Source organism: Gopherus evgoodei, chromosome 1 (genome assembly GCF_007399415.2).
Source record: "Gopherus evgoodei ecotype Sinaloan lineage chromosome 1, rGopEvg1_v1.p, whole genome shotgun sequence".
NCBI classification, from domain to species: Eukaryota; Metazoa; Chordata; order Testudines; family Testudinidae; genus Gopherus; species Gopherus evgoodei.
The window spans coordinates 230,325,674-230,469,852 of NC_044322.1; the positions used below are offsets into that span (position 1 = coordinate 230,325,674).

At 44.1% G+C, this 144,179-nt stretch overlaps 3 protein-coding genes and 1 long non-coding RNA gene across 7 annotated transcripts; 1 reads left to right on the forward strand and 3 right to left on the reverse strand.

Moving 5' to 3' along the window:
- Window positions 1–8,795: 8,795 nt before the first annotated feature.
- Window positions 8,796–14,996, reverse strand: LOC115644551 (zinc finger protein 215-like). Its single transcript, XM_030549090.1, has 5 exons — window positions 14,121–14,996; window positions 12,346–12,581; window positions 10,453–11,224; window positions 9,491–9,629; window positions 8,796–8,902 (listed from the first exon to the last, which is right to left on the reverse strand). Exons 3-5 carry the CDS (start codon window positions 10,869–10,871, stop codon window positions 8,876–8,878), a joined length of 585 nt encoding a protein of 194 aa, XP_030404950.1. The 5' UTR covers window positions 10,872–11,224; window positions 12,346–12,581; window positions 14,121–14,996; the 3' UTR covers window positions 8,796–8,875.
- A 1,448-nt stretch (window positions 14,997–16,444) lies between these two features.
- Window positions 16,445–22,116, forward strand: LOC115637573. The gene is made up of 3 exons (XR_003997297.1): window positions 16,445–16,862; window positions 17,674–17,729; window positions 21,599–22,116. It is a non-coding gene; the product is annotated as an uncharacterized LOC115637573 (long non-coding RNA).
- Window positions 22,117–27,475: 5,359 nt separating this feature from the next.
- Window positions 27,476–50,407, reverse strand: LOC115637577 (TRPM8 channel-associated factor 2-like). 4 transcript variants are annotated; one of them, XM_030538976.1, is made up of 9 exons: window positions 50,284–50,407; window positions 48,589–49,315; window positions 45,764–46,731; window positions 43,973–44,092; window positions 42,893–42,987; window positions 41,309–41,522; window positions 39,291–39,530; window positions 36,811–37,148; window positions 27,476–27,724 (listed from the first exon to the last, which is right to left on the reverse strand). In XM_030538976.1, exons 2-9 carry the CDS (start codon window positions 49,212–49,214, stop codon window positions 27,668–27,670), a joined length of 2,658 nt encoding a protein of 885 aa, XP_030394836.1. In that variant the 5' UTR covers window positions 49,215–49,315; window positions 50,284–50,407; the 3' UTR covers window positions 27,476–27,667. The 4 variants fall into 4 exon arrangements, with proteins under 4 accessions (XP_030394836.1, XP_030394819.1, XP_030394809.1 ...); XM_030538959.1 differs by lacking the exon at window positions 27,476–27,724 and adding an exon at window positions 34,550–34,856 and having other exon boundaries at window positions 48,589–49,222; window positions 50,284–50,402; XM_030538949.1 differs by lacking the exon at window positions 27,476–27,724 and adding an exon at window positions 34,550–34,856 and having other exon boundaries at window positions 50,284–50,401.
- Window positions 50,408–89,760: 39,353 nt separating this feature from the next.
- Window positions 89,761–105,656, reverse strand: LOC115637591 (TRPM8 channel-associated factor 2-like). Its single transcript, XM_030538991.1, is given in 8 exon segments — window positions 89,761–90,277; window positions 91,860–92,197; window positions 94,143–94,382; window positions 96,066–96,279; window positions 98,931–99,025; window positions 101,725–102,680; window positions 102,682–102,696; window positions 105,011–105,656. Coding segments are annotated over 8 exon segments (2,715 nt in total). The 5' UTR covers window positions 105,628–105,656; the 3' UTR covers window positions 89,761–90,037.
- Between the last annotated feature and the right edge of the window lie 38,523 nt (window positions 105,657–144,179).

Here is a 144,179-nt window from a genome sequence, read left to right on the forward strand (position 1 = left end):
ATCCATAATGTCAATACTGACACTTTTGTATGATGCTCCAGGAATTGCATTACAGACTTCACTATTGATTTCACATGAAAGATTCTCAGATACTATAATGATGCATGGCAGTATAAAGCCCTAAGATAGCTAGCTATGAAACACTGATAACTCGCATGCACCTAATGACTTATTAAAGGTAAGTCTCTCTTTTTTGCCATCCTCTTTAATCCTATAAACCAGCATAACAAGAGACCTTACATATTGACTCTTTATTAAGAAGAAAAAGTCTCTTCTGAGATACTGGGAGAATGAAAGAGCCATTTTCCTCTCTCTTCTTTAAAAAGGATCCATCGCTAACTAGGTAATAAAGCAGATAGACTTAAACCTGTCTATGTTATTACTAAAGAAACTGACTGGCTATTTAATAGAAGTATCTTCTAATATACATGGTACAGAACTGTACTCAGTTCTTCTGGGAGTATTGGAGTGTAATATATTAAAGTTAAGTGGTTAGTTAAGAGTCTCATGTACACATTTCATAATCTTGTATATTCTTATTAAATTGGCCTAGAAAATATGGGTTAGGAAACTGGATTTGTTCCTTTTTCCTTGTGTGTATCATACAAGAAAAAAATATGTATACATATATAAAAATGTATAGTGTATAAAATACATATATATAAAATGACTTACGTTGGCTTTTTTTTTTTTTTTTTTAATTAGAAATTCAAGGGTTGTCTACCATGGAAATCTCTATGGATGACTGGGGAACAAGTAGTTTTATGACCTCAGTGAAGTGAAACCTGATTGAGGCCCTGATTCAGCAGAGCAGTTAATCACAGCTGAATTGAGAGGGGAAGTGATTCTTATTCCAGTTGTCACCTCTAACAAAAACACTTGAGAGAGAAGCTCTGTCTAAGCATTTAACTTCTCTCAAACTATGCATGTGAAACTCCTAATCCATAGATAATAGAATTACCTAGCCAGCTCTCCCAACATAAACAGTGAAGATTAAAAACTTCATATTCCTGAAATTTGTAATGATGGAAAAAAATTAAAGCTTTTTATACAAAATAAGCCCGCCTCTCCAAAAAGGCACAACCTCACTTCCCCTTTACATCTTGTCATTAAGAAGAAATAGTACCCCCCTCATTAGATAACAAAGGAACACAGCATCAGCTTAATACTGATCTTACTTAAGAAGAAATTAATCCCATTTATTATGGAGTAGTAATACTTATTCCATAGTTGTATAAAAGACACTCAGCTGCAACAAGGGGACCCATGTTATAGGACACCAAAAGAAGTCACATTGCTCTCAGAATTCATAGATTCAGTCTGGTACTGTTAAATTTTTGCCTGTCAGATTTGAAGTGAATCAGCTTTGAGTTAACCAGCCTTTTGTACAGCGCAGTAGGGAAAGTGCTGCAAATGCACTGGTGTGGCCACATTAACAGCTCTTGCAATGGCCACAGAGAGCAGTGCATTGTGGTAGCTATCCCAGCGTGCAAGTAGCTGCAACGTACTTTTCAAATGAGGTGGGTGGAAGGGAGTGTGTTGTGTGTATTTGTGGGAGAGAGAATGGGTTTGGGGGGGCTGACAGTATGTCAGCATGCTGTCGTGTAAGTTCAGACAGCAACAGACCCTCTCCCCCCAACCTCTCTGGAGGCTGATCAAAGTGCAGTAATGCAACACTTCATTCATACTGATGCCCAGGCATTTCAGCCAATATGTACCAAGTGTTAATCTTCTCACTGAGGTGGAGTACCAGGAGTGCTCTAGCCCTGGAGTCATAGTGCTCTACGTGTCTTGCTAGTGTGGACAGGTAGTGAGCTAAGGCGCCCGGGGCTGCTTTAATGCTCTTTAACTTGCAAGTGTAGCCAAGCCCTTAGTAGGAATGTAATTATAGATGGTTAGCTCTGATGAGCTTTAACATAGGTTATCAAATGATACTGGGGACTTGTGTTTTTAAAAAGGGCCTGACATTCCGCTGGCTTGCACTATGGGTAGTCACCTTCACTTTTGTAAAATGAGTGAAATATGCTTCCCTCCAGTTTGCAGCCAGGCACTGGAGAACTAGTGGCAAGAGCTTGTCATTATGGATACAGATGATCCTGTATTTACAGTTCTGCCTAATGATGCTTACCACATAATTCATGCTAAATATAAATGTGTGATTTACTATTCTACATTCTTTTTACACTTAAAATGTTAACATATTATTTTCATTCCTCTTCTATAGTATGTCATGAGGAACAACAAAGTGGTGGCACAGAGCACGTAGCTATAGACCAGTCGAGACTTATACTTGAAGAGTGTAAGTATAAAAAAGGTTTCTAAAGTACCATGCATAACACTTTTTAAATTGTAGAAATTAATACTCTTATCTTCACACAGTGAGGAGAATGAGGGACAACATGGATATGCTTCTTCTGAATCAGCAAAGTCAGCTACAGGTCCTTCAAGAGATTCAGAAACAGCTGAATGTCCTCCTCCCAGGCAATGATCTCATTAATTCAAATGTGTACAGCTTGGGACTTCTGTTGGGACAGCAGGCAGCTGCTATGGCCTCTTTGCCTTTTCCCCTTCTTCTTAACCCCAGTAACCTTCTCCCAGAAAATGCCCGGCCTTTTTCCTCCCAGGTTTCATCCCAGTCATCTACTTCTGAAATTCGTGCTACCACACAACCTCCAATCTCTCAACTTCCTGCTGCTCCAGCAACTGCCTGATCCATCCTTGTACTGTAAACATGGCAAACAAAATGTTTATATATATATATATATATATATATATATATATATATATATATATATATATATATATATATATATATATAATCTGTCATTCTGATTTACCCTGTCTGAGGCAAATATGGCTTTTATATTGTCAAGTTACAGTTGAGAGGCCTTTCAAGTGCTATAGTGCTGATCCTGCTCTTCATCTCTGAGGCATCCTTTACTGAGATGCAGTCAGTGAACACAGGGGATCAAATCAATCACACATTTGCTTACTGTAGTAACTGCTTTAATACCAAGGATGGATTTGTCCCAGGCAGCCTCTATTATCAAAGATGTTCTTCATGGAGATGCACCTAAGTAGAGCATCCTTATCTGAGGTACTCTTAGCTAATGTGTCCCCAACTGTATGAGGTGTACTTAAGTGGCGCTTGTCTGAGATGTCTTTAAAATGCACCTTGTTGATACACTCTGGTAAAGCTATAAATTTTGGTGCTGTTTCTTACTCCAAGACTTCTCCATGAGAAAAGACTTATAAACTTGCATTGATTTTAATATAGCACTCTGGTTTGTGTTTTTAAAATGCTACCAGGGTTACAGTTATTCTATTCTTTAAATATCCCACATTTTCCATACAGGAAAATGTTAGTGTTTAAGTAGGTATTTAAATCTCTTTGATCTAGTTAATTAGGGTCTAGATGGTGGCATTTAATCCCAGCCTATGAGTCAATCTCACAAGGCAAAGAGGCACAGGTTTGCAGGGAGAGCAGGCTCAGTCTCACCTTTAAATTAAATAAATTTAAGCCACTTTGACATGAGAGTGCAGAATATGGGTTTGCATCAGCTTAACTAAACCTTGTGTGTAAACAAGGCCCTAGACAACATTCCATTGACATAAGCTTTTATTAACAGTCCATCTTTCATGAGTTGAGCATGTCCCAGTGTAAGTGTGTAAAGCTGAATTTTATGGCTCTATACCTGTGCCTCTGGTTGCAGTTTGCATAGTGATTCTGACAGTTTGTCTCTTGCTTTTAAAACTGTTTTTTTAATAATGGTTCTCACTTCAGTGTTTTTAAATTTCTTCAAAAGTAGGGAATTAAAATATTGCATTTTCTTAGAGTAGAAAAATCTAAATTTATCTGTGCAGTGCTTTTTCTGTCTCTTTTGTGGCCAACAAGGGAGATAAATATCTAGTGCACTTGTGAATCAATTGCTTTACTAGGGTTTGGGTATGCCACTTAAAGATCATGCTGTGTGAAAAGGAGAGTCTGTTTTCACTAGCAAGGGCCTCCTATTTCATGGCTGCTTAATTCACTCCTTGCCCTCCTGTTGAGGTAGAGTTGGGCTCAAATATCTTTCTTTCATTGTTTAAAAAGAATATATGGTTCTGATCAGTTCTGAGATTGTTAGATGAGGGAAGCAGGGAGCCAACAAAAGTTATATTAAGCTTCCTGTGCAAGGACATATTCCTAGTGGCCAAATGCACCAGTTTTTTGGCCCCTACTTACCAGCAAGGAAAAAAGGCTGTATTGGAACTGATAATCAGGCCCTCTGCTTCTAGCCCTCAGAGTTGTGAAAAAAACTAAACTTGAGTGAAGACTGATGCCTTCTCAAGTCTGCAGGCAGCTTGAAATGATAGCTCAGAGGTGAGGACTGTATTTTTAACTATCTCCCTGCTTCTGATTTTAGCAGGAGTTTCCAGCTCCTGTGCTTATCCTTTAATTCTGAACCACCCCCAATACCTGTCTCCCACCCATTGTCAAAAGTCCCCTATTTAGTTGCCAAAAATCTCTGGCTTCCCCCTCTTCCAACAATTTACATGATAGTTAGGAAAATGCTGCAGTGCATCCAAAGCTGAAAGTATTGGGACAATCAATTTTATTTAAATAAATAAAACATTGAACAAATTTCTATACCTACTTCAATAAACACTTCCACTTTTATAATTCCAAATGAAATGACTACAGAATTTCTAAATGTCCTAGAATCCAAGGACATTGCCATGGAAAAATATTTCCAGCTTGTGTCAACCTACACAGGGTCTTGTCTTGCACCTATTCTAATAAAAACAAAAGGGGGGACTTCTGAGAGGCAATCCAGGACCTAGATTAGAATAACTGCAAAGATGTCAGACCAGAACAGGTCTATGGGAGGGTCAGACTCACACTTTATTTAATGCCTGACAAGGAAACAGCCATTGCCATGAGACACTGATCGCTAAGATTCTTCAGAAGAATAAAGTGATGTCCCTCCACGTTCTTCAGGGGTTTCTCTCCATCAGGGGTGTAGCAGGGAGCAGTGGACTAGTTTCAGTCACTGTATTGATGCTTTCTGTTCATCCTGTTCACAAGCTATACCTTATATCAGTGATATGCAGATGGAGTCTTGAGAGCCACAAGTAGCTCTTTAATGTGTCTCCTGCAGCTCTTTGCAGCATATGATATTAAATCACAGTTTAATTACTATCCACTCAGGATGTTATTAACCAATTGTAGAATACTTGGTCAGTCATTTTGCTGTGAGACTATTATATACACTAAATGAAACAATGACTCCACACTACTGTGGATCTTCTGGGTAATGTTGATTACTAATTTGGCTCCTAAACCACTGAGGTTTGAGTATTATTGCCTCATACATACACAAGTAGGATCAAATCAATGGTGCAGCACTCCACTGTCAATTGGGTCCTCCATGACCTCAGCCTCAGCTTGGTCGTTCTTGGTCAAGGCCTGACCCCCCATTGAGGTTCTTCATGGCCATGGATTGGGTTAGGAGCTGGGGCTGGTAGTCTAGTCCCAATGCTTGGGCCTCAGTAGAGTTCTCCATGTCTGGTGTCTCAGCATGGGTATGGGCCTCTGTTTTCACAGCCTAAGCCTCAGGGGAGTTCTTGGTGTCCTGGTACTCCATTCTCAGGGTCTGGACTTCAGCCAAGTTCTCAGTGCCTGGTGTCTGAACACAGGCCTGGGTCTCAGCTGAGTTTTCTATATTCAGTGTCTGAACATGGGCCCAGGCCTCTTGTCTGGGCTTCGTAGGAATTCTCCTTGTGTGAGCACTGGCCCTGGTATGTCAATCCCAGGGTCTCGGCTTTTACTGCATTCTTCTTATCCAAGATCCTTGTTTGTACAAGAGATTTTTTTTTATGACTGATGCTTCCCCCCTGGCAGGGTATAGATGGAGTGTCTCCCTGTGTGGCAGTTTCTATTGTGTTTTGTCAGACTGGACTGGGTGCTGAAGCTTCACTCACGTTGGGGGCAAGGGTAGGGACTCTCCCCCATGTGTGTCCTGTGTGTATGGTGAGATGTGATTTGTGAGAGAAGCTCTTCCTGCATTCCAGACAGAGGTAGGGTCTCTTCCCCCATGTGGGTTCACTGGTAGATATGGAAATTGTAGAGCCAGCTGAAGCTCTTTTTACACTCAGGACAGAGGAAGGGCCTCGCTCCTGTATACATTTTCTGGTATCTAGTCAGGTGCATGAGTTGACTGAAACTTTTTCCACACTCAGGACAGCGGTAAGGTTTCTCGCCCATGTGGGTTCTCTTGTGTCTTATAAGATGTGATGGGTAACTGAAGCTTTTATAGCAGGCAGGACATGAATAAAGGTTCTCCTTTCTGCAGACTCTCCCATGGGCTGTGAGCTCCTGCTTTGGCCTGAAGCTTTTCCCACAAGCTCTGTACTTTCAGGATTTCCTTCACAGGTGGTTGCTGTTCTGATGGCTTTTCAGGTCCTTCTGCCCCTTGAGGTTTTCCTTACATGCATAAGTAGTACATAGTCTCTTGCTTTTCTCAGGTCTCCCCTGCACAAGGAGATTGGGAATCTTTGCAAAAGAAAGTGAAAGGGGATGCAAGGTCTCTCGCTCACCCTCCATTGGCTTTCTTTTCTGACACTGTAACCTATGCTGGCTTCTGCAGACCACTCTCTGGGAAAAGCTCTCTGCTGAGTTCCTCAGAATAGAATGCCAAGCACCAGATCTTCAGGACCCTCTACGGGATGCTTCTTCTCAGTTCTGCTCAGGATCCCATCACCTGCTGGATTAAAACGGAATCCAGACTGTCTAGTGCAGTCACACATCACTCCTCAAAGCAGTTTGCCCCTGGCACCTAGGAACTTGGTCTGCCAAGCTCAGCAGATTAGATATGGGAACCACAGATGCAGTGAGTGAACAGTGGGTAAGCATGGGGAAAAAATGAATGGGAAAAGCATGGGCAGGGGAAGGTTTAAAAGGGGCAGAGGCAAAAGGAAACAATAAGAGGAAAGACTACATGGTGGAGTGAAGGGGTGAGTGTGTGTGAGAGAGAGAGAAGAGAACAGGAGATTAAGACAGGGAGGGAATATGTGGGGAGTTTGATATAGAAAAGTGGAAAGACACTAAGAAGAATAAAAAAAATTAAGCGCAATAAAAGAGTGGTTTTAAATTAGAACACAAAGAAAATACTGAGAAGAACATACAAGAAGTGTTCTGAAATGCAGCAACATTGTATATTTACCCATATAAGTTGTAAACAGTTCCTTGGGGACCATCTCTCAACCCTCTAGTGACGTGGGGGCCGCAGAGCAAGAATTTTGACCCAAATCTGTCTCTGTACGTGAAAAGCTTCAGCAGCAGAGTTTGCTGGGAAGCCAACATATATTCAGATCATGATATTTCACCTCAAGGGCAAGGAGAGCAGTCTGTCAGAGTCACTATTCCTGGCCCATGCCAGGCTGAAAGGGGTGAGGGTTCTGTGTGTGCCTGGGTTTCCAGTGGGAAGGGAATAAAGATAAACTGTTCAAATTGCTTACCTGGTGTGATTTTCACAATACTCTTGGGATATGAAATGCTATCACAGGGCTAAAGGAATGTCCCAGGAATACTGCTCCAGCACCCTCTCCAGCTGCATGGTTTAGGAAGTAGCTAATTCTAGGAGCCACATGTACTCCCTCTGGATATACACACCAAATGCTGAAGTGAAAGGCTTGGAGAGAATGCTTCTTCTCTGTAGGGACAGTACAGCAAGGGGGGCCTGCTTTGGAAAATCCAGCCTCGGGGATTCTGCTAAAACCAGCTCTATACTTATTACTATAGTATGCCCAACCCCACACCTTCTAAAATAATGAATCAGATCCCTAAGGAGTCAGGAGATTTTTTTAAAATGTCATGATTTTTAAGCCAAAGTAATACTGCATTGTTTTGTTTGACAAACAAACAATAAATTATACCTTTGATGGTGGAGGGGAACTCTGCTTATCCTGACCTAACTCCTGGGGAAGCTGCCATTCTGTCCCTCTCTCTATCACTATCCAGCCTTCTTTCCCACATCTTTCCCTGTCCACTGTCTCCTCACATTCTCCCTCCACCTTCTCGCACATATTCCGATATATTTCCTTCCTTTCACCTCAGTCTCCTACCCCTCAAATCTTCATTCTCCATGTTTTCCTGCATATCACCCTCCTTGGTCCTGTACAGTTTTCAAACCCTAGAATGCCAGGGGAGTGGAAAGAAGGAACCATCGTCACTGAGGGCAGCATGGCTTCAGTCCCACTGTAAACCATGAGAGACAATGTCCATCTTTACTAAGGTTAGTCTCACTTCCATATCCAAAGGCTGTAGGAAAGTGGCAGCCACCTTAAGGCAAGGCAACTTTCAATTTATAACATGGGAAAAGGGGATGGCCACTGCCAGAAATCAGTACAGTTTGCTTGGAAGCCATGATTAACATCTGCCACAAGAACAGGCCGAAGTCTCATAGCAGTACTGCACAAAAAACACAGTCAGCAACAGCAGCCAGCTCCTGTTGATCAGAAAAATAAAGACCAAAAAACCAAACCAGGCTTCTTTTCTATTGTTCCCTAGCCTGAGATGTGCTCTCCCATGCTCTACCCCCATGAGACTCTCCTTTGTTGTAGGTTGTCTCTAGAGCACATGCCCCATAAGTCATTTAGCCTTAATTCTTCCATCCTACAATGATATCTCTTTCATGATGAAAGTAGCAGTTGCTATGACAGCGAATATAACTCATGATGACTTTGTTCAAACCACAGCTTTTTAATTTACTCTGATAGTTTCTGAGATAGCTTCATTTATTTCTCACCTGTGCCGGCTTCTCTTGGTATTACCCTTTCTCTGGCATCCTGACAATCTGAGATGCAAGGCTCTTCCTCGTTTCTATCTGAGAGTTCACATCAGGTTTTGGAGTCTCAAATCCTGCCCATAGGAAAACAGTCCAGGCAATACCATGATTTGTTATGTATTTGTTGAGCATTTATTACAAAATAAATTATCATAGATGTGAACCCAACCTGTTCTTTCAGGGAAGCAGGGATTACAGAATCCCAACAGATGAGATTATGTCCACAGAAACCCATTGGGGAAGTAAAATGTGTAGCTGGAGTTATTTTGTTTCCCTTTTGGAGACTCAAGGATATCCACATATGGGGGACTAGGTAAGTCGTGAGCAGTGCAAATGTTAATACACTTACCTATTTCTCAAAGTCAAGCACCTTCAGAGCTGGTGTTAGTCCCAGGGAGGGTGGACAGGGCAATTCTATGATTGTACTACACAACTAAACCACAAGGATGAGGCTGAGGTGTGACTACAGATCTCCTCCTCAGAATAAAAGGGCAATTCAGAAAAATAGTGGTTGCATGGCAGTGACTGTATCTCTCACAAAGTTTCTGGGGACTACAAGGACCGAGCCCTTAGAAATCCAAGAGAAGAATCCTGAACCACAGTTTAACAAATTCTTGGGAGACCACACAGCTTTTAAGTAATGAGGGAAAATTAATTTTTACCCAGAGAGAAGACTTCAAATTCTTCTGCATGACATTCGTGTAGAACTCCCTCTGCCTTTTGTCCAGACGACCCCAGTCCTTCTTGGTGAAATACACAGCCACGTCTTTCAGTGTCACTGGAACCTGAAACAGGTATTCCCTGTTCAATATATGCATATTCAGTGACAATCCTGCTGCTCAGTCACAAGCTGTACAGGCACAAGGGTTTGTTCTGTGTGATGAAGTGGAAGAAGAGAAGAAAAGAAGACAGAGGGAGTGTGTGCATGGGGGATAAAAAGGGAGGCAGGACAGGTTAGGGAAAAATGTGTTGGGGAAAAAAGAACAAAGGAGACAGAAGTGGGGAAGGGTCAGGTTGAAGAATAAGGAAAGAGATGGAGATTTGGAAAAATTCAGATGCAAAGAAGAAGTCACCACATTCAGAGTCACTTGAAATAAAATGAAATGCAGGGGACAGTCTATGTCTCTCTCTACCTTCTCCCTTGATAGTTATTCTTCCTTCTCTTTGCTTTGGAAGTATTATACTTTTTCTGCTCTCAGGTCAGCTCTTCATGGGCTCAAGCTTGGACCATCTCAGAGCTACATCCAGAATCAAGACCATTTTCAAAGTACCACCAGCATATTCCTCTTCAACCCGCTATCACATTCCCTGACAGAAGATTAGGCTTCACCTCCCCATGGCTATCATCTGATAGCACCCTGCCAGGGACTCAGGAACTGAAGGCTCAAGAAAGTAAATAAGCTGGCAATAGTCTCTTCATAGTCAAGATTCTTTCTAGACACGAATATTCAACCAATACAAAATAAAATTAGTGTGTTCACCTCAGGTGGTAATGGAATTGTTTAGAGTACACAAATACTTTATTTTACACGTTCACTAACAATCTCTCCCTCACTCTCTCCATCACCTCACCTCTCTCCTGTTCCCTCATCTGAATTAACATTCAGTGGTCCTTACCTTTTACCCACATTTCCCAATCTCCTGATGAATTAGCTGGAAATCCTCTACAAGGGCAACAACCTCATTACCTGTTTCTGGATGAAATCTCTGGGCCCATGTCTGGATTCCCTCAGGCGAGATGGTCAGGAATTGCTCAAGAACCAGCAGCTCGATGATCTGCTCCTTTGTATGGAGACCCGGCTGCAGCCACAGATGGGAAAGTTCACAGAGTCGGCTGTAAACCTCTTGGGGTCCTTCTGCTTCCTGATAGCAGAACTGTCTAAAGTGTCTGCAGTGCTTCTCCATGCTGATGCTGTACTGTTGCCGAGTGGCTTCCCTATCATTACTGGAGTCAACTGTCCCAGATAGGGATAGTGTGGGTGCATTTTCTGCTTGCTCTGTTTCCGCTGCTGGTCGATGGCTGAATACGTCTTGCTCCTCCATCTTTACTTCAGATTGCACCACTCAGTTTGTCAGTGTCTGTAACTGAAGGCACGTAGATGCAGTTACTCACTGCTGCATGTCTGGTCTGTCTTTGTGAGGTTACTCCAGCTTGGGGCTATGCTCTAGTTGTCTCAGTTCTGCATCTCACTTGTATGCTTGGTGAAAAACATTCATCTTTAGCATCCCATAGTCAGGATCAGCTCCACTAACCATTTCCTGCTGCGCATACCTTTTGTAATGGTTTCATGATTTGTAGGCTTGCATCTCACACTCTGGAGATGAACTATTTAAACAAATCTAGATGGCTTTATTGGTCCAAGTGAAATTCACTCGCAAAAGGTGCTTCCTGCAGGCTTTAGGGAAGAAAGAAACAAAACTGAGAAAAGGAATGATACATTCAGAATCAGACTAGGCTCTCTCACCCACCCAACTCCAGGGAACAGCAGAGAAGAAAGAACTAATCTGCCTCCAATGATGGATTTCTGTTTCTTATTTTCAGAGACTGCAAGAAATTCAGCTCCAGCAGTCTCTCTTCTGAATCTCTCAAGACAGCACTGAAGTGATAAAAAGCCAAAGGCCTATACCCTTCATTTAAATAGCCAGAACTTCATTTCACTCACGCCAGTGAAAATCAAGAGCAACTGTACTGCACTCAATGGAGTAGCATCTGCATAAAACAGATACAAGAGGAGAATCATGTGCATAGTGTATAAAGCCATGTAACTCACAACTCTCTTTAAATTTCTAAGGGGTCTGTCCAGAGCCATCCCTATCCATTTTGGTGCCTTACACACCCCCCCCACGGGGTGTGTGCGTGGGGCCCCAGGCCTCCATGGGAGGGCAGGAGCAGGCGTGGGAGGGGGAACTGCCCCCCAGTATGAATCAGCAGAGCGGAGCAGGTTGGGACCGGGTCGAGTGGGGTGGAGTGGGGACGAGGCTGGGGCGAAATGGGGTGTGGCTGTGGCAGAGCATGGGTGGGGGCTTTGGGGAAGGGGTGGGGTGGAGTGGAGTGGAGTGGAGTGGGGGCAGGGCTGGAGCAGGGCAGGGGTGGGAAGAGATGGGGCTGGGGCAGGGCAGGGGTGGAGGCCCTGGGGAACAGGTAGGGGAAGGATTGGAGCAGCACGCAGCTGCAAAGGACACCAGGTAATTTGGTGCCCCAAATTTCCTGGTGCCCTATGCAGCTGCATACTTTGTGTTAGGAGTGGTACAAACATGCCATAAATGACAGTCCTTACCCCAAAAAGATATTTGCTCTTTTTTGATTGGTTGTTTTCTTTAAATGAAAAGCAATTCAGAGGGCAAATGTGTGTATAGAAAGAGAGCAGAGAAAGGAATGAAAGGGGCAGAGAAAATGGGCCAGGGGTGAGAGGCAAACAGAAGACTGGTCTGAAGATGGAAGAGAAAAAAGGGATAGGAGGGGACCTGCTGTATTTTACGGGGAAAGCACAGAAAGGAAAGCATAAGAGGGAACTACCTGAAGTCCTGTAATGGGTCCCAGTTCCTATTCCTAAAGCTCCCAGTAGTTACTGCTTGTTCTCTCTCCCTCTCCTGGCTCCAATGGAGATGGCTGTAATGAGTCTTCTTAGCATATGTGTAATGTCCCACAGGGGGCACGTGACCAGGATTCATCATTGAATTTTGGTCCGCTGTTTGGATCATTATCTTCCCAGGCCTGGGAACAGCTGGAGAAGGAGCTGGGTTGCCTGCCTCCTGCTTGTAAAGATGCACATTACAGTATTACCCCAGGTCTACTGACAGAAATCCCAGGCCCCAGGGCTATCCCTAGGGGGGCAGGGCCTGGGGCAGAAATGACAAATCCATCACTCCTGGGACTGCTCATCTTCCCAGGCATGGTCCGGGCCCCATGCTTTGGGGGACCCTGTGGGCCTCTGCGATTGGCCAGTGCAGTTGAATGTGCCTAGGAACCCTGTGGCCCACATGCGCAATTGCCCCTCTTTCCCTGCCCCCTCCATTGGTGGGCCTGACCAACCCCAATGGTTCAAAAATCACAAGTTAGCTCCCAAAAGTCAGGAGACAGATTTTTAAAAAGAGTCTGATTCTTTAGCCTTCAGTGTATGTCTTCTGCCCCACCATTGGTGTGATCAGTTAAGCTTGAAGATTCAACCTTACAGTCAATGCACACACAAGAGTATGAGCCACGTCCCTGGCTGCTTAGAGGGGAACTCCACTAATCTTCCCCTTACCTCCTGGATGGGGCAGCTGCCATTCTTCCCCACCCCAATCCCTCTCCTTCCTCCATCCACAACCTCTCAGCCCCTCTCATCTATCTCCTGCTTCCACCTGTCCCCTACATTCTTCTTTTTCCCCTCAGTCTTCTGCTATCTCAGATTTTCCCACCCTGTCCCCACATTCCATTCCCTCAAGAGTATCCCTCCCTACCCCTCAAGCTTCTCCTGTCCTCCAGCATCCCCTTGATTCCCCACATCACTCCAAGCTGATTGGTACACTGTCTCTGTGTGTTCCCTAGATGTTCACCTGCTCCTCAGTGAACTTCTCTGCCTCCTGATGGCACACTGTGTGGCATCTTCAGTGAGGGTAGCCTTGCCTTTAGTCCCACTGCAAACACTGTACACACTGGTGACCATCTGTACTAAGGGGAGCCTGGCATCAATCCTGCTGAGAACAGGACACAGTAGCCATCTTATAAAAGGGCAAGACTTCATCCTTAGTTCATGAGAGACTTTGAAACAAAATCACCTATTACTCACCCCAGAACACACAATTCCATCTGGAAAAGAGATCTTTCTGAGAGGTATATTATCTCATTGTCAGGCAAGGGGCAGGTTCCCTCCCTACCTCCACTCCCAAATCTCTGCATCCCCCTTGCAGGAGACATCAGCACGAAGGCAAAGCAGCTAAAAAAAAGGCTCCTGTGTAAGGTACTTGCAATTCCATAGACAAGTGGAGAGATCCAGGCAGGACTTCCCTGCTCAAGGCTCAGGCTATTGCATCCAGGCACAAATCTCTCGTTCCCCCTCGTCCCCTGGACCCGGGCTACCAACTTCAGGCTCCCTATTCGGTTTAGAAAAGTCCCTGATCCAGCTCAGATCCCCACTATGACCTGCCCCTGAGTTGGCTCCCCCTGACTTGTCTCCTCTTGCCTCTGCCAGCGGCGGTTCAGCCCTAGGTTCCCCTGGGTCTGCAGGAGAGGATTTCTTGCCCCCCTGCTGTTCCATTCTGCAGCCCTCCTGCTACTCTATCTGCTATCTCCCCTTAGCCCAGACTCACCTCGCTGGGCTGGCAGCATGTGGGACCAGAGAAACCTCCTTGTTTGGGGCCGATGCTTCTTTGGAAACGGATTCAACCACGCAACTCTAATGCACAATTGCTGCAGTGGGCTAAGTTACAAGTGAGGAGGGCAAAGAGTTGGGGACAGGAAGTTCCTTTGATATTAATTTCCCCCCTTGCAGTAGTTCCTGGTCCTCTCTACAAAGGCGTATGAGCTCTGTGGTTTAATCCTGTCACTGCGCATACAAACACTAGCGGAAGGGTTGCAGCTGCAATTCAGCTAGCGGAAAGGCAGCATGTGCAGGTACTGAATGGGACTGGGACCCCGTCTTCAGTGTAGGAGGAATGGCTGAGCAGCGATCTCAGAGCTGGGCTTTTTTTCCTCGATAAAGAAAGAACTTCCGTTTTTCCTTCTGCTGCATCTGCTTTTAACCCACTGCTCTCCAGTTTACAAAGCACTGTTGTCTCAGTGCCACTGGGGTAACTGCTACCCCCTCTGCCCCTGCTTGTACCAGGGTCTTGCCCTCTGACACCACCTCACTCCTGGGCTTAACTCCGCCTCCCCCCCCTTCCTGATTTTGCCCTTTAGCCCCTCCCCTAATGTTGCCTCCAGCTGTTTGACCCACCAGACCAGTAAATTTTCACCCCCTGTTCAGACCCTCCCTGGTCACCCCCTCCTCCGATTCGCCCCTTTTGTCACGTTTTAACCCCTCTCAAAAGTAGTCCGCAGAAACTTTCGACTAATAAGGACAAGGTGAAGGGCAGTGGCTTCAGCAGATGTACCGAGCACGCTCAGTGCACCCTAAGTAGCACATTCCTAAGGAGTATTTTAATACACTACACCTGTAGCGACAGAGATTTTGGTCTCACGGACGTGCCCGGGTAAGAAGGATTTGTATGTTGTTAAGAAAGAGCTACTCACTGCTCGGAGGCAGGGAATGACGAGCTTGTGGGTTTTTTTTGTTTGTTTGTTTTGTTTCTGCCAGGAAGCTCTGAATCTTAATATGAAACTTTTTAGAGGTCAAACTCAGGTAACCCCTGGCCCTTCTCAGGAAGTTTCTTACCTTAGCGCTGTCTGGGAACAATCTGGGAGAGGAAGAGAGCCAGCATGGGAATTACATATCCTGTAGCATTGAGAGTAAGAATTGACACTCCTCCTAGGCTGGAGCGCTCCTCCTCTGAGCCTTCCGGGGCAGGTCCTGGAGCGAGAGAAGGGGTGTTCTGTTGCTTCTCCCCAGGACCATGGAGTTGGGTGGATGAGAGAGCTTGCTCTCTTCCTGAATATGTAATGTATGGCTCATTTTAGTTTGTTTCTCTTCCCCAATGAAGCCTGCAAGAATACCTCTCACTGGCCATTACCTTCACTTGCACCTGTATAACGTCTTGGATTGTCTAAAGAGTTTGTTTGTTATTATGATGCAGTTCTCTTATTGATTAGACATCAGATAACCTAGACTCAGTCAGTCACTTTATTAATTAAAGGAATGATTTGCTCAGATGCTGGCTCAGGGTCTAACTAATCACCATATTTGGAGTGAGGAAGTAATTTCCCCCAGGTCAGATTGGCAAAGATCCAGGAGGGTTTTTTGCCTTCCTCTGTAGCACGAGGCCTGGGTCACTTGCTGGACTGAACTAGTGTAAATGGTGGATTCTCTGTAACTTGAAGTCTTTAACTGAAGATTTGAGGACTTCACAAACTCAGCCAGAGGCTATGGTCCTATGGCAGGAGCGAGTGGGTGAGGATTTGTGGCCTGTGATTTTCAGAAGGTCAGACTAGATCATCATGATAGTCTGTTCTGGTCTTAAAGTATCTGAGTCTGTAAATCAGCACAATGCAGAGACATTTGTCTTCCAGAGCTGGTAATGCACCATCTCTTGCAGTGGTCAGCCTGTCTCATATTTATATTCAAGTTGTTTACAACAAAACAAGGTATTCCAGCATTACCCAAGATTTACACACCAGTTTGTGACAGTTTTTTATCCTGTTTTGAACATGGTATTACAGAAGTCAGCAAAGCTTAGGGACACCTGTTTATAGCCTGCATGTTGGTCAACATCAACAAAAATAATTTATTTTATCTTATCTTTTTGGCATGTCTCTGTTTCTGGCACAGAAATTACAACATTTCATATTTTCCCTTGGTTAAAGAGCTGAACATAAATAAAAAGCATCCTGGAAAGAGTTTAACATGAATACAATTCATACATATACAAAAATATACCAGATATTATATATAATATTAATATTGTATATTATATTGGCTAACACTATATTACCATAGTGTGCAGGAGCAGAGAAGCTGCCACCTGGCACAGCAGGGGTTAAAAAAACACCCTATGGGTTCAGCTAGCCCCACCCTGCTATACCTGCAGCCAATGCCAGGCCTGGAGAGGGGAGAAAAGAAGGGAGCCTGGCAGGGCTGGTGCTTCCACTAGGCAACCCTAGCCGGTCGCCTAGGACGGCAGGATTGGGGGGGGGGGGCATTTTGCCGCCCTTGCAGAAATTTGGCAATGGGGGTCCTTCCGCTCTGGGTCTTCGGCAGAAATTCAGCGGTGGGTCCTTCTCTTGCTCCAGGACCTGCCGCCGAACGCTCAGAGGAGGAGCGCTGCCACCTAGGATGGCAAAAACCCTGGCACCGCTCCTTGAGCCTGGCTCAGTTGGGGACTCACTGGCGAGGAGGCAGGAGCCTACATGAAGGTGGAGATCTGCGACTTGCCAACCAATGCAGCCACTGGAGGCAAGTAAGTTTTTCCCTGCCAAGGGGAGTCTGCAGATAAGCCCCAACTGTGGGATAACTGGACTACCTGGGGCTACACCCCAAACTAAAGAGACTTTAGTAGGAAGTACCAGTGGGGGAACCCACACCCACACCGGCCAGGCAGGAGACCGACTTCCCCTGGTAGGGCCCTGGGCTGGGACCTGGAGAAGAGGGAAGGCCCAGGTCCCCCTACATCCCCACTGGCCAATGATCTAGCCACTATGCTGCCCAGCCAACAAAGGCTCTATTGCACACAGACCTTACAGACTTTCTTCATACAAGTTTTGCAAGACACAGAGGTGCCTTGTACCAACTAGACTCTTCACAGATTCATAAATTCCAAGGCCAAAAGGGATCATTGTGACCTCCTGCATTACACAGACCACAGAACTTCCCCAAATAATTCCTAGAGCATATCTTTTAGGACAACATCCAATCTTGATTTTAAAATGGTCAGCAATGGATAATCCACCAATTGTAAATTGTTCCACTGGTTAATTACTCTCACTGTTAAAAATTTACACCTTATTTCCAATCTGAATTTGTCTAGATTCAACTTCCAGGCATTGGATTGTATTATACCTTTGTCTGCTAGATTGAAGAACTCATTATTAAATATTTGTTTCTCCTGTAGTTACTTAAAGACTGTAAGCAAGTCACCTCTTAACCTTTTCTTTGTTAATCTAAATAGATGGAGTTCTTTGAGTCCCACTACAATTTTCTAATACTCTAAACAGTCTTGTGGCTCTTTTCTGAACCATCTCCAATTTATCAACATCCTTCTTGAATTGTAGATACCAGACATGGACACAGTATTCCAGCAGAGGTCGCACCAATGCCAAATACAGAGGTAAAATAAGCTTTCTGCTCCTATTTGAGATTCCCTTGTTTATGCATCCAAGGATTTCATTAGCCCTCTTGGTCACAGCGTCGCACTGGGAGCTCATTTACGGCAGATTATCAACCATCACCCCGAAATCATTTTCAGAGTCACTGCTTCCCAGGGTAGAGTCCCCCATTGTGTAAATATGTCCTATAACCTTTGTTCCAAGACGAGATGGAAACAAGAGACAGACTTTTTGAAAGTCTTTAGGTAAAGATAAAAGGGGTAAAAAAAATGAGGGTGATGTCATGGTAGAGGTCTACTATAGACCACCTAGGGAGGAACTGGTTGAGAATTTGAAAGTGGAAGGCAGCTTGGATAAAAGTGATCATGAAATGGTAGAGTTTATGAGTCTAAGGAATGGTAGGAAGGAAAACCGCACAATAAACGTAATGGATTTCAAGAAGGCAGATTTAGCAAACTCAGGGAGTTGGTAGGTATGATCCCATGGGAAAGAAGTTTAAGGGGAAAATCAGTTCAAGAGAGCTGGCAGTTTTTCAAGGAAACATCATTAAGGGCACAAGAGTAAACCCCCCTATTGCATAGGAAAGATAGGAGGTATGGCAAGAGACCACCCTGGCTTAACCAGGAGAGCTTCAATGATCTGAAACTAAAAAAGGAGTCCTACAAAAAGTGGAAACTAGGTCACATTGTAAAGGATAAATATAAACAAACAACGCAAGCATTTAGGGACAAAATTAGAAAGGCCAAGGCACAAAAATGAGATTAGATTATCTAGGGCCATAATGGGTAACAAGAAAACATTCTACCAACCCATTAGAAGCAAGAGGAAGACCAAGGACAGGGTGGGCCCGTTACTCAATGAGTGGGGAAAAACAATAACAAAAAATGTGGAAATGGCAGACATGCTAACTGATTTTTTTGTTTCCGTTTTCACCAAGAAGTGAAACGTGGTAGTGATTGGACATCTAAGAGAGCGAACACCAGTGAAAATGAGAAGAACAAGTTAAAAATTATTTAGAAAAGTTAGTTGTCTTCAAGTTGCTGTGGCCTGATTAAATACATCTTAGAATGCTCAAGGAGCTGACAGAGGAGATATCTGAGCCATTAGTGATGATCTTTGAAAACTCATGAAAGACAGGAGAGGTTCTGGAGAACTGGAAAAGGGCAAGTATAGTGCCAGTCTATAAAATGGGGAATAAGGACTACTTGGGGAATTACAGATCAGTCAGTTTATCTTCAGTACCTGGAAAGATAATGGAGCAAATAATCAAGCAATCAATTTGCAAACATACCTACAAGATAATAAAGTGATGAATCATAGAATATCAAGGTTGGAAGGGACCTCAGGAGGTCATCTAGTCCAACATCCTGCTCAGAACAGGGTCAATCCCCAGAGAGATTTTTGCCCCACATCCCTAAGTGGCCCCTAAGGATTGACCTCACAACCCTGGGTTTAGCAGGCCAATGTTCAAACCACTGAGCTATCCTTCCCCCTGAGTAACAAGAAGGATGGATTTGCCAAGAACATATCATGTCAAACCAACCTAATAGCTTTCTTTGACAAGGTAACAAGCCTTGTGGATAGAGATGAAAGGGCAGATGTGCTATATCTTGACTTTAGTAAGGATTTTGATACTGTCTCACGTGACTGTCTCATAAACAAACTAATGAAATACAGCCTAGATGGAACTACTATATGGTGGGTGCATAACTAATTGGAAAAGCATTCCCAGAGAGTAGTTATCAGTGGTTCACAGTCAAACTGGAAGGGCATATTAAGTGGGGTCCCGCAGAGACAAGTCTTGAGTCCAATTCTGTTCAATATCTTCATCAAGGATTTAGATAATGGCATAGATAATACTCATAGACTAGGGTCAGAAGGGACCAATATGATCATTTAGTCTGACCTCCTGCACAAAGCAGGCCACAGAATCTTACCCATCCACTTCTATAACAAACCCCTAACCTATGTCTGAGTTATTGAAATCTTCAAATTGTGGTTTGAAGATCTCAAGCTGCAGAGAATCCACCAGCAAGTGACCCATGCCCCACACTGCGGAGGAAGGCGAAAAACCTCCAGGGTCTCTGCCAATCTGCCCTGGAGGAAAATTCCTTCCCGACCCCAAATATGGCGATCAGCTAAACCCTGAGCATGTGGGCAAGACTCACCAGCCAGCACTCAGGAAAGAATTCTCTGCAGTAAGTCAAATCCCATCCTATCTAACATCCCATCATAGACCACTGGGCATACTTACTGCTGATAATCAAAGATCAATTGCCAAAATTAAGCTATCTCATCATACCATCCCTTCCATAAAAACTTATCAAGCTTAGTCTTAAAGCCAAATATGTCTTTTGCCCCCACTACTCCCCTTGGAAGGCTGTTCCAGAACTTCAGTCTTCTAATGGTTAGAAACTTTCATCTGATTTCAAGTCTAAACTTCCTAGTGTCCAGTTTATACCCATTTGTTCTTGTGTCTACATTGGTACTAAGCTTAAATAATTCCTCTCCCTCTCTGGTATTTATTGCTCTGATATATTTATAGAGAGCAATCATATCTCCCCTCAGCCTTCTTTTGGTTAGGCTAAACAAGCCAAGCTCTTTCAGTCTCCTTTCATAAGACAAGTGTTCCATTCCTTGGATCATCCTAGTAGCCCGTCTCTGAACCTGTTCCAGTTTGAATTCATCCTTCTTAAACATGGGACACCAGAACTGCACACAGTATTCCAGATGAGGTCTCACCAGTGCCTTATATAACGGTACTAACACCTCCTTATCTTTGCTGGAAATACCTCACCTGATGCATCCTAAAACTGCATTAGTTTTTTAACGGCCATGTCACATTGGCGGCTCATGGTCATCCTATGATCAACCAATACTCCAAGGTCCTTCTCCTCCTCTGTTGCTTCCAACTGATGTGTCCCCAATTTATAACTAAAATTCTTATGATTAATCCCTAAATGCATGACCTTGCACTTTTCATTATTAAATTTCATCCTATTACTATTACTCCAGTTTATAAGGTCATCCAGATTTTCCTGTATGATATCCCGGTCCTTCTCTGTGTTAGCAATACCTCCCAGCTTTGTGTCATCCACAAACTTTGTTAGCACATTCCCGCTTTTTGTGCCAAGGTCAGTAATAAAAAGGTTAAATAAGATTGGTCCCAAAACTGATCCTTGAGGAACTCCACTAGTAACATCCTTCCAGCCTGACAGTTCATCCTTCAGTATGACCCATTGTAGTCTCCCCTTTAACCAGTTCCTTATCCACCTTTCAATTTTCATATTGATCCCCATCTTTTCCAATTTAACTAATAATTCCCCATGTGGAACCGTGTCAAATGCCTTACTGAAATCGAGGTAAATTAGATCTATTGCATTTCCTTGTCTAAATAATCTGTCACCTTCTCAAAGAAGGAGATCAGGTTGGTTTGGCACGATCTACCTTTTGTAAAACCATGTTGTAATTTGTCCCAGTTACCATTGACCTCAATGTCCTTAACTACTTTCTCCTTCAAAATTTTTTCCAAGACCTTACATAATACAGATGTCAAACTAACAGGCCTATAATTACTTGGATCACATTTTTTCCCTTTTTTAAAGATAGGAACTATGTTAGCAATTCTGCAGTCGTACGGTACAACCCCTGCCTTGAGTGCAGGGGACTGGACTAGAAGACTTCTTGAGGTCCCTTCCAGTCCTACACTTTTATGATTCTATGTATATATTTACATTTAGCCATATTAAAATGCATATTGTTGGTTTGCACGCAGCTTATCAAGTGATCCAGATAGCTCTATATCAGACCTGTATTCTTCATTTGTGTGTCATCTACAAACTTTATCAGTGATGGTTTTGTTTGCTTCCAGATGAAAGAACCTGGTATACTGTTTTCGCAAGACTCAACAGGGCATCCATCTTATTCACTTGACGGATTCTTCCAAACTTTGCACATATAGAGGTAGCCGGGACAGGAATTATACTTGAACCACTTGGACTGAAATTTTTGATGCCAGGTATCCGCCTCAAGTGGATTTATTTAAAAGTTTCAGCTAAATTAGTTCAGCCATTTGTAACAGATATTTGTAACAGTTTAGCTACCAGTAAGTTTCCACAGCAGAATGTAGCACAAATATGAAGAATTCTGGATGTAAAACATTCTTTATAATATGCCTTATTTGCTATTAGCTACTTTCTTATCTTAATAGCACAATACCCTTTATTCAATCACACTGTAGTTACATCAGTAAATCAATTTACACATTTTGGTTAATACTAGGGCTGTCAAGCAGTTTAAAAAGATTAATCATGGTATTAAACAATACTAGAATACCATTTATTTAAATACTTTTGGAAGTTTTCTACATTTTCAAATATATTGATATCAGTTACAACACAGAATACAAAGTGTACAATGCTCACTTTATATTTATTTTTATTACAAATATTTGCACTGTAAAAAACAAAAGAAATAGTATTTTTAAATTCACCTGATACAAGTACTGTAGTGCAATCTCTTTATCATGAAAGTTGAACTTACAAATGTAGAATTATGTACAAAAAAACCTGCATTCAAAAATAAAACAATGTAAAACTTCAGAGCCTACAAATCCACTCAGTCCTACTTTTTGTTCAGCCAATCACTTAGACAAACAAGCTTGTTTACATTTGCAGAAGATAATACTGCCTGCTTCTGGTTTACAATGTTACCTGAAAGTGAGAGCAGGCTTTTGTATGGCACTGTTGTAGCCGGTGTCGAAAGATATTTACATTGCTAATGCGCTAAAGATTCATATGTCCCTTCATGCTTCAACCATCGTTCCAGAGGACATGCGTCCATGCTGATTACAGATTCTGCTCAATAATAATCCAAAGCAGTGCGGACCAATGCATGTTAATTTTCATCATCTCTGTCAGATGCCACCAGCAGAAGGTTGATTTTTTTTTTTGGTGGTTTGGATTCTGTAGTTTCTGCATCGGAGTGTTGCTCTTTTAAGACTTCTGAAAGCATGCTCCACACCTCATCCCTCTCAGATTTTGGAAGGCACTTCAGATTCTTAACCCATTGGTATCTTCTTTGCATTTTGTCAAATTTATAGTGAAAGTGTTCTTAAAACGAACAACGTGTGCTGAGTCTTCATCCGAGACTGCTGTAACATGAAATATATGGCAGAATGCAGGTAAAACAAAGCAGGAGACGTACAATTCTCCCCCAAGGAGTTTAGTCGCAAATATAATTAACGTATTATTTTTTTAACAAGCATCATCAGCATGGAAGCATGCCCTCTGGAATGATGGCCAAAGCATGAAGAGGCATACAAATCTTTAGCACATCTGGCATGGAAATATCTTGTGACTCCAGCTACAACAGTGCCATGTGAACATCTGTTCTCACTTTCAGGTGACATTGTAATTAAGAAGTGGGCAACATTATCTCCCAGAAATGTAAACAAACTTGTTTCTCTTATTTCTTTTGTTTTATCATTTATCATTTTTACAGTGCAAATATTGGTTATAAAAAATAAAGTGAGCACTGGACACCTTGTATTCTGTGTTGTAATTGAAATAGGTATATTTGAAAATGTAGAAAAACATCAAAATATTTAATAAATGTCCATTTGTATTCTATTGTTTAACAGTGCAATTAATCATGATTAATTTTTTTGAGCTAATCTCATGAGTTAACTGCAATTAATCGACAGCCCTAGTTAAGGCCATCTCTTTGCAAGAGCCAGTTTCATGGTTGTTAGTACAATTCCATTCCTTACGTGGTGACACTACCATTGCAACATCAATAGCATAGTTACTCAAGCAGTGTTTTTCTGCTTCACTTATGGCCTAGTCATAAAGTACTGTGGGACTTTCATTCATTTTGGTCAACTCAATAAAGCATTAAGCAAACACTGGTGGTTTTAGCAGTGTGACATGGCCAGTGGTGTTGATTCTAAGGTACAAGACCAAAATCTTAGATATCTTTTGCCAGTTACATTAGTGAGATACAGCAGTGAGATGGCTAGAGCATAGTGCTGATCTGTATTAAGGCAATCCCCTATGTCATAAACAGATAGTAGGAGTTAATAGAACAGAAGTACTTTATATCTCTTTTGCTTGTAAAGGGTTAACAAAATCAGTGAGCCTGGCTGTCACCTGACCAGAGGACCAATCAGGGGACAGGATACTTTCAGATCTTGAGGGAGAGAAGTTTTTGTGTGTGCTGTTAGTGTTTGGTGGTTGGTTCACTCAGAGAGACCAGATGTGCAACCAGGTTTCTCTCCAATATCTTTGATAGAGGCTCTTGTATGTCCAGAATAGTAAGTGCTGGGTAAATATAGCAAGTTAGGCTTGTGTTTGTTTTCTATATTTGAAAATGTGTATTTGGCTGGAAGGAGTTCAAATCTGTATTTTGCTGAAAGAATTTTTATTTGTACTTGTATACTCAGGCTGGGAGGGTATTACCAGTGTCTATAGCTGAAAGACCCTGTAACATATTCCATCTTAAATTTACAAAGATAATTTTTACTGTTTTTTCTTTCTTTAATTAAAAGCTTTTCTTGTTTAAGAACCTGATTGGTTTTTTTTTATTCTGGTGAGACCCCAGGGGTCTGGGTCTGGATTCACCAGGGAATTGGTGGGGAGAAAGGAGGGAAGGGGGAGAGAGAGGTTAATTTTCTCTCTGTGTTAGGATTACTTTCTCTCTCAGGGAGATTCTGGGAGAGGGAGAGAGAAGGAGAGGGGAAGGTGGATTTTCCTCTCTGTTTTAAGATTCAGGGAGTTTGAATCACAGTGATCTTCCAGGGTAACCCAAGGAGGGGAAGCCTGGGAGAGGCAATGGTAAGGGAAAGGGTTTACTTTCCTTGTGTTAAGATCCAGAGGGTCTAGGTCTTGGGGGTCCCCAGGCAAGGTTTTGGGGGGACCAGAGTGTACCAAGCACTGGAATTCCTGGTTGGTGGCAGCACTACAAGTACTAAGCTGGTAATTGAGCTTAGAGGAATTCATGCTGGTACCCCATCTTTTGGACACTAAGGTTCAGAGTGGGGGATTTATACCATGACACCCTAGAAATAATTATGACTTCAAAACAGGGTGTACCTGCACCTGTGTGCTTCCAGTTACATCTAAATTAAAGGTGGAGATGCAGCATACATTGAACCCTAAATTGGGTGGAATTGAAGAAAGCATTAAAAGCCCCTCCTGTATCCCAATCTGGGGCAATTTTCTATATTAACATAAAAGAAGACATCCACTATAGTACAGCATTGGCCTGGATAACAATTTTATCAGGAGTCTGAAGGATCCTGAGAAATTTACAGTCAACACTGTGAACTTTCCAATCCATGGCTGCAGCCAGAGATCCACACAAAGGAGCAGATCACAGGCCTGCTAGTTCTCGAGCATTTCCTGACCATTCTACCTGAGGGAATCCAGACTTAGGTCTGGAAATTTCATCCACAGACTGGTGATGAGGCTCTGGCCCTGGTAGAAGATTTCCAGCTAATTCATCAAGAATTTAGGAGACTTGGGCAACAGGTAAGGAAATTTAATCCTGTTAATTCCAAGGAGGAATGAAGATAAAGAAGTGAGACCAGAGAAGAACGACATAGTGAGGGAGAGGAAAGCCATGTATGTTAATAATGCAGAAACGGGTATAATGCCCATTGTTTGTCCTCAAACAAATTCTCTGCACTCTAAGATGTGCCCTGTAGGTTACTGTTCAGAAAGAGCCTAGTGGATGAGTGCAGCTGCATAACCAGGAATGATTGGGGTATGAAAGCTGGCCATCTGAACTATTTTAGTCAGGGGTGGCTCTAGCTTTTTTGCCACCCCAAGCACAGTAGTCAGGCTGCCTTTGGCGGCATGCCTGCGGGAGGTCCCCAGTCCCACAGCTCAGCGTACCCACCGCCGAATTGCTGCCGAATCCGTGGGACTGGCAAACCTCCTACAAGCAAGCTGCCTAAGGCTGCCTGACTGCTGCCCTCGCAGGGACTGGCAGGGCACTCCCTGCGGCTTGCCACCCCAGGCATGTGCTTGTAGCTCTGGTGCCTGGAGCCACTGCTGATGTTAGTACTGATTTTGGTCTTCCTGAGAAGGAAATCTAGTCTTTAGTGATTAGTGCGGGATCTGGTAATGGGATACATGTTACCAGTATAGCAGAACCATGTGTATCCGAGCCTCCATTATCTGGCTCTCCATATTAACCGACCAACCATCACACACACAGGAATATGGGAAATTGATATCACCTTGGCAACACTACTGTAACCATCACAGCTTTTCAGCCTTGTAAAATGACCACGATTAGTAAGTGAAAAAGTGTAGTACTGTCATTGGATGCTAAAATAGAGATTATTAATAAAATAAAAAGGCAAAAATAGCCCAAGATTATAACATTGGAAAAGCACAATATTGGACATCAAACAATACCGAGCAAATTCTTAAATACAGAATGAATAACTCTGCATCCCGAAAGAACATGAAGCAATTGACGGACTCTGGTCTGGATGAAGTCCTTTATTGGTGGTTTATACAGGTGGGAAAGGAAAGTATTCCTATTAATGATCCTTTACTATTTGAGAAGGCTAAGAGCTTTAATCAAACTTTAGGAGGGGACTCATGTTTCTCTGATAGTCAGTGATGGCTCAGTCAGTTTAAAAAGCCTAATGACATCTGACAACTGATTATCAGTTTTGCATTTTTATAAAATTGCACTGTTTGTGATGTCATATGTAAACCAACTATCTAGAGATGGTGCCTTGTGTAACATTAAACAGACTTTGTATATGGTCCTTATAATGTTCAGGGTTAAAAAATAAAGCATGTAAAAATGATCAGTACAACTTGTTAAAAACTCAGGTTGGTTTTCCTGTTAATAAGTGAACAAAACATTCTTGTTTTCAAGAATCAAATGCTTTGTATATTCTGTTAAGGAGATAACAAGGGAGCTATGTTTTAATGCTTTTCTGGGAGGGGTCAGCTAACTTGAAAGCAATACCGCATCTTAAAATAACGGATAGAAAGCTCTTTGCCCATTCTCCTGAATTTTTGATTATCCAATCTGGCCCCAGTCCCAATTAGATTGGATAAATGGGGTTCTACTGTACTTGGTAGTCCAGTATTGATGGCTGGGAGGCCATATATATCCTAAGAGAGCTCAGTGCTGATCACATAAACATCTGGACTGTGAACTGGAAAAGGAGAATTTCCCAAAGCACAGAAAAGGAGGAAAAAATGCCAGTGTGGGTTAGGGATGAGAAAGAGAATGAGCTTCACAATTCAGTACAGGCAGAGCTGGTAGCAGTGCCTATAGTTAAGTTTGCCCAACACTTTCTATTAGAAGATTCTGTTTTCAGTTGGTCTTGATCTTCACATACTTCAACCACTTGGACTGAAATTTTCCATGGCAGGTGTCTGCCTCACGCTAATTTTTTTTGAAAGTCTCAACTAAAATAGTTCCACCATTTCTAAGAATGAGAAGAGAAAAACACGTTTTGTCCATGTTAAGAAATGTTCCCAGCTGCTTTGTTGAGAAGTTCTAGCACTTCCAGGCATTGGCAAAGGGACTTGAAGTCAATGGGAGCTGCACTTTAAACCTATAAAGTGCTATATACTTCTAAGTACTCTGATAAATCAGGACCTATATATCTCAAATTGGGCACCCAAAATTAATAGACACTTTTAACAATTTTGGGCTTTAATCTCTCTGTGCCTCAGCTTGCCATCTGTAAAATGGGAAGAATAATAACCCCTCACCTCACAGAGGTGTCGTGAAGATAAATTTGTTGATGGCTGGGAGCAACTCAGATATTAGAGTGATGAGCACCACAAAAACAACCATGAGGAAATGAACAATTCAGTATTTAGTGCAAAGTTTGGATAGTGTGTGGTAAATAAGGTGAGGAGCCACACATTGAATGCTAAGTAGAAAAAGAAATATTAAAGAGCTACCCATTCCATGAGCACCATCCATCCATCCTGTGCACTGAATGAGGTTGAGTCCTCTGAAAAAATAATACAAGATCAAGTAATTAAAACTGCATTATAATGCACTGAGGTTGCACAGGCAGCCTTAACTCTGACAATTCATAACTTTGGGATGCTTGACTTTGCCACCTTAACATGCTTTTAATGTAGGCTTTTGTTGTTGTTTGTTGTATATAATTGTATTTAATATAACTCTTGAACTAGTGAATTCTCTGTATCTACTTTTTTTAAATACCTGTCTCTTCCCAATAACCAATCCTGTCCCTTTTCTTTGCTTTTTCCCCAACGTCGCTTTCTCTACCCCCTTCCTTTCTCCTTCCACCTCACTACATAAAACAGGTCCCAAATCCTGAACTAGTAGAGCCCCTGCCAGCAGTGTTGGGAGCATTATGCCACCCTCAATTTGCTGCTTCTGTCTTCCTATTCTCATTACTCAGCATTGGGTAGTGGGATTGTCATTGGAGGTAGGGTCACTTATTAGTTCACATGCTGGTGACATTCCGTGATGTGGCTGTGTATTTCAGACATGAGGCATAGGCGCATTTGGATGAAAGGCAGCTTTACAGGGATGTCATGAGGGAGAATTATGGGACTGTGATCTCTCTGAGTAAAGATTTATTTTCTCTCATTCCATAGAAGCTGTGTGATCTCCCGGTACCAGGTCTGCTGTGGCTCTTGGTTCTTCTCTCATGTCCTAGGCCTGGTCTGCACACACAGTTTTCACCAGTTAACTAAAAACCTTAAAAATTTTAAATTACTAATTTACTGAGTTAAGCTAAATCAACACTGAAAAAATTTACAGCTGTGTGAAGAGGTTTGCACTGGTTTAACTAAATTGGTTTAAAAATGGATTTTAGATAATCAGGTGTTTTCTGTGTAGACAAACCCTTACACTCCACCTTTCAAACTTTCCACATCCCACCTGTTAACCTCTGTTCACATTCCTCTGTTGTGGAAAATCGACCACATGGTTGATTTTAGATCAGACAGCCTGAGGCACCTTTATTTCATACAAGCATATATGCAGGGAGAGACAGCATAGACCCCACGCTAGAGGCAGGCTGCTCTACGTGTTACAAATTTTACCAAGCTTATAAAGGTTAAAACTGCAAAACGTAGCACACTGATTACACATATTATTTGTCTTATTTGAAATAAAATTTTGCAAACAAGCAAGCTATCTAATAGATTTCCACATTAGGTTTTTCCTGTTTTTGTCCTTGGTAGTCAAGTTGGTGGTTTGACTATTGCAACGACCCCTACATTGTGGTTACATTGTGCAAAAGCTATTGCTACAAGTCGGTGCAACAAGTTGGCCCAACGAGTTGGTGCAGCAAGGACCCTCCTTTTCTCCTTTCCCTAGTTTTCTTTTAACAATTCTTGCTTCATTCCCTGGTCCCTGGTGCCCCTTCTACAGACAAACTAATTAAGCAGAAGTTAAACTCATATTCTTAGTTAAAGGCTCTGTTCTTAGCTACAGGCCTTGGGTATGGCCAAGGGAAGTGCAAAAAGGGGGAAGGGGAGGCTTTTCCCTATCACCTCTTAGCGTTGCCCTAGGACCAATCAGCATTAAGGGGTGTGACATATGTCCTGCCACTAAGCATGTACTGTGAGGCACAGTTGGGCCTTCCAGTGGTAGGTCCTCCTCCCATGGACCAATCAGCTCTGAGATGATTCTGAAAATCACAGCTCTCTATGTCTCCCAAGACTCTGCCCCCGAGGCACACATTGCATGTGTTTGATTGTTTTTCCAGGGGTGAGCCAGTCCTCATGATCCCTTTTGTAGGCTGCCCATGCTCACCTCTACCAGTCTGTCTCAATCTAGGCCCTGCGTAGTGTTGCCGATGTAAGCAGTGTCAGGATAAGCTCTACACTGACATCTGGTGGAAAGAATTTCAGAGAGTATATTTGCATAGGCACGCCTACCCTATCCCAGACTGCTGAGCGGTGGGACTGCTTGGTGACAAATGACTCACCCTCAGTTGGGTGGAACTTGCTAGACAAGGGACATGGGTTCCAAAACCCAGAGAATTGAAAGAGAGGCTGGGGACAGGTATCTGTGCCTGGTGGTGCAGTCTTCTTGTGGAGCCAGAAGCACCAGTTGCACCCCCTCCTCTCTCCACTGTGGAATATCAGAGTTGATTTTTTTTTATTCCCTCAAGAATCTAGATACAGGTTACTGAGCTGAAATCACTTTGGCTAATGGTGCACTAGCACTGGGGCTCCCCTACTATGAGCTGGAATCACTAAAGAGCTGAAAATCACTAAAGAGCTGAAATTATTGAGCTGAGAGCACTGAGTACTGTGCTAACTAGTGGGGAGCCCAAAGCTATACTGTGGAACAGAGCTGCTGGTGGAGTGGAGCAGTTTGTGTGGACGGCTGGAGCGGATCACTGGACAGCTGGGGGAGCAGAGCGGCTGGCAGAGTGGAGTAGCTGTGAGATGGGTGGAGCGGTCCACAGAGCGCACTGAGCCGAGCAGTTTGCAGGGACAACTGGTGGAGCAGAGCAGCTGGTGGAGCGGAGCAGTTTGTAAGGATGGCTGGAGGAGCAGAGTGGAGCGGCCGGTAAAGCCGAGCAGTTCGTGGAGAAGGTGGGAGCAGAACCCACGGAGAGGCAGGGCAGTTAGCCCTGGACCACGTAAGGTGCCCCTTTCTACCCAGGCTGGGGGGAGGGACCTCTGCAGATAAACTCTTGAACTTTGGGGGCTGCACTGACCCAGGACAGAGACTTTTAGGATTGTGGGACTTTTGGGACTGTGGGTGATTTGGGGGGTTGCTGGACTCAAGAGCCCAGGAAAGAGGACACAGCCCAATTTCCTGGGGTGGGTCTTTGCTCACGGTTGGGTCTATGAACTCTAGTTGAGGTGTTTTTCCCAATCTAGTGTTTGTGGTTTATCTCATGTATTAAACCTTTTCTGCTACACCGAGACTCTGTGCTTGCGAGAGGGGAAGCATTGCCTCTTTGAGGTGCCTAGGAGTGTGTGTAAGATTTTCCCAGGTCACTGGTTGGGGGCTCGAGCTGGTTTGGCATTGGGTTATTGAAACAGAACCCCTGGATACTGAACCCGGCCCTTGTTGCTGCCAACTCAGAGGGGCAGAAGGGTTACACCTGATTTAGGGTGTTAATATTAATTTGAATAATATGGGTTTTAGACTCACCCATCTATTTGATCAGATAATAAAAGTTCTTGTCCCGAATCAGGCTCCATAGAATTTAACAAGGACCCTCGGGGGTATGAGAGGAAGCTCACACTGAGGCAGATATAGCCATAAAGACTTTTTATTAAAATAAATGAAGTAGTAATTAAACGGTAAAATAATGAGAGTTACAAAGTTACAATTGCATTGCTGCTATTCAAAAGATACATATGGTAATACAGTATTAGATGCTACAACGCTTTGGTTAATATACTCACACCTTTTCTTGATAACCTGGTGGTTATCAAGGCATAGGACCAACCTCGCCTCTGGTAGTTCAGGTTTCTCAATTCTTGAGTGAGAGATGCAGTGCTTAGAAGAAGCTAACGCTAAGAGCTATCAAAGCTAACTTGGAGTTTACTTAACTAACTTAAACTTTAATAAAGAAATGAAGAAAACAAGTAGGGAAACCAAACAGCCTAGTCCCCTTGGAAGTTAGAAAGTTAAGAAAACAAGTACAGCCTACTAATGCAGTAGTTGCATAGATAGAATAGAATAGAATAGAATAGAATACTCTAGAGAGGTGGGTCATCTCTTTTATAGGGCACAATGGCCAGAAATCCTTCCTCCTATGCCAAAACTTCATTGCTCACCCACAAAAATGTTAAGGTACACTTACTCCATAGATAATATGTTTGTGCGTATTGATGACATGTACATCCATACATGTTATTTTTGTTCTTTAGTCATTTCAGTTCTTTCTTTGTCATGTACCTGTTAAGTCTGTGGGTACAAGCTTGGACTCCCCCCACCATGCCATTCTTCCATTATCTATCTATCTAGGTCAGGGGTCAGCAACTTTTCAGAAGCGGTGTGCCAAGTCTTCATTTATTCCCTCTAACTGAAGGTTTCACGCGCCAGTAATACATTTTAACGTTTTTAGAAGGTCTCTTTCTATAAGTTTATAATATATAACTAAACTATTGTATGTAAAGAAAATAAGGTTTTTAAAATGTTTAAGAAGCTTCATTTAAAATTAAATTAAAATGCAGAGGCCCCCTCTCACCCCCGACCAGTGGCCAGGGCCTAGGATCCGGGCAGTGTGAGTGCCCCTGAAAATCAGCTTGCATGCCGCCTTCAGCACGCGTGCCATAGGTTGCCTACCCCTGATCTAAGTAAAAGGTCTTAGACGTATACATGGGTGTTGACTTGCTATTTAGGTGAAAAGTCTCAATATGTAGGTCAACTTTTCTATCTCGGTAAAAGGTCCCAGATATAGATATACTAACTTTGCCTTAGCTTAACATACAGGATATGGCCTGTAGGTCCCTTGCATTACAGCCAAACTTACTTTACTATAAACCTATTACAATAAACCAAATACTTAAATTATAAGAAAAGATATATGCGCAAGCAAGCACAATAATCCTATAGGCTACAGTATGCCCAGTTGGGAGTGGGACCTTGTGGGTGGTGGGACCTCCAAGACCCACATGAACCAGAGATGGTTTCTAGGCTGGAAATCTGGCCTCTAGTGCTTAGCCTTTGGTTGTTTGTAGCATTACGCCAGGAGGCCTCAAATCCTCAAGGTATGAAAGAGGCAATCTTGTTTCAACAGCACATTTTCAGAAATTGTGGAAACATGGACTGCTTCACCACCCCATGAGAGTTACAGAATTTGTTTAGCTCTGAGTGTGCTCAGGCATTGCAAATAAAGCACTATGCCAGTGACATTTCTGAGGAGGATGTGAAGCCTTCTGGCCCAGCCACTGCTGGAGATTCCAGAACATGACCAGGAGACCTGAGTGATCTTGAGGCTGTCTGATGAGTGTGCTGCCAGCCCATTGCTTGAACCCATAGAAGGGAGGCCTTATATGAGGCTGGGGAATCTCCGTCAAACAATCTGAAAGGCAGAGCCATGTTGCAGGTCAATAGGGTATAAAGTACTGAGGAGGCTGGTAGTGTTGAGGGTAGAAACTGACCAGGGCTTTATATATCTAAAGCAGGAGTTACCAATGTTTGTTTTCTTAAAATTTCTTAATAGCTGGACAATGGCTAGGGACCCTGGACAGCATTAGATCAGAGCACACAGATGAAACTGTTCCAAGTTGGTTTTACTCATCCCTGAGACAAGGTGTTCAAGAGGATGCCGAGAGTGAAGATGAGGATGGCTATTTGGCTTTAAGCAGGGCAACAGGCATAGAGCTATCCAAGGCCAGGTCTACACTTAAGATTCAGGTTGAACTAGCTATGTCACTGTGAAAAAGTCACACCCCTGATCAATGTCGTTAAGCTGACATAGCCCTCGCTGTAGATGCTGCAAGGTTGAGGGAAGAATAAAGTGCTATAGTATTAAAATGCTATTATCCCTGTTGGATAATGAAAGGGCTAGTGAACTGTACAAAATGTGCCTGGAATAAGTGATCACCCTGACCAAAACCACAGTCTGGCATGTTTGAATGGACCTTGGACAAAGCTAAATGAGTGTGTCTTCTGATGTGAGTGTCTGCTTGGTGACAATGACTCAGCTTAGGGTCCTATATGCCACTAATTTCCTCTCTGAAGACTTTGCAAAGATGTGGCACAGAGGAACCTTTCATAAACAAGAGGTGGCTTTGAGGTGGGTGATGATGGCTGTTGCTAGAGCCACAAAGGGCAACACTATAAATAAAGAGCCCTGACGAAAGCCCCACTACCTCTGTGTCATGTGGTAAAGCCCCCAGAGCAGACCAGGCTGTTCCTTCCCTTTGTGGCTAGAGATGGACCTACACAAACTCTGGACCCCACCAATCTCAAACAACAAACAGTGTGTGTGTGTGTGTGGGCGGGGCGGAGATAAGGCTGCAGTGAAGAAGTGGGAGGAGGGAAGTGTCTATGCAGGAATACATTGCCTTACTTGACATTCACACCATGAGAGGAGGATTCTGTTGAAGACTGTTGTAAGACACTCTGGAGACAGGGAGGAGTCTTATTTTATTTATGTATATGCACACAAATATTGTTAATTAATTATTACTGGCTTTCCCAAGTTTATTCTGTCCCCTTTCCCCCACTGGTGGTTTGCCCTAGGGCTGGAGATCCTGGGGCTAAGGTTGCTCTAATTTTACAAGCTGAGAGTAATCAGGTAATTCAAATACAAAAGGCAGCAGGACAGTGCAGAGGTGGATGGCTGAGAGAAGTAGTGGTGACTGCCAGAGGCAGGAGGCCTGGCAGTAAGTTAGGGACTCACAGAAAACAGGAGAGTGTGTGAAGACTTGAAGGTGGCAATTTTGCAACAAAAATCTTCAAAAACAGACTCCAAAGAGAGACTGCTGAACTCGAATTAATATGCAAATTAGATACAATTAACTCAGGCCTAAACAGAGACTGGGAATGGTTGGGTCATTACACTAATTGAATCTATTTCCCTATGTTAAGTTCTCCTCACATCTTCTATGGGTCATCTTAATTATCATTTCAAAAGTTTTTTTTCTCCTGCTGATGATAGCTCATCTCAATTGATTAGACTCTTCCTGTTGGTTTGCGTACTTCCAGCTTTTCATGTTCTCTGTATGCATAAATATCCCCTGTCTGTGTGTTCCATTCTATGCATCCGAAGAAGCGAGCTGTAGCTCACGAAAGCTCATGCTGAAATAAATTTATTAGTCTCTAAGGTGCCACAAGTACTCCTGTTCTTTTTGTGGATACAGACTAACATGGCTGGTGCTCTGAAACAAGCGATTCTGAGTTATCTCTAAAAATTACAGCCACCATTCCATGTGAATAAAGCATCACACTTTTTTCATTGGGTTCTTATCCCAGTTGGGCAGAGATGCCAACTTCTTAGCGACTTCCCCCTTAATGGGCCAGCCCCAAGCCACAAAGAAAGGGGCCAGATTCTTCTTCACCTGCCGAGAGAACTTCTCTGCCCACAGGTTCATCTTGGAAGGGTTGTCTGTGGGGATGTTAGACATTGTCTGGTATTCAGAGAAGAGTTGGATAAAAGGTTTCCAGCCAAAGGCTTCCTGCAGCTGAAGAGCATGAAAAAAACCAGCATTAAATGTGCATCATTCTCCGCTAAGGTAACACAAGACACTGCACCTGGTCCCATGTTATGAGGATCACTGACAAAACCTACATTTATTGCTAATCACACCTCATGAATATTACATGGTTATCTGATCATGTTATCATTTTGGGGTAAGATATTGAAATTGTATTTTAGTGATCATGTCACAACCCAATGGTGCTAGATGAGAAATCTGCAGCTGTGTTTCTCTCCCACTCAACCACAGATAGCCATGAGAAAAGAAAAAGTATGCTGAACCAGGGCTGCAGAGATGGAACACAGGCGAGACAACGGGGGCTGGAGGGAAGCAGAGCTGCTCGTCCCTGAAGCTGGTATGTTTTGAAAAAGTTAAAAAAAGACCACAAAAAGCCAATTTTAACTGGTACAAAAAGCACCAGGAACAGCGGTCCCTAAATGGAACACCCCCAAAGGAACCCAGGACTTAAAACTCTCCTAAAAGCTAAGCACCTTGGAGATCACAGCTAACCCAAGACGACCTGGGCCAAGGACAAAAACTTCTGTCCACCCCTCCCACTCTTCTTCTTACATTGGCCAGCCTTGGGTAGTGTGGGTGTAAGTATGAAAGTGGGTTAGGGCTTGGGGCACTAATGCTTTCTTCCTTCTTCTGAGTGATGTAGGAACCCCTTCCCCCCACCCCCAGCACTCTCTGCTGTTATTTTATTAATAAAACTTTCAAACTTAAACACTTGGTGTGTTTCATCATCTCCTCCCCAAATGATCCTGTGGCCTCAGCCTGATCACCTAGGGCCTCAGGCAGGTTGGTAGCAAAAATCTGCCACAATCAGAGTTAGGTGTGAGGATGGGGAAGGGCAATTTTACAGTGTATTTCTACTCTGCAAAGAGACTGTTTAAAAAAGCAGTACTGGTATGGGATTCCAGGCTTATTTTTTCCCAATAGTTTCACTATCCAATATGCTCAGTTTACAATTAAAAAAATGTTTTGTCTTTCTACCAGCCCCTCCATCTCTCCTCCCCACACACCTGAGCTAGGATCTTTCCTTTTCATGTATCATCACTAATAAGAAAAAGAGTCCACAGATCCAGTTAGGCAGGGCCGGTGCAACCCATTAGGCGACCTAGGCGGTCTCCTAGGGTGCTACAATTTGGGGGATGGGGACTGCGGTGGTATTTCGGGGGTGGGTCCTTCCGCCACCTCTGTGGGGGGGCGGCATTTCGGGGCGGGACCTTCCACCGCCTAGGGCGGCAGAAAAGCTGGCGGCGCTCCTGCAGTTAGGCCATCATTAACAGCTGTGAAACATCATTGTGTTACCTACTAGAACATATACACCTCTGATGATGCATAATTCACCTTCCTCTCACTGAGACGTTGCTGATTATGTAGCACTAACAGGAGTAAGAACTTAGTTTTTAGGGCCAATTTTTTCAAAGTATTTAGTCCCCTAACCATTCTAATAGGTGCCTTTTGAAAATCCCACCAGGTGCTTATCTGCATTTTTAGGCACTTAAATACCCTTAAAAATCTATCCTTTAGTCACTAAAGTGAGGGACTCTAATTCTGCCTGCACACAGAAAGTGTGTCTTAGAGTTTGAAGGTGTCTTTTTTATATAATTACTTTTCAGAAACAATTTAACCTGCATTATTAAATGTGCTATCTGATGTGAATGTGCCACCACTGCCCTTTACTAGACGTACTGGAATAGGTCTGTAATTCCATGTCAGTATGTTGTGATGAGGCCTGTAGAATAAATAAGCCATGCAGTGAATGGTGAGTCTTATTTATCCCGAATGGGAGGGGCCTGAATTTTAAGGGAGAAGTTTCTGAGTACTCTCCCCCTGCCACCTGCTTCTATGTTTGTGGAACATACAAACCAGCCAGCATCTTTTATAGAATCGTTTGCAGTCAGACACTTTCCTATGAATCTCTCTGTGTTACCTGCAGGTAGGCCTCCAGTGCGGTCCAAACATCCAAGTCCTGTAGCTGGGCTCCTTTGCCAAGGTAATCGCTGATTCTCTTCTTGCGATGCTGCAGTTGTAGCTCTTCGTTAGCTTTGTCCCTGGAGATCCCCAGCACCTTCTCATGCACATAGACAGACCACAGGTTGCAGGTGGCCTCAGTAGTGTGAGGGGGGAATTCCCAGCCTGCTCGCTGCTGGTTGTGTCCCAGCTCATGGATGGGCCCCCAAAGGCCATTCGCTTGCATGTATTCCATGTTCACCAACTCCTTTACTGAATCCAAATTACACATGATTGGGTAGCCAGAGTGCATCCAGCCTGGAGGGGGGAGACAGGGCCAACAGTCAAAGTGAGATCTCAGCTCAAGAAAGTTGTTTTTCTGTTTTTTAGAAGTTGGCAAGTAATTCCCAAAGAACAATAAATCGGACCAATTAAACCCTTTGTGGTGGTCTGGAATTATCCTCTGGATAGTTCTTCAGATTAATTCTTTATCAGTGTTAATGGATGAATACTGAAAACAAGTCAGTGTGTGTATTTGATAATCAAAATTTGATCCATGTTGTGATTGGTCAGATAAATCATCTTGTTGTAAATGCTGTACCTGTTTGGGGATGTATATGCAGGTCCTTCCACTGAGAATACTCCCATGTTAATATGAAAATTTCAGTTTCTGCACAGATTCATGCACACCTCTCTGAAATTCACTTTCCGTGACCTTTTGTGACAGTGAAACTCAAATACTGATGGAAATCAAAGCCAAGAGAGGCACAAACACCACCATGGAGGATGCATTAAAGCAATAGAGCTGATATTCATGAACATTTTTGTAGTGGTGTCCCCAGCTCTAATGTTTTTATTGTATTTTAGAATGTTTTAATATCTTGTTCATTATATGGCTCTTTAGAAATAAATGGTCTGAGTGTCAGAGATGCTGATTCCCTTGGGTTGCAGGGGAGTGGGGGTGGAGAAAAGGGGGAGGGGCAGTATGATTTAGTATTGATATTTAATTTCTTTGTTACAGTAAATTTCATCATGAAGAAGGGTGCTGGATTGACAACTGTGGTTGGATAACAAAACACTCAGTAAATCCACAAAAGAGAGAGACACTAGGCAGTGGCAGAACAAGCTTCTAAATTACACACCATCTCCTCTCAATTGATCGCAATTTCTTGGCGCATATTGGATATTGAAACTATCGGGAAAAAATAACCCTGGAGTCCCATACCATTACTGTTTTTTTAAACGGTCTCTTTTCAGAGTAGAAATGCACTGTAAAATCGCCCCTCTCTGTCCTCACACCTAATATCAATTTTTTGGAGGGACCACCCCTTGTGGTGCAAAGTTAGTTCAGTCTTCATGATCCAGTCTATCCTTGGTATCTGATTCTCAACACAGGGCACAAATAATTCTAATCATGATGGTTGTTTGTTGGTGTGGGCATTAATCTGCTGAGGACTGGACTGACATCCACCAAGTAATTTCAGACAGACCACTGAGTCATCCTCAGATAGCACTCAGCCTTGTAAAATGCTGCATGCTCTGGCCCCAGTCCAGTAAAGCATTTAACAATCAGCAGGAACGTAGCCCCATTGATGCAATTGTACAGCTGGACAAGAATGTAGAAGTAGTGTGATGAAATTGACCAAGAGACATTTATAGTGGTGAGCTCTACTAATGTAGAATATGGAATAGTCTTCTCCAAAGGAAGTTGCATGGTTGGAGTCATTTAAATCGAGGAATGAACAAGGACTAGAAAGTATATTGTAGGAGGGGATTGAATTACATTTGCTAAACTACAAATCTGCTGAAGTTTGGTTCACTATCACCTAAGAAAGCCAGTCACATTATTTGCTATCTGTTTGGAATTTTAAATATTTGATAGATACCAAAAGCAAACAAATGTCATTTCTACGGAGGATTTGCCAAGGATCAAGATGGCTATTCAAGCTTCAGAATTGACCAAGCAGCTCACTAGTGGATTGAGTAAATGTGCTGAACATTGTATAAGTCTTTATCCAGATCAGTTTCTAACTGAACTAAAATCCTTCTATTAATAGCATATATTTTTCCCTCTCAGTATTTTGACTAGCTCCAGCTGTCTAGAATAATTTTGCACTGGTAAGGAGAGCTGCTGTACTGTGAGTTGGGTATGACCAATTCCTTTCCCCCCGCTTCTAGAGTAACTTGAGGCAGGTGCTGACAACTTGAATAAGGGTGTGCTTGAGAGAGAAGCTTCACTGTAAATAGAGTTACACTGTTAGAGGGCCCCACTGTATTCACCAAATTTTGAGTCTGGGTGAAAAGCTCAACAGAGGTTAGTGACTTTCCAAAGGTGTCATAGTAAAAGTCAGTGGAAGAACGAGCATTGCAATTAAAGAGTTCCTGGCTCCCAGCCTCCAATTCAATCCTTTACCCCAGGGTGTCACGCTTTCGCCTTTTATGACAATACACCATACTCACCAACTGAGATCTGAACGTCTGCTACAATCCTTTCTGGCCGAGGAAACGTGACTGGTGTGGCTGCCAGCTCAGCTACAGCTGCCATAATCCGCTCCCAGAGGGTTAGCAAAGGCTCTGGATCATCTATGGGACGGATGCTGTCAGCAGGCACCGTTAAGATGATATTCTGGGTAGCTAGTTCTGCCCATGGAGCTGGATAGTGACGGATGCAGGTCAGCCACTGGCTCTTAGATGTCTTCCCTGCATCAATATGGGAGAGAGAGATGAAGTGCACAAATCCCGTGATGATTTGGTTCCATGTCAGTTGGGTATAGCTGATTTTACTTGGGGCCCTTGGAAGCCTTAAAGATGAGCAGAAGCTACTTAAGTAACCTCATGATTTGATTTGATTTATTTTCCTTGATTCTCCTTCCCTTCTTTTTTTGGTTGCATTCTCTCAAAGACTGATCCAAAGTCCGTTATAGTAAATGGAAACAGGCCAACTGCATTCATTAGTTTGTGGACTGGGACTCTGTTACACCTTTTCTCAAATTAGATTATAAGATGTTTGAGGCAAAAATGATCTGATATTCTGCATTTGTACAATGCCAAGCACAATGGGGCCTCGATCCTGATTGGGACCTTTAAGAGCTGCTATTGAACAAATCATTATATTTGACTTTTCCCTTTTCTAAATAGAATAATAGATTATTAGGGTTGGAAGGGACCTCAAGAGATCATCTAGTCCAACCTCCTGCTCAAAGCAGGACCAATTTCCAAATCCCTAAATGGCCCCCTCAAAGATTGAACTCACAACCCTGGGTTATACTTAACAGCCAGAAATGATAAAATTAGTGTGTTCTTCTATTTAACATGAAAACTAGGGGCTGAGGATCAATTCAGTCCACTAATTGCAAAGAAAAGTCATTTGTTCTCACCAAGGCTGTATGAATAAGAAACACTACTGATTTTCTTTAAAGAGAATTTTACTATCAGGTTAAAGCACATTTGAACACAAGGAAAATCACTTTGAATACATGGGAACAATATGTTCAAAATACTATTGATTCAAGAATCATTAGTAATATTAATTTTTGAGCCAAATTCAGATGGTCTCCCATCCCAATCCACTGACTTCAGTGGACTCGTGTGGATGTACAGTAATTCTAAATTTGGCCCTGTATATCTATATGAAAACTTAAAACAGCCTGAGATTTTGTTGGATTCATCTAGCTCCATGGCTTTCAAACTGTGGGTCAAGAGTCAAGACCTCAAAGTGGGTCGCAACCAGTTTTAATGAGGTTGCCAGGGCTGACATTAGACTTGCTGTGGTCCAGGGCCGACGCTCGAGTCCCACCACCTGGGGTCGAAACCCAAGGGCTTCAGCCCTGGGCGGCAGGGCTCAGGTTACAGGCCCCACACCCAGGGTTTAAGCCCTTGGACATCTGCTTTGGCCCATTCACTTGGGGTGGTGGGTTTGGGTGGACTCAAACTTTGGTCCCCCCTCCAGAGGTCGCATAGTAATTTTTGTTGTCAGAAGGGAGTCGCGGTGCATTGAAGTTTGACAACCCCTAAAAGCATGAGGCTACGATCTCCTTTCCCTGCCAATGTTGGTTCCATCTTCTGCCTTTATCCTCTTCCCTCAAAGCATTTTAAGGTGCTATCAAATAACGCTTGTTCTTGCTCTAATGTCTGGTGAGAAATATGAAGGTATCAAGTTGGCAGAGATACACTATTCTCTGTGACAGAGGAGAACAAGGTTTAGTGAATACACAACTAATACACAATACATACTAAAGAAGATCTTGCTCAGAAGTGGCACTAGACTTTAAACAAGAAACATGATAAAGGCAGTTGGTGGCTGCAGTGAGTGAAAGAGAGAGGAGCAATTACACCTTACAAGAACTGACTGAAAACTGATCAAGCCCAAATCATGGATAATTAGAGAGGCATGTCTCTGTGTGTCTCTTCACAAGCAGCAGCAGCAGCTGCAAAACTGGCTAAGAAGAGATGTGCAGGCCATTTACCAGCACACTTACCAAACCTGAAGAAAGGAGCCTGCACAGCTCCTTTTACAATGATCGACACTCCCCCCAGCTGGCTTCCCTTTGGCACTATGATGTAAATGAGGCCCCCCCAGAGAGAGGAGACTGACATCTTCTGATCTTTGATGTCACATCTGCATATCACCACAGGGGGGCGTTTCAGCTCCTCTGCTCTGCTGAGGTCATCTGAGTGACACCCAATCTGCACCTGGAAATGAAAAGGTGGCTTGGTTACGGGAACAACTGAGCAATGAACTTTACAGACCATTGTTTAAACACTTATCCAAGTGGAACAAATTCAGCAGGAGAGACTGCAGGTGCCCAACACCAGACTGCCCTGAGAGGTGCTAGTCCCTGTTGAAATCTTTTTGCCTTATCAGGCAGAGAGGGGAATTGAACCTGGATAACTGAAATCCTGGTTGAGTGCTCTATTCACTGGGCTAAAATTTTGGGCCATGCAAGCAAGATAGGGGGGCCAATGCCAATCTCCCCCTGCTTTGTGGATCATGCTGGGGCTTATGTGGGAGACAGGCATCTGGACACTTGGAGGGAGGTGGTAGTTTGCATGCTCAAAGGCAGACATTCAGGCACCCAGGGAAACTGAACCCTGAAAATGTAGGCACCAAATGAGTTTTGTTGTTTGCAGCATGAGGTGGCTGCCAAGCAGGCGTTTTATGGATTGCAGTGGTGCCTAAAGCTAGGGGAGCCAGAGGAGAGCAAGTGCGTGTGAGGAGCTGGGAGCAACAGGCACAAGGAGCTGAGAGTGAGAGGCTGTGCTGCTGGAGGGCTAAGGAGTACAAGCATTTTCAGACACCAGGAGGAAGGTCCTGTGGTGAGGATGAAGTAGGTGTTTGGAGGAGGCCATGGGGAAGTAGCCCAGGGAGTTGTAACTGTCATGCCGCTGTTACAGGAGGCGCTATAGACAGCTGCAATCCGCAGAGCCCTGGGCTGGAACGCAGAGTAGAGGGCAGGCCTGGGTTCTCCCCAAACCTCCCAACTCCTGATCAGACACAGGAGGAGTTGACCCAGACTGTGGGGAAGATCGCTGAGGTGACCAAGTCTGCCAATAAGCGCAGGACCCACCAAGGTAGAGGAGGAACTTTGTCACACCATGTATTGATGACATAACTCCTTGAGAGCTCCAAGCTTGGGAGCACACTGTGCCAGGAACTATGACCCACATCCTGAAAGGTATTTAGGCACCCGACTTCTACTGATTTCACTGGGAGTTAGGGGCCTAAACTGCTTTTGGAGATCTGGGCCTAAATAAAGATAAGATAATTTGGGTCCTAAACCAAAGAGCTTAATATTTATGGGACAATTCATTAGAACTTAGTAAACAAGTCTCTTGTCAGGAAGACATGATGCACAAGAAGACAGAGAATCTAGCTCCCTCTCTACTGCCTGTGTTTGCTCTGCATGGTAAATGCTCCTACAAAGCAAGAAGCCATTATCTTTCCACAGAGCTAAATATCCTCCAGGAGCAGAGCTGTACAATAAGGTGTTATTTTTTATGTAATCACATTTCCTATACAGTTCAAGAGAAGTAACAGGCATCAGAAAGGATGATTAGTTCACCTGCAGGCCAACTCCAGTAACAGTGCTAGGAAATATAAAGGTCACTGTGTTCCCACGCGGAAGGTAAAGTCCTGTGCTCCTCCATGCTGCATCACCTGGCATAAAACACAGAGGACAGGTGTAAACACAGAGCCTCTCTTAAACACCTCCATCTGTTTTCCAGTATGAAAGGATCAAGACAATGGCATGGCCAGTCTGCATGAGGAAAGGTCTCCTCTCACTGAATGTCATCGGGGGGTGAAGAGTATTCTGTGTGAGATGGAGTAGTGGAGCAGGGGAGGGCTAATACTTCCTGCTGCATTCTCCTTGGAAATTAACTTCTTGTTTATAACATTACCATTATGCAGACATTGTAACAACTTGATTTGTATGATATTCTGCTGCTGCTGTCAGAGCTGCAAACAAAAGGCCAAATGACAATCCTTCAGTCTGGTTTCTTTAAACAACATCATTCAGGATCCTCAGTCCTGGGTTCCTGCTCCTTAGCACAAACCAAATGTACTCCCTTGGGCAAAAATCTAAGGTCTCGAGCATAGGGAGATACAACAGGAGCGAAGACCTTACTGGTCTTCGCACAGTAACTGCACATTAGATTAGATTATGTGGACACACCACTGCCATAGCACTCCATGTTTTTCTCTGAATTGAACAGCAGGTGAAGCTCAGCGAGGGATACCAATCAAAATATGAAACCTTACACTGTTGCCTCAAGGAGCTGTAACAAATATAGATACCCCACAAGGAAGAAAACCAACTTAGAGGGGGATGGATGAAAAGCCTGTTAAATAATGTTTTCAAAGAAACAGAATTACGGTGATTTCCAGATTTCCAGTGATTCTCACTCCTGGAGATTAGGAAGTGTGAGGGATAGGCCAAAAGAAGAGGCAGCATTTTTAACAGTAATATGGAAAGTTGGTGGTGGTTGTTAAAAATGTTACAGGGCAGATTAAGAGAACAGACTTTGTAGTCTGAACAGTAACATTGAACGGTGTGTGTGTGTGTGTGTGTGTGTGTGTGTGTGTGTGTGTGTGTGTGTGTGTGAGAAACCCAAATTTGATGAGGAAAAAAGCCTTGACCTACATAAAATAAGAGACATCCACATTCCTAAAACAAATGAACAACTTCTCTGGAGGCAGGAGAACTGGGCCTCTCCATATTTTGGAAATAAGTTCTGGAATGCAGAGCGTCCACGATGGGTATCTAAACACAAACAAACAATAAGGCTGTGGAGGGAGGACCATATTTCTCCCTTGCTGAGAAAGTCAGGGAAGAGAACTACATAATTGCTAATTATGGCAGCTTTCCCTGTGACTAAATTCACATTGATACAGCCTTCTAGTGCCATGCCAGGGAGGAGAAGCCAGAAGATGTACTTTGATACCCATTTAGACGTAGTCTTCTTAGCAAATAGCACTGTCCAGTGACTTGGTATCAAATGAAATAAAAAGTTGGGTGGACTTTCTAAGGGTTTTAGTCTGCTCCAAGTAGCATCCCAAGGACGTTTTTATATCAAGTATCTGAAAAAGCATTTCTCCCACAATGGCATGCAGGCATGGGACGAATGTGGGCAGGCCAAAAGCTCAATAAGGTGACCTTCAAATACCACCTTGGAGAGAAATATAGGATTGTGGGGAAAAAGTAGTTCATCCTGGATAAATTCAAGATAATATAGCTTGACTAAAACATTTATTGAAAAACAGATTTCAAAAACAGTAGTTCCGATCATAATAGACAATAATTAAATGTGTGCTTGCAATGTTATGCCTCAGCAAAACAGCAAATGTGAATTTTGGGGCTACATGTGCAGAGGTTTAATTACATTGTAAAATATGAGGTAAGAGTCTCTCTCTCTCTGCTTTTCTGGTGACTGCACCAGAAATACTGGATTCAGTATTGGGCATCTCTGTTCCATTAAGATATAAATAACACGGAGGAATATAGAGAAAAAACAACATGAATGATTAAGGCAGTGCTTAATTTGTGCCAGGGTTTGCCAAGGCTGAGCCCAGGCACCTTTGGGCTTGCTGCATCGGTTATGAATGTAAAAATATTGATTGAGCACCAGCACCTAATTGCTTGAGCCCCATAACCTTTCACTGCAAACTGAACACTGGATTAAGGGGCTGGAGGGATTTGCTGTTGAAGATTAGGAAGTAAATGGGTAAAGTGAAATCATGTCTCGGTGGCAAAACTCATTGACTTGAGTTGGGCCAGGATTTTACCTATCGAGTGTAGCCAAATGATGATGAAATATGGAGGTAGAAGAGGCTTTCTTTGGAATAGAGCTGATGAAAACCCAGGCTAAAATAGGGGAAACTTTTGCAGATTTTCATCAAACTGGTCAGAAGATGAAGGAGACACACCAGCCAATTGTTGTTCTTGGCTTTTGTCGAAAAAAATTGTTGACAGAAAATTCCTGAAAAGTTCTGATTTCAAAGCTGTAAACTCTGAAGACAGCAATTGTTTAGAGTGTGCCAAAAGGATGTAATTAGCAGTAATGGGATGAGGCTGATGAAAGTAAATTAAGGCTAAATGTTTAGAAATGTTTCCTGATTGTGAGGTGTATTAGATCATGGAATGAATTTTTTAGAGAAATGGCAGAAGTCCCATCACTCAAATAATTTAAAACTGGACTAGATAAAAATGGAGAATTGACTTTAGGGGGAAAGCCTAGACTAGTTCCAAAAGCAGAAATTAAATGTAACCTCAGAGAAGCCTTTCCATCTCTTGCATTTCTGCACACAATGTGACAGATGCAATCTATGTGATCAGGGCAATGGAGAGTTATACACTGTTATATCCCGTGTTCTACAGGCCATTCCATGTTGAAACGGGGAGGGGAGATTAGAGAGGAAGGACAGATTCTCTCACCTGAGTTTGTGCAGTTGATTTCCACAGTGGTGCTAGGGACTGTGGGGAGTTCACAGAGTGCTAGCCTCTCACAGTCGGACATGGTTTGGCATAATGCTGTAGCCACGTGAAGCAGCACGACCTCCTTGGAGTTCCCCTTGACTGGGTGTTCCTTGCTCACCAGTGGGATCCCATTGCTCTGCACCATCTCATATAGGATGTGGTACAATGAGGCATAGACGTGGCCATTTTTGACTGGGATCTGAAGGACTTTGGCACAATCCCAGCTCAGTTTTTGAAGCCAGCCTGTCACTGGGGGCTGGAGTTCCTCCTTCTTGTCTAAATGCTGCTGGAACTGAGCGAGTGCCCTGCGGAAATGATAATGTCCCCGCTGCTCTTCGGGTCTTAATGCTGGGTATTTGCCTGTCTCACTGGTTTCCCCCAGAATGCTGATCCCGAACCCATTGAGGATTTTGTTGCCAGGATATTCAGCCAGAATGTTTTGGCTCTTATTCTGAGAAGCCCACCACCAAGCCTGACCTCCAATCAGCAGGCCCCCTCCTTCTGCCACAAACTCATGGATTTTCTTGGCCTCATTGTCATTGTAGGACTGGCAGCAGTAAATGCTGAGATTGTCGGTAAGCTCTGAGATCTCGCACACCACCTGCCTTTGAATCAGTAGGTCACGAAGGTTCTTCAGATTGGGATTGATGCCAGTTCTTCCTCTCTTCTCAGCACCCAGCCAGTGAATGGCATTGAGGATGAAGTCTGTGAGTTTCGGGGTGCTAAGATGGACCTCATGTGTAGCCACCACTACACGGCCCCGGCCATAGTGAGCTGCTGCAAGAAAGCATTGATAGGCGCTGTCCAAGCCAAGGGGGAAGGCCAGTGTGCCATGGACCAGCAGGTGAGAAGGCACACCATCTGTCACTATGTCTAGCTCTGACACACCTCTTAGGAGAAAGTTTAAGTCTTTGCTGAAATCTAGCCTGCAAAACAGGAGATGTTCTTGTCAGGCCATATGCCAGCACTGTCACAGCCTCAAAAGGTGGAAGAGGAAGATTGTGTCATGTCTCTACTCTGTCCTACAGCATATCCAAATGTTCTGAAATCATTTCTACAAAGAGCTAATTTATACAATCAGAACTCAGAGAATTTCATTTGCTCAGCAGTAAAGGGCTCTTATTTTAGAAAAGTTTGTAACAGGTTTTTGTCGTGATCATCCAGTGTATACATAAACAGACATTTGTGGAGCACAACTACTTAAAGGTTAATTATTGTTATTGGTTCTATACTTAATCAATATTTCAGACTACAGATAGTTAGCAGGATCCCTGCTTACCGAAGTACACACAAAACAAGTTAAAGGATTCACTTATTTGCTTTGTCTCATGCTTAGAACTTCATGAGTCATCTGAACTCATTCAGAGCATCACAGTCCCCAGAAGTCAAATGTTTCCCCAAACGTCTTTAGCAGGATTCTGGTTTTATTTCTTTCCTGTTAATTCCTTTTTCCTCCCCCTGGGATAAGGACCCGCATACCCCCTTAGGTGCTAGAAAATAAAACCCTTTCCAACATTGCAGCATTTAAGAATATATTCTTCTCCTGAGGGTGTTCAGCACCAAAAAATTAAAAATTGTGCTGATTTTTTTGGTCAAATAAATGTGGAAGTTCCAACATGGCATTGGGGAGCATAGGCCACAGGCTGCATGGAGGTGGGAGATTACTATGCAGCTCCCCCCCTGCCAGCACACGGACTCAGCGATGAGATTGCCCCCAACCCTGACACAGTGCAAGGACAGGGTCTGCCCCAGAAACACCCCAGGGCCCTGCCTCTCCGTGCCAGGTGCAGCAGGTGTGGGTAGCAGGCTCAGCAAGGTAGGATCCAAGTGTGGAGGGGCTTAGTGTGGAGGGATTGAGGGGTGGGTTGAGACGGTTCTGTGTGGGGCAATCTGGGTGCGGGAGGCTCAATTGGGGATCAAAGTGCAGGGGGATCTGGATGCACAGGAGCTTGTGGTGGAGGTTGGTGGTACAATGATAATGGGACTCTGGGGGAGGGGATCCAGCTAAAGGAGGTTGGGGCTCAGCAGGTGGGTCTGGATGTGTAGTGGATAGAGATTGGCAGGGAGGACTTGGTGTGGATGTCTCAGCGGTGAGGGTGTATCTAGATGCTGAAGGAAGTGGAGCTCAGTGGGGTGGGGATCCAAGTGCAGCTAGTTTGGGCTTGGTAGGGTGAGGATACAGGTGCTGTTAGCCATATGCAGGGGGAGTGGGGCTAGTCAGGGTGGGTTCTGGGTGCAGGCAGGGTGAGGCTCGGTGGGAGGATCTCGGTATGAGGGGCTCTGGATGCACTGGGGTTGGGTCGATGGGAGAGCAGCTTCTTGTACAGGGATCCCTCCCCCTGCAGCTGAGGAGCAATGGGTTCAGAAAGCACAGGAGTGGGGAGAGAGTTTGCAGAGCTTCCTACAGCCAGAGGAGAAATCTGGAGTTGGATCTGACACAATCCCGGATGCCATGCAAGGGAAGAGGAAGTCCCGTCCTTCCCAGACCAGCCAGGACTAGCAGCTGAGTCTGGCATAGGGTAGGATCCCTCAGCCCCAGTTATTTACCTCTCTGCTGGCTGCCCTGGGCACCTGAAACATACTGCTGGGGAGAGTCTCTTGACCTCTCTTGTGACTTCCCTTTCCTTCCCTGTCAGAAAGTCATTTTTCTGCAGGGAAGCAAAGAAATCTGCAAGGGACATAAATTCTGCACTTGCTCAGTGGCATAGAATTCCCCCAGGAGTAATTTTCTTACAGCTTTAACTACAAGTTTTAATACATAGGAAAAGATTTCAGATACTCACGAAGTGATCAAGGGAATTGCAGGCACTTTGTCTGAGACACTGAAGATCCCAGTCTCGCCATATATATCCATGAAATAAACGCCAGCCACGCTGGTTACATGGTTCCCAGGGAAATCGAACAGCACTCTCTCTGTGTTGTGTCCAGAGGCCCAGTGCCAAGCCTGACCTCCAATGAGCAGACCCCCTCCTCTCTTCACAAACTGGATCAGCTCCCTCCCCTGTGCAGCATCATAGGCATCCATACAGTAAACCCCAAACGAGGCAATGAGCTCCGTACTTGGCTCCACTTGGGTGCCAGAACTACTGAGAATGCTCAGCAGGGAACTCAAGCTCTTCTGGACACCAACCACCGCTCCTGGGGAGGCACTGAGCCAACCCACAGCATTGTGTAGGAACCGAGCCATCTTGGGACTCCCCAGGTAGCTCTCATGAGAGATGACCACCATCCGGCCTTTCCCATACTGTGAGGCAGCGATCAGGACCTGCCCCCGGGGGTTCACCAGCACTGGGAAGGCAGTCTCACCAGTGAGCAGCAGCTCACAAGGAACAGAGTCACCGGTAAGATCCCAGTCCTGGACATCGTCCACCAGCAAATCATAGGCAGCTGAAGGATTCATGTTCAGCATTGTCTTGTCTACAGGAAAGACAAACTATAGTTTTTCTTGATAGTTTTTCACTCCTGGGAAATTCTACATGGAAGGAAGCTTGTCCTGGAAGCTGAAGGAAGCTGAATGAAGGAAATAAAACAAAACCACGTGAACATTTTCAATCTTTTTAGTTGTTTGAATTCTGAGGGGCCAGAGACTCTTAACTGAAGCCTGAGATATCTAAGGGCTGATTTCTACCTGCCCTGAAAGACACTTTGAATTGACAGGTCACTATAATTCTGTCACTCTTAGGATGTAGATGGTAACTCATTTGCGTATAAGTAGAATATACCTCAATAGTATTCATCACCATGTATTTTTTGGACAGGTTTCCATGCCCCCTATAGGGCTTATGTCCTGACCTCCGTTCCCGTTTCCACTGGTGTCGAGGTTTGGCACAGTTGGCCATTTTGAAAAAACAATTGATTCGTTTTTATGTTTGAATAGGGGGAATGTTGTGTGCTTTTGCTTTGATACATTTGATTGATTGTTTAGAGAAAAAGGTTGAAAGAATAGAGAGAGAACTTAAAGAAAAATAGAGATTTTTTTGTTTTTAAAAGGTTAGTTTGAAAGAATAGCAGCAAGTTAATAAAATAAAGAAATATTTTTGGTTAGGTTTACTAAGGAGAGGTGTTTTTAAAGGCCTAGTTTGGTATGTTATTAAAGAATAAAAAAAATTGAGAAATTTAAAAGGTGTATTAAATATAAGGGTAGGTTAAGAAAAGAGCATTTAAAAACATTAAATGATAATAAAAAATATAAAGAGAGGTCAAAAAAAGAACACATGGCAAAAAAAGGGAATTTTATAAAGTGGAGACTGTTTGATAAGCACACAGTAAAAATATAAAGGGAGGTTAATAGAAAAGCATTTAGAATATTAAATACAAGGATAGGTTAAGAAAAGAGTGTTTAAAAAGAGTTAAATAAAAAAGAAGCATATAAAGATAGATTAAAAGAGACCAGGGCAAGAAAAGGGAAAAGAAAGCCCCTTTGCAAAGGGCAAAGATAGACAGCACGTGGCTGAATCAAAGAGCGAGACAGATCTTACCTTTGCCACTGTTCCTGGGGAAAGAGGGAGCTCCCACGGCTCACAACCTCTCAGGCTAGTTATCTTCGCCTTTGGATCGGACCAATCAGAGGCTGTTCTACAGCTGCATCATAACTGCCTTATTCTTATCTGAAGAAACAGACTCCAAGAATCTTTCCTGCCATGTAGCACTTTTACATAGGTCGTGTAATAAAGGTTAAAACCGTAAGCCCTTAGTAACAAACAGTTTTAAAAAGTGTTTCCCCTATGTTTTAGGCTAGCATTGGTCGTTTTTTAGGAAGGACAAATTGAAGCTGCAGCAAAGGCACTGCTAGCAAAAACAATCTCTGTGAGTCAGTGGATCAGAGAAAAAAGAAGGCTGCTTCTTGCCCCACTTTTTAACAAAAGCAAGTAAAAGTTATGTAAAGGAATAAAGCTCTGTTTTAAAAACACCTGAAAAGACAAGCCTCTGTGAAGACATAACCCTTCATTTATAGGTGTGTTTTAATAAAAAATGAGCATGCAGAAACACCCCAGGGCTAAAACCACAGGCAACCAGTTTATTAAAGTAATTTATAGTAACAAAAAAAGTTTTCTGCTATGCTTTTGCTAACATTGGTTATTTTTAGTGAGAACAATTTGAAGCAGCCTTTCTAAGATAGTGGATTAGAAAAGAAGACCACTTTAAAAGACAAATCTATCTGAAGAAACATCCCTCCATTTAACACTTTTACATGTGTGTTTCAATAAAAAATGAGCATGCAGAAGCACCCTAGGGTTAAACCCACAAACCCTTACTAACAAAAAGTCTTTAAAAGCTTTTTCCTATGCTTTTAGTGAGGACAATTTGAAGCTGCAGCAAAAACAGCATCTGTGAGCCAGTGGATCAGAGATAAGACGACTGCTTCTTCCCCCACTTTTTAACAAATACAAATGAAAGTTATGCTAACCTTTGTAAAGAAATAAACACTTTAAAAGACAAAACTATATGAAGGCACATCTCTTTATTTAGCACTTTTACATATGTGTTTCATATAAAAAGTTAGCATGCAGAAACATCCCAGAGTTAAAAACACAGAGAACCTGTTTTCAAAAGTAAATTATAAAGATAAAAATGTTTTTCCCCTATGTTTTAGTCATAAAACATTGGTCATTTTTTAGTGAGGACAATTTGAAGCAGCATGCTTTTTCAGCAAAGTCACTGTTAGCAAAAACAGCCTTTGTAAGCCAGTGGATCAGAGATAAGAAGACCGCTTCTTCCCCTACTTTTTAACAAATACAAGTGACAGTTATATTAACCCTTTGTAAAGGAATAAACACTTTAAAAGACAAGCCTATGTGAAGACAGAGCCCTTTAACATTTTTACATGAGTGTTTCAATAAAATAAAATAAAAATGTGCATGGAGAAACACCCCTGAGTTAAAACCGCAGAACCTTAGTAACCACTAGTTTATATTCCCCTTATTCTGTAATCGAGTGGATCAGAGAGAATTTTATTTTCCTCCCCACTTTTTAACAAATCCACGTGAAAGTTATATTAAGCTTTCATTTTCTTAGGACTTTTAGATTTAAATATGAATTTTTCTGTTGCAGTATCAGAATGTCTTTGTTTTCAAATGTTTGCAACCCGGGTGCTGAGACACAGGTACAAGCTCCTGTGTTTGTTTTGGGTCCATAGATTTTATTAAAATAATACATCACAGGCTGGAGCTGTGGCTTTCTTTACATTTTAAAAACAGCTAAGACTAATTAGGCTAGCCAGTGATCCATGCACTATAGTCTGCCTTAGCAATGTTCTAGGGGTCACCCCTGCTTTTTTTTTTTTCACACAGACATCTTTCCTAACTTTTTAAACGCTGTTAAAGTTTTAACAAATGGTGAGATTGCATTGAAAGACACTTTGTGAAAATTATAATAAGTATTTTATTCCATTTACTGATTGAAAAAGTCAAACACCATGGTTTTGTGACTGCATGAAGCTCAGAGATCTATCTGAAGAACATCCACCCCTCAAGTTTTCCCCCATACTTTTAACACTTGCTACACATGCAGTGTTTCATTATAGAAAGGTTTTTTAAAAAACATTTAACATGAAAAAGCCGTATTGACTGAGCGTAACAAAACAAGGCCACTCTTAGCGATATTTTGAAGAAGTTTAATGAACTAAAAAGACTTAAGATACTAGCCTATCCTTTTAAAAATAGAGTTTTTAAAGTACCAAAACAGCTACTGGGTAAGAATATGAAAACTGGCAATTGAGGGGAGTTTACGTATGTGTTTTAATAAAAAACAAAATTAACAAAAAAAAATACTCAAGATTAATTTTTAAAGGTTGGATTTATACAAAAAAACACATAAAAATTAACGTATTTTAAAAAGTTACTTTTTTTTTTAAACCAGAGATAAGGAGTCTGCCCCCCCCCAACCTTCCTACTATCTCTCCCCCCCGCCACACACACACTTTCTTCTTTTTTATTGGTTTTTAAAATCTAAACCAAGGACAAATAATTTTTTAAAAAAGCCACAGCCACAGAGATCAGGCCATGGGAGTAAGAAAAAGTTGTCCAGACCTTTAGTAGGCAGCAGACACCTAGGGTAATGGTGGGATGGATATGGGGCCAGAGGAGGCAGTGGGAGGCCTGGAGTGAAGTGGGAGATGAATGCAGGACCAGGAAGGCAGTTGTGTCCAGACGCGATTGGGGGACGGGTGAACGCGGGGCCAAAAATGCAGCAGGAGCCAGGGGTGATAGGGGTGGGTGGTGAGCCCTGCCACAGCATGGCCAAAGTCAGAAGTTGGCACCCTCTGCCATGTGGCCAGGGGTCAGTGCCTGCAGACAGAGCCCAGAGCAGGAACTAAGCGGTCAGAGCTGGGGGTTGGAGCTGCATGGCCAGAGCTGGGTATCAGAGCTCGCTGCTGCAGGGTCAGAGCTGTGGGTCAGTTCCTGTGGCCAGAGCCCAGAGCTGGGTGCAAAAGCCCAGAGCCTCGTGCCTGGAGCCAGGGGTCAGTGCCTGGCACTTGCTGCTGTATGGCCAGGGCCGGGAGTTAGCATCCAGGGTTGGCTCCCGTCATCTCACAGCTGAAGCCCGGGACCAGAGCCAGGGGTTGGTGCCTGCTGCCATGTGGCTGGGGTTCAGTTCCAGGGCCAGGGATCAGTGCCAGGGGCTGGGGCTGTGAGGCCAAAGCCAGGGGTCAGAGCCCCAAATGCCACTGCTGGAGCAGCACAGCCAGAGCCAGCACTCACCGCCATGCAGCTGGAATCAGGTGTCAGCACCCAAAGCCAGGTCTGGGGGTCAGCCTCTGGGGCCAGCACCCATAGCCGGAGCCAGAGCTCAGCACCCAAAGTCCTGCAGCTGGAGCCCACTGCCAGGCAGCCAGGGTTCAGGGTCGGCCTCTGGGGCCAGTACCCACTGCCGCATGGCCAGAGCAGGGGCTCAGCAGATGACGCCGCGGGTGAAGCCTGGGACTAGAGCCCAAAGGCCCGCAGCTGAAGTCCGGGGGCCAGCATCCACTGCCGGAGGCTGGAACCAGGGATCAGCACCCACCGCCCCACAGCCAGAGCCAGGGGCCATGCAGCCAGGATCCCGAAGCCCAAATACCTCAAGGCTGAAGACTGGAATGCCCACCACCCCCAAGGTGGGTCGAGAACTTACCTTGCTCCTGCAGCGATGTGTCCCACCTGTCTCCAGAGGCAGTGCAGGGCGGCACATTCTAGAGCAAAAGGGAGGGGGGAAGGGCTGATGCTTTGCCATCCCCCCCAAACCCTATCACCGCTGTTGTGGCTGCATGAAAAGCCCCCGGTGGCTGCATTTGAGAAACGCTGAGCTAGGGAATAGTTTAGACTGTTCCAACAACTTTTCTGGTCAACAGGTCCCCATACCAGAACAGCAAATTAATCTGTCATCAAAGTAATCAAAGAGTCATGGTGAAAAGAGTCAGCTTTGTGCAGAAGGCCACTTCCTGCTCGTTTCCAGTAGCCAAAAGAAACAGAGCTTGCAGCACTCCAGAGGCGATCCTGGCAATGATGTGCCAGTAAGCCTAACTTCAGTACCAGTCAAATTGGTTGAAACTATAGTGAACAAGTGCTACGCAACAACTGGCATCCTTGATGACAGTCTATGAGACAGATCAAGAAATGGAATGGGCTTAGACTCAACTACTCAATCACCAGACAAGCAATCCCTCTAAGACAGAATAGTATGTTAATAGCATGAAAAGTCTTGCATTACTATTCCCTAGGCGCAAAATAAATTATTTTATTATCTCCAGGTGGTCAATGCAACATCTTTCACAAACATGAGATGACCAGGAGTTGGCATGACATATTTTGGGACTTACAGAAAAAAAATAAGATGCACACCATTCATTACAAAAGGTTGAGAGCCTTTGATCTGGCATTTGAAGTGATTTGAGGACCTAGCAAGTCTAGCAAGGGTTGTGTTTTGGTGGCACCCATGATGGAGAGGTAAAAAAAGACAGGATAGGTCATTCCCAGGAAATTTCCAGCCCCCACAGGAATTCCGAGGTTGGCTTGAAGTCTTGTGGGATTTGGCTCAAGATTTGGAGCCATTATAAGAGCCCTGTGCACGGGGCCACTTCCTGTTTGCTGGTTTCCAGCAGCCAAATAGGAACAGAGCATGCAGCACACATGCATCATAGGCAGCAGTCTGGCAACGATCAAACCCTGGTTTACTGTGCAGGGCACATGGTTGGGCTAAGAGACCCATTGCAGCCGCCAGATGCAAGGGGACTTGTGTTGCTTATCCTTGAGCAGGAGGCAAACAGAAAGGTCAGGAATGAGAAAGAAAACAAGCATGGTGTTGGAAAGGGAATCACATACTAAGCATCAGGGAATAGGGCAATTCATGGAGATGATGCAGTCCATTTTGGATCAGATTGAAGCTGAGGAAATGCATAGTCAGGCACACCATGGGACACCCTGGTCCCTGCAGTAGAGTGTGTTCACAAACAGGCAAGGCCACCTGGGAGAGCAGGCAACAGGCTACAGCTGTATGCCCCACCACCACCACCACAATGTATGTGTTTTGGGTTCAGCACACTCCCAACTCCTGCTGTCTCAGACACGCAGCTCTGGTGGGAGCAACAGGGTGGGGTCCAGGTGGCTTCAGAGTCAGACCTGCAGGGGCACACAAGTGGGACATGAACAGAGGGTAGGTCACAGAACATGCCCCATGACTGAAGGTACAGGGGGGGACCACAATGCCCAGAGCCCCCAGAGGACAACCCTCCAGCCTCCATCTCCTCAGATGGTGGTTTTACAGATTCCGGCACTACAACTGCTGGCCCCATAGCCTTTAATGTAGCAACCCAGGAGGTTTACTAGTCTGGGTTTGAATGCGATCTCGTATGCAGCTGCTTCTGATAAGTTGGGGGCCCAGCTTTCGTTAACAATATGAGAAGATATGGTGAGCAGATTATATGGACATATTTTCCCTGCAGTTCTGGGAGAGCCTATATTGGAGGGAAGGGATAAAATGGAGAGGAGATCACCTACATGGGGATGATGGGACAGCTGTAACCAGCAACGCATGGGCTCATGCTGAAGTATCTAGATATTTTATTTAGACTGTATAATACTTTTTGAGGCACTTCAGGCCTCTTGTAGGATGAATAATTTAGAATGAGGAAACCCTAGACCTCTTCTTGTGCTGGAATGAAACCGATCAGGAACTGTGGTTGTAGTGTTTGGCTTGGGAGAACCGGTTACAGGCTCTTACATCAATAGTGGCCATACACTGGTAAAGTCAGGGTGTGAAAGGGTGGGGGTGTAACTCGGGGGATCACCCTGCACCCCTGTGTTCATTCTTATAATATGATTGTGTGGTATCCAATGCAAAATTTGTCATGTCGGGTGTCTGAAAGGCTCATAATGCACTTGTTATAGTGATGTTATAGGCTGTAATTTCATGTATATAGTTATGAGGCTGAAAATGTATCCTCATGGCTTAAAACAAGCCCAGGCAAAACTCTCCAAGAGCAGAGGGGCAGTTCACATCTCATCAGGGCCTGTATGAGACAAACCAGCCCAGCCTCATGGGAAAAAAAGACACGGGCCTAGGCAGCAACAAAGGATCTGTTGAACTCTTGAGTAAGTCACCCCTCTTCCCTTGCTCAGTTTGGGACTATAATGAGGTCATGCTCACCTGACTCTGAAGGGGGGGGCAAAGCCAAAAGGGGAGAAAGAACATGATAAAAGGGAGAGATGTTTGCCATGCTCTCTCTCTTCCACCTCCATTTACAGACACCACCACCAAGCAACTGAAGCAGTGATCAAAGGGGAGAACCTGGCCGAAGGGCAACCAGCCAGCCTGTGGTGAGAAGCATCTAAGTTTGTAAGGGCACTGAAAGTGTTAAAATCAGCTTAGAATGTATTTTGCTTTTATTTCATTTTACCAAATCTGACTTATGCTTTGACTTTTAATCACTTAAAATCTGTCTTTATAGTTAATAAATCTGTTTGTTTATTCTACCTGAAGCTGTGCATTTGGTTTGAAGTGTGTAAGAGGCTTCCCTTGGGATAACAAGCCTGGTACATATTAATTTCTTTGTTAAATTGACAAACTCATATAAACTTGCAGCATTCAGCAGGCATAACTGGACACTGCAAGATGGAGGTTCCTAGGGTTGTGTCCGGGACCGGAGACATTGGCTACTTTCATTTGGCTGCACAATCCAAGCAGCAGCTGTCCAAAAGTGCTCACGGATGTGCTAGGAGCAGCACAAAGGCTGTGCATGAAAAGCCCAGGAGTGGGGGTTCTCTCACAGCCGAGCAGGGTAAGGCTGGCTTGCAGAGTCAAGGATTGGAGTGACCTAGCAGATCACCTGTCCAGATAACACCAGGGGAATGACACAGGAGGATAGGGTGAGGCTCAAGGCACCAACATCTGTCCAGCCAAGGCTTTCATGCTGGGAGTACACTGAGACAGGGAAGTGTTTTCATGCATCGTGTAGGTTTTGACATGAATGCAGGCATTGTGGAGGCAGGCACGAATATTCAGGCTGCCCATGTTTTAAGCACACCTTCCCCAGAGGATGTGGGGAGCAGCCCAAGACAGCACAGAGCAGGGCCAGAATGGCTGAAAAAGGCTATATCTCCAATTAACTTGGGTGTTTTAAGCAATCTTTTAAGGTATTATTCCAAGGAAGAGGATTCCATATATTTGTGGGAGGGTTTGTTCATGATCCCATAGAAGGGACTGGGTGCACAAAATGGCAAATAACCTCACATCTCTTAAAGGGCATGTCCAGGGACAAGATTCAAAAGTAGGTTTGTTTGGGCAGGGTTGCAGGTCCTGTTCAGCAAATGCTGTTGCTTCATCTCCATATCTCCTCTGTGGGTCTTGTCCCTAAAGGTTCCTGGTGAGTATCACCTCATTCCCTCTCTCTTGTACCCAAAAGGGGGAAATCTGTGAACAATGCAATCAAACCCAGGCTCTGCACCATGTGCTACACATCATTTGATGCTATGCACATGATACCCTCATACGGCCCTTTTGCCTTGCTTGGAAAAACTGACATTAAACCAGCCTTCTGCCTTTTCCCAGGCCACCCAGTTGACTGGGACCTCTTCTATGATCAGTTTTATATGAACAGAGCAATGCCTATGGGCTGTGCTATTTCATGGGCAACCTTTGAAAAAATTCAGCACAAGGCTGGACTGAGCAGGATGCCAACAGGTGACACTACCTGGATTATTTTCTGTTTTCAGGCAGGGTGAGTGTAAAGGGCTCGTTCAGGTTTTTTAGGAGCTGATGGGCAAATTGGGTATTCCCTTAGCTGATGAAAAAATGGAGGGACCTGAGACCACATTGATGTACCTAGACATTCAGCACAAAACAGTCCAGAGGCAGTCCCACCTAACTTGGGACGAGTTCATGGTGCAAAAAATACAGATGGTTGTTAGACAAATATTTTTGGTCCTGCTGACTCTAAGGGATCTCCAATCCCTGTTGGACAATTTGAACATTATATGGAATGTCATAGCCTCTGGGCATGCCTTTTGTGAGCAATTTGCTACTGCTACCATTGAGATATAGTCTACACCACTTTATGAAGGTCACTACAGAAATGAAGGAAGACCTGGCAACCTGGCACTGATTCCTCACTCACTATAATGGTGTGTCTGTATGGAGGGATGTTTACATGATCAGGGCTGACCTGCAAGTCCACTCAGATGCAGCAAGCAGGATAGATTATGGCTTGTATATCAGCAAGCACTGGTGTGCCCATGAGTGGCCCCAGGAATGGAGAGAGTCTGGAGTTTTGAAGGACATCATGATCCTGGATTTCCTTCCCATTCTGGTCACTATTCAGGATGGGGTGTTCAAGGACAAGAGGATCAGGTTTTGGTGCAACAATCAAGTGGTTATTCACTTGGTGAACTTTCAGTCTGCTAAAACTGCCAGGATAATGAGGTTTGTGAGGACTTTCGTTCTCCATTTTCTCCAATGCAATATTCATTTCACTGACAATCACGTACCTGGGCTTAACAAAGGCATAACTGATGTTCTCTCTCAATGGTCAGTAGACAGATTTGGAGCACTAGCACCAGAGGTCACACAGGTGCCAGATCAGATGCTTGCAGCCCTGTGGAATCTTGGTTGCTAGAAGCAGTATTCATAGCCAAGGGATCATTGCACCATGCATCTCTTTGGCGTACATGATGATGTTTGAGGCATTCCAGACATTCAGGGGGCTGCGAGTCTCCCCAGGGCCCAGATCCTCAAAACCTGGCAGTTCATGATATCACTACATAGGAAAGAGCTGGCACCACCAACAATAGCTAACCAGTTAGCTGGGGTGGCATTTGCCTGTGGGTCTGTAGGTCATTTGGACTTCTGTAGGGGATTCATGGCCCATAGGATGCTGGAAGGTTGGGCATGTGCTGCTGGGACACAGAGCAATGTCAGGAAACTAGTCACCTTGCAGGTACTAAGGCAATTAGTTAAGGTTCTTCCAGGCATCTGCCATTCGTGGGTGGGCGGGTGTGAAGTTGTGCTCTTCAAGGAAGCCTTTCTGTTGGCTGTCTTTGGGCCCTTTCAGGTCAGTGAGCTGGTGCTTTCAGCCAGTGGAGACTCTTCAGGGCAGGCTCCCAAACTACATGACGTGGTGCAGTGGGAAGGTGACTCTCTACAGCTCAAGGTCCACAGGTCAAAAACAGATCAAAGGGTGTTCAGTGAGGCTGTTGTTCTGCAGCGTTCTGGTGAGATGAACCTGCATCCTGTACACGCACTGCAGACAGTGTCTCGATGCCAACCCAGCAAGGGGGGACCCCTATTTCTACACAGTAACCATTCCTTCCTAACCAAATTCCAGTTTGTTGGAGTCTTTCAGAAACAGATCTTATTCTTGAGCGTGCCACCAGGAGAGCATGCTTCCCACTCTTTCTGTACAAGGGCTTCAATAGTGGCTACCCAGTTGGGCACGAATGAGTCAAAGGTCCAGGCTATAGGACACTGGCAATCCAGGGTCTGTAAGTCATACGGCAAGTGCCTGAGGAAAAGTAATGCAAGGGGTGGGCCATAAGCACCACAGGTTTTAACCATGTCTGCTTCCTCCCCCATGTCGATCATAAAGAATGTATTGCAGCGCACATATAGTTGAGGATATCGATTTGAGAGCACAGCATTGTGCACTGGGCTTACAGGACAGCATGTAATTTGGCAAGAGACTCGCAGGTGGACATTGGTATGGATGCAATTCTGTACTGGCACAGCAGACAGTGCATGTTCTGGGACTAGCTCATGCCCTTCTTGCATGGTTCTGGCACCCTGGGAGGACATGCCTGACATCATCATTATCCACCTAGGAAAGAACATCCTGGGAATGTGCTCCAACCTCAAACTGATTTTGAAGGCTAAGCAGGATATTGGACTGTTGGTGGTGAACACATTTCCCAGTGTGGGGATTGTACTGTTGGAGATGTTGACCCACAAAGTTTGGTGGACTGCAATACAGCCACAAAAATGTGGATATGGCCTAGAGGAAGGACCATAGAAAGTAGAAACATGGCTGGAATCCCAAGGTGGCTCTGTTATCAGACATGGTCATGCAGCTCAGAGTATGGCCGAGCTTTATCTAGAGAATGGTGTGCATCTATCTGATATAAGTGCCGATATGTTCCTGGATGATCTCAGTATTGCGCTGGCCAAACTTCTAGGTTGCGATAGAAGCAGCCCAACTGATGCTGGTGCTTCCTTGTGGCAGGTGCCCAGCGCAGGAACTCATTGATTTAGGCTCCAAATCCAAAAAGGTAACATAATGGGCATCCCCTTATGAGATGGGAGCATCATATCTAAGCCCTGCTGCAAACAAACTGGGGCAGGGGCACTACCCTAGGGGGACTGCCCCAGAAATGTGCTTGATGGCAGTGCTTTCTGGGGGTTGAAGTCCCCTGTCACCTCAAGCCCTGGAAGGAGGAGGGATGCTAGCAGAAAAATGGAAGTGCCCTTAGACTTTCCTAGTGTGATTATTGGCTCCCCTGATGGTGGGATCCCACACGAATAATCAATGGGGTACGAGTGACTGTAGTGGACTGCCCCCGGATGGATACCTTGGATGTAATTTGACTAATACATTTGTGGCATGGTTAAAACCCATAATACATATCCTTGCCTTCTTCCATGCAGTGAGTACACCAATCCAGGGGATGAGAGAATTCCTTTACTAAAGAAAAATTTGATTATGTCAGTTTTACTTTACCTGTTTTCAGAAATGAAACATTTAGAACAGGCCAATTATAATAAAGAAATTATTAGATTAAGGATTTACTTAAGAGTTTTATCAAACCACAGAGCTGTAATCTAGGAATTTCATGCAGCTTTTTTTTTTTTTTAAAGAGTATCAGAAATTATTTCATTTCTTTCATCTACAGGAATTTTGTTGTTTCCTTTCCTAAGGCATGATATTGGGAGAACAAGAACTATGCTTTCTTGACACAAAAAGCAGACTATTTTTATTTGTATCACACAATCTTTAAAACTGCTAAAATACTAGTAGATTTGGTAAAGTCCACTCATTTGTATACTGTCACGTAATCCATCAGAAATTCACTCCATTATAACACTACATAACTAAGGCCAAACTCTTTCCTTAGTTATATCACTGCCTCCTACTCTGGTTTAAATTGATGTTATAGCCACACATCAGAGGGTGAAGCATATTATCTCGGTTGTGCAGATAACTATGCACAAGACTCACTGTTAAAATACCGGGAAGTGGTGGCATTTTAGTTACAGTACAGTTCCTGTTGTGGATGTTGTGTGTATTATTTTGATTAGCAGGGGACAAGACCCACTGTAACAGGAGGGTGCACAAGAGTGTTACTGTGTACTCCATTCTGTCTCAGGAAGCTTTAGGGAGATAAAAAAATTAATTATGCTAAAATGATACTCACCATATACTTTGTAATTGTTAAGAGGTATAGGAGGCTGCAGGGAAGCTGCATGGGGGATACACTCTCACTTAGCTATAGATAGGGACTACTTTTATTTCTATACTTCTAAAATGCATTCATGAGACTCTCTGGCCACACAAAATACACCTGAACTACGTCAACATTATCCCTTCAAGCAAAACCCTGAGAAAACAGATGGTCTTGCACAATACTAAAGGCTAAAAAATATGAAAGACACAGTGGATGAGGTAACACTTTCTTTTTTTGAAACCAACTTCAGTTGGTGGAAAAGACAAGCTTTTGAGCTTTATTCGGCTCTTCTTGCGATATGGAAAATGTAATCAGAGGCTCTCAGCTAAATACAAGGTGGGACAGATTGTTAAACACATGGGGTTAATTAACATTGCAAGAAACCACATAAAATGAAGTGGGCAATTAACACCCCAAGAATGGCACAAGAATAGAAAGTCCATCACTGAGAACACTTTGCCTCAGTTGTCTAAATATAGGCACTGCTAGCAAGATCATCAAGTAATCTCAGGCTATGTCTACAGGATGCCTTATGTCAGCAAACTTATGTGGCTCAGGGGTATGAATAAACCCCCTTGTGAAGCAAGGGTGTGCACCAGGGGGGACAAGCCAGACATGGGGCCCCTCAGTCAGTGGGGCACAGAACTCCTCCATGGTGGTGAAAGTGACCTCCTCTGGCCCCAGACCAATGAGGGAGATCCAGCTCCTCTGGGCTGCGGCAAGAGAGTGAGCTCCACTAAGACACAGGGGGAGGCGAAGAGAGCCAGCTCCTCAGGCCCCAAAGCCACAGGGGGGAGAGCCAGCTCCTCCAGCCACCTGGGGAAAGCCATCTCCTTGGACTGTGGGGGGCACAGAAAGTGCCCCTCCAAAAGCCTCTGGATTTTTATTATTGCGTATGCCCCTGCCCTTGAGGGACATAAGTTACACCAAAGTAAGTCCTAGCACAAGATCTAAGCTACTGCTTCAGGGACATTTACGCATATAGGTGAGTTAATCTTTGCTTAGCTTTTGGCAGGTTTTGGGCATCTACAGGCACTGTGTACTATCATACTCAGCTGTACAGGGAGAGGTGATATGGAGCCATGTTCCCAGTCTCAGAACGTGGGCACCCTCAGGATGCACAAGAGGAAGCATCACATGTGAGAGCAAAACGCAGACAGGACACTGATGGATAAGGAGGTACACATGAGACCCAAGGACTACATCTACACTACACAGTGTCAGCGGCATGCACTGTGCATGTAGCTGTATGCTGCTGCAGTGAAAAGCAAGCTGCTTCCACCATGCAGTGTGTGGCTACACGTGTCAATGAAAGACTCCAGCAGCAGGGAGGCACCGGGAAAGGCTTCTGCTGACAGAACCTTTCACTGAGGGACGGAAAGGCTCTGGCAGGGGAGAGGAAGCTGGGAAACCTTCTTCCCTGGGGCGGGGAAAGGCTCCGACAGCAGGGAGCTCCCCAAGCTTTCTCCCCACTGCTTCCCCCACTTTCCCCCTAGAGCCTTTCCCCACTTCTGGAGTCTTTCCCCTCTAGTGGAGAGGCACACTGGCAGCAGGCTAGTACACTGCTAAAAATAGCAGTGTAGCAAGGGTGGCACAGCTTGGATGAATAGAGTTTCCATAGGGTATGGACTCGCTTACTTACTCACACTCTTCATGTCTTTACTTGCCTAAGCCATGCCTCCTTGGCTACGCTGCTATTTATATCCAGACTAGGTAGGGCTACATGGGTAGAGGTACCCTATATGCCACCAAAAGAAGAGAGCAGTGTAGACATACACCATCATCCCAACTGATTTACACAGCCCACCCAAACTTAATATTGCTGTCTAATAAAATTGAAAAATACATCATGACAAGTTACTAGATTATGAAATCATATTCTTATTCAAAGGTTCAATTTTCAAATATAATCTAGCAATGTATACCTTTGCATATATTTTGCAAACTTTACAAGGGTGGCATGGGTCAGTATGAAATGGTATGTTCCCTGTACATAACATGTACCTTTGACTGTAATAGTCAGCCCCCACTTCACAGCAGCTATGTATGCACCATATACTCCCACACGTGGCTAGGGGAGATAGAGACAGTACAGGGTGAGATCCCTACCAGATCCCTCTAGCTATGTGTATTGTGGCATTTGGTTGTTTTGCAGGGGTGCTTGGAACAGTATGGATAGTAGACAACACCCATATGCTCAGTGTATTTCTGCGTTTGACTATGTGGTAGTGAGAGGAGCATGGGACAGTACTGGGGATGGCATGAAGGGGGAGTTTAGGGAGGTATGAAAGGAATATATACCCTCTGTACACACTGTGTACTCCTACACTTGGCTAAGGAAAGAAATGAGGGCAGTTGTAGGACAGCATGGTAGAGGGGTGGCAGGACACATGTACATACTGTGTGCTCCTATATTTGACTGGTGGGAGGTATGATACAGCAGCATGAGTGTACTATGCGGGTTGAGTACAGAAGCATAGAGAAGCAATGTATCCTCTGTACACTATCACTTATCTGTGGAAAGTTAAGAGTTGTAACAGCAGAGATGGTATTATGCAGGCACAAATAAGCCTCCCCATGCACATCATGTACTCTTGCGCCTGGCTATAATGAATAAGGGTCATGAAGCAGTAGCAGGGAAAATACAGAGTAGCACATAGGGTAGGTTGGAGTGGCAGTATGGGTAGATAAGTAGTCAGTATTAGAAATGGAGGGCACTATGAGGTGGCAGAGTGTGATATGGGGCAAGTATGAGGGGAGGGAGGAACAGTATGAGAGGATGTAGTGTAGTAAAATGGGAGGATACAGAGACAACAGTGTGAAGATGAGATGTATAGGGCAAACAGAATAGTGAGGGCACTGTGAAGAAGTTATAGAGTGGAACAGTGAGGGGAGCTATGAGACTGTAGGGGAGTGTGGCAAATTGCCAGCACTACTATGATGGGTCTCATGCTTTCTCTTCTGGGGAGGGGGTCAGGGCACCATTTTTTGCCCCTGAACAGGGATATTAACTGCCCCACTAGTGTCCTAGAGGAGGGGAGTGGAGAGGGAGGGAGTAAGGCCCACCCTCTACTCCAGGTCCCAGGCCAGGGGCTCTTGGGATAGCAGTAAACCACTTGAACTAGTGGTTCCTTCCCCTGGACTACGTCCCTCTCCTGCCCTTCAGCTTGTGAGGGCTTTCTGCCCTCCCTATGCACAAGCCAGGTGTCCCTTTACCTAGGGTCTTGGTCTTCTTAACCCACAGCAGCACTTCTCCAAACTTTCCTCTGCTCCAACACTAATCCACTCTGTTTCTACTCCTTCAAACTATTCTCTGCTCCAACACCAATCCACTCTGCTTCAACTCCTTTCCCTGTCTGTTTGAAGTAGGGGGGTTTTACCAGGTGACTGGCTTCAGGTGCTCTAATTGGCTTCAGGTGCTTTAATTGGCTTCTGGTGCTTTAATTAATCTATAGCAAACTTTCTTCCCTCTACAGGGAATAAAGCTCCCTTCTAACCCTCTCCTGCTGTCCTCTGGCTATGCTATATCACAGGGAGGTACAATGGTGGTAGGTTATCAGGCAGGCAGGATGATCTGGGGCGGTGTTAAGGGGTTCATGGGTAGGCAGGATGGGGTGAAAGGTTGAGGATGGTCCTCAGGAGAGGAAATAAGAAATTCAAAATATTTCTCTCTCCTTACTACCCAGCCCTGAGAGAATAAAATATAGCTGTATGGAGATAAACCCATGTGGTTCATCTTTACCCTGCAGACTTCAAAATCTCTTTCTGAACAGGCCCTTCCATCTCCAATGAGATATTACCCCCAGGAGCTTGCTGGAATCTACACTCCCTTTGATCAGAAAACTTTCTCAGGCAAGGCAACAGGACAAGTGCATTGCTGCCTGTGCCTGCCTGCTGAGTAGATGAACTGTAAGGGTCAGAGATCTTATATATATATCTTTTCTTATAGTTTAAGTATTTGATTTATTGTAACAAGTTTATAAAATTATATTAAAGTAAGTTCGGCTGTAATGCAAGGGACCTACAGGCCATATCTTCTATGTTGAGCTAAGGCAAAGTTAACACATATGTCTGGGACCTTTCAAGCAGATAGCAAAGTCACCACACACATGTATGTCTAAAACCTTTCACCAAAATAAATAAATAATAGTAAAACGGCATAGGGGATTTCCAAATCTGTAGCCTCAAACTTAACAGGTACAAAACAAGAAAAGAACCAAAATAACTGGGAGAACAAAAATAACATATGCGTATATAATCTAATCAAGGGGTGGGCAAACTTTTTGGCCTGAGGGCAACATCTGGTTTCTGAAATTGTATGGAGGGCCTATTGGGGGAGGCTGTGCCTCCTGACTGCCTCCTACCTCCCCATCCAACCCCTCCTCTCATTTCTGACTGCCACTCCCCCCCAGGACTCCTGCCCCATCCAATCCCTCTCTCCTTCCTGACTGCCCCCTGAGACCCCTACCCCCATTCAACTCCCCTGTTCCCTGCCCTCTGACCCTCCCCCATCCATACCCCCACCCCCTGACCACCATCCTGAACTCCCCTGCCCTCTATCCAACCTCCTCTGCTCCCTGACTGCACTGCCTGGAGCACCAGTGGCTGGCGACACTACAGCCACGCTGCCCAAAGCACCGGGAGAGGCAGCCGTGCCGCCAGGCTGGAGCCAGCCACACCACTGTGTAGCACAGAGCACCGGGTCAGGCCAAGCTCTGCAACTGTGCTGCTCCAGGAGCTTGCAGCCCCGCTGCCCAGAGCATTGTGCCAGGGGTGCAGTGAATTGAGGCTGTGGGGGAGGGAGGCAAGCAGGAGAGGGATTGAAGGTAGCCTCCCTGGCCAGGAGCTCTGGGGCCTGACAGGAGGGTACTGCGAGCTGGATGTGGCCCGCAGGCTGTAGTTTGCCCACCTCTGGTCTGATGTCATTAATATGTATGTACATGTCATCAATATGTACAAACATACTAGCTTACAAAGTAAGTGTACCCTAATATTTTTGTGGGTGAGAAATAAAGTTTGGGCATAGAAAAAGGGTTCAGGCACCTGTGCCCTATAAAAAAGGTGACCCACCTTGCTAGAGAGAGCCTGTATTTGTTTTTCTTAGAACTTTCTAAGGGGACAAGGGGACTAGGATAAGCTTGGTTTCCCTAAGCTTTTGTTCTTAGTTTTGTTTATTACGTTTTAAGTTTAAGTTAGTTAAGTTAGCTTTGATAGCTCTTAGCATTAGCTTCTTCTAAACTTTGCACCTCTCACTCAAAAATTAAGAAACCTAAACCTCCAAAGACAAGGCTGGTCCTATGTCTCTCACCACCAGGTTATCAAGGAAGGGTGTAAGTATATTAACCAAAGCTTTGTATCATATAATACCATATGTATCTTTTAAATAGTAGTAATACAATTGTAACTTTGTAACTCTAATTATTTTACCATTTAATTACTACTTCTTTTATCTTAATAAAAGGTCTTTAAGGCTATATATAGACTCATAGACTCTAGGACTGGAAGGGACCTCGAGAGGTCATCGAGTCCAGTCCCCTGCCCTCATGGCAGGACCAAATACTGTCTAGACCATCCCTAATAGACATTTATCTAACCTACTCTTAAATATCTCCAGAGATGGAGATTCCACAACTTCCCTAGGCAATCTATTCCAGTGTTCAACTACCCTGACAGTTAGGAACTTTTTCCTAATGTCCAACCTAAATCTCCCTTGCTGCAGTTTAAGCCCATTGCTTCTTGTTCTATCATTGGAGGCTAAGGTGAACAAGTTTTCTCCCTCCTCCTGATGACACCCTTTTAGATACCTGAAAACTGCTATCATGTCCTCTCTCAGTCTTCTCTTTTCCAAACTAAACAAACCCAATTCCTTCAGCCTTCCTTCATAGGTCATGTTCTCATGACCTTTAATCATTCTTGTTGCTCTTCTCTGGACCCTCTCCAGTTTCTCCACATCTTTCTTGAAATGCGGTGCCCAGAACTGGACACAATTCTCCAGTTGAGGCCTAACCAGCGCAGAGTAAAGCGGAAGAATGACTTCTCGTGTCTTGTTTACAACACACCTGTTAATGCATCCCAGAATCACGTTTGCTTTTTTTGCAACAGTATCACACTGTTGACTCATATTAAGCTTGTGGTCCACTATGACCCCTAGATCTCTTTCTGCCATACTCCTTCCTAGACAGTCTCTTCCCATTCTGTATGTGTGAAACTGATTGTTCCTTCCTAAGTGGAGCACTTTGCATTTATCTTTATTGAACTTCATCCTGTTTACCTCAGACCATTTCTCCAATTTGTCCAGATCATTTTGAATTTTGACCCTGTCCTCCAAAGCAGTTGCAATCCCTCCCAGTTTGGTATCGTCAGCAAACTTAATAAGCGTACTTTCTATGCCAACATCTAAATCGTTGATGAAGATATTGAACAGTGCCGGTCCCAAAACAGACCCCTACGGAACCCCATTTGTTATACCTTTCCAGCAGGATTGGGACCCATTAATAACTACTCTCTGAGTACGGTTATCCAGCCAGTTATGCACCCACCTTATAGTAGCCCCATCTAGAGTGTACTTTCCTAGTTTATCTATAAAAATATCATGTGAGACCGTATCAAATGCCTTACTAAAGTCTAGGTATATCACATCCACCGCTTCTCCCTTATCCACAAGGCTCGTTATCCTATCAAAGAATGCTATCAGATTAGTTTGACACGATTTGTTCTTTACAAATCCATGCTGGCTATTCCCTATCACTTTACCACCTTCCAAGTGTTTGCAGATGATTTCTTTAATTATCTGCTCCATTATCTTCCCTGGCACAGAAGTTAAACTAACGGGTCTGTAGTTTCCTGGGTTGTTTTTATTTCCCTTTTTATATTTGCCCCCTTCCAGTCTCCTGGAATCTCCCCCGTCTCCCATGATTTCCCAAAGATAATGGCTAGAGGCTCAGATACCTCCTCTATTAACTCCTTGAGTATTCTAGGATGCATTTCATCAGGCCCTGGTGACTTGCAGGCATCTAACTTTCTAAGTGATTTTTTACTTGCTTTTTTTTTTTATCTTCTAAACCTACCCTCTTCCCGTAAGCATTCACTATACTAGACATTCCTTCAGACTTCTCAGTGAAGACCGAAACAAAGAAGTCATTAAGCATCTCTGCCATTTCCAAGTCTCCCGTTACTATTTCCCCCTCCTCACTGAGCAGTGGGCCTACCCTGTCCTTGGTCTTCCTCTTGCTTCTAATGTATTGATAAAAAGTCTTCTTGTTTCCCTTTATTCCCATAGCTAGTTTGAGCTCATTTTGTGCCTTTGCCTTTCTAATCTTGCCTCTGCATTCCTGTGTTATTTGCCTATATTCGTCCTTTGTAATCTGACCTAGTTTCCATTTTTTATATGACGCCTTTTTATTTTGTAGGTCACGCAAGATCTCGTGGTTAAGCCAAGGTGGTTTTTTGCCACATTTTCTATCTTTCCTAACCATCGGAATAGCTTGCTTTTGGGCCCTTAATAGCGTCCCTTTGAAAAACTGCCAACTCTCCTCAGTTGTTTTTCCCCTCAGTCTTGATTCCCATGGGACCTTACCTATCAGCTCTCTGAGCTTACCAAAATCCGCCTTCCTGAAATCTATTGTCTCTATTTTGCTGTACTCCCTTCTACCCTTCCTTAGAATTGCAAACTCTATGATTTCATGATCACTTTCACCCAAGCTTCCTTCTACTTTCAAATTCTCAACGAGTTCCTCCCTATTTGTTAAAATCAAGTCTAGAACAGCTTCCCCCCTAGTAGCTTTTTCAACTTTCTGAAATAAAAAGTTGTCTGCAATGCAGTCCAGGAACTTATTGGATAGTCTGTGCCCCGCGATGTTATTTTCCCAACATATATCTGGATAGTTGAAGTCCCCCATCACCACCAAATCTTGGGCTTTGGATGATTTTGTTAGTTGTTTGAAAAAAGCCTCATCCACCTCTTCCACCTGATTAGGTGGCCTGTAGTAGACTCCCAGCACAACATCACCCTTGTTTTTTACCCCTTTTAGCCTAAACCAGAGACTCTCAACACTTCCATCTCCTATGTCCATCTCCACCTCAGAGATGTCTTAGTGTAAGCTTCCTGTCATACACTCAAGGGTCAGGATTCAGGACAGAAACTTTATTATCTTCTAACCAAACAAATTGGCGAGCCTAAAACCCATACTATCCAAATTAATATTATTAACCTTCTAAATCAGGCAACAAATGGGCTATCAAGGCAGGAGACTCAAGGAGTGTGTGACAGGGATTTTCAGGGATTCCAGGCATCTTTAGACCCATGAGAATCTCACCTGAGGCGTAAGTAAAGAGTTAGAGTTAGAGAGCAAGATTGTGTGTCTTACTCTCTCTTAAGAACACAGGAACCTGATTTCTGTGACTGCTTCTTGGCAGCGATCTCAGTATTTCCTGTTATGTGCTGTGGTTTGACTTAGAGTTTTAGCTTAGAGGTTTTGAATTTAATCTTGCAAGATAAAAAGTAATAGTGTTGTTATTTAAAGTTATATGCGTGTTTAAGGGGCTTTGTTAAAGGCTGAAGTTATAATGAATGGTACAGATTAGATATTAGGAGTAGCCACACTAGTGGTGGTGGGGGAGTTGATAAATTTATGTATTATTTGCTACCAAGAAGCTGCAGTAACTCAGAACTTGTACAGTTCAAGCTACCTTATTTCAATGCCCTTGACTCTCCCAGGCTGCACCTCTGATCCATCTGCCGCAGTTTCAACCAGCTGTTTGGCAGGTCCTTACAGAAGAAAGAGATTTCTCTATCAGCTACGAGCCATCAAGGGAAGAGAGGGGAACATCCCCCCCACATCATGTACTTGGAACTTATTGAACTAAGCATAAAAACTGGTTTGGGGTGTTGTTTCCTGTTGTTTCTGTAAAGGGACGCCTTCAGTTTCAGAGTAAAAAACAGCAGTGTGTTCATTATATAGTTTATTACATAGGCTAGTCAATAGTAAAATTTTAGAATTGAAATGAGTTTTAACTTATGTGTTAAAATGAGTTGAGCAAGGGCAAAAGTAAAGTATATTGGAGTTACCCGCAGTATGGCTTTAGAAAACTTTGCTAGAAAATACAGTCAGGAACATGGAGAAGGTTTAGTACAACTGATAAATAGCAAGATAATCTCTGAGCATTGTAACCCTTGGGGTTTTGTGAGCGAGGTGTTTAATATAGAAACAGAGCAGAAAAAAAGAAAGACTAAACTGGTGAAGGGAATAGCTCTTAAATGTCTGCTCGTGGCATGTAGTTTGCTGAGAAAGAAATTGAATAAAAAATTACTCAGGAAAGGCCAGCAAACTTTGGATGAGGGAGGAAAGGTTATTCAGGATTTAACAAATCGGCTAAATGTAGTGTCAGAGGAGCGGTCAGTACTTTTCAAAAAGAAGCAGGAGTTTGAGAAAATGTTAGAACAGTGTAGGTACCAGGTACAGGAAGCAGAAGAGGAAACACGTTGTTGGCAGGTGCAAGTGACAGCTAGCTTAAGATTGCTGGACAGCTATAAATTAGACCATGGTCGGCTGCTGGAAAGAATCAAAGATTGGAAAAGATAGGAGATGCCTTAGAGGAGGACAAAGACTCAGTTCCCATCCCCATTGGCAAGGTAGAACCGACAGAGATAAAGAAACCTGCAGGGCCAATTACTAGAAGTAGAGCGAAAGAGTTAGTTCAGGCTCCTTTAGGAGCAGAGTTGGAGATTAAGTCTCAGGAGCCACAGGAAGTTAGCAGTGCAGAAGCTACTAGCAGTCTGAAAATAAAAAAAGGAAGTCCCAGGGTGGCATCACAGGAGGTGGAGTTGAGTGTCATCCTAGAGGAGACGACTAGTGATGTAAAGAATAAAATGAGCAGAGCAAAGGGGGAGGAGATAGCCTCTCCTCTGTTAGTGTCCACCCCTGATAGTGAAGAGGGAGTGCCTTTAGAGACTGTGATTATTCAGGGACTAGAAGATGTGGTGTCACAAGTGACACAAGAAGACAGTGCTTGTATTGTAATCTCTAGGTTACAACAGAAAGAGATACAACAACCAACGAATGCAATTCCTACTCCTCCACCCAATGTTACATTGGCACCATATAGATTAGGAGACCCAGCCCCTTTGCCTGGACATTTATTGGCATTTGGGCAATCATCAACATTGCCTAGGTCCCTAGAAATTTGTGAAAGCAGCAAAGAATCCTGTGGCACCTTATAGACTAACAGACGTTTTGGAGCATGAGCTTTCGTGGGTGAATACACACTTTGTCGGATGCATGTAGTGGAAATTTCACACACAACTATTTCAAATTTGATGACAATATATATCTCCAGATGAGTGGCACTGCTATGGGCACCCGCATGGCCCCACAATATGCCAATATTTTTATGGCCGACCTGGAACAACGCTTCCTCAGCTCTCATCCACTCACGCCCCTTCTCTACCTACGCTACATTGATGACATCTTCATCATCTGGACCCATGGGAAGGAGACTCTGGAAAAATTTCACCACGATTTCAACAGCTTCCACCCCACCATCAACCTCAGCCTGGACCAATCTACACGGGAGATCCACTTCCTAGACACCACGGTGCAAATAAGTGATGGTCACATTAACACCACCCTATACCTAAAACCTACAGACCGCTATGCCTACCTTCATGCCTCCGGCTTCCATCCCGGGCACACCACATGATCCATTGTCTACAGCCAAGCGCTGAGGTACAACCGCATCTGCTCTAACCCCTCAGACAGAGACCAACACCTACAAAACCTCCACCAAGCATTCTCAAAACTACAATATCCGCACAAAGAAATAAGGAAACAGATCAACAGAGCCAGACGTGTACCCAGAAGCCTCCTACTGCAAGATAAACCCAAGAAAGAAACCAACAGGACTCCACTGGCCATCACATACAGTCCCCAGCTAAACCCCTCCAACGCATCATCAGGGATCTACAACTCATCCTGGACAATGATCCCACACCTTCACAGGCCTTGGGTGGCAGGCCAGTCCTTGCCCACAGACAACCTGACAACCTGAAGCATATTCTCACCAGTAGCTGCACACCGCACCATAGTAACTCTAGCTCAGGAACCAATCCATGCAAAAACCTCGATGCCAACTCTGCCCACATATCTACACCAGTGACACCATCACAGGACCTAACCGGATCAGCCATACCATCACCGGTTCATTCACCTGCATGTCCGCCAATGTAATATAAGCCATCATATGCCAGCAATGCCCTTCTGCTATGTACATCGGCCAAACTGGACAGTCTCTACGGAAAAGGATAAATGGACACAAATCAGATTTTAGGAATGGCAATATACAAAAACCTGTAGGAGAATACTTCAACCTCCCTCGCCATACTATAGCAGACCTTAAGGTGGCCATCCTGCAGCAAAAAAACTTCAGGACCAGATTTCAAAGAGAAACTGCTGAGCTTCAATTCATCTGCAAATTTGACACCATCAGCTCAGGATTAAACAAAGACTGTGAATGGCTTGCCAACTACAAAAGTAGTTTCTCCTCCCTTGGTTTTCACACCTCCTCCCTTGGTTTTCAACAGGGCCTCATCCTCCCTGATTGAACTAACCTCGTTATCTCTAGCTTGCTTGCATATATATACACCTGTCCCTGGAAATTTCCACTACATGCATCAGACAAAGTGGGCATTCACCCACGAAAGCTCATGCTCCAAAATGTCTGTTAGTCTATAAGGTGCCACAGGATTCTTTGCTGCTTTTACAGATCCAGACTAACACTGCTGCCCCTCTGATACTACAATTTTGTGGACCCTCTACACTCCCTTGGTATATGCTGGTATTACCCGGTGTACAGGTAGAACACCCTACTACACCAGATCTTAATGGACTAAGAGATGTCCTACGTCAGCGTGGAGATGCCTTGAGTGTAGGACATAGAGGTTTTATGAAAAGTTACCCTGCTCATCCAGGATTATTTCCAGAGGAAAGTTCTGATAGCTCTGATAAGGAAAATGTGAATTTGGGTAGGAAAAGTCAAAGCATAGAAATTATAGATTCAAACTCAGATAGAAGCCCCGAAGATCCTCAAATTCTAATTCTGACTGCCCTGTAGCATTCATTACAGATATCAAGACTATAGATCTGGTAGCTAAGCAAGTAGGAATAATGGAGAATTCCTCAGTTACAATGCATGCACAATGTGTACAAAACCAGCAAAAGTGTTTGGGTTACCAAGGGAAGATTGGATTAAGATCTGACAACTCACAGTGAATCCAGCATTACAGAGTATTTTGCCACCTGAGTTTAGGGTAGGAGAAAAATCTTTTAAAAACACAGTAGTCCCATTGAAACACAATCTTCATCCAGGGCAAGCTGGAGTGGCCATCCTGTCTAACCTAAAGCAGAGACCTAATGAGTCCCCACATCAATTTCACCTGTGGTTAAGTGCAGCATGGCACAGTCACATGAAAGAGTAAACAGATGAGCCACCATACATTACTTTGTTGGTCAATAACTCTCTTCCCCATTTGCAGGAAAAGGGTAACATGCATATAAATGATAGCACTTTTTTGAAGGAGGCATTAGCTTTACTGGCCAAGGCATATTCTCAGGGAGGTCCTAAAAAAGGTCTTCATGGAGCCCCTGTTGCAATACTTCAGGAACCACAAGCTAAACCCACCATGAGCATTAAGGGATCCCCAGGGTTAGGCCGAGGAGCTCCTAAATTCCCTAGGTAGCAGCATTGGAAAAATGACCCTAACTCACGTAATAATCCTGGACCTTCGAGTGGGCATGCCCCTCAACAGGGTTATGCCTTTGGACCCCATGTAGGGGCCCGGGACCAGGTTCCTTTCTTTTCAGATGCCACCCAGAACAATTTACACCTGCAGTGATCCAAGTCACCACCTCCCCACAGAGATGAGGACTCAGTTGTAATGATGTTTAAAACAGTGCTGCAGATGCTTGAGGCTCAACAACAGGATATCCAGGAACTCCGAGCACTTGTGAATGAGCTGATGATGGAAGGCCAAGGCCCAGCACCCTCGAACTGTCTGGTGGCCTCTGTTAACTCATTTCCTTTTGTCCGATGGACAGCCTCTTCTCCTCCAGAGTTGGCTGCCTCCAAAGGGATAGAAGGAGAACCCACGGATTATTTGTCTGCCTACTCTACATATTACACGTCATGATGCCAACCGGTCCTGAGCATAGTCATAGCCCCTTTAGGCAGCGATGCAAGCGGGAGACCCACAATATCTGCAGTGTTAGGGGGCCGCCACAGAAATTTTATTATAAACACTGGGGCAGCATTTACCATTATCCATGTCAAGGATCCTAGATCCTTTTCTCTGTTATCAGGGCATACAAAAACACTTTCAACTTTTGCAAGCAATCAGGTTGTTACCACACTTTCTAAAACCGTTAAAGAACAGGTAGGTCACCTAAGAAAGGTTTATACCTTTGCATTGATAAAATTAGCAGACCCCCAAAATTGCCTATTAGGAACTAATTTCCTGTACTAACAGGGATCTGTTCTTGATTTGGTTAACTAATTGTTGTGTCTTACTGTAGAACAGGCAAAGGATGACTCACCAGTAATCATACCTGAGTGTGGCATGGTGACTCCAGTGAAGGACTCTGAACCTGAGGAGTATGATTTGAACAAAATAGTGGCTAATCATGCAGACCAACTTGAGTTACAGGCTTTACTTTGCAAGCATATGGATGCCTTTGCTAAACACAAACATGATCGTGGATGCCTTTGCTAAACACAAACATGGCAGTCACTATTGTTTTGAAAGGAAGAGATATATCAGCCCAAAGACAGTATCCTTATCCAAACCAGACAAATCCATACATAGGAAAGACTATCAAGGCTTTACTGACACAGGGAGTACTACGTAGATGTACTTCCACTGCCAATTCCCCTATTTTACCTGAGAAGAAACCAGATGGTTCTTGGCTTCTCACAATTGATTACAGATGCCTGAATCAGATCACACCCACTTGTGCTGGTACAGTGGCCAAGATGCCAGATCTAATCAAGTACTTTGATCCAGAGGCTGTGTGGTTTACTATCCTTGACATCAGTAGCAGCTTTTGGACGTTACCATTTTGCATTTAGTTTCCAGGGGGTCCAATATTCCTGAACATGTTTACCCCAGGGGTATAAAAATTCTCCAGCTTTATTCCATGGGCAAATGAGGCAGGTACTGTCACAATTTTCTAAACTAACTGTTCTGTTTCAATGTGTAGATGACCTTCGTTTAGCAACATGGACCAAGAAAGAGCATCTGGAAAGGCCTGACGACTTTCTGCAGATCCTAAAAGAAGCAGGACTAAAATGCAATCCAGCCAAGGCAGAGCTAATGGCCAACTGTGTCTCTTTCTTGGACCTCACCCTAACAAAATGAGGTAGAACCCTGGCGCAACAGAAAGTGGATGCAATCCAAACATTGCCTTTACCACAGGACCCAATGGCTTTAAGATCCTCTTTGGGTTTAACTGGGTACCACAGGGGTTTCATTCCTAAATTTGCTTCCATTGCAGGTCCTTTGTACCAACTGTTAAAGAAAAGTGTCCAATAAAAGTAAAATAAGCAACACACAGAAGCAGTATCCCAGCTAAAACAGGCCATTGTCAAGGCTCCTATGTTGATCACTCCAAATCCTGAAATACCCCATCATTTAACAGGGCCGCCCGGGTGGGGGGGGGGAAGTGGGACAATTTGCCCCAGGCCCCAGGCTCCACAGGGGCCTCCAAGAGAACGGCTGAGGTTCCTGCCCCAGCCTGACCCCGGCTCCGCCCCTCACCCAGAGCCTCAGCACATCCAGGAGCATCCCTGAACAGTGCATCAGTGTGGCTCCAGCGGGGCCCCTGAGCTCCTCCCTGCTCAGAGCCGCGTGGTAAGGGGGTGGGGCTGCGAGCTCCGGCAGGGCCTGAGCTCCCTCAGCTTGGCCTGGGGCTCGCAGCCCCGCCCCCTTACCACACAGCTCTGAGCGGGGAGGAGCTCAGGAGCCCCACTGGAGCCCCACTGCAGCTGTCGAGAGAAGCTGCTGGATGCGCGGATGCTCCGGGTGAGGGAGGAGCCGGGGGTAAGGGGCTGGGGTGGTTGGCTAAGGGGCAGGGAGTCCCAGGGACAGTCAGGCCACAGGGAGGGGGCAGAGGTTGGGGTGGAGGTCAGGGAACCGGGAATGGGGGGGTTGGATCGTGGGCGTTCTGGGGATCAGTCCGGACTCAGCGGGGGGTGGTAGATGGAGGTCAGGGCAGTCAGGGGACTGGGAGCAGGGGTGGGGTCTTGGGGTGGTGGTGGGGAGTGGGGTCTCTGGGGGATGGTGAGGGGACAAGGAGCAGGATGGGTTGGGGATTCTGAGGGGGGGCGGGCAGTCGGGGGTCAGGAAGTGGGTGGGGGTCAGATAGGGGGTAGGGCCAGGCTGTTTGAGAGGCACAGCCTTCCCTACCCTAAAGCTCATTCAGCAGTTTGAGGCTTGCAGAAGAGCCAAGCTGTAAGCTTTCAATTAGGACTACCATCCCTTTTACTTCTCAAATGCCAAATTATAGTCCATATTTAATTTTAGTGCCATAGGGAGATTCATGTCAGGGAAGGGTAGCTTCATTTAAAATTAGCCACTGGGGGAGGGATCACGAGAAGAGCAATATCCTTCCCAAACCTACCGAGGGAGACCCCTGCCCCTCCCCTGCATTCCTTGAGGCTTCAGAGGGGTTAATTCAGTGGTTCTCAAACTTTTGTCCTGGTGACCCCTTTCACATAGGAAACCTCTGAGTGCGACCCCTCCCCCCTTATAAATTGAAAACACTTTTTTATAAATTTAACACTATTATAAATGCTGGAGGCAAAGTGGGGTTTGAGATGGAGGCTGACATCTTGCAACCCCCAGTAATAACCTCGTGACCACCTGAGGGGTCCCAACCCCCAGTTTGAGAACCCCTGGGTTAGTTTAATTTTAGCACCCTGTGTCCATTCACGTGCATGTGCTATTTTGAGCATTTCAGTTTTCACAACATAGGCTCATCCCAGATTCTGGAACAAGCTCAAATGCTCAGTTCGTGGAGTATTACATAAGCTATACTAAAGACAAACCCACAGTCACTGTCTCCAGTTTGTGAGGGACCCCATGGAGCCAGTCTCTAGGAAACAGATAAATGCATGGAAGTTAAGTCCATTAATGGCTGTTAGCCAGGATGGGTAAGGAATGGTGTTCCTAGCCTCTGTTTGTCAAAGGGTGTAGATGGATGGCAGGAGAGAGATCACTTGATCATTACCTGTTAGGTTCACTCCCTCTGGGGCATTTGGCATTGGCCATTGTCAGTAGACAGGATACTGGGCAGGATGGACCTTTGGTTTGATCCAGTATGGCTGCTCTTATGTTCTAACCTAAATGAACTCAAAGTTATTGAGACAGATACAAGTCAAGGAAGCCAGCAGAGTATCAGAAACCTGGAAAAATCTCTGACTGGATGGGCTCAGGCGTTTGGTCACAAGCTGAGGTGGTTCAAAAGTTTTGGATTTTTTTAAAGCAGAATTTTTTTATCTTTTCTTTAAACAATCAAACACAGCAAGCAGCAAATATTTGGCCACACATTTCTGAAACCTCAAACCATATTCAGGTTTTGGCAGATTAATTTCAGCTTTTCAATTAAAAAAAAACACAACAAATTTTGAAGGAAAGCAGACATTGTCTGTGATATTTTTCTGCTTTTTAAAAACCCCTAGTTTTTGATCCAAAAAATGTTTTGATGGAAAATATTTGCCCAACCCTTTTAATGAGCTTTAGTGCCTTTTAGCACAAGCTGATGCTGAGAACCAGTGTTACCTTGTAAAGAAGTTTTCGCAAAACTGGGTTTGTGCCGAGATGCGGATTTTTCCCAGGGCCACCTGTGGTGGGGGAGCAAGTGGGGCAATTTGCACCGGGCCCCAGAGGGGCCTCCATGAGAATATAGTATTGCAATTTTTTTTTGGAAGGGGCCCCCGAAATTGCTTTGTCCCAGGCCCCCAAATCCTCTGGGCAGCCCTGTCATCTAAAGGTAGCGGTGAGTCTTAATGCGTTAGCAGCTTTGGCTTCACAAAAAAAAACATGAAAAAAATCAGATCTGTGGCAGTTCTCACATTTAATGTCACCAGTGAAATTTAAGTATGACAATTGTAAAAGTACCTGTTGGCAACCATTTGGGCCATACAACACATTTCTTTTCTAATTGGCCTCAGTCAATCATATTACACTCATCACATGCTCCCCTTCAGTTTTTACTGTCCAACAGGGTAAAAAATGGGCAAGCCTCAAATGCTCACCTACCCCACTGGGCATTGCTGCTGCAAAGAAAACATATTGCAGTAAAACCTGGTAGAACAGCATCTTTGTTACCAACTGCCCTACTGTACCAAGGGGAGCCTCATATGTGTCCCAGTCTTAATCAATTAAATCTAAGGAGGAAGGGAAAAAGAAAGCTTTTCTAACCTGTAGCGGGGTGGTTACTTGCTCCTGCCCTCCGGTGCTTAAAACAGCCCAGGAGAGGGCTGTGGTTGAGGCAAGAAGCCTGGGCTGATTGGGAGAAAGCAGGCTCGGCTGTGGCCAGGTCCCAATCAGGCCCAGCTGGCCCTTATAACAGGCTGTGAGCCAGAAGCCCAGACAGTCTTCCTCTGGTTGTAGAAGGAGAAGGGTCTGGCTGCAGGGAGCTAGACATGGGGTACCTGAGGGGAGCAGGGCTGGGGAGCTTTTGCTGGAAACACCCAGGCTGTGGCCTAGCACAAGGCCAGCAGGTACTGGGGGTTGCAGGGGGCATCCAAGGGGTAGGCAAAGGCAGCAGGTCCAAACCCCTTTGCTGATGATGAGTGGCTGATACTGCAGTCTGCCCCAGTGAACAGGGGCTAGATGGAGACTGGGCAGTAGATAATACTGAGGCAAAGTGGGGTGAGTGTTCCCCTAGGAGGGGGAGACCTAATTAAAGGGGCACCGGGGTCCTGGGAGGGACACAGGGGCCAGTAGCTGGAAGGCAGATCAACAGCCTGCAGAGGGTGCTCCGGGCTGGATTGAGATAATTCCTGAGGACTACCAGCAGGAAGTGCCATGGGGGTGAGTCTGCCCATCTATACAACCATAACTATCAGGGTTGGAAGGGACCTCAGGACATCATCTAGTCCAACCCACTGCTCAAAGCAGGACCAATCCCCAGACAGATTTTTGCCCTAGATCCCTGAATGGCCCCTCAAGGATTGTGCTCACAACCCTGGGTTGAGCAGGCCAATGCTCAAACCACTGAGCTATCTCCTCCAGTAAACCAATTTTATTTAAAGGTATCACTTATTTGTTGATGGTTTTAGTTATTACCATCAAGACAAACCTTACACTGGGTTTGGAATCTATGCAGTTCCTCCTGAGCAGAAAGGAGAGCCTTGTGAAAAGGCATATTCATGTATTTCACATTTGGCTCAATATGCTAAATTAGCAGCGGTGGGTTGTGCGCTGGATTACTGTGTGCAGTTCTCCATCACCATCACATACTCAAGTATCTGTCTGTTTTCAGACTCAGAATGGGTGTACAATTCTCTTACAGAGTTTCTACTATGTTGGAAGACACATGGGTTCACATCTTCTAATGGCTCACCTATGAGGTATGCCTAGCTGGTGAAATACATCCACTGGATAGCAGTGGCCACCGTGGAACAGGGATTGTTAATTAAAGTAAACAAAATAAAAGCTAACTAAAAATTAAAACCCTAAGCTACAAAAAATGAAAAGGCTAAAAAATTAGTCCTCGATGCCTACCTGTCTGTTGAGGAAAACTATACAGATAAGATATATATGTAAACTGTTTATACAAACTGTCTAGGTTTATACATCCCCAGTGGTAGAGGAACTGGGCCCTAAGGAGGAGGATTAGAGTCCTCATTCCTACACGTGTGCTGGGGAAAAATTGCATAGGTGAATATAAGATCAAGCCCAAAAGGTAGAGGACATATTGTTCCCCGATCCTGCCGTCAGGCACAGTTTTTAGTGGTTATAGACTTTTTGCCCAAGAGCGTGGGCACAAAAAAGTTAGAAAGGTAAAAGAGATTAATAAAGAAAATATGTTCAGGTGAAAAGAGTCCCCTAAGAACAAGGCTTAAGAAGAGCAGAAACAATTACCATTCATGTAGGAAACTATTCCTTTAAAGAAACTTTTGCAACAGTTTGAACAAAGCCCATGGACTGAACAAGCATTAGCCAATGTCCACATTACAGTTCAAATACAAGAATTGGGAAAGCCCATCAGTGCATCCTTACCAAAATTAGAAATGGGTGTGCTTGTCCTTACCTGTCACCACAAAACCATGTAGCAGGGAGACATCACTGGAAACATGTGTATGGGACAAACTAGAAAATGTGACACTTTTTTTGTACAATGGACGATGTGTACGTGTTACATCATGGGAAACGGTATTTTGGGAAGATGCAAGTATCAGCCAACCCCCAGTGTATGAATGTAGATGTAAAGCCAGTGTATTATATACTAGCAATCACACGTACTATTTACCAAAGATAGAAGCACAGAGCACTAAAACCACCACCCTGGTTAATTTTTCTGTTACTATTTGCCTAGATTGATACGATCTAACTGATCACTTATTGTCAGAAACAAAGGTGACTTGGTTTTTACAATAGACACAGAGGGATATAAAAAGTGTCATTCAAGTAATACATACAAATAAAAACATGCTTAAAAATTGCTAGTTCTGAAAAAGAACTGACAGCCTATCACTGGTATGACATTTTTACAGGCTGGTCCTTGACTTCTAAGGGCATATTGTCTATCATATTTCACCCATTATTAGTTGTGTTAATATTGTTCTGTGTTTGCTTGCTAGGAATGTGTTGTATGTGCTGTTGAACAAAAAGAATGTTTGTTAAATTACAACCAGAAGCTCAAATGGCCTCTCAATATATTGCTATAAAACAGTTGTATAAAATATGACCTACTCAAGAATTGTTCTTGAAGGGTCAAAAGGGGGATATGTAGTAGTAGGATTTTATGTTCGTATTGTGTATAATTTAGAATGAAGACTAAAGAATAATATAACATGCATTTAATGTGTTAGTGCATGGTTTGATCATATCCTGCCAGCCACCCTTTCTGAAAGCAGAAAGGAATGGCCTAGTGGGCCATTGGTAAAGATGCATCAGCCAAAATCTGTGTCTGGAACTGATTTCAAGGCAGTTACAGACCTTTTAGAGTCACCACTTTGTTGCCGGTTTAGCATTTTAAAATAAGTAAAAGAATGCAATGATTGTTTTCTTTTGCATTGCAATTTGATGTTCCTGTTCAAATGCTCTGTGTAAATCAATTCTGTGCTGTGTGTGAACGAGGAATGTGTGTGTTATAAGCGTGAAGGCCATCACCGGACCAGATGTTCTAGGGAGAAACTGAGGACAAACGTAACTGCACCAAGAAATTGCAACACACCCCTACTGAAATGACAGAGGAGGGCAGATTGACGACTCTAAAGATGAGACAGGCACCTATCACTGGGAACATGATAGCTGTGATCAAAAGCTGCCTGGGGTAACTCCCTGAGAGACTTGATGATAGAACAAGATAAAGGATGAGAAGAACAATTTAAGAAAACCAGCAGCTGTCAAACAACAATTAATTGCAGCATGATGGTGCAAAACTCACCGGTCCCAATGAAGGAAAATCACTATATAAACAGGGTGCTTTGCTATGAAACTTTGGGTTCATCCTTCCAAGACTTCCCTGGAGCATCGTGTTGCGACCAACAGAATCTGGCTCCTACCTACCCGTGATCAACCTAGCTGGCCACTAGATTGATCTGGACTCTGGACTGGTAACTATAACATGGACTGGTGGGACGGTGTGTGGGTGCTAATTGTTGTATCTTCAATAAACACGGCATATTGCCTTTTCCCCTGAAAAAGATCCCACGTGCTTCTTATTAGCAGAACAATAGGCCAGGTACCTCTGGGCTTGCTGAATCAGTTATTAATGTAAAAAAATTGCTCGAGCCCCATAACCTTTCATTGCAAACTGAACAGTGGATTAAGGGGCTGAAGGGATTTGCTGCTGATGATTTGGAAGGAAATGGGTAAAGTGAAATCCTGTCCCGGTGGCAAAACTCATTGATTTGCGTTGGGCCAGGATTTTACCCTTCGAGTTTAGCCAAATGATGCCCAAATATAGAGGGGGCTTTCTTTGAAATAGAGCTGATCAAAACCCAGGCTAAAATAGGGGAAACTTTTGCAGATTTTCATCAAACTGATCAGAAGATGGAGGAGAAAGACCAGCCAATTGTTGTTCTTGGCTTTTGTTGAAAAAATTTGTTGACCAAAAATTCCTGAAAAGTTCTGATTTGAAAGCTATAAACTCTAGGAGAGCAATTGTTTAGGGTGCTCCAAAGGGGTTAATTAGCAGTAATGGGATGAGGCTGATGAAAGTAAATTAAGGCTGAATGTTTAGAAATGTTTCTTGATGGTGAGATGAAAGAAAGAAATCCCATTGTTATGCTTATAGGAAGCACATGGGATCTTTTCCAGGGGAAAATGCAGTAAGCCACGTTTATTGAAAATAAAACAATTGGCATATGCATACAATCATACAAACACACACACAGCAGGGACAGGTCTTGGGTCCAATTCTGTTCAATATCGACAAGGATTTAGATAACAGCATAGATAATACCTAGTCCTGCTTGGGTGCAGGGGACTGGACTAGGACACTTCTCGAGGTTCCTTCCAGTCCTACACTTTTATGATTCTATGTATATATTTACACTTAGCCATATTAAAATGCATATTGTTGGTTTGCGCCTAGCTTATCAAGTGATCCAGATAGCTCTATATCAGACCTGTATTCTTCATTTGTGTGTCATCTGCAAACTTTATCAGTGATGGTTTTGTTTTCTTCCAGATGAAGGAACCTGGTGTACTGCTTTCGCAAGACTCAACAGGGCATCCATCTTATTCACTTGACGGATTCTTCCAAACTTTGCACATATAGAGGGAGCCGGGACAGGAATTGTACTTCAGCCACTTGGACTGAAATCTCTGATGCCAGGTATCCACTTCAAGTTGATTTAAAAAAAAAAAAAAAGTTTCAGCTAAATTAGTTCAGCCATTTGTAACAGATATTTATAACAGTTTAGCTACCAGTAAGTTTATACAGCAAAGTTTAGCCCAAATATAAAGAATTCTGGATGTAAAACATTCTATATAATATACTTTATTTGCTATTAGCTACTTTCTTATTTTAATAGCAAAATACCCTTTATTCAATCTCACTGTAGTTACATCAGTAAATCAATTTACACTTTTTGGTTAATGCTAGGGCTGTCAAGCAGTTAAAACATTTTATCGTGATTAATCGCACGATTAATCATGGTATTAAACAATAATAGAATGCCATTTATTTAAGTACTTTTGGATGTTTTTCTACAATTTCAAATATATTGTTTTCAATTACAACACAGAATACAAAGTGTATGTGCTCACAAATATTTGCAATGTAAAAACCAAAATAAATAGTATTTTTAAATTCACGTAATACAAGTACTGTAGTGCAATCTCTTTATCATGAAAGTTGAACTTACAAATATAGAATTATGTACAAAAAAATCCTGCATTGAAAAATGAAACAATGTAAAACTTTGGAGCCTACAAGTCCACGCAGTCCTACTTCTTTTCAGCCAATCGTTCAGACAAACAAGTTTGTTTACATTTGCAGAAGATAATGCTGCCTGCTTCTAGTTTACAATGTTACCTGAAAGTGAGAACAGGCTATTGCATAGCACTGTTGTAGATGGCATCCCAAGATATTTGCATGTCTAATGCTCTAAAGATTCATATGTCCCTTCATGCTTCAACCACCATTCCAGAGGACATGCTGATGACCGTTCTGCTCAATAACAATCCTAAGCAGTGCAGACTGGTGCATGTTCATTTTCGTCATCTGAGTCAGATGCCATCAGCAGAAGGTTGCTTTTCTCTTTTGGTGGTTTGGATTCTGTAGTTTCTGCATCAGAGTGTTGCTCTTTTAAGACTTCTGAAAGCATGCTCCACACCTCATCCCTCTCAGATTTTGGAAGGCACTTCAGATTCTGAAACCTTGAGTCGAGTGCTGTAGCTATATTTAAAAATTTCACGTTGGTATATTCTTTGCATTTTGTCAAATTTGCAGTGAAAGTGTTCTTAAAACAAACAACATGTGCTGGATCATCATCCAAGACACCTATAGCATGAAATATATGGTAGAATCTGAGTAAAACAGAGCAGGAGATACACAATTCTCCCCCAAGGAGTTCAGTCACAAATTTAATTAACTCATTAGTTTTTTAACAAGCGTCATCAGCATGGAAGCATGCCCTCTGGAACGATGGCCAAGCACGAAGAGGTATATGAATCTTTAGTGCATCTGGCACATAAATATCTCGCAACGCTGGCTACAACAGTGCCATGTGAACCTGTTCTAATTTTCAGGTGACATTGTAATTAAGTGGGAAACATTATCTCCCTTAAATGTAAACAAACTTATTTCTCTTATCATTTTTACAGTGTGAATATTAGTAACAAAATAATATAAAGTGAGCACTGTACACTTTGTATTTTGCATTGTAATTGAAATAGATGTCTTTGAAAATGAGAAACATCAAAAATATTTAATTTCAATTTGTATTCTATTGTTTAACCATACAATTAATGATTAATATTTTAATTGCAATTATTTTATTAGTTAATCTTGTGAGTTAATTGTGATTGATCGACAGCCCTAGTTAACACATCTGTTTGCAAGAACCAGTTTCATGGCAGTTAATACAACTCCATTCCTTACGTGGTGACACTATCATTGCAACATCAATAGCATAGTTTCACAAGCAGTGTTTTTTTACTTCACTTATGGCCTAGTCTTAAAGTAGTTTGGAACTTTGGTTCATTTTGGTCAACTCAATAAAGCATTAAGCAAACACCGATATTTTTAGCAGTGTGACATGGCCAGTGGTGTTGATTCTAAGGTACAAGACCAAAATCTTAGAAATCTTTTGCCAGTTACATTAGTGAGATACAGCAGTGAGATGGCTAGAACATAGTGCTGATCTGGATTAAGACAATCGCCTGAAAAGGATTGACTTCAAAACAGGGTGTGCCTGCACCTGTGTGCTTCCAGTTATATCTAAATTAAAGGTGGAGAAGCAGCATACATTGAACAGTGAAATGGGGGGAACTGAAGAAAGCATTAAAAGCCCCTCCTGTATCCCAGTCTGGGGCGATTATCTATGTTAACATAAAAGAAGACATCCACTATAGTACAGCATTGGCCTGGATAACAATTTTATCAGGAGTCTGAAGGATCCTGAGAAGTTTACAGTCAACACTGTGAACTTTCCCATCCATGGCTGCAGCCAGAGATCTACACAAAGGAGTGGATCATAGGGCTGCGGGTTTGCTGGTTCTCGAATATTTCCTGACCATTCTACCTGAGGGAATCCAGACTTAGGTCTGGAAATCTCATTCACAGACTGGTGATGAGGCTCTGGTCCTGGTTGAAGATTTCCAGCCAATTCAGTGAGAAACTAAGAGACTTGGGCAACAGGTAAGGAAATCTAATCCTGTTAATTCCAAGGAGGAATGAGGGTAAAGAAGTGAGACCAGAGAAGAAGAATGACATAGTGAGGGAGAGGAAAGGCATGTATGTGAATAATGCAGAAACGGGTATAATGCCCATTGTTTGTCCTCAAACAAATTCTCTGCAGTCTAGGATGTTCCCTGTAGTTTACTGTTCAGAAAGAGCCTAGTGAATGAGTGCAGCTGCATAGCCATGAATGATTGGGGTACGAAAGCTGGCCATCTGAACTCTTTTAGTCAGGGGCAGCTCTAGCTTTTTTGCTGCCCCAAGCACAGTAGTCAGGCTGCCTTTGGCAGTATGCCTGCGGGAGGTCCCCAGTCCCATGGCTTCGGCGTACCCTCCACCGAATCAATGGGACTAGCGGACCTCCTGCAAGCAAGCAGCCGAAGGCTGCCTGACTGCCACCCTAGCAGGGACTGGCAGGGCACTCCCCGCAGCTTGCCGCCCCAGGCACGTGCTTTTAGCTCTGGTGCCTGGTGCCACTGCCGATGTTAGTACTGACTTTGGTCTTCCTGAGAATGAAGTCTAGTCTTTAGTGATTAGTGTGGGATCTGGTAATGGGGTTCATGTTACCAGTATAGCAGAACCCTGTTTATACAAGCCTCCATTCTCTGGCTCTCCATATTAACCAACCAACCATCTCACACACACAGGAATATGGGAAATTGACATCACCTTGACAACACTACTGAACCATCACAGCTTTTCAGCCTTGTAAAATGACCACGACTAGTAAGTGAAAAAGTGTAGTACTGTCACTGGATGTTAAAATAGAGATTATTAATAAAATAAAATGGATAGTCACTGGCAAAAATAGCCCAAGATTATAACATTGGAAAAAGCACAATATTGGACATCAAACACAATACCAAGCAAATTCTTAAATACAGAACGAATAACTCTGCATCCCGGAAGAGCATGAAGCAATTGAAGGATACTGGTCGGGGTGAAGCCCTTTATTGGTGGTTTATACAGGTGGGAGAGGAAGGTATTCCTATTAGTGGTCCTTTACTATTTGAGAAGGCTAAGAGCTTTAATCAAACTTTAGGAGGGGACGCATGTTTCTCTGATAGTCAGCGATGGCTCAGTCAGTTTAAAAAACATAATGACATCCAACAGCTGATTATCAGTTTTGCAATTTTGTAAAATTGTACTGTTTGTAATGTCATGTGTAAATCAACTATCTAGAGATGGTGCCTTGTGTAACATTTAAAGAGACTTTGTACATGGTCCTTATAATGTTCAGGGTTTAAAAATAAAGCATATAAAAATGATCAGTACAACTTGTTAAAAACTCAGGTTGGTTTTCCTGTTAATAAATGAACAAAATGTTCTCGTTTTTAAGAATCAAATGCTTTGTATACTCTGTTAAGGAGATAACAAGGGAGCTATGTTTTAATGCTTTTCCGGGAGGGGTCAGCTACCTTAAAAGCGATGCCATATTTTAAAATAACGAATAGAAAGCTCTTTGCCAATTCTCCTGACTATCTGAATTTTTGATTATCCAATCTGGACCCAGTCCCAATTAGATTGGATAAATGGGGTTCTACTGTACTTGGTAGTCTGGTATTGATGGCTGGGAAGACATATGTGATCCTAAGAGAACCCAGTGCTGATCATATAAACATCTGGACTGTGAACTGGAAAAGGAGAATTTCCCAAAGCACAGAAAAGGAGGAAAAAATACCAGTGTGCCCCTGGATCCAGCCAGCAGTGTTGGGAGCATTATGCCACCCTCAATTTGCAGCTTCTGTGTTCCTGTCCTCATTACTCAGCACTAGGTAGTGGGATTGTCATTGGAGGTAGGGTCACTTTTTAGTTCACATGCAGGTGACATTCTGTGATGTGGCTGTGTATTTCAGACAGGAGGCATGAGGTCAGCCTAAAGGCAGCTTTATAGGGATGTCATGAGGGAGAATTATGGGACTGATCTCTCTGAGTAAAGATTTATTTTCTCTCATTCCATAGAAGCTGTGTGGTCTCCTGGTGCCAGGTCTGCTGTGGGTCTTGGTTCTTCTCTCATGTCCTAGGCCTGGACTGCACACACAGTTTGCACCAGTTAACTAAAAACTTTAAAAAAACATAATTGCTAATTTACTGAGTTAAGCTAAATCAACACTGAAAAAAATTACCGCTGTGCGAAGAGGTTTGCACTGGTTTAAGTAAATCGGTTTAAAAACTGATTTTAGATAATCAGGTGTTTTCTGTGTAGACAAACCCTTACACTCCACCTTTCAAACTTACCACACCTCATCTATTAACCTCTGTTCATACTCCTCTTAGTGCTGCCCTAGGACCAATCAGCATTAAGGGCTGTGACATATGTCCTGCCCCTGAGCATGTACTGTGGGGCACAGTTGGGCCTTCCAATGGTAGGTCCTCCTCCCCTGGACCAATCAGCTCTGAGATGGGTCTGAAAATCATAGCTCTCTGTCTCCCAAGACCTTGCCCCGAGGCACACATCACATGTGTTTGATTGTTTTTCAAGGAGTGAGCCAGCCCTCATGATCCCTTCTGTAGCCTGCCCATGTTCATCTCTACCAGTCTATCTCAATCTAGGCCCTGCGTAGTGTTGCTTGATTTAGGGTGTTAACATTAATTTGGATAATACGGGTTTTAGGCTTGACAATCTGTATGATCAGATGATAAAAGTTATTGTCCTGAATCAGGCTCCACAGAATTTAAAAAGGACCCTCGGGGGTATTACAGGAAGCTCACACTGAGGCAGATATAGCCATAAAGACTTTTTATTAAAATTAGTGATGTAGTAATTAAATGGTAAAATAATCAGAGTTACAAAGTTACAATTGCATTGCTGCTATTCAAAAGATATATATGGTAATATAGTATTAGATGCTACAAAGCTTTGGTTAATATACTCACACCTTTTCTTGATAACCTGGTGGTTCTCAAGGCACAGGACCAGCCTCGCCTCTGCTGGTTCAGGTTTCTCAATTCTTGAGTGAGAGATGCAGTGCTTAGAAGAAGCTAAGGCTAAGAGCTATCAAAGCTAACTTAGAGTTTACTTTAACTTAAACTTAAAATCAAAACCTAATGAAGAAAAAAAGTAGGGAAACCAAACTTAGCCTAGTCTCCTTGGAAGTTAGAAAGTTAAGAAAACAAGTACAGCCTACTAATGGTAGTAGTTGTCATAGATAGAATAGAATAGTGAGGTAGGTCACCTCTTTTATAGGGTATAAGTGCCAGAAATCCTTCCTTCTATGCCCAAACTTCATTCCTTGCCCACAAAAATGTTAGGGTACACTTACTCCATAGGCTAGTATGTTTGTGCATATTGATGACATGTACACCCATACATGTTATTTTTGTTCTTTAGTCATTTCAGTTCTTTCCTTGTGGTCTGTTAGGTCTGTGGGTACAAACTTGGAACCCCTCCCATGCCGTTCTTCCATTATCTATCTATCTAGGTAAAAGGTCTTAGACGTGTGTGTGAGTGTTGACAGGCTATTTAGGTGAAAGGTCTCAATATGTAGGTCAACTTTTCTATCTGGGTGAAAGGTCCCAGATATAGATATACTAACTATACCTTACATGGCAAAGGCAACTTATTTCACAAATACCAACAAGTATGAAACAGATAATTAATAAACTTGCACCATACAGATTTGAATCCAGCCTTATAGGAAAGACAAGCGACTCTGAATTATCTCTAAAAATTACAGCCACCATTCCATGTGAATAAAGCATCACATTTTCTTCATTGGGTTCTTATCCCAGTTGGGCAGAGATGCGAACTTCTTAGAGACTTCCCCCTTGATGGGCCAGCCCCAAGCCACAAAGAAAGGGGCCAGATTCTTCTTCACCTGCCGAGAGAACTTCTCTGCCCCCAGGTTCATCTTGGAAGGGTTGTCTGTGGGGATGTTAGACACTGTCTGGTATTCAGAGAAGAGTTGGATGAAAGATTCCCAGCCAAAGGCTTCCTGCAGCTGAAGAGCATGAAAAAAAAAAAACAGCATTACAAGTGCATCATTCTCCGCTAAGGTAACACAAGACACTGCATCTGGTACCATGTTATGAGGATTAGTGACAAAAAGTACATTTATTGCTAATCACACCTCATGACTATTACATGGTTATCTGATCATGATATCATTTTGAGGTAAGGTACTGAAATTTTATTTCAGTGATCAGAGTTAGGGGTGAGGATGGGGAGGGGCGACTTTACAGTGTATTTCTACTCTGAAAAGAGATTGTTTAAAAAAAAACACAACAGTATTGGTATGGGACTCCAGGCTTATTTTTCCCAATAGTTTCAATATCCAATATGCTCAATTTACTAATAAAAAGATGTTTTGTCTCTCTACCAGCCTCCCCGCCCCCTCTCACACACACACCTGAGCTAGGATCTTTCCTTTTCATGCATCATCACTAATAAGAAAGTAAGAGTACATACAGATCCAGTTAGGCCATCATTAACAGCTGTGCAACATCATTGTCTTAAATAGATTTTCACGTGTTACCTACTAGAACATATATACCTCTGTTGGGGCTGACTGCAAGGTACCTTGGGCTGTTGTTACAGCATGGTTTGGAGGGAGCTAGCAGTGAATTGGCTTTGACCAGCCGGGCTGACTTGATAAACAAATGAAGAGATAAGGAAGGCCTGAGAATGTTAAGTGGTGGAATAGAGAGCAGAAGTGTCTCCTGCCAGAGCCTGCGTATGGGTGAATACGCCCCCCCCCCCCCCCGAAGAAGGTGGTGATAAAAGCAGCTATGAGAATTGCTTTAGATGAACAATCTTGCTTGCGGACCTAGGCCTTGTGGGTGCCCAGGAATTCCCCATGCTGGAACAGCATCTGTTACGAGCCTTCAAGGACAAGGCTGGAGGGTTCGGGACTGTCCGTAGCAAAGGGGTGTAAGAATTGATTCTTGCTTGCTTGGTTGCTGGAAAGCATGTATTTAGTAACGCGTGAAGGTTGGGAAGCTTATTATACTTTGGAAATAAAACCAGTTATACTTATGCACCTGGTGTTTCTTCATTGAGTATATCCAAGCCCTCACTTTTGGCTTGACAACCTCTGATGATGCATAATTCACCTTCCTCTCTCTGAGATGTTGCTGATTATGCCTTTAAAAATACCCTTAAAAATCTGTCCCTTAGTCATTAAAGTAAGGGACTAACACTCCGTGTGTGCAGGCAGAATTAGTCTTAGAGTTTGAAGGTGTCTTTTTCATATAGTTACTTTTCAGAAATAATTTAACCTGCGTAATTAAATGTGCAAGCTGATGTGAATGTGCCACCACTGCCCTCTACTAGACACACTGAAATAGGTCTGTAATTCTATGTCAGTATGCTGTGCTGAGACCTGTAGATTAAATAAGCCATTCAGTGAATGGAGCGTCTTATTTAGCCTCAACGGGAGGGGCCTGAATTTTGAGGGTGAAGTTTTTGAGTTCTCTCCCCCTGGCTGCCACCTGCTTCTATGATTGTGGAACATACAAACCAGCCAGCATCCTTTATAGAATCATTTCCATTCAGACACATTCTTATGAATCTCTCTGTGTTACCTGCAGGTAGGTCTCCAGTGCGGTGCAAACATCCCAGTCCTGTAGCTGGGCTCCTTTCCCAAGGTAATCGCTGATTCTCTTCTTGCGGTTCTTCAACTGTAGCTCTTCGTGGGCTCTGTCCCTGGGGATCCCCAGCACCTTCTCATGCACATAGACAGACCACAGGTTGCAGGTGGCCTCAGTAGTGTGAGGGAGGAATTCCCAGCTTGCCCGCTGCTGGTTGTGTCCCAGCTCATGGATGGGACTCCAAAGGCCATTCGCTTGCATGTATTCCATGTTCACCAACACCTTTACTGAATCCAAATGACACATAATTGGGTAGCCAGAGTGCATCCAGCCTGGAGTCGGGAGACAGAGCCGACAGTCAAGGTGAGACCTCAGCTCAAGAAAGGTGTTTTGTATTTTTTAGAAATTGGCAAATAGTTCACAAAGAATAAATAGCGCCAATTAAACCCTTTGTTGTGGTCTGGACTTATCCTCTGGATAGTTCCTTGAATTAATTTCTTAGTCAGTGTTACTGGATGAATACTGAAAACAAGTCAGTGTGTGTATTTGATAATCAAAATTTGATCCATGTTGTGATTGATCAGAGAAGTCATCTTGTTGTAAATGCTGTACCTGTTTGGGGGTGTATGTGCAGGTCCTTCCACTGAGAATACTCCCATTTTTAACATTTCAGTTTCTGCACAGATTCATGCACACCTCTCTGAAATTCACTTTCCGTGACCTTTTGTGACAGTGAAACTCAAATACTGATGGAAATCAAAGCCAAGAGAAGCACAAACACCACCATGGAGAATGCATTAAAGCAATAGAGCTGATATTCATGAACATTTTTGTAGTGGTGTCCCCAGCTCTAATGTTTTTATTGTATTTTAGAATGTTTTAATACCATGTTCATTATACGGCTCTTCAGAAATAAATGGTCTGAGTGTCAGAGATGCCAATCCCCTTGGGTTGCAGGGGAGTGGGGATGGAGAAAAGGGGGTGGGTAGTATGATTTAGTATTGATATTTAATTTCTTTGTTACAGTCAATTTCAACATGAAGAAAGGTGCTGGATTGACACCTGTGGTTGGATAACAAAACACTCAGTAAAACCACAAAAAAAAGACACAGCCTGGGCAAGGGACACCTCCTCTCAATTAATCTCAGTTTCTTGGCAGGACCACCCCTTGTGGTGAGAAGTTAGTTCAGGCCTTCATGATGTAGTCTATCCTTGTCTTCTGATTCTCAACACAGGGCCCAAATAATTCTAGTCATGATGGTTGTTTGTTGGTGTGGACTAGACTGACATCCACCATGTAATTTCAGACAGACCACTGAGTCATCCTCAGATGGCACTGAGTCTTGTAAAATGCTGCATGCTCTGGCCCCAGTCCAACAAAGCATTTAACAATCAGCAGGAGCGTAGACCCACTGATGTAACTGTACAGCTGGACAAGGATGTAGAAGTAGTGTGATGAAATTGACCAAGAGACATTTATAGTGGTGAGATCTACTAATGTAGAATATGGAATAGTCTTCTTCAAAGGAAGCCCCATGGTTGGAGTCATTTAAATCTAGGAATGAACAAAGGACTAAAAAGTATATTGTAGATGAAGAGTGTGGAATTACGTTTGCTAAATTACAAATCTGCTGAAGTTCGGTTCACTTACGCGTAACTAAGCCAGTCACAATATTTGCTACTTTGGAATTTAGAATTTGACAGATATCAAAAGCAAACAAATGGCATTTGTATGGAGCATTTGCCAAGGATCAGGGTGGGTATTCAAGCTTCAGAATTGACCAGGAAGCTCACTATTGGATTGAATAAATGTACTGAACATTGAATAAATCTTCATCCAGACCAGTTTCTAAAATCCTTCTGTTAATAGCATATATTTTTCCCTCTCAGTATTTTGACCAGCTCTAGCTGTGTAGAATAATTTTGCACTGGTAAGGAGAGCTGCTGTACTGTGAGTTGGGTATGACCAATTCCTTTCCCCCACCCCTGCTCCTAGAGTAAACTGAGGCAGGAGCTGATAAGCACACCCTTATTTGAGATGTGAGAGAAGCTTCACTATAAATAATGTTACACTGTTAGAGGGTCCCACTGTAGTCACCACATTTTGTGTCTCGGTGAAAAGCTCAACAGAGGTTAGTGACTTTCCAAGGTGACATAGTGAGTGTTAGTAGAAGAACCAGCATTGCAATTAAAGAGTTCCTGGTTCCCAGCCTCCAATTCAATCCTTTACCTCAGGGTGTCAATCTTTTGCCTTTTATGGAAAAACACCATACTCACCGGCTGAGATCTGAACATCCGCTACAATCCTTTCTGGTCGAGGGAACGTGGCTCCTGTAGCACCCAGCTCAGCTACAGCTGCCATAATCCACTCCCAGAGGGTCAGCAAAGGCTCTGGATCGTCTATGGGACGGATGCTGTCAGCAGGCACCATTAAGATGATATTCTGGGTAGCTAGTTCTGCCCAGGGAGCTGGATAGTGATGGATGCAGGTCAGCCACTGGCTCTTAGATGTCTTTCCTGCATCAAAACAGGAGAGAGAGAGATTAAGTGCACAAATCCCTTGATGATTTGGTTCCATGTCAGTTGGGTATAGCTGATTTTATTTGATATTTTAATATAAATTAAAATACTTGAGGCCCTTGGAAGCCTTAAAGATGAGCAGAAGCTACTTAAGTAACCTCATGATTTGATTTGATTTATTATTCTTTGTCCTCCTCCCCTCCTTTTTTTGGTTGCATTCTCTCAAAGACTGATCCAAAGTCCATTGTGGTAAATAGAAACCCGCCCACTGTATTCATTGGTTTGTGGAATTGGACTCTGTTGCACCTTTTTTCAATTTAGATTGCAAGCTGTTTGAGGCAAAAATGATCTATTATTCTGCATTTGTACAATACCAAGCACAATGTGGCCTTGATCCTGACTGGGACCTTCAAGAGTTGCTATTGAACAAATAATTATATTTGACTTTTCCCTTTTCTAATTAGTGTTATAGTTAACAGCCAGAAATGATAAAATAAGTTAGTTCTTCTGTTTAACATGAAAACTAGGGGCTGAGGATCAATTCAGTCCACTAACTGCAAAGAAAAGTCATTTGTTCTCACCAAGGCTGTATGAATAAGAAACATTACTGATTTTCTTTAAAGAGCATTTTACTATCAGGTTAAAGCACATTTGAACACAAGGAAAATCACTTTGAATACATGGGAACAGTATGTTCAAAATACTATTGATTCAAGAATCATCAGTAATATTAATTTGTGACCAAATTCAGAATGTCTCCCATCCCAATCCACTGACTTCAGTGGACCTGTGTGGACGTACAGCAATTCTAAATTTGGCCCTGTACATGTATAGGAAAACTTAAAACAGCCTGAGATTTTGCTGGATTCATCTAGCTCAGTGGCTCTCAAACTGTGGGTCAGGCGTCAAGACCTCAAAGTGGGTCGCAACCAGTTTTAATGAGGTTGCCAGGGCTGACATTAGACTTGCTGTGGTCCGGGGCCGACACCCGAGCCCCACCACCTGGGGTCGAAACCCAAGGGCTTCAGCCCTGGGCGGCAGGGCTCAGGTTACAGGCCCCACACCCAGGGCTTAAGCCCTTGGACTTCTGCTTTGGCCCATTCACTTGGGGTGGTGGGTTTGGGCAGACACAGACTTTGGTCCCCCCTCCAGGGGTCACGTAGTAATTTTTGTTGTCAGAAGGGAGTCGCGGTGCATTGAAGTTTGACAACCCCTAAAAGCATGAGGCTACGATCTCCTTTCCCTGCCAATGTTGGATCCATCTTCTGCCTTTATCCTCTTCCCTCATAGCATTTTAAGTGCTATCAAATAACGCTTGTTCTTGCTCTAATGTCTGGTGAGAAACATGAAGGTATCAAGTTGGCAGAGATACACTATTCTCCGTGACAGAGGAGAACAAGGTTTAGTGAATACACAACTAATACACAATACATACTAAAGAAGATCTTGCTCAGAAGTGGCACTAGACTTTAAACAAGAAACATGATAAAGGCAGTTGGTGGCTGCAGTGAGTGAAAGAGAGAGGAGCAATTACACCTTACAAGAACTGACTGAAAACTGATCAAGCCCAAATCATGGATAATTAGAGAGGCATGTCTCTGTGTGTCTCTTCACAAGCAGCAGCAGCAACTGCAAAACTGGCTAAGAAGAGATGTGCAGGCCATTTACCAGCACACTTACCAAACCTGAAGAAAGGAGCCTGCACAGCTCCTTTTACAGTAATCGACACTCCCCACAGCTGGCTTCCCTTTGGCACTATGATGTAAATGAGGCCCCCCCAGAGAGAGGAGACTGACATCTTTTGATCTTTGATGTTACATCTGCATATCACCACAGGGGGGCGTTTCAGCTCCTCTGCTCTGCTGAGGTCATCTGAGTGACACCCAATCTGCACCTGGAAATGAAAAGGTGGCTTGGTTAAGGGAACAACTGAGCAATGAATTTTACAGATCATTGTTTAAACACTTATCCAAGTGGAAAAACTTCAGCAGGAGAGACTGCAGGAGCCCCACACCAGACTGCCCTGAGAGGTGCTAGTTCCTGTTGAAATCTTTTTGCCTCATCAGGCAGAGAGGGGAATTGAACCTGGATAACCGAAATCCTGGTTGAGTGCTCTAATCTCTGGGCCAAAATTTTGGGCCATGCAAGCAAGATAGAGGGGCCGATGCCAATCTCCCTCTGCTTTGTGGATCATGCTGGGGCTTATGCAGGAGACAGGCATCTAGACACTTGGAGGGAGGTGGCAGTTTGCATGCTCAAAGGCAGACATTCAGGCACCCAGGGAAACTGAACCCTGAAAATGTAGGCACCAAATGAGTTTTGTCGTATGCAGCATGAGGTGGCAGCCAAGCAGAAGTTTTATGGATTGCAGTGGTGCCTAAAGCTGGAACTAAGGTTTAGGCACTTCAGTCCTATTGTGGAGCTGGGCCTTAACTCCCCTGGATTGCAATGGGATGGGAGTTAAGTGTCTACATGCCTTTCAGGATCTAGGCCAAGGAGACAGTTATAATTTAGGCTACATTTTAGTCATGGGTACTTTTAATAAAAGTCATGGACAGGCCATGGGCTGTAAACAAAAATTTTTGGCCCGTGACCTGTCCATGACTTGACTGTATATCCTGAATAAAACTTAGGTGCTCTGTGGAAGGGACGGCCCGGGGATACCACAGGTGCTTGTGGGAGGGCGACCCGGGCCTCAACTGGTGCTGGGTGGACGGAGGCCCAGGACCCCCACTTGTGTTGGGGGAGCTACAGGGGGGCCTGGCGGGGCTGGTGGCTTCCTGCCTGGCTTCTGTGGACCATAGGTAGACACGTGGACAAGGGGGCACTGCATGCTGCCCCCACCATGAGTGCCAATGGGTTCCCAGCCAATGGGGGTAGGGGCGGCACCTGCAGGTGGAGGCAAAGCACAGAGCCACCTGGCCACACCTCCACCTAGGAGCCGGACATTCTGGCTGCTTCTGAGGAGCCAACCCCCCCAGGTAAGTGCCACCCAGAGCCCTCACCCCCTCCCACAACCCAACCCCATGCCTCAGCCCTCTCACACACTCAAATTCCTGCTGCTGCTGGAGGAGAGGGGAGTGGTGGAACAATGTGTATAGTAGGGGTGCTGAGAGCCATTGAACCAAACTGTAAATTCTGTAAGTGATGGAAACCACTTCAAGCCATGGGGTGCAGCACCTCTAGTTCCAGCACCTATGGGGAGAGGTGCAGTGACCCAAGACTGACCTAGCAGCAGCAGCTGTGGCTGGCCTAGGGGCTGCCCAAGCTGCTCAGGCAGTCTCCAGTCTGGTAGCACCTGCAGAAGTCACAGAAGTCCCGGAAAGTGTCAGAATCTGTGACTTCTGTGACCTCCGTGACAGACTCGCAGCCTTAGTTATAATCAAATGGAATCAATGGAGCAATGATCTGATACGTGAGCTTTACAGACCTCACTGTTCTGTCTTTCTGCTTTAGAGTCTGTATTTAAAGTGGCCCCACAAAACATAGGGGTAAAAGCACACAAGCAGTGGCATTTTATTACCTCTCCAGTGTGTCATTTGATAAACAATTATTAATACTTTGTGCTTCAATAGCAGCTTCCATCTGAAGTTCATATCACACTTCACAGGCATCAATGAATTCAATTTCACAAAAGCTCTGTGAGAAGGAAACTTAGGCCCAGACAAATGAAAGCCTGGCTTTTCCGAAGTGCTGAGCACTCACAACTCCAGTGAAATCAATGGAAACTCACAAGTTATTTGCCTAAGGTCCCAGGACTCTTAGTCCTGGCCTGTCATCTTTACGCAATAGGTCTGCATGGATTATTGTTATTGAAAGTCTGCCCCCGGCCACAGATGGCTCATCAGGTTGATGCAATTTAAGATGGATCAGTTTCCATAGCCAAGGTACAGAAGGCACTGTGCATCACCTCTGACCATCTCTGACTTCCCTAACTCTATGGAGCAGAGATCCATTTTGCAGCTGGGTGAATTGAAGGCAGATTTTCATTGTGAGATCCAGTGACAATCGACCTCACAAGCTCCAGGATTGTAGTCAAGCACTGTAATCATTCAGCTGTCCTACCTCATTATTGTTATTAACCATGTATTGATGATATAGCTACTTGAGAGCTCCAAGCTTGGGAGCACACTGTGCCAGGAACTATGACCCACATCCTGAAAGGTATGTGACTTCTACTGATTTCACTGGGAGTTAGGGGCCTAAACTGCTTTTGGAGATCTGGGCCTAAATAAAGATAGAAGATAATTTGGGTCCTAAACCAAAGAGCTTAATATTTATGGGACAATTCATTAGAACTTAGTAAACAAGTCTCTTGTCAGGAAGACATGATGCACAAGAAGACAGAGAATCTAGCTCCCTCTCTACTGCCTGTGTTTGCTCTGCATGGTAAATGCTCCTACAAAGCAAGAAGCCATTATCTTTCCACAGAGCTAAATATCCTCCAGGAGCAGAGCTGTACAATAAGGTGTTATTTTTTATGTAATCACATTTCCTATACAGTTCAAGAGAAGTAACAGGCGTCAGAAAGGATGATTAGTTCACCTGCAGGCCAACTCCAGTAACAGTGCTAGGAAATATAAAGGTCACTGTGTTCCCACGCGGAAGGTAAAGTCCTGTGCTCCTCCATGCTGCATCACCTGGCATAAAACACAGAGGACAGGTGTAAACACAGAGCCTCTCTTAAACACCTCTGTCTGTTTTCCAGTATGAAAGGATCAAGACAATGGCATGGCCAGTCTGCATGAGGAAAAGTCTCCTCTCACTGAATGTCATCGGGGGGTGAAGAGTATTCCATGTGAGATGGAGTAGTGGAGCAGGGGAGGGCTAATACTTCCTGCTGCATTCTCCTAGGAAATTAACTTCTTGTTTATAACATTACCATTATGCAGACATTGTAACAACTTGATTTGTATGATATTCTGCTGCTGCTGTCAGAGCTGCAAGCAAAAGGCCAAATGACAATCCTTCAGTCTGATTTCTTTAAACAACATCATTCAGGATCCTCAGTCCTGGGTTCCTGCTCCTTAGCACAAACCAAATGTACTCCCTTGGGCAAAAATCTAAGGTCTCGAGCACAGGGAGGTACAGCAGGAGTGAAGACCTTACTGGTCATCACACACTAACTGCACATTAGATTAGATTATATGGACATACCACTGCCATAACACTCCATGTTTTTCTCTGAATTGAACAGCAGGTGAAGCTCAGCGAGGGATTCCAATCAAAATATGAAACCTTACACTGTTGCCTCAGCAATGTAAAAACAAGGAGCTGTAACAAATATAGATACCCCACAAGGAAGAAAACCAACTTAGAGGGGGATGGATGAAAAGCCTGTTAAATAATGTTTTCAAAGAAACAGAATTATGGTGATTTCCAGGGATTCTCACTCCTGGAGATGAAGAGGCATGAGGGATAGGCCAAAAGAAGAGAGAGAATTTTTAACAGTGATATGGAAAGTTGGTGGTGATTGTTACAGGTGGTTGTTAAAAATGTTACAGGGCAGATTAAGAGAACAGACCATTACCAGGGAGACTTTTTAGTCTGAACAGTAACATTGAATGGGGTGTGTGTGTGTGAGTGAGAGAGAGAAATCCAAATTTGATGAGGAAAAAAGCCTTGGCCTACATAAAATAAGGGACATCCGCATCTCTAAAACAAAGGAACAACTTCTCTGGAGGCAGAAGAACTGGGCCTCACCCATATTTTGGAAATAAGTTCTGGAATGCAGAGCGTCCAAGGTGGGCTTCTCAACACAAACAAACAATAAGGCTGCAGGAGCATGTGGAGGGAGGACCATATTTCTCCTTCGCTGAGAAATTCAGGGAAGAGAACTACATAACTGCTAGTTGTGGCAGCTTTCCCTGTGACTAAATTCACATTGATACAGCCTTCTAGTGCCATGCCAGGGAGGGGAAGCCAGAAGATGTACTTTGATACCCATTTAGACGTAGTCTTCTTAGCAAATAGCACTGTCCAGTGACTTGGTATCAAATGAAATAAAAAGTTGGGTGGACTTTCTAAGAGTTTTAGTCTGCTCGAAGTAGATAGCTCAATAAGGTGACCTTCAAATACCACCTTGGAGAGAAATATAGGACTGTGGGGAAAAAGTAGTTCATCCTGGACAAATTCAAGATAATATAGCTTGACTAAAACATTTATCGAAAAATAGATGATTTCAAAAGCAGTAGTTCCAGTGATAATATACAATAATTAGATGTGAGCTTGCACTGTTATGCTTCAGCAAAACGGCAAATGTGAATTTTGGGGCTACATGGGCAGAGGTTTAATTACATTGTAAAATATGAGGTAAGGGTCTCTCTCTCTGCTTTTCTGGTGACTGCACCAGAAATACTGGATTCAGTACTGGGAATCTCTGTTCCATTAAGATATCAATAACATGGAGGAATATAGAGAAAAACCAACATGAATGATTAAGTCAGTGCTTAATTTGTGCTAGGTTTGCCAAGGCTGAGCCCGGGCACCTTTGGGCTTGCTGCATCAGTTATGAATGTAAAAATATTGATTGAGCACCAGCACCTAATTGCTTGAGCCCCATAACCTTTCACTGCAAACTGAACACTGGATTAAGAGGCTGGAGGGATTTGCTGAAGAAGATTAGGAAGGAAATGGGTAAAGTGAAATCTTGTTTCAGTGGCAAAACTCATTGATTTGAGTTGGGCCAGGATTTTACCTGTCGAGTGTAGCCAAATGATGATGAAATATGGAGGAAGGAGCTTTCTTTGAAATAAAGCTGATCAAAACCCAGGCTAAAATAAGGGAAACTTTTGCAGATTTTCTTCAAACTGGTCAGAAGATGGAGGAGAAACACGCCAATTATTCTTGGCTTTTGTTGAAAAAAATTGTTGACAAAAAATTCCTGAAAAGTTCTGATTTGAAAGCTGTAAACTCTGAGGAGAGCAATTGTTTAGAGTGCGCCAAAGGGGTGTAATTAGCAGTAATGGAATGAGGCTGATGAAAGTAAATTAAGGCTAAATGTTTAGAAATGTTTCCTGATTGCAAGGTGTATTACATCATGGAATGAATTTTTTAAGAGAAATTGCAGAAGTCCCATCACTCAAATAATTTAAAACTGGACTAGATAAAAATGGAGAATTGACTTTAGGGGGAAAGCCTAAACTAGATCCAGAAGCAGAAATTAAATGTAACCTCAGAGGAGACTTGCCATCTCTTGCATTTCTGCACACAATGTGACAGGTGTGATCTATGTGATCAGGGCCATGGAGAGTTATACACTGTTATACCCCATGTTCTACAGGCCATTCCATGTTGAAACGGGGAGGGGAGATTAGTGAGATAGGACAGATTCTCTCACCTGAGTTTGTGCAGTTGATTTCCACAGTGGTGCTAGGGACTGTGGGGAGTTCACAGAGTGCTAGCCTCTCACAGTCGGACATGGTTTGGCATAATGCTGTAGCCACGTGAAGCAGCATGACCTCCTGGGAGTTCCCCTTGACTGGGTGTTCCTTGCTCACCGGTGGGATCCCATTGCTCTGCACCATCTCATATAGGATGTGGTACAATGAGGCACAGACGTGGCCATTTTTGACTGGGATCTGAAGGACTTTGGCACAATCCTGGCTCAGTTTCTGAAGCCAGCCTGTCACTGGGGGCTGGAGTTCCTCCTTCTTCTCTAAGTGCTGCTGGAACTGAGCGAGTGCCCTGTGGAAGTGGTAATGTCCCCACTGATCTTCGGGTCGTAACGCTGGGTATTTGCCTGCCTCCATGGTTTCCCCCAGAATGCTAATCCCGAACCCATTGAGGATTTTGTTGCCAGGATATTCAGCCAGAACATTTTGGCCCTCATTCTGAGAAGCCCACCACCAAGCCTGACCTCCAATCAGCAGACCTCCTCCTTCTGCCACAAACTCATGGATCTTCTTGGCCTCATTGTCACTGTAGGACTGGCAGCAGTAAATGCTGAGATTGTCGGTAAACTCTGAGATCTCGCACACCACCTGTCTTTGAGTCAGCAGGTCATGAAGGTTCTTCAGATTGGGATTGATGCCAATTCTCCCTCTCTTCTCAGCACCCAGCCAGTGAATGGCATTGAGGATGAAATCTGTGAGTTTTGGGGTGCCAAGAAGGACCTCATGTGTAGTCAGCACCACACGGCCCCGGCCATAATGAGCTGCTGCAAAAAAGAATTGATGGGCGCAGTCCAAGCCAAGGGGGAAGGCCAGTGTGCCATGGACCAGTAGGTGAGAGGGGACCCCATCTGTCACTATGTCTAGCTCTGACACACCTCTTAGGAGAAAGTTTAAGTCTGCTGAAATCTAGCCCATGCCTGCAAAACCAAGAGATGTTCCTGTCAGGCCACATGCCAGCACTGTCACAGCGTCATGAGATGGAAGAGGAAGATTCTGGCTAAGAGGGGTGAAAACATTATCTCTGCTCTGCTATATCCAAATATTCTGAAATCATTTCTACAAAGATCTCTTCACTTTGAGATCTACTGATGGAAACTTCTAGGCATTATTATTAGTTACCTTCGCCGGAGAGACAGTGCTCCACCTTTAGTTGCAATTGTTCTGAATAATCATTTTAAAGCAGGGGTTCTCAAACTTCATTTCACCGTGGGCCCCCTTCTGACAGCAAAAATTACAACATGACCCCAAGAGGTGGGACCATAGCCCGAGCTCTGCAGCCCCAGGTGTGTGCGGGTGCAAAGCTGAAGTCCAAAGTCCAAGCCCTGCCGCCCCAGGCTGAAGCCATTGAGGTGATGGGACTCAGGCTTTGGCTTGAGCCCTGGGCGGTAGGGCTCAACCTTCAGCTAAAGCCCCGGGCCCCATCAAGTCTAACACCAGCCCTGATGACCCATTAAAACAGGATTGCACTGTTCTGTGGCAATTTCATGTCACTTTTTCTTATCTCTTTATCCTATGTGATGTGGCACGGCAAAACCAGTGCAGCAGAGGGGTAAGGCGATGAGAACGAGAGATACGAAACAGAACAGGGTAAGGGGATTCATGAAGAGAGATGAAATACCGGATAGCAGAGCAGAGGATAAGGTATGAGGGATATTTTGTATTAATTGGTTCTGAGCTAATTTATATAATCAGAACTTAGAGAATTTCCTTTGCGCAGCAGTAAAGGGCTCATTGTATTTCAGAAAAGTATGTAACAGCATTTTGTCCTGTGATCATCCATCCTTTATATGTAAACAGACTTTTGTGGAGCACAACTACTTACATTTCCTCAAACTTCTTTAGCAGGATTCTGGTTTTATTTCTTTCCTGTTAATTCCTTTTTCCTCTCCCTGAGATAAGGAGCCGCATAACCACTGAAGTGCTGGAAAATAAAACCCTTTCCAACATTGCAGCATTTAAGAATATATTCTACTCCTGAGGGCGTTCTGTGCAAAAAATTAAAAATTCTGCAAATTTTATTTGTCAAATAAATGTGGAGGTTCCAACATGGTATTGGGGAGCACAGGCCAGAGGTTGCACAGAGGTGGGAGATTACTATGCAGCTCCCCCTGGCACACACTCTCAGCGATGAGACTTCCCCCAACCTTGGCACAGCACAAGGACAGGGTCTGCCACAGAAACACCCCAGGGCCCTGCCTCTCTGTGCCAGTTGCACCAGGTGTGGGGAGGCAGGCTCAGCAAGGTAGGATCCAAGTACGGAGGGGCTTAGTGTGGGGGGATCCAGGTGTGGGTTAAGAAGTTTCTGTGTGGGGCTATCTGGGTGTGAGAGGCCCAGTGGGGGATCTGAGTGCAGGGGGATCTGGATGCACAGGGGCTTGTTGGAGGGGGGGAGGGTTGGGGGTGCAATGATAATGGGACTCTGTGGTGGGTCCAGGTAAAGGTTATTGGGGCTCAGTATGCCGGTCTGGATGTGTGGGGGATAGAAATTGGCAGGGGGGGTTCTTGATGTGGACATCTCAGCAGTGGGCGAGTGTCTAGATGCTGGAGGAAGTGGGGCTGATGGGGGGGGATCCAGGAACAGCTGGTTGGGGCTTGGTAGGGTGGGGACACAGGTGCAGGTAGCTCATCGGGATAGCCCAAAAGCAGGGGGAATGGGGCTCATCTGGAGGGTTCTGGGTGGAGGTGGATGAGGCTTGGCAGGAAGATCCTGTTGTGAAGGCCTCTGGATGAATAGGGATTGGGTGGATGGGGGAGTAGCTCCCTGTACAGGGATTCCTTCCCCTGCAGCTGAGAAGCAATGGGTAAAGGAAGCACAGGAGTGGGGGGGGGAGTGTTTGCAGAGCTTCCAACAGCCAGAGGAGTAACCTGGGGGTGTATCTGACACAATCCTGGATGCCATGCAAGGAAAGAGGAAGTCCTGTCCTCCCCAGGCCAGCTGGGACAGCAGCTGAGTCAGGTGCAGGGTAGGAGCCCCCAGCCCCACAGTGATTTACCTCTTTGTCGCCTGCCCTGGGCTCCCAAAACATACTTCTCGGGAGGGTCTCATGAGCACTCAGGTGATTTCCCTTTGCTTCCCCATCAGAGAGTCCTTTTTTTTTTTGCAGGGAAGCAAAGAAATCTTCAGGGAACATAAAATCTGCGCATGTGCAGTGGCATAGAATTCCCCCAGGAGTAATTTTATTACAGCTTTAACTATAGGTTAATATATAGGAAATTATTTCAGATACTCACGGAGCGATCAAGGGAATTGCAGGCACTTCGTCTGAGATGCTGAAGATCCCCGTCTCACCATATACATCAGTGAAATAAACTCCTGCCACGCTGGTTACATGGTTCCCAGGGAAATCGAACAGCACTCTCTCTGTCTTGTGTCCAGAGGCCCAGTGCCAAGCCTGACCTCCAATGAGCAGACCCCCTCCTCTCTTCACAAACTGGATCAGCTCCCTCCCCTGTGCAGCATCATAGGCATCCATACAGTAAACCCCAAACGAGGCAATGAGCTCCGTACTTGGCTCCACTTGGGTGCCAGAACTACTGAGAATGCTCAGCAGGGAGCTCAAGCTCTTCTGGACACCAACCACCGCTCCTGGGGAGGCACTGAGCCAGCCCACAGCATTGTGTAGGAACTGAGCCATCTTGGGACTCCCCAGATAGCTCTTATGAGAGACGACCACCATCCGGCCTTTCCCATACTGTGAGGTGGCAATCAGGACCTGCCCCCGGGGGTTCACCAGCACTGGGAAGGCAGTCTCGCCAGTGAGCAGCAGCTCACAAGGAACAGAGTCACCGATAAGATCCCAGTCCTGGACACCATCCACCAGCAAATCATAGGCAGCTGAAGGATTCATGTTCAATTTTGTCTTGTCTACAGGAAAGACAAATAGTTTTTCTTATGGTAAAGACATTCAGAAGAGGATTTATTTGTCCTTCTTTGCCTCTACTGGATTAGTGTAAAGGATGCTCAGATACAAGCAAAAGCCACAATCAATATGTCTCATTCCTAGCGGATGAAACTCATCTGCCTCCACCTCCTCCCCCAGGGCCAAGGTTTGCGGAGAGGTGATAGGGAGAGCTCTTTAGCTGGTCAGATTGCTACTGTATATAGCTCTGTCATAGGGTGTGTGAGGCTGACAGTCCAGAGCCGGCTCTTGGCCAGGCTACAGGCATTGGCTAACAAAAAACATACTTATAACTGGAGACCTGCGCAATTCACCAGTATATTAGTTTTGCCCCAAATAGGTATTAGTCTTATATGACTATGTTTAATATTTAGATTCTATGAAATGGTTGTAAGTTGCTGCATGAATTAATCTCACTAGTAAAGTCTATAAGAAAATATGTAAGTTTTGCCTTATACGTTTGAAAAAGTTTGCCTCAAACTTGTGAAGTCAGGCCTGAGAATCGTCCCTCACTGAGCCCATCCAGAAGGACTATTAAAATCAGATGGGCTATAAAGGAACATTGCAATAGAAAGGATTGGTTAGTGGCCCCATCACTCATGGGAAATTCTACATGAAAGGAAGCTTGTTCTGTGGGATTGGAAGCTGAATGAAGGAAATAAAACAAAATCACAGGAAAATTTTCCATCTTTTTAGCTGTTTGTATTCTGAAGGGCCAGAGACTCTAAACTGAAGCCTGAGATACCCAGGGACTGATTTCTGTTTCTGCCCTGAAAGACACTTTGAATTGACAGATCACTATAACTCTGTCACTCTTCGGACGTAGGTGGTAACTCATTTGTGTACGTATGTTTTCTTGCTTTAACCTGTAAGTAACTCTCTTATTCCCTTTTCCTAGGTAATAAAGCATTTGTCAGAGAAAAACATAGTTTTTATTTTTTGGTTGGGTGCAGCAGAGTCAGATATTTTATTTATTCTCAAGCAATTGCAAAGAGGGAGGGAGTGCACTAAGATACAGGGTTTCCCCCTCCTAGGCAGGTCTCTCTACAGGTAAACAATTACAGCAAGCATTTATGCCTTTTGTTACCTATAATAATGAGCAACAGTTGCATTTTGTTTATACATAGGCTATTTTATTATTATTTAGACGCCAATTTACATTCCTCATTATCGACACAAGGTCGCAATGACTTCTCCCACAGTTCTTTCCCACTCGTCTCACACAATCCTTGCTTCTACAAATCTCGCGTTATTCGGGTTACAGTTAGCCTGACTCTTGCTTACAGAGACTGTCTTGCATTAAGATCCCCTACTAATCCCTGTCAGTTCTTTCTTTACTTCCACAACCCCCTTGTTTGTACTTTTAGTACAACAAATATTTTTAAATTTTTATTTGCATTAAGCCACGAGTTTTAGATTTTAGGTTTGATGTTTTAATTATAGGGGTTTTAATTGGATATCGCTTCATACACTCCTCGCTTCTACAAATCTCGCGTTATTAGGGTTACAGTTAGCCTAAGTCTTGCTAACAAAGATAGTCTTGCCTTAAAATCCCCTACAAATCCCCTCAGTTCTTTCTTTACTTCCACACAGTATATAGATCAGTGGTTCCCAAATTTGTCTACCAACAGTGGCCAATGCCAGGTGCCCCAGAGGGAGGTAATGATCGAGTGATCTCTCTCTTGTCATCCATCTCCACCTCCTGCCAAACAGAGGCTAGGGACACCATCCCTTACCCATCCTGGCTAATAGTCATTAATGGACTTAACCTCCATGAATTTATCCAGTTCTCTTTTAAACGCTGTTATAGTCCTAGCCTTCACAACATCCTCTGGCAGAGTTCCACATGTTGACTGTGTGCTGTGTGAAGAACTTCCTTTTATTTGTTTTAAACCTGCTTCCTATTAATTTCATTTGGTGACCCCTAGTTCTTGTATTATGGGAATAACTAAATAACTTTTCCTTATCTACTTTTTCCACATCACTCATGACTTTATATACCTCTATTATATCCCCCCTTGGTCTCTTCTTTTCCAAGCTGAAAAGTCCTAGTCTCTTCAATCTTTCCTCATATGGGACCCGTTCCAAACCCCTAATCATTTTAGTTGCTCTTCTCTGAACCTTTTCTAGTGCCAGTATATCTTTTTTGAGATGAGGAGACCACATCTGTATGCAGTATTCAAGATGTGGGCGTACCATGGATTTATATAAGGGCAATAATATATTCTCAGTCTTATTCTCTATCCCCTTTTTAATGATTCCTAACATCCTGTTTGTTTTTTTGACTGCCTCTGCACACTACGTGGACATCTTCAGATAACTATCCACAATGACTCCAAGATCTTTTTCCTGACTTCTTGTAGCTAAATTAGCCCCCATCATATTGTATGTATAGTTGGGGTTATTTTTTCCAATGTGCATTACTTTACATTTATCCACATTAAATTTCACTTGCCATTTTTTTGCCAAATCACTTAGTTTTGTGAGATCTTTTTGAAGTTCTTCACAGTCTGCTTTGGTCTTAACTATCTTGAGCAGTTTAGCATCATCTGCAAATTTTGCCACCTCACATTTTACCCCTTTCTCCAGATCATTTATGAATAAGTTGAATAGGATTGGTCCTAGGACTCACCCTTGGGGAACAGCACTAATTAACCCTCTCCATTCTGAGAATTTACAATTAATTCCTATCCTTTGTTCCTTGTCTTTTAACCAGTTCTCAATCCATGAAAGGACCTTCCCTCTTATCCCATGACAGCTTAATATACATAAGAGCCTTTGGTGAGGGACCTTGTCAAAGACTTTCTGGAAATCTAAGTACACTGTGTCCACTGGATCACTCTTGTCCACGTTTGTTGACCCCTTCAAAGAAATCTAATAGATTAGTAAGACATGATTTCCCTTTACAGAAACCATGTTGACTTTTGCCGAACAATTTATGTTCTTCTATATGTCTGACAATTTTATTCTTTACTATTGTTTTGACTAATTTGCCTGGAACCGACGTTAGACTTACCAGTCTGTAATTGCCAGGATCCCCTCTAGAGCCTTTTTTAAATATTGGCGTTACATTAGCTATCTTCCACTCATTGGGTACAGAGGCAGATTTAAAGGACAGGTTACAAACCCTAGTTAATAGTTCTGCAACTTCACATTTGAGTTCTTTCAGAACTCTTGGGTGAATGCCATCCAGTCCCGGTGACTTGTTACTGTTAATTTTATCAATTAATTTCAAAACCTCCTCTAGTGACACTTCAATCTGTGACAGTTCCTCAGATTTGTCGCCTACAAAAGCCAGCTCAGGTTTGGCAATCTCCCTAATATCCTCAGCCGTGAAGACTGAAGCAAAGAATCCATTTAGTTTCTCTGCAAAGGCTTTATCATCTTTAAGTACTCCTTTTGTATTTTGATAATTGAGGGGCCCCACTAGTTGTTTAGCAGGTTTTCTGCTTCTGATGTACTTGAAAAACATTTTATTACCACCTTTGGAGTTTTTGGCTAGCCGTTCTTCAAACTCCTCTTTGGCTTTTCTTATTACATTTTTACACTTAATTTGGCGGTGTTTATGCTCCTTTCTATTTACCTCACTAGGATTTGACTTCCACTTTTTAAAGGAAGTCTTTTTATCTCTCATTGCTTCTTTTACATGGTTGTTAAGCCACGGTGGCTCTTTTTTAGTTCTTTTACTGTGTTTCTTAATTTGAGGCATACATTTAAGTTGAGCCTCTATTATGGTGTCTTTAAAAAGCCCCCATGCAGCTTTCATGGATTTCACTTTAGTCACTGTACCTTTTAATTTCTGTTTAACTAACTCCCTCATTTTTGCATAGTTCCCCTTTTTGAAATTAAATGCCACAGTGTTGGGCTGTTGAGATGTTCTTCCCACCACAGCGATGTTAAATGTTATTATATTATGGCCACTATTTTCAAGCGGTCTTGTTATAGTTACCTCTTGGACCAGCTCCTACGCTCCACTCAGAACTAAATTGAGAGTTGCTTCTCCCCTTGTGGGTTCCTGTACCAGCTGCTCCAAGAAGCAGTTATTTAAGGTATCAAGAAATTTTGTCTCTGCTTTCTGTCCTGATGTGACATATTCCCAGTCAATATGGGGATAATTAAAATCCCCCGCTATTATTGAGTTCTTAATTTTGATAGCTCTCTAATTTCCCTTAACATTTCATCATCACTATCACTGTCCTGGTCAGCTGGTTGATAATAGATCCCTAATGTTATATTCTTAGAGCATGAAATTACTATCCATAGAGATTCTATGGAACATGTGGATTCACTTAAGATTTTTACTTCATTTGATTCTACATTTTCTTTTACATATAGTGCCACTCCTCCCTCCATCCCCACCCCCATGACTGGTCCTGTCCTTATGATATATTTTGTACCCTGCAATGATTGTGAACCATTGATTGTCCTCAGTCCAGCAGGTTTCTGTGATTCCTATTATATCAATATCCTCCTTTATCATGAGGCACTCTATTTCACCCATCTTATTAATTAGACTTCTAGCATTTGTGTACAAGCACTTTAAAAACTTGTCAGTTTGTTTTTCTGCCCTTTTCTAATATGTCCGATTCTTATTTATGTGAATGTTTCTTATCTGATCTGGCCCATATTTTATCCTCTTCCATCCTCTCCTCCTGACTAAAGCCTAGAGAATCTCTATCAATAGACTCTCCTCTAAGAGAAGTCGCTGTCCAATCCACATGCTCCTCTGCAGCAGTCAGCTTTCCAGACAGCAAGAGAGGGTGCTAACTGCATATCAGCCTGGAAAGGGCAAATGAGATTGAGAAGGGGACCACTGAACTTAACAGGCCACAACGGAGGGGAATTAGACTGGATAAGCAACCCCTGGTTGGGACTAGAGCAGGGGCGAGCAAACTTTTTGGCCTGAGGGCCGCATCAGGTTTAGTAAATTGTATGGAAGTCTGGTTAGGGTAGGGGGTCATGGCCTGGTCCCCACCTCCTATCTGCCCCCCCCCAGGACTCCTGCCCCATCCAACACCCCATGTTCCCTGATGGTCCCCCTGGGACCCCTGACCCATCTCCTTCCCTCCCCCACTCTCATTCCCCTGACCACCCCCAGACCCCTGCCACCCCATCCAACAACTCCTTCTCTCTGTAGCCTGACTGCCCCTGGAACTCCTGCTCCGACTGCCCCCTGCTGCCCCATGCAACCCCCACTCCTTCCTGACTGCTCCCTGGTATCCTATGCAACCCCCCCCTCCTTCCTGACTGCCCCCATTCAACCCTCTATTCCCCCCGACTGCCCTGACCCCTATCCACTCCCCCAGCCCCTGACCACCACTCCAAACTCCCCTGCCCTCTGTCCAACCACCACTGCTCCGTGACCCCTTCTATGCTGCTTGGAGCACAGGTGGCTGGCGGCGATTCGACAGCACCACCTGGCTGGAGCCGAGCCACGCTGCCACCACCACCATGCAGCACAGAGACCGGGTCAGGCCTCTGCAGCTGCACTGCTCCAGAGCATTGCGCCAGAGGCAGAGCGAGCGAGCTGAGGCTGCAGGGGAGGGGGCACAGCAGGGGAGGGGCCAGGGCTAGCCTCCTGGGCAAGGAGCTCGGGGCTAGGCCAAATGGTCCGGTGGGCCGGATGTGGCCCTCAGGCTGTAGTTTTCTCACCTTCGGAATAGAGCCGAGCTGAGAAGGACAGGTGGGGCTATAATAGAGCAGGGAGGCAACAGAAGAGGGTCTGAAGTGTGGAGGGCTGTGGCCACTCTCTAGCTGTAGAGAGAGAAAGAAAGAAACCCAGGGGAGAGTAGAAGCCCTGGTGTTATGACAGACCTGGACTTGACACGACCCGCAGCCATGTTGTATATGGACTGAGTATAACTGGCAGCCAGCTTGTATGCTCAGCCCCCATAAATAGGAAACAAAAAACATAGTAAATTTGGCCTTGGCTTAGAGTCCCAGCTGCAGCATTGATAACAGGGATAGATACAGGAAAATCATAGTTTCATGAGAATAGGAGGGGTTATGGACAAGCTAACCTTTAGTTTCTGCATATTTCTAACTAGGTGCTTGTGTGAGTTTGTGAAAAGTTGCTTTTTCTGGTAAGTAGAAATTGTGAGGTTTTGCTGTTACTGGAGGAATTGTTTGAGCCCACTAGGAGTTCTGATAGGTTAAATTTATTGCATAGTCATGCTTTAAGTAAACTAATTGCTTCAGGTATAGATAAGACAGACTCTCATTCTACCTATGTAACAAGGGTCAGAAGAGAAGCCAGTTGGTGCCTAACTCTGGGACACATCTTAAGACCAAAACTGCCAGAACTTTTCTATCCTGCATGACCATACCATGGAGCAGCTGGAGCCTCAGGTGAAATCCGATCCTGACTGGCCATCAGGAGACATCTGTCCGCTTTAGTAGGAGGGGTGAGCATTAGATGCTCTGAGTGTGTTGTCATAACTTTAGTCCCAGATTTGGACCTTAGCATCCAAAATATGGGGGTTAGCATGAAAACCTCCAAGCTTAGTTACCAGCTTGGACCTGGTACTTGCTGCCACCACCCAAAAAATTAGTGTTTTGGGGCACTCTGGTCCCCCCAAAACCCTTCCCTGGGGACCCCAAGACCCAAACCCTTGAGTCTCACAACAATGGGAAATAAATCTTTTCCCTTCCCCCCTCCAGGTGCTCCTGGAGAGATACACAGACACAAGCTCTGTGAATCTAAACAGAGGGAGTCCACCCTCTGTAATTCCAATCCTGGAAACAAAAGCACTTTCCTCTTCACCCAGAGGGAATGCAAAATTAGACTAGTAAATCTAACACACACAGATCTCCCTCTGACTTCTTCCTCCCACCAATTCCCTGGTGAGTACAGACTCAATTTCCCTGAAGTTTCCCAGTAAAGAAAACTCCAACAGGTCTCAGAAAGAAAGCTTTATATTAAAAAAAAGAAAAAAAATACATACAAATGGTCTCTCTGTATTAAGGTGACAAATACAGGGTCAATTGCTTAAGAATATTGAATAAACAGCCTTATTCAAAAAGAATACAATTCAAAGCACTCCAGCAACTAGACACATGTAAATACATGATCTTTGTACTCACAACTTGGAAACAGAAGATTAGAGAGCAGGAAATAGAAATCACTCCTCATAGCTGAGAGAAAAGCAGGCAGGCAGGCAAAGACTCAGACACAAACTTCCCTCCACCCAGAGTTGAAAAAAAAAATCCTGTTTCCTGATTGGTCCTCTGGTCAGGTGCTTCAGGTGAAAGACATTAACCCTTAGCTATCTGTTTATGACACGCCCCCCAAATTGCAGACAGTGGGGAAGCTCACTGGTGGCGATTTTCTTCTAGAACTTTAAAATAAACAGATTAATACAACACATGCACCTTTACATATACCACTAAGTATATAACTAAAGACTTTTACATTTTAAGAACATTTTTTAACTACTGGATTCTGGGAAACTCTCACGGGAGAGTGCATCCGCTACTTTGTTAGAAGCTCCTGTGATGTGCTGAATTTTAAAATCAAAATTTTGGAGAGCTAAACTTCAATGAAGAAGTTTTTTGTTGTTCCCCTTGGCAGTATGGAGCCACTTTAGTGCAGCATGGTTAGTTTGTAGTTGGAACCGCCGTCCCCAAACATATGGGCGTAGCTTTTTCAGGGCGTACACAATGGCATAGCATTTCTTTTTGCTGACTGACCAGTGACTTTTCCTTTCAGACAGTTTCTTGCTGAGAAACACGACAGGATGGAAGTTGTGATCTGTTGCTTTCTGCATGAGCACTGCTTCTATACCATGTTCAGATGCATCTGTGGTTACTAGGAATGGCTTGTCAAAGTCCGGGGCCCTGAGCACAGGGTCTGACATGAGCATTGCCTTAAGCTGGGTAAAGGCCTTTTGACACTCATTAGTCCACTTAACTGCATTTGGTTGGGTCTTTTTGGTCAGGTCGGTCAGTGGGGCAGCGATTTGGCTGTAGTGTGGTACAAATCGCCTGTAGTATTCGGCCAAGCCTAAGAAGGATTGGACCTGCTTCTTGGACCGTGGGACAGGCCACTTTTGGATAGCATCCACCTTGGCCTGTAGGGGGTTTATGGTTCCTTGACCCACCTGGTGCCCCAGGTAAGTCACTCTGTTTTGGCCTATTTGACACTTTTTGGCCTTAACAGTTAGTCTGGCCTGCCTGATGCACTCAAAGACCTTTTTCAGGTGTAGTAGGTGTTCAGGCCAGGAGTCTGAAAAAATGGCCACATCATCGAGGTAGGCAACTGCAAATTCTCCCAGTTCTGCTAGTAGACCATTTACCAGCCTTTGGAAGGTGGAGGGTGCATTTCGAAGGCCGAAAGGAAGGACATTGAATTCATACACCCCCGCATGGGTGACGAATGCTGACCTTTTCTTGGCAGGTTCATCTAGCGGTACTTGCCAGTACCCCTTGGTTAAGTCTATTGTAGAGATGATCTGGGCACGTCCCAACTTCTTTAATAGCTCATCGGTGCGTGGCATTGGATAGTTGTTCGGACGAGTTACTGCATTTAGCTTACGGTAGTCCACGCAAAAGTGTATTTCCCCATCTGGTTTGGGTACCAGAACCACTGGAGATGCCCATGCACTGGTAGATGAGCGGATTATACCCATCTGTAGCATGTTTTGGATCTTCCGTTCTATAGCAGCTTGGGCATGAGGAGACACCCGGTAGGGTGGGGTTCTGATTGGGTGAGCATTACCTGTATTAATGGAGTGGTATACCCGTTCAGTCCGTCCTGGGGTGGCTGAGAACAATGGGGCGAAGCTAGTGCACAGCTCCTTGATTTGTCGCCACTGCAGACGTTCCAGGGTGGTTGAGAGGTTCACCTCTTCCATGCCACCGTCTTTTTTTCCATCATAGTAGACACCGTCAGGCCACTTAGCATTATTTCCCTGGACTGTAAACTGACAAACCTATAAGTCTCTGGAATAGAAAGGCTTGAGAGAATTAACATGGTAAACTCTAGGTTTTAGTGAGGAATTGGGAAATGCTATGAGGTAGTTTACAGTTCCCAGGCGCTCTTGGACCGTGAATGGCCCTTCCCATGATGCTTCCATCTTATGGGCCTGTTGCGCCTTCAAGACCATAACCTGGTCTCCTACCTTGAAGGAACATTCTCTGGCATGTCTGTCATACCAGGCCTTTTGCTCTTCCTGAGCATTCTTTAGGTTCTCTCTAGCAAGGGCTAAAGAGTGTCAGAGGGTGCTTCGTAGGTTGCTTACAAAGTCCAGAATGTTAGTTCCTGGAGAAGGCGTAAACCCCTTCCATTGCTGCTTCACCAACTGTAATGGCCCCTTAACCTCGTGACCATACACAAGTTCAAACGGTGAAAACCCTAAACTGGGATGTGGTACAGCCCTGTAGGCAAACAGCAACTGCTGCAACACTAGGTCCCAATTATTGGAGTATTCGTTGATTAATTTACATATCATGGCCCCCAAAGTTTCATTAAACCTTTCCACCAGGCCATTGGTTTGATGGTGGTACGGGGTGGCAACCAAGTGATTCACCCCATGAGTTTCCCACAGTTTTTCCATGGTCCCTGACAGGAAATTAGATCCTGAATCTGTAAGGATGTCGGAGGGCCAACCTACCCTGGCAAAGATGTCTGTTAGGGCCAAGCACACAGTGTTAGCCCTGGTGTTGCCTAGAGCTACTGCTTCCGGCCATCGGGTAGCAAAGTTCACTAAAGTCAGTACGTACCGCTTTCCTCTGGGCGTCTTTTTTGGGAAAGGACCCAGAATATATACAGCTACTCGCTGAAATGGGACCTCAATTATGGGGAGTGGCTGGAGAGGGGCCTTGACCTGGTCTTGAGGCTTTTCCACTCTTTGGCATACCTCACAAGACCGGACATACTTGGCAACATCCTTGCCCATCCCCTCCCAGTGGAAGGACTTCCCCAACCAGTCCTTGGTTCTGTTCACCCCAGCATGGCCACTGGGATGATCATGGGCTAAGCTTAAGAGCTTCCCCCGGTACTTAGTTGGAACCACCAACTGTTTTTGCCCGGTGTCCACCAGAAAGAATCTCCTTGTATAAAAGTCCTTGGTCTATAACAAACCGGGATCGATTAGAAGAGCTGAGAGGTGGTGGGGTGCTCCGTGCCGCCGCCCAAGCTTTCTGAAGGCTGTCATCTGCTTCCTGCTCAGTCTGGAACTGTTCCCTTGAGGCTGGGGTTACCAGTTCTTCCTCAAACTGTGGACTTGGGCTTGGTCCCTCTGGAAGCGATGTAGATGATGGGGTTGTTTCCATTGCTGGTGAACCGCTCTCCGCTGGTGCACCTGAGGGTATTTCAGGCTCTGGCTGAGCCCTTTGGTATGGCTGTTTGTCAGTTCTGGCTCGCTGGCGCCCTCTGGCGTTGAGTTTGAAGATGTGGTTGCACTTGCTGGTGCTGGTTGCTGTTCCAGTTCCAGGCCTGGGACTAGAGGTGCTGTGGTGGTTTTAGTGGTTAGCATGGTATCCGGGTCCACTACCTCTGTCTGGGTCTCTGGTAACACAGACGGGGTGTCTGGACGGCTCAGGAACAGGAATGGGTCTGGAAGCTTGCCTGGTTTGGCTACGTGTAACCATTCCCACTCTCTTGGCCCGCTTCACCTGGTTGGCCAAGTCTTCCCCCAGTAGCATGGGGATAGGATAATTGTCATAGACTGCAAAAGTCCACATTCCTGACCAGCCTTTGTACTGGACAGGCAGTTCAGCTGTAGGCAAGTCTACAGCTTGTGACATGAAGGGGTAAATTGTCACTTGGGCCTTTGGGTTGATGAATTTGGGGTCAACGAAGGATTGGTGGATAGCTGACACTTGTGCCCCCGTGTCTCTCCACGCAGTAACCTTCTTTCCGCCCACTCTCAAATTTTCCCTTTGCTCCAAGGGTATTTGAGAGGCATCCGGGCCTGGGGATCTTTGGTGTGATGGTGGTGTAATGAATTGCACTCGCATGGTGTTCTTTGGACAGTTGGCCTTGATATGTCCCAGTTCATTACACTTAAAGCATCTTCCATCTGATGGGTCACTAGGCCGAGGTGAGTTACTGGAGACTGGCGAGGTGGAAGAATAGGGCGTCTGTGGCTTTACTTGGGTTGTATGTGGGGTCTTTGGCTGTCCTCGGTTGTAGGGTTTATAGTCGGTGTGCCCCCGGGGGTATTCGTTCCCCTTGACAGTAGCTTTCTTGCTTTTTGCCACTTCCATCCATTTGGCTCCAATCTCCCCCGCCTCAGCGAGATTTTTGGGTTTTCCATCTTGTATGTACCGTGTTATGTCCTCAGGAACACCATCCAAGAACTGCTCCATTTGTATGAGGAGGTGCAGTTCTTCCAAGGTTTTAAAATTGTGTCCTGATATCCAGGCCTCATAATTTTTCCCAAAGTAGTAGGTGTGTTTGGGAAATGACACATCTGGTTTTCACTTTTGGGTTCTGAAACGCCAACGAGCATGACCCGGGGTTATCCCCATTCTGTATCTGGCCTTGGTTTGAAAAAGTTTATAGTTGTTCATGTTCTCCTTAGGCATTTCAGCTGCCACCTCTGCTAAAGGTCCACTGAGCTGTGGCCTCAATTCTACCAATGTACTGGTTTTCAGGGATGCTGTACCCAAGACAGGTTCTTTCAAAATTTTCCAAGAAGGCCTCGGTGTCATCACCTGCCTTGTAGGTGGGAAATTTCCTGTGATGTGGAACCATAATTGGCGAAGGGTTGTTAGGATTGGCTGGCGAATTCAGCCCAGCTTGCGCTAAGTCCAGTTCATGTTTTCTCTGTTTTTCCTTCTCTTCATTTTCTTTTTGTTGTTTTTCCATGTCTCGGCGGTGGGCCACCTCTTCTTCTTCTAGTTTTCTTGTGTGCGCTGCCTCTTTGGCTGCCTGTTCTCTTTTGTAGGCTGCCAGTTTGATGCTTTCCTTCTTTTCTTTCAGCTCCACCTTTGTGTCTTTTTTCCAGTTGTCGCCTGTGTTCAGCTTTATTGATTTGTTCTTCGGCCTCCATTTTGGTATTCGAAGGCATGGTTCCTGCTATCTTGTGTTGGGGTGCCCTCCAGTGTTTATCTTCAGAACTGCAGGTTCTCTGTTGCCTCCTGAAGTCTGCCTAGCAATAGTGCTTATTTCCTTTTCTTCCTCTAGCATAAACTAGAAAAACCACTTTATTTGCATGTATATAGTGCTGGTATTTACCTCCTAATGGGAGTGCTATTGTGTCACAAAAGACTTTTGTCACAGCTTAATGGTTCCTTGCTTAATATGCAAGCCAGAACCTTGCCAGAGAGAGCAGAGAAAAAAAATTCTCTCTGGTTCCCTTTTAAAACCAAACTGTTTCTCTCTGCTAAAAAGCCCCTAGCAGAGAAAAGAAAAATATAATATTCCTACTGGCTTCTATCTTTCCCATCCCACCGCTACCACCATGTCATAACTTTAGTCCCAGATTTGGACCTTAGCGTCCAAAATATGGGGGTTAGCATGAAAACTTCCAGGCTTAGTTACCAGCTTGGACCTGGTACTTGCTGCCACCACCCAAAAAATTAGTGTTTTGGGGCACTCTGGTCCCCCCAAAACCCTTCCCTGGGGACCCCAAGACCCAAACCCTTGAGTCTCACAACAATGGGAAATAAATCTTTTCCCTTCCCCCCTCCAGGTGCTCCTGGAGAGATACACAGACACAAGCTCTGTGAATCTAAACAGAGGGAGTCCACCCTCTAATTCCAATCCTGGAAACAAAAGCACTTTCCTCTTCACCCAGAGGGAATGCAAAATTAGACTAGTAAATCTAACACACACAGATCTCCCTCTGACTTCTTCCTCCCACCAATTCCCTGGTGAGTACAGACTCAATTTCCCTGAAGTTTCCCAGTAAAGAAAACTCCAACAGGTCTCAGAAAGAAAGCTTTATATAAAAAAAGAAAAAAAATACATACAAATGGTCTCTCTGTATTAAGGTGACAAATACAGGGTCAATTGCTTAAAAGAATATTGAATAAACAGCCTTATTCAAAAAGAATACAATTCAAAGCACTCCAGCAACTAGACACATGTAAATACATGATCTTTGTACTCACAACTTGGAAACAGAAGATTAGAGAGCTGAGAGAAAAGCAGGCAGGCAAAGACTCAGACACAAGCTTCCCTCCACCCAGAGTTGAAAAACAAATCCTGTTTCCTGATTGGTCCTCTGGACAGGTGCTTCAGGTGAAAGACATTAACCCTTAGTTATCTGTTTATGACATGTGTATACTATTAAATGCTAATAAATGTACATTAAGGCTATTTACTATGTAAAGGTTCTTTACAGCTTAACGGGACCTTTTCACAGTGAAAGCACCATTGCACCCAGAGGGGGAGAAAAGGGCTCTACATTTGTGTGGGTAACACTGGGGTTCTGGCCTGGAGGGCAAGGTGGGTTGAGGAATAGCCTGATAGAGGCGATGTAGGAGCAGCCCAAGGAAACAGTAGCAAGGTTTGGGGCAGTGCAGACCTTGGCTGCTAATCGTAGGGTCCTTGGGCTAGAACCTGGAGTAGTGCCCAGGCCCATGTTCCCCTACTGACCACGAGGGAAGTGGCACAGACCAGCAGATGAGCAGAACACTGCCTAAGACAGCCCTCAAGTGGGACTTTGATACTCCAGAAGAGGAGGACTATAGTGACCTGGCTAGAGAACTAAGTCATTAAGAGAGAGCATCCTGAGTTGCAGAGGGGGAGAGGGAAGCAGCAAGGTGCATGAATGAGTGACAGATGGGGAGGGTCAGACGTGAGTGGAGCTAAACCCTAGAGCAGGCAGGAGTCGCCGCCCCATGTGGTGAGTGGACCCTGTGCCAAACTCTTGAAAACTCCTTTTAGTTTTCTTGCTGTGTAAAAGATAAACAGTTTTGTTATAGAAATACAACTGAGTGCTGTGTGACTGTCCAATACAAACCCCGATCCTGCCCATGACCACTTCAGGAGAACCACTAGTTGAAGAGGGACATTCTTAATTACCGAAGCCCCTGGCATGATGTTCCATTAGCTATTCAGTCTGCTTGTGATCTTCCTCCCACCCCAGATATCTCACTCTCCTTTCTGTCCCTCCATCCGAAATACCCAGAGACTTGCTTCATCCTCAGACTTCCTTCTTCCTGAGGCACCAAGGCCTCCTCCACTTGATGTGGCTGCAGGAGAAGGAAAAATAAATGGTTTTGGAATACTAGGGAAAGCTGTACTTCAAGAAGTGAGGTAATATCACTAGTGTATATAAGAAGCTGGTGGGTTCTGACATTTATAATGTATTATATTGCACAGTGATTAAAAATAATGGAAGCCACTGAAGTCATGTCTATACTAGGATTCATGCTGGTGGTGACAACAGCTGGCATTTTGTGTAAAATTCCTTATGGAAAGGGGATTATGTTCAGATACAAATGGACAGAAATCAAGTTCTGAAAATTACAGGTTGCTAAATTCAGTTGGAGATTTTCAGTTCATAAATTATATTGCATAATTCCTTAATGTCCACAAAGCTTAAAGTGAGCCATAATCGGTTACTGATTAGATAAATACTTTTCCTGAGAAGCTCAACTGTAACTGTGTCACTAGGAAGTCATCTAAGCAAAAAAGTAGATACTACACAAGGAAGAAACCCAACTTAGAGGGGAGATGGGTGAAAAGCCTATGAAATAACGTCAAAAAAAGCAGAATTACTGTGATAACTGTTAACAGTGGGTGCTACTACCCCTGAAATGGATCTTTACTGGCACATAGTGGAGCAGATTATTGTCACACCAGTGAAAAAGGTTCACAATAATTATCTGCAATACACAGCAGTTTATTGAGAAAGAATTACAGAAGCGGTAAGGGGTTATATTAAGCACATAACTCCTACGTTAGATGTTAAGAGCTATACATTCCTCTTAACAAGTCTCTTTCACAAACAGGTCCTGCGCTAGCCTCACGCAGTTCCTTGGCAAACAGAGAAGGTGATTACCAATTTTATAGATGGCTTTTTCCCTCCTGGTCTGTACTTCTCAGCCCTCTGATCTGTCTCGAATTCCCTCGAGGCAAGGCCTTGGTTGCCTTGAGACCCCTCTGCTTCACAGTCCTACTTGAGCCCACGGAGCTGAGTTTTGGCTACTCTGTCTGGCAACGTTGCTTCTTAAAGCATCAATGAAGGAATCCCAACCAACAGTAATTTATTTTGCCTGATTCCTATACTCTTTTTCCTCAAAGGAATCACATGTCTTAAAAGCATACTCAGTGGGCATGTGGTTACTAATTTTTACCTAATTAGTATTTTAGAAGGGGATGGGTGGTACTGAATAAAAATCGTCCCATGTTTACTCACTCATTAATCATTCACTTCGGCTCTCTGCGTGATGTCCTTGCTGTAAGGTCATTATAACCAGGACACCCTTTGCTTTATGCTGGGACTTTATACATGTGATATTTACTTTTGCATGGGCCCATATTTGCCTACCAATAGGTTCAATATCAATTGTACACGCAGACTTCGCCAGTCCTTTATCAAGCCTACTTCTGCTTAAAGGGAACCTGCTCCCAGGCAGTCATTCAGCCATGTTTAAGTCATGTCAAATTATGCTCACATGATTCATTCAGTAGGGCCACACCAATTTGGCACCATCCCAGCAATATCCCCTTCTTTAAAGACATGTTCTCCATAGGATTCTCATTCTTGAATATTAAGAAGCTTGAGGATAAGCCAAAAGAAGAAAAGACTGCAATGCTAAAAGCGACATGGGAACTTGGTAGTGGTTGTAATGTTAAAAATGGCATAGGGAAGAGAAAGATAGCTGACCAGTGCCAGGGAGACTTTTTAGTCTGAATAGTAACTGTGAACAGAGGGGGAAGAATCAACTTTGACTTGGAAAAATCTTTGCCCTGCATAAAATAAGGGATTTCCACATCCCCAGAACAAACGAACACCTTCTCTGGAGGTAGAATTGGGACTCTTCCCCACTTTGGAAATAAGTTCTCGAATTCAGAGAGTCCAAGGTGGGCTTCGCAACACGAGAAAGCAATAAGGCTACAGGAGTACATGGAGGGACAACCATATTGCTCCTCCACAGATGAGCTCAGAGAAGATAAGTATGATATAGCTAGTTGTGGCAGGTTTGCCTCTGAGTGCACATTGCTACACCCTTGTAGCTTCATGCTAAGGAAGGCATAACAGAAGATGTTCTTAGGTACCTATTTAGATAAGGTCCTCTTAGCAAATAGCACTGTCCAGTGAATTTCTATCAAAGGAAATAAAACATTTGGTGGACTTTGAGAGATTTTGTCTGCTCAAAAAAGAATGAGGATCTTTAAAATCAAGCATGTGACCAGTCCTCACCAGTAATGATGGTGGCAGGTACCCTCCCTTTTCAGATAATTAAGATAAGGCCTTCTCAGATATTGAGACGTCAAAAGAAGTGGGATTGATGCAAACTGACAAATTAAATAACAAGCACAGGACCTCATGATAGATTTCTGACAGTTCTGAAGGGACTGAAGAACTTGCTGAGTTGCTAACATAAATGTTCACTCATTAAAATCAGTTATTATCATAAGATTGGAGGGTAGCTAATATTGTATCTATATTTAAGACAGGCATTAAAAGTGATCCTGGGAAGTAAAGAGAAGAGAGCCTGCCTTCAGTACTAGTCAATTTTGGTGGAGACAATAATTAAAGATACAGTTATGAAATACATAAATGAGTATAGATGTCTGTAAAGGGAAACTAGACAGCCACAATCCGCTAGAATTCTTTGAGGGTGTCCATAAAATAGTGGATAATGGAGACTCATCTTTTGTTAATTTCAAAAGGCTTTTGGTCAAAAGTTCTTGTGAAGGTGCAGCAAATACCTCCAACACCATGACAACTGAAAGTAACATTCTGTCATGGATTAGGGTACAGCAGACCAGATCCTGGCCTCAGCTATGGCCAATTTATTATGCTCTGGCAAGGCAAAGTGACAATACCACTGTCTTAACCAGTCACTGATGACTAACCTGCCATGTGGGGGGGGATCTCCAGGTTGCTATGCTGATGGCACCCAACCAGCCTTTCACAGTGGCTCATGTGTTGGGTGGGACAGAGAGAGAGATGGCCTCAACAGGAACTAATAATTACTCAGCACTTTTGAAAATCAGGCTGCTCAATTAGGTGCTTCAATAAGAATTTAGGGGTGTAACTTTAGGCACACAAATTTATAAAGGAAACCATTGTGGAAGTGGCCCAGGAGCAGCCGACTCCAGTCAGGCTGCAAGTGTACTGGAACCCATGTCAGTGTGTTGCGGCCAGGATCCCCACTGACAGCAGCGAGTCTTGGCCACCGCTAGGGCCCTGGGCCGGAACGCAGTGGAGTGGGAGGGCCTGCGTTCCCCCTGCCACCTTTCCAAGGGTGGCAGACTCCCCCTCTCCCCAGCCTGAGGAGGCCTTCATTATAGACTTACTGGTTGAACTGCTGCTCAGCCCCTGCTGAAAGAGCTGAGCCCTGAGCTGCTTAGTGCCCCGCCCTGACCCAGGGCCTGGGCTTTATAGATGAGTTGTTGGCTCAGGGCTGAGCCAAGAGGGCCTGAGCCTCTAACTGTATGTTTGGTGCCCCGCCTGATCCAAGGGCTGGGCCCCTTTAAACCGTGCCACTGCTCGGTACTGCATCAAGGGGCTCGAGCGGCCTGAGCCTTGGGCGAGGAGGCCCTCAGCCCCTGGGACTGAGGACCCGAGACCCCGAGCTGACTCTGTTTACTCCGACTGTAGCAGAAGGCTGAAGTTCCAAGCAACTGTGCAGCGTTGCCTAGCCCTGACAAAAAGGGCAGACTCAGACAGCGTCTGGTGAGGCTGGTGTGGCTCCCTTCCTCCTCAGGGAGGGTTGAGCCCCGGCCAGGCACCTTTACAAGGACACATGGGCAAAGTTACATTTATTCTGCCCACATCTGCATTCCGCATGCCTTCATCTGATTTTATTGGAAAAGCAATCGACTGTTTTAAACAAAACATGAACAAAGTCTCATTGTTGCAATTTCTCAATAGAGTATTAGGTGACTGACATCTATTTCTAGAGAAGAAGCTCATTAACTAGCTAACTAGAACTTTGCTTCAGGTTCCTCAATCCATTTCTACTTCACACCCTGAAGCAGCAATCTTCTTGCATATTTTATGTCATCATTCAGATTATGTATGATTTTTCCCCAAGAAAGTCACTGTACCTAGGACTATGTCTACACTAGAAGCATTTTACCAGTATAGGAATACTGGTATACTACACAAGCAAAGGGCTCCTAGTATGGATGCAGCTATATTGGCAAAGTATTGCAAAATAAGTGATACCAGTAAAAGTGCAGTTTGGCCAATATAAGTCTACACTAGGGATTTTTGCCAGCTATGTCACTCTGGAATCACACTTCTTCACCCCTGATTGACATATTTATGCCACCAGAAGTCAGTAGTGTAGACCTGGCCTAAGATTTTTCTGCAGGTTCTGACAGGACACCATTTTCAGATATCTGAGTGATAGCCGTGTTAGTCTGTATCAGCAAAAAGGCTGAGGAGTATTTGCTGCACCTTAGGCCTGGTCTACCCTATGAGTTTATACCAAATTTAGCAGCATTAAACTGAATTAACCCTTCACCTGTCCACACAACGAAGCCCTTTATATTGATATAAAGGGTTCTTAATACTGGTATCTGTAATCCTCCCCGACAAGGGGAGAAGCGCTGAAATCAGTATTGCCATGTCAGATTAGGGTTACTGTGGCTGCAATTTGACTGTATTGGCCTTCGGGCGCTATCCCACAGTGTACCATTGTGACCTCTCTGGACAGCAATCTGAACTCGGATGCACTGGCCAGGTAGACAGGAAAAGCCCCGCGAACTTTTGAATTTCATTTCCTGTTTGCCCAGTGTGGAACGCAGATCAGCATGGGTGACCATGCAATCCCAGAATCAAAAAAGAGCTCCAGCATGGACCGTATGGGAGATACTGGATCTGATTGCTATATGGGGAGACAAATCTGTTCTATCAGAGCTCCGTTCCAAAAGACAAAATGCCAAAGCATTTGAAAAAATCTCCAAGGCTATGATAGACAGAGGCCACAGCAGGGACTCAGCACAGTGCTGTGTGACAAGCGTAATGGAAAGCCAAAGAATCAAATGGATGCTCATGGAGGAAGGGAAGGGAGACTGAGGACTTGAGCTATCCCACAGTTCCCACAGTCTCTGAAAACCATTTGCATTCTTGGCTGAGCTCCCAATGCCTGAACGGTCAAAAACATTGTCGCGGGTGGTTCAGGGTATATGTCGTCAATTTCCCACCCTCCTCACTGTGAAAGAAAAAGGGAAAAAAATTGTCTCTCGCCTTTTTTCAATGTCACCGTATGTCTACTGGATGCTGCTGGTAGACGCAGTGCTGCAGCGCTAAACAGCAGCATCCCCTTTTCTCCTCTCCCTGATGGCAGATGGTGCAATAGGACTGATAACCATTGTCATCATCCCCTGAGTGCTCCTGGCTGGCCTCGGTAAAAATGGGAATGACTCCCAGACATTCCCTTCTTTAAGCTTTGTCTCCTGGAGATTCAGTCCTACCTGGAATATCATAGCAGCTGGAGGCTGCCTCCCCCTCATTTAATCTCAATAAAGTCAGTGTTTCTTATTCCTGCATTCTTTATTACTTCATCACACAAATGGGGGGGAATATCTGCCACGGTAGCCCAGGAGGGGTGGGGGAGGAGGCAAGCAATAGGTGGGGTTGTTGCAGGGTCACCCCTTAGAATGTCATGCAGCTCATCATTTCTGTGGGATGTCTGGGGCTTTAAACCAGAACGGCTGTCCACTCTGGTTCTTTAGTAGGCTTGCCCCATATTCTAGGCAGGACTGACTTTACTTTTAGACAAAACATAAAGAAGGGAATGACCTGGGAAGTCATTCCCATTTTTGTCCATGCGCCCCCAGCTGACCTCAGCAAGGCTAGCCAGGAGCACCCATGACAGCAGCAGATGGGCACAATAGGACTGGTAACCATCATTGCCAATTTCCAAAGCAGCAGATGGTGCAATAGGGCTGGTAAACGTCTCTGCTACCTTGCAAAGGCAAGTGAATGCTGCTGTGTAGCACTACAGTACCTCATCTGTCAGCAGCATCCAGTAGACATACAGTGAGAGTGAAAAAAGGCAAAACGTGCTCCATGGTTGCCATGCTATGGCGTCTGCCAGGGCAATCCAGGGAAAAGGGTGTGAAATGATTGTCTGCCCTTGCTTTCATGGAGGGAGGATTGACTGACGACATTTACCCAGAATCACCCGCGACACTATTTTTGCCCCATCATGCATTGGGATCTCAACCCAGAATTCCAATGGATGAGGGAGACTGTGGTAACTATGGAATAACTATGGGATAGCTACCCACAATGCCAACACTCTGGAAATCGACGCTCGCCTCGGTACATGGAAGCACACTGCCGAATTAATGTGCTTAGTGGGGCCACGTGCACTCAACTTTATATAATCTGTTTCCAAATACTGGTTTCTGTATAATCGGAATAATCCCATAGTGTAGACATACCCTTAGAGACCAACATTTATTTGGGCATAAGCTTTTGTAGGCTAAAACCCGCTTCATCAGATGCGTGCAGTGGAAAATACAGTAGGAAGATATATATACACACACACACACGAAAGAATGGGTGTTGACATACCAACTCTAACAAGACTAATCAATTAAGTTGGGTTATTACCAGCAGGAGAAAAAAAACTTTTGTAGTGGTAATCAGGATGGCCCATTCCAAACAGTTGTCAAGAAGGTGTGAGTAACAGTAGGGGTAAAATTAGCATGGGAAATAGTTTACTTTGTGTCATGACCCATCCACTTCCAGTCTTTATTCAAGCCTAATTTAATGGTGCCCAATTTACAAATAAATTACAGTTCTGCAGTTTCTCATTGGAGTCTGTTTTTGAAGTTTTTTTGTTGGAGAATTGCGACTTTTAGATCTGTAATTGAATGACCAGAGAGACTGAAGTGTTCTCTGACTGGTTTTTGAATGTTATAATTCTTGACGTCTAATTTGTGTCCATTTATTCTTTTGCATAGAGACAGTCCAGTTTGGCTAATGTACATGGCAGAGGGGCATTGCTGGCACATGATGGCATATATCACATTGGTAGATGTACATGTGAATGAGCCTCCGATGGTGTGGCTGATGTGGTTAGGTCCTATGATGGTGTCCCTTGAATAGATATGTGGACAGAGTTGGCAATGGGCTTTGTCGCAAGGATAGGTTCTTGGGTTAGTGTTTTTGTTGTGTGGTTGCTGGCGAGTATTTGCTTCCGGTTGGGTCATTACACAAAGTAAAAACTATTTCCCCATGCTAATTTTTCCCCTACTGTTACTCACACCTTCTTGACAACTGTTTGGAATGGGCCATCCTGATTATCACTACAAAAGTTTTTTTTCTCCTGCTGGTAATAGCCCACTTTAATTGATTAGTCTTGTTAGAGTTGGTATGTCAACACCCATTTTTTCATGTTCTCTGTGTGTATATATATCTTCCTACTGTATTTTCCACTGCATGCATCCGATGAAGTGGGTTTTAGCCCACAAAAGCTTATGCTTAAATAAATTTGTTAGTCTCTAAGGTGCCACAAGTACTCCTCGTTCATTTTCAGATAGAATTTCCCTCGTATACACAAGTGTCTTTTTTTCAGGATTTGGCATTTTGCTTTATTCAATTTCAGTTCATTGGCCCTAGCAACAAGTGCAGAGGGGACACCATGCTGGAGAACTGTCACTTTTGCCAGCCTGCACCTCAGATTGCTGTAATTTGGAGGGAAAGAAGAAAACCTCTCTCTAGCTGGTTGCGAGATAGAGGTGGTCTGGGAGTCAGAATTTTTTGACTGGTTTCAGAGTAGCAGCTGTGTTAGTCTGTATCCGCAAAAAGAACAGGAGTACACCTAACTCTGGGATGGAAGTGTGTTGGAGTGGTCAGAGTATGGGGACTCAGGAGGAATCAGGAGCCCTGTGTTCTATTCTTAACCCTCAGAAGGAGTGTTTTCTGTTTGTCACAGTAGAAGACTGGGAATTGATACTTTAGGATTTTGTTTCCAGCCCTACTACATAGCTGGTTGCTGAGAGATATTGGAAAAGCCATTTTAATACTTGTGTATCTTTGTTTCTCCAAGAGTAAAATGAGGATGATAATACTTATCCACTTTTGTGCTGCTCTTTGAGGTTTTAAGAATAAAGTTAAATATTATTAAATAAAAGCTGATTGAATTTACTTGTGGTTTAACATTAGAATTACTCCCAGGAAGATTAGTTAGTGGACAGAGGTAGATGAGGAAGTCATAGGTACATAATAAATTGCAAGGTCCTTCAGTTTCCCATACACACGTAGCACCAACTCACTGAGGTGCTGAGCAGCTCTTTCAAGATAATGACCAGTCTCAACTCCTACTGAAATTTAATCAGAGCTGAGAGAGCACAACCTTGCTAGGAGGCACTCAGCATCTCACAAAGCAGCAAAGAGTCCTGTGGCACTTTGTAGACTAACAGACGTATTGGAGCATGAGCTTTCCTTTATCTATAAGATGCCACAGGACTCTATGCTGCTTTTACAGATCCAGACTAACATGGCTACCCCTCTGATACTTAGCATCTCACAGACTCTTATTTTATCTGTCTGTTTCTACTGTGCTGGTTATTGCAGAATCTAAGTGTCTCTTTGTAATGTTTTATCATTTACTATGTTTGTTATTTTCATTCAAGTGTGGGATGCGTGGGTATGTGTGCACAGGGGCAGCTGTCATATTATGCAAGCAGCTGTTGCTTTAAGAAACTAGTGCATGATAAGGTTTGGATGCAGAATTATGTAAGTGGGTTGAGTGTCCACACTTCTCCAAGTGGTGTATAATTGTGCTATACTGTATGTGAGTCCAAACATGAACTTTTTCCAAGGTTCATCTTTACTGTTACCTTAAACAATTCCAACAAAATATAAACCCCTGTCTAAATTCTACCCAAGTTTGGCTAGTCCTAGGTTTCTTCCTGCTGAAACTCTTCCGCCCTGCCCCCTTTACCTCAGAAAGAGGTTCCAAGCCATCATATATTCTGTGTTGGAACCAATCAAGTAGACCTGCCAGCATGAGTGAGTAGAAATAACCCTGTATCTCAGTGCTTGGTAGAAGCACCTAGCAACAGACAAGCTTTGCAGTGCCCTAACACCTTCACCCCATTACAGCATCCCCTGAACTGTCTGATGTCCTTGAAACACTGCATTGCTAACAGAGCAAACACTTAGAATACAGATATTATAAGTGAGATTAATTCATGCAGCAAGTTACAAGGATTCCCTAAAGTCTAAGTCCTAAACACATTTTTATACCTATTTTAATAATACTGACAGAGGTGACCCAGACTGGTTCCAGCTCTGTATTTCTGAGTGTTTCCTTGAGACATGGGGTGTTGGCATGGTGCCCGCATCACATATGCAATAAGGAAGGAATGTGTGATTCTGAGCCTAGATGACAGGCTATGAATTCAGATTGACCTGAGGTTCTCTGGAAGGCTGGATTTCCTGAGAAGTGTGGATTATGTGCATTACATGTTTTTATTATTTGTATGAAGTTAGTGCTGAAATCCACAGGCCAAATCCATGAGTGGTGTAAGTCTTCCAAAGCAAAGGAAGTTAGGACCAGATTGTGGAACCTAGAACCAGATTGTGGAACCCCCTTGTAACGCTATAGTGTACACACCTTTGCTGATTCTTGGGGTACCAAGCACTGTTCATCACCTTGTAACCTCCTACCTCCAGCGTGAAAGAATCTTGTTTGTGCTAATTGGATGTCAACTCCCTAATACCACCAGCCTTTCCAGCCACTCATGCGTGCTCTCTGGGGCTATGTCAGCCTTGTCTGCTTTGCAGGTTAACAATAGGTGCATCCAGTCCGAGTCCCTTGGAAGCATTCCCCTGTGATATTCTTGACAATAAACAAGATCTCAGATCCTTTGCCCCAAAGGATCAGTGTACCCCAATTTACTAGTTTTACTTTAAAATCACAGCTCCTGCAAACCACACAAAAAATGTAATAAAACAAGAGAAAGGTTCTTTAGGAAAGAATAGAGATTCAATTAAAAACAAGAGAGTCGTGGAAACAAATGGTTATAATATAAAACAAAAATAAAAATGTGAACTGGAAACTACAGTAAATAGTTACTTTCCTAACTAATAAAGTAGGATTCCCTGTCAAATTTCAGTCTGTTGTAGAGCTGGTTGGCTTCACGGGAGCCAGGACCCAAATTTCCATGAAAAACACCTCCGCTGTACAACTGATCTCCTCAGTGAATGGATCCAGAATGCCTTCTCACTCTGTGTTATACTGAAAGTCTTTTGTCTCTATTCATAGACAGGGCACTCTCCTGACTGTGGTAATGGTAACTAGCTTAATGATGGCCCTTTTCTGGATTTCTCAGAGGGTCTCATTTCAATAAATGTCAACATTTATATAGAAACAGTATGCATCGTATCTGTGGCTGAACACAGAAACGAGCATAGAAAAAAGGAGATTACTTATTAGTTTCAATACTTTAAGATTGAATCCTTCCATCCACATTTAGGTGCCAGAGCCTAGCTTCCCCAGGGAGGAAGAGGGGCATGTGGGCCAACTAGGTCCCCCCTTACCCTGTGATTTCATCTTCATCAGTCCATCTTATCTAAAATGGAGCCGATTGTTGTTTTTCTGTTTTGTTTATTTAGACTGTAAACTCTTCAGGGCAGGGATCATGTCTTACCATATATTTGTAACACAAAGGGGCCAAAATCTAGGCTGGGGCCTTCAGGGATGACTGTAATGTTATTATGAATAATAATAAAGCATGTAGGAAATGTCTCTTCTAACATCATTGTGACAGGTTTGGTCACAGAGACTCCCTTGGGACTGTCACCTGATGTGCTGAGTTTGCATCTGAGTCCATTTTCCCTACCAGCTTGGGACTCCAGAACCCTGCCTTGTTGAGCCAGATATGCTAGCCAGCTGAAAACACAGACCCAGGTCTGGTCCACACCCCCAAAGCTGCAGACTTTAACCAAAAACTGCTCAGCAGGTCACCTATCTCCAGCACCCAGTGGGATCCAAACCCCAAATAAATCTGTTTTACTCTGTATAAACTTTATACAGAGTAAACTCATAAATTGTTAGTCCTCTATAACACTGATAGAGAGTTATGCACAGTTGTTTGCTCCTCCAGGTATTAATCACTTACTCTGGGTTAATTAATAAACAAAAGTGATTTTATCAAGTATAAAAAGTAATACTTTTTAAAAAAGTATAAAAAGAATTAAGTGGTTCTAAGTAATAACAAACAGAACAATGTAAGTTGCCAAGCAAAATAAAACAAAACAGGCAAGTCTAAGCCTAATACATTAAGAAACTGAATACAGGTAAATCTCACCCTTAGAGATGTTCCAATAAGCTTCTTTCACAGACTAGACTTCTTCCTAGTCTAGGCCCAATCCTCTCCCCAGTACAATCCTTGTTAGTTCCAGCTGAGGCAGTAACTAAGGGACTTCTCATGACTGGCAGCTCCCTTTGCTCTGTTCCACCTCCTTTTATATTTTTGGCACCAGGTGGGAATCCTTTGTCTCACTTTAGGTTCCCACCCCTCCTTCTAAATGGAAAAACACCAGGTTTAAGATGGATTCCAGTATCATGTGACATGTTCACATCCTGAGAGACTTCATTACCCACTTGCTGGCACACAGGAATATAGGAAGGCTTACAGGTAAACAGAGCCATTTACAACCAATTGTCCTAGTTAATGAGAGCCATCAAAATTCCAAACCACCATTAATGACCCACACTTTGCATAATTACAAGAGGACCTCGGAGTTATCTTTCATATTCCTAGTTTCAGATACAATAATGATACATTCATATAAATAGGATGAACACACTCAGTAGATTATAAGCTTTGTAATGATACCTTACAAGAGACCTTTTGCATAAAGTATATTCCAGTTATATTTCATTTAAAGTCATTAGCCTATTTACATAAAACATATGGAGTGCAACATCACAATCATTTCAATGAAATGTTGATCAGGTGCTGAACATCACTAGCTGACTCAGCACTCTGATCAGTTAAGCATTAATTATCTCCACTAGGAAAGGTCTCATGGAGCCAGATTGTACTTAATTGCCTACATACAACATTATTGTAGTCGTGTCAGTCCAAGGTTATTAGAGAGACAAGGTGGGTGATGTAATATCTTTTCATTAGATCAACTTCTGGTGATGAGACAAGCTTTTGAGCCTCACACAGCTCCTCTTCAGGTCTGGTAAAGGTATTCAGTATCACAGGTGTCACTCTTAATTGCCTAAGCAGACTGGGGGTTGATGAGCTGAAGAACTAATTATCCCACAAGCTGGGAAGGATAGTTAAAATAGCAGGAAAGACGTGCAAAGGGGAAAGGCTAGTAGAGCTCAGAGAAAGAACGACCTCAGGGTGATGAGATCTCCGTAATGCTGCCATCCCTGTCCCCAGGAAAGGGCTGAGGGTTAGGAAAGCTGTATATAAACCTGCTGCACAGGATTGTGATGGTGCTTTGGTAAAGGTAGTAAATAAAACTTTCAGAGATGATAAGCAGTTTTGGATGCTTTTTTGGTTGGTTGTGAGGAACTCCAAGGCAGGAGAGGAGCCTGCCTGTAAGAAATACAGTGGTGACAGAAGGTAATTTATATGACTGCTCTGTGACTCTTACAGTTCAGATATTCACTTATGAATTTTTGAAGTTTTGAGATGTAATAAGTACATCTCAAAACTTGCCTTACACATCCCAGTAGCAATCTTAACTCAGACCCACAACTGGAACTTATAAATAAAGCTAAGATTTTGGTATGGGTAATTTTAGTAAAACACAGACAGGATGCAGGCAATAAACAATATGTCATGGAAGCCCAACCCCAGCTGGCCAGGGCTGACAGCTGGAGCCCTGCCACCTGGGGCTGAAGTTGCAGAGGTCACATAAAATCGTGGACTTCTAGCCTTACTTATAAACTCTTTCAATGCACATGGCCTTAATACATGAATGTCTTTGATTATACACTCTACCTATTCTGTCTTGTAGCTGTTGAAAGTGTTGATTTCAGTGGGAGCTGGTGCTTTTGAAAGTCTCACCTACTGCCTGTCTGCATCGTCAGGTGCCTGCAACCCAGATCTGCAGAGATATTTAGGCACCTTACACCAACTGAAATCAGTAGGCATTAGGAACCTAAATAACTTTGAGGATCTGGCCCTAGATACCTTTTAAAATCTGCCCCTAAGAGCCTGATCCTACAAACACTGGTGTTTAGTGCCATGAGTTGTGTCTCACAGATGGTATCTTGGATGAAACTCTAGGGGCATGAGTCCCAATTCCGCAGCCCCTGCAGTGCTTGGGGGAACCCACCCACAGGTCACTGGCAAGGCATTAAGAAAGGAAGCAGTTTCCAAGCACTTTGATTTAAAGTGTATGTATTTGTTATATCTATCTATGTATCTTTTAGAGTGAAATGCTTTCCTATGCAGGGGGCAGAACAAGATGTAGGCACCATTTATATTCCAAATTCCACTGAAACCCCGTTCTGGGGGCTTATATGGGACTTAAGTGTCACGTATGCCTTGTAGCATCCTTTGCACAGAGGTGAATTTAATTCTTCCTGATTTTGATCCTTGATAATCTCTGCTTTATCAGAAAATCATTTAGGGCTAGATCCTCAGCTGATGTAAATCGAGCATAGCTCCATTGACCTAAATGTAGCTATGTTGATTTACACCACCTAAGTGAGAATCAGGCCCTCAAATTTCATTAACTCATACAGCTGGAAGGGACCTTGAGAGGTCATCTAGTCCAGCTCCTTGCACTGAGGCAAGACCAAGTATATCTAGACCATCCCTGACAGGTGTTCGTCTAACCTGGTCTTAAAAACTTGCCATGATGGGGATTCTACAATCTCCCTTGGTAACATGTTCTAGGGCTTCACTATGCTTTATAATTAGAAACATTTTCCTAATATCCAACCTTAATCCCCCTTGCTGCAAACTAAGGCTACCTTTGTTGGAGTTGGAGAACAAGTGATCACCCTCTTCTTTATAAGAACGTTTTACATATTTGAAGACTGTTATTGTGTCCTCCTGCAGCCTTCTCTTCTCTAGATTAAACATGGCTAATTCTTAACCTTTCCTTATAGGTCAGGTTTCCTCAATTCATATCAGGTTTGTTGATCTCCTCTGAATTCTCCCAATTTGTCCACATCTTTTACTTTCTTTCACTATAGATCACTTGGAGCACTAAAGAGAAAAGGATCCATATTTTTCATAATGTTAAGCAAGAAACTTGAGGATTTAGCACATACCACTAGTTTTATTTCTTTCAGGACAGAACAGCTGCAGCTTATGACACAGTATTTGCAAGGCTCTGCTCACAGTGTTGGCTGTTTTATGTGTCCCCAAGACTCACCTGAAGGAGATGCCATGTGAGTTAGACACTGGTAGAGAAATGTTGATTTATAACATAGTTAATTGAAACTGAAACTATATAGAAGATATTTATAACTTTATTGGGTTTGTAAGGAAAATGGATCATGGGATAATGGGAAAGGAGAAGTCAATCTCCATTGCAAATGATTAATTCTGGTTCTGTAATTTCTGACCAATTTTCTATAAAGGGGAGTTAAAATTATCTTTCAGTGATCCCTTGTCCTTTGGAAGCTGAGACTGGATGAACTGTTTTGGAATGAACAAACATCAGTCCAAACTTCTGGCCAGAACTAAACACCTGAGGTCAATCAAGTATGAATCTATGTACATTTGGATTGTTATTGACCCTATTTTGATAATGACAATTATAGCAAACACAGTTAAACTACTTTGGCTTGTGATCCTATTAGCCATGGCTTCTGCAGTGGCCATACACAGGAGCTCTTGGCTGAAATCCTCAGGGTTTCCACAAGAGATCCAACAGACTTTACAGGACCTGGGAAGAAAGTCACTTCCTGCAGCTTTTAAAACAGACCAGAGTTCTTGAAGACGCAAGTGTCATGAACCCTTCCTGGCCATCCCACATTGATGTTGGTGAAACATCTCTTGTGATCCACCAGTGCTTGCAGCATCATTGAAAAGTACCCCTTGCGGCTTATGTATTGGCTGCCCTCGTGCTCCGGTGCCAAGATAGGGATATGGGTTCCATTTATTGCCCCAACACAGTTAGAGAATCCCATTGCAGCAAAGGCATCCAATATGATCTGCATATGTCCCAGAGTCACTACCTTTGGTAGCAGCAGCTCAGTGATTGCTTTGGCTACTTGCATCACAGTAGCCCCCACAGTAGATTTTGCCCACTCCAAATTGATTCCCGACTGACCGGTAGCTCTCTGGCATTGCAAGCTTCCACAGGACTATCGCCACTCACTTCTCAACTGTGAGGGCCGCTCTCATCTTGGTATTCTGATGCTTCAGGGCAGGGGAAAGCAAGTCACAAAGTTCCATGAAAGTGGCCTTACCCATACAAAAGTTTTGCAGCCACTGAGAATCGTCCCACACCTGCAACACTATATGGTCCCACCAATCTGTGCTTGTTTCCTGGGCCCAGAAACAGCATTCCACGGCATGAACCTACCCCATTAACACCATGATCTCCAAAGCACCAGGGCCTGTGGTTTGAGAGAATTCTGTGTCCATGTCCTCATCACTCTCATTGCCGCGCTGCCGCCGCCTCCTCACCTGGTTTTGCAGGTTCTGGTTCAGCATAAATGCACAATAATGCACGAGGTCTTTACAATGTTCATGACTGCTGCATTGAGCTGAGCAGGCTCCATGCTTGCCGTGGTATGGCGCCTGCACAGGTAACCCAGGAAAAAAGGCACAAAACGGTTGTCTGCCGTTACTTTCACGGGGAGAGGGGGAAAGGGTGGCCTGATGATATGTACCCAGAACCACCTGTGACAATGTTTTTTGCCCCATCAGACATTAGGATCTCAACCTAGAATTCCAATGTGCGGGGGAGACTGCTGGAACTATGGGATAGCTGTGAGATAGCTACTCACAGTGCAACGCTCTGGAAGTTGATGCTAGCCTCGGTACTATGGACGCACACAGCCAAATTAATGTGCTTAGTGTGGTGACGTGCACTGGACTTTATACAATCTGTTTCCAAAAATCTATTTCTGTAAAATTGGAGTAATCCTGTAATGTAGACATACCCTTAGACACAAAATAAGTTGCACATAGTAAAAAACATAAAATGCAGTAAGAAGATGTTCTTTAACTATAATACAAGCAAGAGAATGGAAAGTGAAGGTCCTCTAATGTGGAAGGAGATCTAATAACTAGTGACATCAAGAAGGCAGAGATGTTTAATGCCTATTTTGCTTCACTAAAAATGTTAATTGTGACTAGATACTCAACACAATAACAATAAAGGGGAAGAACACAAGGCAAAATAGGGAAAGAATAGGTTAAAGAATATTTAGATAAATTAGATTTATTCAAGTGGGCAAGGTCTCATAAAATTTGTCCTAACATACTACGGAACTAGCTAAAGCAATTTCAGACACAATAGCAATTATCTTCAAGAGCTCATGGAGAACAAGTGAGGTTCCAGAATACCAGAGAAGGGCAAATATAGCACCTACCTTTAAAAAGGGACCCAGAAATGATAGGCCAGCCAACCTAACTTCAATAACTGGAAAGATACTGGAGCAAATTTATAGAACAATCAGTTTGTAAGCACCTGGAGGGTAATTGGGTGATAAGGAATAACCAGCATGGATTTGTCGACAACAAATCATGCCAAATCAACCTAATTGACTTCTTTGACAGGGCTATTGGCCTCGTGGATGGGGGAAAGAAGTAAACGTAATATAGCTTCATTTTAGTAAAGCTTTTTGACACAGTTCTACATGTCATTCTCATAAGCAAATGAGGAAATTGTGTTCTAGCTGAAATTGCTATAAGGTGAGTGCAGTGGTTGAAAGATTATACTTAAAGAGTAATTCAAATAATTTATTCTCAAACTTGGAGGTTTATCTAGTAGGTTCCCTCTGTTACCCAGGGTTCTTTCAACCCAAAGCTCTTGGTTACTTTTACTCTGCGTGAGGTGGTGTCAGGAAATAAATCAGGGAAGACACAGCCGTCTGACGGATAGATAGCTGGCACAAACAGGACAACACAAGAGTGCTTTCATTTAAAGATAAACTTTACTTAATCTCAAGCACTTACACGTCTACAACAGGTTAGTAAAACACCCCCAACTGAAGCTGAGTGTGGCTCTCGAGTGGCACAGCGGCAGCCCATCTGCTGGTGGGGAACACAAGATGCATCCAGAGGGAGAGTCCCTGAAGAGCCCCTTCTGAGAAGTCCCACTACCTCAAATTTCTACCCTTTGTTTATATATTACTAATACAATGACATATCCCTTAAAGAAAACTTGCTAAGCAAACAGTTTTTAAAGGTCAAGCAAGAAGTTTCCTTATGATCGTCAATTAACCAGATATGAGTCTTTTTTCCAAAGTGTGCATGCCTTGGGACTCTGACAGACACATTCCTCAGGATACATTATAGACAAGCTTCCTGTTTTTCTAAAATACATATATCAGCAATTTCAATATTCTTAGCAGGAAGGACACGAGGTCAAGCCACCCTGTCTGTGGCACCCCAAACCTCCTCCCTTCTTGCCTTGGTTATGCTAAGGCCACTGCATGACCAGTTTACAGCCTGCTGACTTGACTACTTTTAGAAATAAGCAATAGGGGTTTCAGGTACTTTACTTGTTTGCCAAAATCTCCCTATAAACCTTCAGTAGGGATCAGTCCTGGGTCTGGAATTATTCAAGATTTTCATTAATGACTTGGATAATGGTTTAGAGAATATGATTATAACATTTGTAGATGATGCCAAAGCAGGAGGGGTTGCAAGCACTTTGGAGGACAAGATTAGAGTTCAAAACAACTTTGACAAATTAGAGAACTGTTGGTCTGGAATCAAAAAGATGAAATTCAATAAAGTGCAAGGTACTATACTTAGGAAGGAAAAAATCAAATGCACAGCTACAAAATGGGATGTATTATTTCTGAAAAGGTATTGTGGTTTATGGTGGATCACAAACTGAACAGGAGTCATCAATGTAATGCAGTTGAGAAAAAGGCTAATCTGGGATGTACTAACAAGAGTGTCATACATAAGACATGAGAAGTAGCTGGAACTGGTGAGGCCTCACCTGGAGTGTTGTATCCAATTCTGGGATCACACTTTAGGAAAGATGTGGATAAATTAGAAAGAGTCCAGAAGAGAGCAACAAAAATGATAAAAGATTTAGAAAACCTGACCTATGAGGAAAAGCTAACAGGCCATGTTTAGTTTTGAAAAAAAGACTAAAGAGGGGCCTGATAGTCTTAAGTTAAGGCCTGTTACAAAGAGGATGGTGATCAATTGTTCTCTGTGCCCACTGAAGGTAGGACAAGCAGAAATGGGCTTATTCTGCAGCAAGGGAGATTTATTGTAGATACCACATAAAACTTGTTAACTATAAGGATAGTTAAGCACTAGAAAATAGGCTTCCAAGGGATGTTGTGGAATCCACATCACGGGAGCTTTTTAATAGAATATTGGACACACACCTTGTCAGGAGGGGGAGATATATTGGTAGCCCAGAGCACAGTAACATGCATAGACCACTGGCCGCAGCTGGAATACCAATTGTTATGCTTATTGCTGAAATAAAACAAAGTCACAGGAAAATTTTCCATCTCTTTTGCTGTTTGAACTCTCACAGGGCTGGAGAAACCAAACTGAAGCCAGAGGTCCCCAGAAGTTACCTCCTGGTCTGCTCTGAAAAAACACTTGACATATCACTACATCTGTCACTCTTAGAATCTAGATGGTAACTCATTTGTGTGTATATTTTTTGCTTGCTTTAACCTGTAAATAACTATTATTTGTTTTTCCTAGTTTAATAACCCTTTAGATAGTTTATTACAGGATTGGCTACGAACGCTGTCTTTCATGTAAGATCTAGGGTGCCAAATGATCTGGGGTAAATGATTGTTCTCTTGGAACTGGAATCAGCCTGAATATTGTGTAATTTTTTATTTTTATTTATGGTGTAAGTGACCATTTATCACTAAGTCCAATTTGTCAGGACAGATAGACAGGAGAGTCTAAGGAGACTGTCTGTGACTCTGTGGTAGGACTGGTATAGTGATCCAGGAAGTCACATTTGTCACTGGCTTGGTTAAATCTAATTATAGAACATACCACCACTTTGGAGTGTCTGCCCTGTTTGTGACAATCTGACCTGAGATAGGCACTCCAATTCGTGAAATGAGAAATACCCATTGACTGAGTTTTTGAAAAAACACATAGAGCAATAATAGTGGTAGACACCTGTGTACTATAGGAGTACACAAGCAGTCAAAGTTTTTCATACACCTTATTCAATTGCCACTGCTGCCTGATGAGAAGGGATTTGACCAGGGGTTTCCCACCTCTCCAATGAGTGCCCTAGAGTTATTCTCTCTCTCTCTCGCCCAGTGCATATTATTTATATAAGTGGAACAGCTTCTACCCAAGAGATCAAGAGCAACCCACATCATAATATCCTATAATCCTGTGTTTAGAGCTCTTACCTGAGAGGTGGGAGATACCATGTGGGCAGAGGTGCAGGGTACTGCCCACAAAGGGCAGCTTGTGTGAAGTAGAGGTATTGCACAGCGGTGTGGTGGCCAGGAATTGATAGTGCTGGTCAAAAATAGTTAACCACATTTACTTAATAGAAAACCCTATAAGCCAGCCAGTGTACCTATGATACCTATCCTGCTGCTGCCAGGGCCATAGCAGTCCATACAGTTAGGCATATATAGAGAAATAACCCCTGACCCACAGCATCCGTTGTTTCTGTTAGTAGCCTATGATCTTTTTTCCAAATGGCTGAAGGTAGCAGCTAGCAGCCTAGTAACCCCACAAGCCATCTGTGATGTGCTGGAGGAGTGGGTGTGTAGGTGGGATTGTGACTGCATAATTACTGATAATGGACTACAGTTTCTTTCTGCTTGTTTCACCCAATTCCTAGCAGATAAAGGGATCTGGCATGTCTGCTAACTCCCGGATACCACCCTCATGCTAACAGGGGTGTAGAGAGACTAAGGATATGTCTACACTATGAAATTAGGTCACTTTTATAGAAGTCAATTTTTAGAAATCAATTTTATACAGTTGATTGCGAATGTCCACACTAAGTGCATTAAGTTGGCGGGGTGCATCCTCACTCCCGTGGCTAGCATCAACTTATAGAGCGGTGCACTGTGGGTAGCTATCCTACAGTTCCTGCAGTCTCCGCTGCCCATTGGAATTCTAGGTTAAGCGCCCAATGCCTGATGGGGCAAAAACATTGTCATGGGTGGTTTGGGGTACATGTCATCAGTAGCCCCTTCCTCCATGAAGGCAACGGCAGACAATTGTTTGGCGCCTTTTTTCCTGGGTTACCCGTGCAGACACCATACCACGGCAAGCATGGAGCCCGCTCAGCTCACCGTCAGCGCTGTTGTTGTGGGCAAGTCTACTGTGGGGGCTGCTGTGATCCAAGTAGCCAATGCAATCACTAACATTCTGTTATCAAGGGTAGTGACTCTGGGAAATGTGCAGGCCTTTTTAGATTTTAGGTGCATCATATTCGTGTCCTTTGTCACTGGGGAAGAAATCTTGCAGCCCTACATTCCAGTCCAGTCGGTGCAGTAACACCTCATAGCACTTCTATGGTTGACACATGTAACAGCTCCAGAGCTCTTGCTCTTTTGCCTTTGCCGAGGTACCTTGCCCTACCCGGATCTCCAAGCATTCGACACCTGCAGCATTGTGTGGCATTGTTACACAGCAGCAGCTCCTTGCCTTCACAGGAGACAGTGAAGTAGGACTGCTAACCATCCTCGTCGGACATGTAGCCTGGCTGGGGGTTTTGGGAACGTCTTCCCTGCCCAGCTCCTAGCAACCTCCAGGGCATGGTGTACAGATTCACCACTTCTGCTGCAACTCTGCTCTCCTGCAACTGTGCTGGCCTGCTCCCCAGCAACGAGCTCGGGGGATCCGTTCTGGTCCTCCTGGGCAGGGCCGGCTTTAGGCCAATTCAACCAATTCCCCTGAATTGGGCCCCACCCTAAGAGGGCCCAGCGCCCAAGCCCCAGTACGGTGTACCGGCAAGAGCTGGTGCACTGTTCTGGGGTGGCCTGGCTTCCTGAGGGGGCAATTTAAAGGGCCTGGGGCTACCAGCAGGGGCTGGAGCCCCAGGCCCTTTAAATTGCCACCAGAGCCCCACTGCTGGAGCCCTGGGGGATTGGGCTTTGGGAGCTATTTAAAAAGTCCGGGGCTCCCAGCCCTTTAAATAGCTGCTGGAGCCCCACTGCTTTCCCAGGGCTCCCGTAGCTATTTAAAGGGCCAGGGCAGTAGAAGCAGGGGAGCCCCGGGCCCTTTAAATAGCCCCCAGAGCCCTGTGGTAGTGGGGAGCTCTGGGGGCTATTTAAAGGGCCAGGGCTCCAGTAGCCTCTGCCGCCCTGGTCCTTTAAATAGCCGCAGGAGCCCCGCCACTTCCCCAGGGCTCCTGTGGCTATTTACAGGGCCAGGGAGGTAGAAGCAGAGCCCCAGGCTGCTGCTGCTACCCCGGTGGGGGAGGGAGGAGGACGGGGCACTCACCATACAGGGTGGGCTGTACCCCCTGTATCTGCACCCCCTCCCACAGCCAGCCCCTGCTGCACCCTCTGCCCACACCAGCCCCACACCCCCTGCCCTGCCTGCGTTAGCCCTGCCTACAGCCAGCCCCACACCCCCTGCCCTGCCTGCAGCCAGCCCCTGTCTCTAGCCAGCTCTGCACCACCTGCCCTGTCTCATAGCCAGCCCCGCACCCCCTGCCGGCAGCCAACCCATCTCCAGCCAGCCCCTGCCTCACCCCCTGCCCTTCCCGCAACAGCCCTGCACCCCCTGCCCTGCTGCACCAGCCCCGCACCCCCTGCCCTGTTTCTAGCCAATCACTGCCGCACCCCCCCTGCCTGAAGCCAGCCAGTCCAACACTCCTCTGTTTCCAGCCCTGTCAACCCCTGCTGCACTCCCCCTGCAGCCCTGCCTGAAGCCAGCCAGCTCACCCCACACACCCCTGTCTCTAGCCAGCCACGCACCCCTTGCCCTGCCTGCAGCCAGATCCTATCTCCAGTCAGCCCTTGCCCTGCCTCCAGCCAGCCCCATGTCCACTGGTACCCTGCAGTTCCCAGGGCAGGAACCCTGCACACCTGCTTCAATGAGGGAGGCAGGGAGCAGCTGGGACCCACACGTGCACACACCCCCCAGGGAGTGGCGGGGACCCACACTTGTGAAATTTCTAGTTCAGTCCCATCTTTTTAAAAAAGAACTTTAGGTAGGGTTAATATACAGCCAAATTTTCCCGGACATGTAAGGGTTTTTGGTTCTTAAATCGCCATCTGGGATTTTTAAAAATTCTTAAATTCCTCCTTGGAAAATACGGACATATGGTAAGCCTATTGGTACAAAAAATGCATACTGTGGCAAATCCCTTAAATCAAACTTTTTATAGGGAACAGGTTGCTAAGAAATGAAAGGGTTTTTTTACTTTTTTTTTAAGTCATCCCTGCCAGGGCCCTGCCAAAAATGTTCGAACTGGGCCCCGCACTTCCTAAAGTTGGCCCTGCTCCTGGGTGCTGCTGGCAGCAAATAGTGCAGGACTGCTAACCATCCTCATTCACCATTTCCGCTGCAACTCTACTCTCCTTCTCAGGGAATCCATTCATGAAGCCTGAACAGTAGTAAGCAGCAGTTCAACTATAGGCTCAGCAAGTGCAGAATGGTAGTAGAATGTACCTCCGGACGTTTAAAAGCTCACGGGTGCTGTTGATCAGATAACAGCGCAGCCAACATTCCCATTGTTATTGCTGCTTGCTGTGTGCTCCAAAATATCTGTGAGAGTAAGGGGGAGAGATTTATGGCGGGGTGGGAGCTTGAGGCAAATCGCTTGGCATCAGATTTTGAGCAGCCAGACACTAGGGTGATTAGAAGAGCACAGCAAGGCACGCTGTGCATCAGAGAGGCTTTGAAAACCAGTTTCATGACTAGCCAGGCTATGGTGTGACAGTTGTGTGTGTTTCTCCTTGATGCAAACTCACCCCTTTTGTTGATTTTAATTGCCTGTAAGCCAACTACCCTCTCTCCTTCGAAATAAAATAACTATTGTTTTGAAACCATGCATTCTTTCTTTATTAATTAAAAAAAAAGAGATAACGGACAAGGTAGCTGGGGTGTGGTGAGGGAGGAGAGAAGGACAAAGCCACATTGCTTATTGCAGCCACACTAAAAATCAAACTGTTTGAAGACAGCCTTCTGTTGTTTGGGCCATCCTCTGGAGTTGAGTAGCTAGGTGCCCGGAGCCTCCACCCCCGCCCACCCCCTGCGTTCTTGGGCATCTGGGTGAGGAGGCTATGGAACATGGGGAGGAGGGGAGGCAGTTATACAGTGGATGCAGTGGGGGTCTGTGCTCTTGTTGGCTTTCCTGCAGCTCCAACAGATGTTTCAGCATGTCCGTTTGCTCCACCAACAGACACTTCAGCATGTCCGTTTGCTCCCCCAGTAGCCTCAGCATCGCGTTCTGCCTCTGCTCTTCTTGCTCACTTAATTCTTTTCTGGTCTTTGCCACGAAATGCCTCCATGCATTAAGCTGTGCCCTATCAATGCTGGGGACTGCATGAACTCGGAAAACATGTCATCGCAAGTGCATTTTTTTTGCCTTCTAATCTGCAATAACCTCAGGGATGGAGATGATAGGGGGAGCATAGAAACATTCTACGCTCTGTGATTCTGGGGGGACTGCATGGTCACCTGTGCTGCTGAGTTCATCGCACTGACCAAACAGGAAATTAAATTCAAAAGTTCCCAGGGCTTTTCCTGTGTACCTGGCTAGTGCATCAGAGTTCAAAGTGCTGTCCAGAGCAGTCACAATGGAGAACTCTGGGATAGCTCCTGGAGGCCAATACTATCGATTTGCATCTGCATTACCCCAAATTCGACCCAGCAAAGTTGATTTTAGCACTACTCCCCTTGTCGGGGAGGAGTACATAAGTCGATTTTAAGAGACATTTAGGTCGATGGAATGGGTTGGTTGTGTGGACACAGTCATTTTTAAATCAACCTAACACAGCTAAATTTGATCTAACCCCATAGTGCAGACCAGGAAAAAGAAGAACGTGCTTCAGGTTTATCTGTAGCAGGGTTTGCCCTTTCTGCAAGCTCTCCACTCAGTATTACAGCATGAATGGGCTCTTTCTTAGAGAAGTACTGGTCAGTCCCTGGCTTCCCTTGGTGGAGAAGAAATTATTTTGAATTGTCAGAAAGAATGACCTACAATATTTTACAGCCTCATAAAATTTTAATTGAATGTTAAACTCATTCAACTCCCTGGGCTAGGGTATTGCTCTGCTTACTTAAGGCGTGGTCAATGTTCAGCCAATATATTAATAAT

Bases quoted from the DNA above. Each gene is read 5' to 3' on its own strand.
- LOC115644551 (XM_030549090.1), bottom strand. From the start codon at position 10,871: ATGGAGGAGCAAGACGTATTCAGCCATCGACCAGCAGCGGAAACAGAG. The intron at 9,630-10,452 runs GTAAAAGGTAAG...TATATTGAACAG, and splicing joins CAGGAGATTGGGAAATGTGG to GGAATACCTGTTTCAGGTTC. The intron at 8,903-9,490 runs GTAAAAATTAAT...TCCTATGGGCAG, and splicing joins ATTTGAAGTCTTCTCTCTGG to GATTTGAGACTCCAAAACCT.
- LOC115637577 (XM_030538959.1), bottom strand. From the start codon at position 49,214: ATGCTGAACATGAATCCTTCAGCTGCCTATGATTTGCTGGTGGACGAT. The intron at 41,523-42,892 runs GTGAACTAATCA...TTTCATTTCCAG, and splicing joins TTACTGGAGTTGGCCTGCAG to GTGCAGATTGGGTGTCACTC. The intron at 37,149-39,290 runs GTGAGTATGGTG...TCCCCCCTCCAG, and splicing joins AGACGTTCAGATCTCAGTTG to GCTGGATGCACTCTGGCTAC.